The sequence below is a fragment of the Bufo gargarizans genome, chromosome 11, assembly GCF_014858855.1.
Source record: "Bufo gargarizans isolate SCDJY-AF-19 chromosome 11, ASM1485885v1, whole genome shotgun sequence".
Lineage (NCBI taxonomy): Eukaryota > Metazoa > Chordata > Amphibia > Anura > Bufonidae > Bufo > Bufo gargarizans.
Window position 1 is genome coordinate 3,686,897 of NC_058090.1, and position 144,179 is coordinate 3,831,075.

The following is a 144,179-nucleotide window of genomic DNA, read 5'->3' on the forward strand; positions in this document are numbered from 1 at the left end:
CAGTCACATTGCTGGTGGAGAACAGTGTTGTGGTAAAAATATTAATAGTTGTAATCAGCTCGCATCAAAGTTAGTGTAAGGAAAAGGCAACTCCATCCTCCATCAGCTACAGCCAGAGAACCACACAAATGCTACCATCTTGATTCAATTCTGAGCAACTCCCCCCTCCTCCATGCCCAGTGCGTCCTTTATTGACTAAAACAAAAGGTGTAAAAAGGGGCTGGCCCAAGACAAGGATACAGGAAGTGATGACATATCAAAGGACAGGGAGGGGCAGCCAATGTGGCTGTGCAGACACACCCCATACAAACACATGTATACAATATTCTACCATTACCACTGAGAGACATGATGACAATCTATAAAACACACACACATCCTAAGATAAAATGTCTGCATAATAAAATTTCCACAACAGTCCCTCCTCTTTGTCATATGCTCCCCAGTGTCCCTTGACGAATCTTGATCTTCTTCTTTGCAAAAAAAAACAGTCTTGTCTACGAAAAGTCCTGAATCCATAAAACAAAACAGATGATGGAAAACAGAAAGTCAATCTTGACACGTAGCTTCTTTTCTTCGGGAGGTGACTTAGGAGGTGGCGTTTCGCGTTGGTCGCCGGCTGGTTTGGAATCCTCTGCATCTGGTCCATGGTTTGGTCTTCAGGGCATCTTGTCTGTTCGGGCTTCGGTATATCAGTCGATTAGACATCAGGAACATCTCACTCCGGCGTATAGAAGGAATGGAGACAAAAAACATAAGTATATGTCCTATTTCCTTTCGCCCGGATCCAATGGAAAACCAGTGAGCCCCAAGACCTCCCAAGGCTTTAAAAAGGATTCTGACTCTCACTAATCATAGCTCCGCCCCTGCCCTGCTCCTGTCAGTATGGGCCTGACCCTTGTCAATGGTGTCTGCTAGCCTGGCATAACCATATACCTTCCTCACAACTGGAGGATCCCAAATCTACGGGTCGCCTAGCTGCCCGGACACCCATACAGGATTAACAAGCGAGGAGCAGGAGCCAGAGCTAATATTAATATCGTCTATCAACAAATGCCTCCTTGTAACAAATAAACAAAAGTGATACTCTGCATTCTTTGACTTAGTTGAGCAGCTTCTTGCAGTGACCGGTGTGGATCCAGTTGTCTTGTCCCTCGAACTTCAGAGAGGTTGGCGTCATCAGCAGCACCTGGAATGGCCCAAGATATCTCGGCTCTAGTCCCGTCCTCGGATGTTTCTTTAGCACGACCCAATCACCTGGTTGGCTAGAATGAACACTGGTTATTGAGTCTGGGTCCGGGAGCAACTCCTGAACCCGGTGGTGGACATCGGGTGATAACCCGTGGGGCTGCCTGGAGGCATACCTGATGGAATAAAAGGGTTACAGCGGAACATTCAGGCCATGGATCGGCCGTGATTTTTTACCTACTTTGCAAAAATCTGACCCATGTACCAGCGAAGAAAAGACAGTTGTGATTGATTGACATTTGAGAGGTTATAAAGTTTGAAGATCGTTGATTTCTGCACCACTTTCCCCCCTTCTCATCGGCCTTAAAACCAGGACGAAGAGAAGCTGGATTAGCATGGTGCATCGTCTCAAGGTTAGATGGAGAGATGACGGAGGGATGAGAGATAGAGAAAGAGAAAAAGAAAAGCGCTTCTCTTAGACTCTGCAGTCTTAGCGGGATGGGAGTACATGACAGTGTTAGTTCGCACTGTCTGGGACTTTTGAATGTCCTGTTGCTGGAGATCGATGGATTCGTGCAGCCACAGTTCTGCTTTCTGGAGGGAACCATGGCTTTGGAGTCTAGTGGGGAAATTCTGGACAAACTTTTTCCCAATCCAGACCTCAAAGGTCCCTTCTTTGGGGATGATCCACTCTGAACCTACAGTCCCTTGGTGCCAATCTTTGAGGGGGCTTAACAACTCCTCCTCTATAGATGGATTTCATGTACTGCTTGGCTGTCCTATAGTAGTCAGAAGTGGTACCCTTCTGATCCCTAATTTTCCCTAATCCCATGCTCGAGTATAAATTTTCCTGCGACCTACGCAAGGAATTTTCTAAAAGTAGGTGCGTCCACCTCCAGTGTCCTGCGACAAACGCCTGGACGGCTGCTACTCCTCTTCGTTCGCCTCTGAGTTGCCCTAGGGTTTCTGGCACCGACACACGGACCCGTTCACCCTAGTTAGACCTCAGGAAAAGGAGTAATCAGTGTGAGGAAAAGGGCTCTCGCCGACACACGGCGGCCCTCTGAGTCTCCTAATGAGATATACCAGCCTCGGTTTTGGCTCTGAATAGTGACCTGACCACAGGATAGGGCTTCCAATTGACCTGGAGTGGAAAAGGGGGGTGCACAGAGAACACACAGTGCCTTCGGTGGGGACGAGGGGTGCACAGGAAACAAACACACAGTACTCCTGTGGGGAATGGGGTTACTCACATAGCTATTGGTATGCCCAGGTGATATACATCACCTTGTCTCCTTAAAAAAATGCTCATCAACTCACTTTCCTTTGCCGATATGATTCTATATAGTCAAGCTGAACAGCACACGAAGCCCTTTTTGCAGTGACTGATCAAAAACCTCTCTCAGCAGCAGCCCTTGAATTCAGACAGTAGTTCCCACACAATATCATGAGACCCCCAGTACTCCTAACCAAATCTACAGAGAAAAGAGAGCGAGAGAGAGAAAAGCAGCAAATATGCAATAAAAACCTAAAAAATAAAAATGAGTAAAAGAAGAAAAATGTAAATATAAATTAATCAAAGAAATACCCACACAAAAATAGACAAATATAACTGAAAAATAAAAAAGTAAAAAACACTTGATTATCTACATTGAGCTTCAGTAAACAATTAATTTTACCTTAAAACCCAAAACTCATGCAAAAACTAAACCCTTAGGAACACATACAATTGTATAGGACTGAATTAACACATCAATGTCCTGGAGGGTTCCCCTGAAACCGTACAAGAGAAACTCTACCCACCCAGTAATTGAAATGTTAATTTGCCCAGCCCCAAACAGCTTCAGATTCATTTGACCAGAGAAGCAGGATCCAACATCACAAGGTCCCAAAACCGTTTTTTCCTAGGAGGAGGGATTCTATTCAAATTAGGTCTTAAGAGTTAAAATGGTTTCCAAAGCCCTTAATGTACCCTTCTTTGGCACACAAAAATTAGAAACTCTACTGAATTCCAAGAACCAATCTCTTTCCTCTCTGAGCTTCACATTTTCACATTTTAACCGTTCATATTGTGATTTAAAATCTGCTTCACTGATAAATGACCTTGATTGTCCCTGGGTTCTCTGCCTTTGCAAAGAACCATGTCTGGGACCATTACCCCATCTTGCTGAATAAACCACTTTACTTCTAGGTGTGGTTCTGGGGTACTCAACATACCTGTGTCTGTTGCCATTAGCAACATTACAATATCGTGCAATGTGACCGTATTCCCTGCATGCGAAACAAAGGATAGCTCGCCTCCCTCCACAATAACTTGCACATGGCGATTTGAATTGGCGCACAACATTAACCATCCTAGCATGAGTAGCTCCCACATTACGATCTGTATTGAGTCCACTTACCACGGACTCATCTGAGGAATCTTCTGGCATTGTGTTAACACTTCCAGCTCCAGGGTCAGACAAATTGTCCATCTCCATCCCTGAATCGGTTCCACTATCTGAACCACAATCCTCAGACTTCTCCGTGCTTACAGCCCATACATTGCCTCTAATCCCAGACACATTACTCTCCAACGGTTGTTTCAATAACTCTGGCAATTCCCTTACAGCACCCTGTGCAGGCCTCAGGCTTTCAGATAAACTTTCATTCTCCTTGCACAGCTCAGTATTACCCCTCACAGTACATTCATACTCAGCTCTAGCTTCAGCTGCCTGCTGGACAAGAGATCTCAATTTAACAATTTCCACTTTTAAATCTTCCACTTCTCCTTCCAAACTCAGCTTCAGCCTACAAGACTCCGGATATTTATCCGCTATCCACCCAGCAGCAAAAATCAGAGCATACTTGCCCTTCCTTTTGCGCCATTTTTTGGTACTGATCAGGTTTGCTACACAATTCTGGGCCTGCAGCCATGAATCAGTAGATCCCTGCATAGCCTGAAGAATGGCTGCCGTGTCCTTCAAGTTTGTTACTACTTTAAAAATACTTTCCATTGCACCAGAAAACAAACACCACAATGGTTGCTACAAAAAACAAAACACTAGTACTAGTTGTCCCAATACTTTTGGCACAGAACTACAAGTACCTCCCTTCTACACTGTAATACCCACATTAATTATGCCAAACAAGTCTACAATTCAGTGTAACAGCCACAGATACACAAACATTAAGCAGAATCATCAACTATAGGACGATTTCACCACTAAACTGCCACTAATGTTCACACAATGGTTCCTGTATCAGACGGGTCACTGAGCTATACCATAAATGAACATTTAACCGATATCAGCACAAAACTTATTAAAACAAAACTGTACATAGAAAGGTTACAAAAAAACAAGATAACTATTCAACAAAACTAACATTTCAGGCAAAAACAATCAAATCGCTTCCCATAGCAAACTGACTAAAATGGCCGACAAGCATGGTAAAGATGGCCGACAAGCATGGTAAAGATGGCCGACAAGCATGGTAAAGATGGCCGACAAGCATGGTCACACAAAGGAAATCAAGATAGTGTCTACAATATCCAGCAATAAAAACAGTTTTTATATTTCCCTATGTTTAAACCAGAGCAAAACCTCCACTCTATGGGTGATTTACAGGCTAACAATACAAAAACCACTCTGAACGCTGTCTCTAATGTACAGACACTAAAACCAATTGCTGCCTCTATAAAATCGCCTCTTACAAAATCACAGTAACATAAAAGTTAAGAAGTTACAAGAAAACACAATACCCTGTCCTGCTCATCATACAATCTCTGTACAATCAACACAATGGAAAAACACTTACCTTATCCCCACACCCCTCGATGCGGCAGACAACAACCACATAGGTTGTTTGAACAGATTTTCTTTCCTCTGATAGCAGCAGATTGGAGGACACAGATTTCAGTTCTCAAAGAGCAAAACTTTCTCAAAAATGAGAGTAAAGAAAAGGATATTACCTTATGCCGGCTTTTTTTGCTTTTTGAAAATTAAACTGTGTCTCCTTTTAAGTTCTGCCGATAACAGGGAAAAATAATTATTTCCTTCCTGAGCTCGCCATCTGTTGTGGTAAAAATATTAATAGTTGTAATCAGCTCGCATCAAAGTTAGTGTAAGGAAAAGGCAACTCCATCCTCCATCAGCTACAGCCAGAGAACCACACAAATGCTACCATCTTGATTTAATTCTGAGCAACTCCCCCCTCCTCCATGCCCAGTGCGTCCTTTATTGACTAAAACAAAAGGTGTAAAAGGGGCTGGCCCAAGACAAGGATACAGGAAGTGATGACATATCAAAGGACAGGGAGGGGCAGCCAATGTGGCTGTGCAGACAATGGACACACCCCATACAAACACATGTATACAATATTCTACCATTACCACTGAGAGACATGATGACAATCTATAAAACACACACACATCCTAAGATAAAATGTCTGCATAATAAAATTTCCACAACAACAGTGATGGTCAGTTCGCAGTGTTCGCCAGCGAACACATGCGGGCTGCCATCTTGACTCACCCGTCCGGCAATGCACAGGTAAGCCCTTACCTGTGCCCATTCCGCGAGCCGGTCTGAAATCAAATGCGGTCACTGGGAGCAGGCAGTTCCGAGAACAGCCGCCAGGGGCCTTCGTCGGGCTGTACTCGGAACTGCCTGCTCCCAGTGACCACATTTGATTTCAGACCGGCTCCCAACACAGGCACAGGTAAGGGCTTACCTGTGCATCGCCGGACGGGTGAGTCAAGATGGCAGCCCGCATGTGTTCGCAGGTGAACACTGCGAGCTGACCATCACTGGTGGAGAACAAGAAAAGACAGATGTAGCAGAGCTGTATATGAAGTGATTCAGCCACAGAGCTGGTGGGGGAGGGGAAGACACACATGTAGTAGTGACATCCACAGTGCTTGAGGGGTAGGGGCGGTGGCTAACATTTCTAACAGCCAGTCAGTCACACTGCTGATGTGAGAGTGTACTTTCTTCCATCAAGAGAAATAACTATGTCTGGCAAAACAGCTGGATAGCATCTGCCAAAGTAATTATTCTATTTGGCAAACCATACCCTACACCAAGAGGCAGGAACATCCATGAACACTCGGTTTCAAATAAAAAATTGAATGATTTTTCTAGTCTATGACGTAAAGTCATGATTTTATGGAAGACACGGAGGCGAGTATTGCTATCTCTTTCTTTACTGAAAATCCACAGCAGCAAAGAAGAGTAACCAAGGTAACATACAGAAACACCCCTAAGGGTAACCCTTCCCACCAACCAGTCAATAAATAGGCCCTCCTTAGTGACATCCTCCTCTTTCTTTGCTGCTCCATGGCAGATAAGTAGTCAAGTGTGGTGTTATAAGTAATCTAGTGTGGTTGTTATATTTGCTTCCTGATTGGATATTTTTCCCCAATAAGTTTGGGGCCCTCCTTAGTGATATCTTCCTCTTTCTTTGACCAACTGCAGAACCAACGGGCCCCGAACGAGACACTGGAACTTCTCAAACTGGTGAGACTCCAACGGGAGACAACCATAACGCTGTTGTGAACTGGAGTGACAGCCATGGAACGTGCCGGTATAGGACATTAAGGAACCACTCCGGAACCAGGGATCTCAACCTAAGGAAAAAGAGAATAAAATGCGTGGTAATTGCACAGCAAATTCGATCAATAATAATAATTTTAAAATGTAGCAACATTTGGTAAGGTACACTTTACATACTGTAATAACATAATCTAATAAATGAAATCTAGCAGATACACTCTCCACGGAAATACAGCGTTCAAACCCAAAAAAGCCGGGAGGGAAAAGGGAGGACAATACTCGCCTCCGTGTCTTTCATAAAATCATGACTTTACGTCATAGACTAGGAAAATCATTCAATTTTATATCAAGACACGGAGGCTCATATTGCAAGTTTAAAGCGATAAAATAACCGAAGAAAAAGCATGAGGACCAGGTCTGAAATAAAAATCCCTAAACGTAGAAGTTCTGGACCAGTCTGCCAATTTCAAAATATCCTCCAGACGGGCTCCAGAGACTGCCATAGACGTGGCAGAAGCACCCTGAACCGAATGGGCTGTGAAGACAGAAGTATCTATGCCCGCGAGAGACAGAATCCACTTGACCCAGCGAGACAGGGTAACACTGGTGACCGGTGCGAAAGATCTATGAAAGGAAATAAAAAGTTGCGGAGAGTCCGAGGTTCGCAGGGATGAAATCCGAGAAAGGTACTCCCTGAAACACGAAACCGGACAAACCGCAGGAGACTCGGGAAAGGCAGGGTAAGAGACCGATCTGATACTGGTTTTGGTACAGCGAGAAATGTTGAAAGATACCTCCTCCGGGGTAAAATAAACTGCGTCGAAGTCCAAAGCGCGGACATCCGAAACCCGTTTACAAGACACTAGGCAAAATAAAGTGACAAGTTTCGCCGAAAGCTGACGAAGAGATAGATCCGAATTCAGAGGGCAATGAGAAAGGAAATCAATGACCAAAGACACGTCCCACAAGGAAGTGAATCGGGGTCTAGGAGGCCGAGAGACACGAGATCCCTTGAGCAAACAGCGCACCAAAGGATGCTGACCCGACGGGCAACCGGAGAAACCCTGATGAAAGGAAGAAATAGCCGACCTGTACAAATTAATAGTACGATACGCCTTGCCGTCTTCAAAAAGAGAGGACAGGAACTGTAAAATCTCCTCTACAGGTGCCGTAACGGGATCCAGGTTCCGGACCATGCACCAACGAGACCAAGATCCCCAGGCCGCCCGGTAGGCCTGTCTGGTACCGGGGGCCCACGCACTTTCCAGAATGAATCTAGTTGTCTCCGATACTCTAGAGACGTCCCAGCGACCCCCAAAACTCTGCACCCCAGAAGACGAAGCTAGTTGTCCATCAGGAGGGGGGTGGTGCTGGCCCATTGGGCCCAAAAGGAGATCCGGCAGAGGCGGGAGACGAGGGTCCTCGATTAGCAGCTCCAAAAGTTTGGGGAAACCACACCTGGGCCTGCCAGAAGGGAACCACCAGAACTATCTCTGCCGCTTGGCGACGCACCTGAGACAGTACCCGGGGAATCAAGGCGAAGGGTGGGAAGGCATAGGGGAGGGTGCATGACCAATCCTGGAGAAGTGCGTCCACCGCCTCCGAATGAGGATCCGGCCTCCAGCTGTAATACCTGGTCAACTGGGCGTTCCATCGCAAAGCAAACAGGTCCAAGGTAAAAGGCCCCCAGAGGGATTCGATGGAAGAGAACACCGTCGACTCCAATCTCCAGTCGCTGAAATCCGAGATGTATTGAGAATTCCAATCTGCGTGGACATTGAGAAGGCCTGGAATATACTCCGCCACCACCGTGAAGCCCCTGTCCAGACAGTAAGACCAGAACTCCTTCGCCAGATGCGTTAACATCGCCGAACGAGTGCCGCCCATGGAGTTCACATAGCAAACGGCTGACACGTTGTCCATCCTGAGTCGTATGCAGGCACTGACCTTGTCACAGGCGAAACTCTGAATCACGAAGGAGCCTGCTAAAAGCTCCAAAACGTTGATGTGCAAAGTCGCCTCTGGCGTTGACCAAGGACCCCCGGTGGAAACGCCGTTGCAGCGAGCACCCCACCCCTGCAGGCTGGCGTCCGACTCGATAACCAGATCCGGCTGGGGACCCACGATGGCTCTGCCATTCCACGCATCGAGATTGTGAATCCACCATGTCAGCTCATCTCTGGTGTCCTGATCCAGGACCACTGAGTCTGCGTAGGAGGCACCCACCTGAACATGTGCAATCTTGAGCCGTTGAAGTGCCCGGTAATGTAGCGGGGCAGGAAAAATCGCCTGAATAGATGACGACAGGAGACCCAAGATACGGGCCAAGTGTCGTAGGGAAACCCGGGGAACCGCCAGACCTGCTCCTCCAAAGGAAACGAAGCAGATCCCTGGACTGCCTGGCAACCGACACTTTAAGGTAAGCATCCTTCAGGTCGAGCTTGACCATCCAATCCCCCGGAAGAAGGAGGTGCCTGAGAAGGTAGATACCCTCCATTTTGAAATGACGGTATCGAACATAAACGTTCAGGTTTTTTAAGTTTATCACTGGACGCAACTATCCTCCCTTCTTCTCTACCAGGAAAATGTCGCTGATGACACCTCCCTGGGATAACGGGGCTCTTTCTATGGCCCTTTTTTCCTGCAGGGATAAGAGTTCTGCGTCTATGAGCCGGCGAGACTCCAGCGAGAACTCCCTCGCCCTGGATGGAGGGAGACAAAGTGGGGCGTCTATCAGTTCTATTTGAAAACAGTAGCCAGGACCCATGGGTTGGACGTGATGAGCGACCAGGCATGTAAAAAATGTTGGAGTCTGCCTCCTATGTAAAGGGAAGAAGACAGAAGTGTATTTTGAGGACTCACCGAAAGGACGTCTTGAACCCGGAGTTCCTCTGAAACCTCTGGACCTTCCGAAAGCGCCTCTGGACGGGAAGAAAGAAGCCTGCTGTCTCTGGTCCTGAAACGCAGGGCGTTGGTTGAAGGGACCTCAATCTATGTTACGGGTCTGAAAATGCGCTGTCATGGAACCATGAACCAGACGTACAACAAGAGATAAGTGGAAATAAGAAGGCTTTATTGAAAATCAAGCTGTAAGGCAAAAGTCCAAACGGATAGCTAAACCGAAGCAGGGTCTTGCGAAGCCAGAGGTCAGGAACCAGAAGGGTAGTCAGACGAAGCCTGGATCAGGAACCAGCAGGGTAGTCAGACGAAGCCTGGATCAGGAACCAGCAGGGTAGTCAGACGAAGCCTGGATCAGGAACCAGAAGCAGCAGTAGTCTTAGAAGCATGTGAACACAGGAGGACCAAGCAAGGAACTGAAGCCACAGACCTCCTATATATATGAGCTAGGCATCCAGCTCCTCCCAGTGGGAAGGAGAAGCCGCAGGGTGGGAGGCTACAAGAAACCCAGAAACCAAGATGGCCGCCAGCACATGTCAAACGAAGGAGAACAGCAAGAAGGTAAGACCATGACATGCGCACGGCCGGACAGTCGGCCCCTAACACTGCCGGCCCTGGTAGAGACCCTACCGTGAAAAACTTTGCACATAGAAGACTGCGCCTTGTCCAAGGCCGTGAAGCCCCCACAAATTTTCCTAGTTCTTTTATAAAGGAATCGCCAAAAAGGAGCCCTTGAGCATCCTTGCCGTCTTCCGTCAAAGTCATGTTGGACAATTTTGGCTCTATCTTCATGAGGATAGCCTTCCTCCTCTCAATCGCGAGGGAAGTATTCACATTCCCCGCAATGCAAATAGCATGCTGCACCCATCCTCGGAGCTCCTCCGGGTCTATCGGCGTGTTGTCTGCTCTAGCAGACTCTGCTAACTCAAAAATCTTAGCAAGGGGGCCTAACATATCCAGGAGTTTATCCTGGCATGCCCGAAGTGCTGAATCTAGGCCCCTGCGGGGGGGTTAAACCCTGACTTGGCCAGAAACTGGACCATTTTAGGGTCCACATTAGGGGTCTCGCAGACCTTATTAGGTATTAAAGGGTGTGGGCATTCGGCCCTTAACTTATTACGTGTCTCTTTACACAAGGGTGTTCTAATCCTGGCCTCTAAATAATGGGCCACATGTGGGGCGGGGATCCACTCCGCAGACCTAGGATGATGCAAACTATCTGGATCAAAAAGGGGTTCCCCTGAAGGATCCGTAAGAGGGGCAGGGCCCAAAGGGGTAGCCCCTGCGGCCACACTAGTAGAAGGTCGAGACGAGGGGATGTCACCGTCCACCTCCAGATCCACCATAGCGCCCTCAATTTCATTATCTGAACCACCGATGTGGTAACTCAAAGCCTCCTCATCAGACTCCATATCGGAGTTAGAACTAGACTCGGGCTGAGTGCGAGCTGATTTCCACGGACGCGTCTTTTCTGCCTGGTGTGGACAGGCTCTCTTGCGTGTGCTGAGCACGCTCTCAGTTGATAGAACTACGCTATCATTCGCTAGATTTCTGGAGGCAACAGTATCAAGTGGCGTAATGTGGGGAGGCCCCAGAGGGACAATGGCCTGCGATATGGATTGTGAGATAATTGAGGACATAGACCCCATAGCTGAAGCAATTGCCTGGGGGATTGACTGTTGCAGGGCCAAAGCCTGGGCGTCCGCCGAGGGCATAGCAACAGCCCCAGGAGGAGTAGAGGAAGATCCCTGAGTTATGGGAACTAGTGAACTGACCGGTACTGAGGGGTTAAAATCGGTAGGATGAGACATGGTTGAAACAGAAGGGAGTTAGTCACTCCTGAAGAGAACAGCCAAGATGAGGGGGAACAGGAGAACACAACCGTACTGCAGAGTAGGACACACAAAATGGTGACCGAGATCGCAAGAACGGCCTCGAAACGTAGGGGGACACGCCCCCCACCCCCTCCAGGAGCCAATAGGAAGGGGAGTAAGAGTGGCACCGCCCCCAATGAATGTGCCGCCCCGGGAAGCGACTCCCGAGTGCGGCAGGGACAAACCAAGATGGAGCCCGAAATCTCGTCCCTCGCAAGATCTCAGACGCAACAAGAAAGACCGGGCTGACGCGACAGAGGCGCCAAGAGGGGAAAGATGGCGCCGAAACCCCCACAAGACAGGTGAAGACAAATGACAAATCCGGAGCATGGTGAAGGGGGAGGGAAGGGCAAGGCGCTGGCGGCGCGATACGGCAGGGAGATGAGGGAACAACTGGAAAGAGTAAAAGGAAAATATCGCGGCAACAGACTATATAAAGATGATAAGCCAACTAAAACTCAATATATAGGATACCAATAGAACTAAACTAAAAAGAGAGGGGAGAAATGAGTTAAATCCAAACTTATTGGGGAAAAATATCCAATCAGGAAGCAAATATAACAACCACACTAGATTACTTATAACACCAAACTTGACTACTTATCTGCCATGGAGCAGCAAAGAAAGAGGAGGATGTCACTAAGGACGGCCTATTTATGGACTGGTTGGTGGGAGGGGTTACCCTTAGGGGTGTTTCTGTATGTTACCTTGGTTACTCTTCTTTGCTGCTGTGGATTTTCAGTAAAGAAAGAGATAGCAATATGAGCCTCTGTGTCTTGATATAAAATCAAAGTTAGTCATTTCAATAATTTTAAATATAAATTTTTTTTAGGCTGCTTGTAGGGTTATAATGGGAAGATTCAGACTCCAGCACTCACCTTTTTTGACGTGTCAAGTTCTCCGTCTTTATTTAGCAATTGTGCACAGACAATACAGAACTCAATTCTCTCTGGTGTAGGCTGTTGACGCGTTTCGAAAGGTTCTTATTCGTAACAGTGGTGTGCGTCTGGTGTTCTCAGGTATATATAAGAGCTCAGATGTGTGTAATTAGCGCTATAAACACTCCCACTTTTAGCCAGGCCAAATGTGGGAAGAAGGAATAGCATGGAACAATTTAGATTCCACCCCTTTGCGCAACACGTGTCTCTCATAGTTATCACCTGGAGCACCAGATTCAATCCATTTTAGTATCTAACATACAGAGATTTACATAGAGTTGTTTTAAAAACAAACTTGTTTCAATGCATATAAGTTATCTCTTCTAAAATAATAAAAATTATTATGTAACATGCAGATAAAATCATAAAAAAGAAACAAAAAAATGTATATATAAAAAGGCAGTGTGGGAAAAACTCTGCTTATTGGTCTGCTGCGTTAAATAGGTATCCATTCACATTATAGTTGCGTTACTTGTCATTTTGTTTTTTCAAAAAATGCTACTGGACAGTTTAATAGAAATATACATAATTATACATAATTGTTCCCAAAGGGGGAAAGGATAGAAAGAAGCAACTTTTAATAATTAAAGAAATAATTAATAAAAGTGCATAATTTCCCTTCTCATGTTTAATCCCTTAGGATATCTCGTTTCCAGTTTAAATATCCAGAATGCTTCTCTTAGATTGACTTGGTGTTTTATATCTCCTCCTCTGATAGGGGTTTTAACTTGTTCTATGGCATATGTCTTAAAATGTTTGGGGCTGCGATTATGTTTTTCAATAAAGTGTCTAGCCACATTTGATATGTTGACATAAGAGGGATTATCTATATAGTTTAGATGTTCCAGAATTCTGTTTTTGAATTTTCTTATAGTGCACCCTATGTACATTTTATCACATTGCTCACACCAGATCACATAAACCACTGCTTTTGTGTTGCAGTTGATATAGGACTTGATGTTATAGGTCTGTGTGTGATCTGTGTTGGAAAAGGTTTTTGTGTTTTGTACATAGTTACAAGTGCGGCATCGCTGACTGCCGCAATGTGTGAACCCCTTATATGTCAGCCAAGTATCTGTATGTGGACAAATTTCCCGTACAAACATGGACGGGGACAGAAAATTTCCTATTGTTTGAGGTCTTTTTGATACTATTCTACAGCCCTCTTTCAATACTGTATTAAGTATATTGTCTTCATATAATACCGGAAGGTATTTTTTTATGATATTTTGGATTGCATTATATTGACGGCTGTACGTGAGTACCAAAGTAGGTTGTGGTATTTTATTTTTGTTATCTTCTTTTGGCTCTTCCTTTGTACTTATGGATTTTATGTTATTTTCTTTTCTGACAGCATGTTTAGACTGTTTATGTGTCATTTTATTTTTGGGATTGCTTTTGTTTTCATTGTTTTTAAATAGTTTGTTTTTTGCTATTTGAAAGCCTCTAAAAATCATCCATTCAGGATATTTTCTTTCCAGGATACGTTGCCATATTAGGCTACTTTCACACTAGCGTTCGGCTAGCGTTCGATCGGATCCGTTCTGAACGGATCCGATCATAATAATGCAGACGGAGGCTCCGTTCAGTACGGATCCGTCTGCATTATTTTAGCAAAAAAAAGCTAAGTGTGAAAATAGCCTAGTACGGATCCGTCCAGACTTTCAATGTAAGCCACATTGTGGCATCTTCAAACGGATCCGTCCCCATTGACTTACATTGAAAGTCTGGACGGATCCGCACGGATCCGCACGCCTCCGAACGGCCAGGCGGACACCCGAACGCTGCAAGCAGCGTTCAGCTGTCCGCCTGTCCGTGCGGAGGCGAGCGGAGCGGAGGCTGAACGCCGCCAGACTGATGCAGTCTGAGCGGATCCGCCTCCATTCAGACTGCATCAGGGCTGGACGGCTGCGTTCGGGTCCGCTCGTGAGCCCCTTCAAACGGAGCTCACGAACGGAAACCCGAACGCTAGTGTGAAAGTAGCCTTATATGACATTCCTTTTTGAAAGCTTCTGTTGTATTGCAGTTTCTCCTGGCCCGTATAAATTCTCCTACTGGGATGGATTTGATGGTATGATAACAATGGTGGCTATCTGCCCGTAAAATTGTGTTCCCCGCAATCTCTTTTCTGTATGTTTCTGTTTGAATAATTTTGTTTGGTATACCTGTAAGTTTCAAATCCAGAAAATGTATCATACTAGAATCCTCACTATATGTGAATTTAAGATTGTAGGTATTATTTTGTAAGTACTGTATGAACTTGTGTACGGCAGGTACATCACCACTCCATATTATGAGCAAATCGTCGATGTACCTGCCGTACCAGTTCAAGCAGTATGCAAAGGGATTGTTCATGCTATATATATATTTTTGCTCCCAATAGGTCATAGTCAGAGTCAGATTAGCGAGGGCTGGGGAATATTTGGCCCCCATTGAAACTCCTTGTGATTGAAGATAAAACAAATTGTCAAATAAAAAGTAAACCATGCATATTTAAAGGATTTATTTCCTGTTCATTTTCCCCCTGGAGATTCTCCAGACACGTCAAAGATAATTGTTCCTGAAATTCCATGCCAACATATTGGTTGTGCATGGTGGTAGTATCCGACATGCTTGTAGGATGTTCAGGGGGATGGACATCAAAGAAATGCCTGGCTACTGTAAGTTGTCTAATAAACCTGTTTATGTCCAACAATGTCATAAATAAATCAAAATTCACACTTGGTACAAAGTTCAAACCCAGTCTTAATACATGTATTTGTTCTTGCGTTAGAGTCTCTTGGGACAGATTAATTACATCATTGTTACTTTTTACTCCAGTTACAAGTACATTAATTACCTCCTCTTCTGTCGGGTTGCCATTGAGTGTCCTTTTTCTGTGTTTGCGCCCCGCTCTCCGGATTCGTTTTTTTGCTGGAGTTGAGTAATAATTTTTGTTCGGTTTGTTCTTCTTGTAATATGAGGTTTTTGGTCTCATTGTTTCATTTGATCTTTCTTGAGGGAGCTCCTGTGCTTGTAGGGTTGTCACGATACCAAAATTTTGATTCAGTTTCGATACCATAAAAAAGTATTGCGATACTTGATACTATTCAATACCACACGAAAAAAAATAATCAAACAGTCATATCTTATTTTTTGGGGGGACCAGGTAACAAAAAAATGGCGAATCGCGCATTTTTTTTTTCTGTTTTAATAGTTTGGACTTTTCGGACATGGCGACATGTAATATGTTTATTTATTTATATATTTTATATGTAAAATTGTGATTTATACTTAATATTTTTTTACTTTTTATTTAATAACTATTTCCCCCCTTAGGCCTCGACACACGACAGTTAATTTTTTTTTGTTTCCGTTCCGTTTTTTGCGTTCCATATACGGAACCATTCATTTCAATGGATCCGCCCAAAAAACTGAAGATACTCCGTATGCCTTCCGTTTCCGTATTTCCGTTCAAACATAGAACATGTCCTATTATTGTCTGCATAATGGACAAGGATAGTACTGTTCTATTAGGGGCCAGATGTTCCGTTCTGCAAAAAACTGAATGCACACGGATGTCATCCATATTTTTTGCGGATCCATTTTTTGTGGACCACAAAATACAGAAAAATACATACGGTCCTGTGCAAGAGACCTTAGGGGCTAGAACCTGGGATATTTTAATCCCTTGTCCTATTCACCCTAATAGAGCTCTATTAGGGTGAATAGGACAACACAGCTTACCATGGCAGCCAGGGCTTCAGTAGCATCCTGGCTGCCATTGTAACCGATCGGAGCCCCACCATTACACTGCTGGGGCTCCAAACAGAACTGCCACTGCACCACTGAGGAGAAGGGGAGGGGACCCTGTGGCCACTGCCACCAATAAATATAATAATACTTGAGGCGAGTGGGCGCACTGCGCCACCAATGTTTTTAACACTGGTGGGGGAGCACACTGCGCCACCAATTATGATAATTAACGTTTAATACAGGTACAGAATCACATAGCCAGCACCCGACCTCTATGACAGCTATGTGATTCTGCTGGCTATGTGATTCTGCCTTCGGTACCTGGCTCATGTATCTGTATTAAAAGTTAATTATCGTCATTGGGGGCGCAGTGGCCACAGCCCCTCCTCTTCCCCTCTCTCTTCTCATTGGTGGCAGTAGCAGCAGTGGCACAGTGGGGAGGGAGAGACTGCTTGCTTCTCCCCTGTGCTGCTAAGGGAACATGGCGTGCACTGAGAGCATGTTCTGTGATACTAGGCTGTGCAGTAGTGCAGCCTAGTATCGGTAAAAGGCAAATCCCTGTATCGAATCGATACCGGTACAAAAGTATTGATTGGTTATCGATAATTCGATACCTGGTGCAACCCAAGCTGCTTGTAAAGATTTACATTTTGGAAATTCAAACCTCAATTCCTCGACATTAGATATATCTATGTCTTCTCTCAAGGTAAACGTATTTTCATTGCAAGAAGAAGCATACCAATGGTTAGAAAGCAGAGCGTCATTTTTGTGTACAAAGATTGGTGTAACAAACATGGAACATCAGTTATAATACAAAATGTTAGTGGGGTAAATTTTTGACTCGTGACAGTTCTTCTAAATATCTGGAGAAACTCCCCAATCCAAGAGACCGACAGATCCTGAGCCGGTACAGACTGAGCGCCCACAGCCTGCTCATTGAATCCGGACGTCACTGACAGAGGTAAATGTCCAGGGAAAGAAGACTGTGCCAGCAGTGCGACCAGGAGACCGTGGAGGATGAGGCTCATTTACTGCTGCGGTGCCCCAAATACTCAGCAGTGAGAGAGACTCACTTCAGGAGACTGTCTGATCTCTGCCCAGACTTCACCTCCATGGAAGAGAAAGAGAGACTCTCCATACTGCTAGGGGAAGAAGAGAACACAACGGCCATAGCAGCACAATATATTACTGCCTGCCATAGACTCAGAGGAGCCTGATATACCATGGACTCCTATACCCCCACCCTGGACGTGTCCGCACCCCCCAACCCTACCCAATTATTTCCCACTTGCTTTGGCAATGCTAAAATGTATTTAGTCCTGCCAATAAAGCTTATTTCATTTCATTTGTATTAGGGATCTTTCACAGGAGTGTGTCCCTTGCAGTAATAATGCTCCTTTTGAAAGAGGTATCCACCATAATTGACTTAGGATTGATAATGCTGTGTGCTTCTGCATGACCTTTGTGAAACTGAATCATAATCTAGTAAAGGGATCTTATCCTGTCAAAATAAGGTCAAGTAGAGACGCCTAGCATTACAAATCATGACAATGCCAGGGACTCACTACTATAAAAAAGCCCTTACCGTGAAACCCGATAATTACGAAAGCTGAGAGCAAATGTGCCACTACCATTCTCGTGTCAGTTGTGTCATCCAGTCTGATATAGATCTGTGACCACAGTGATAACAACAAATATTGTGCTTATGTAAAAATATCACTAAAATGTCACAAAGAAGGGATAGACAACCTGGGGTACTCCAGCCATTATAATAGTGATGCGTCCCACCATTCCATGCTGTAGGCAGTCTAAGCATGGTGGTATTTGGATAGTGCTGTAATGCCACAAGATGGCCAGCCTTGGAATACAGTATTAGTAAGCTCTGTCTATTGTAATAAAATGTTTACAATGTAAAATAAATATTTTTCTAATCAGATTTCAGAGACAGAAGAAACTATGGATGAATCTGATGCAAGTTCTGTGGATCAGGATCAAGAAGATGATGAGGTATGCATTACCCTTGATCTCTTGAGTATTTACTCAACTAGCCCTTGTTGCTCGTGTACTGTCCTTTATGAATTTCATTTCTTCTTGGTATAGAGAATTTTATGTATAATTTTTTATTTTCTTCAAAGGAAATAAAAGAATTACTACAAAGAATGAAAGATAAAGCCAGGGCATCACATCCCGGAGCAGATTGTTTTCAAACAGACCCTGTCTGGGCCCCTGGTGAAGAGCGTCCTGGAACAGAACCTGACCCTGAAAAAAGGGTGAATAATGTGACTGTAGCCACATGACCTCTGTTGCTGTGAGTTGGAAGTCTTGGAGCATCTTGTGACAGGAAATCTCACATGTGTAACGGACACGTAGAATTTCATTGTAGGTGTCTAGATCAAGAAACTCTGGTGACGCGTATGATTTCACAAACCATGCATTACAGAAGAGCTATTGATTATAACAAACCAAAGCATGTTCACTAATCATATCTATTACACTTTGTTTTTGTCATCCAAATCTTTGGTTACTGCAATATACACATAGTGGGTTAAACAAAGGAAAATGTGTTGGTTTATTATAAGCTCCCACTTTGTTTTCCATTATGATTCATTTATATGTTATTCTTGAACTACAAATTCAATATAATGCAACTTTATAGACATGCATTACAAAAAAGAAAATTGGTAACCCCAATGTAATATTCAACCAAATATATTTATTCATTGTGTCATGCGAATCAGTTTTAGGCCTCCTGCACACGACAGTATTTTTTAACACCCCGCAAAACGTGGTTCCGTTGTACCGTGATCCGTGCCCATTTTTTCTTCCGTGGGTCTTCTGTGATTTTTGGAGGATCCACGGACATGAAAAATGAAAAAAAAAATCTAAGTCAAGTTTGCCATTGAAATGATAGGAAAAAACGGACACGGATCACGGACGCGGATGACAATCTTGTGTGCATCCGTGATTTTTCACGGACCCATTGACTTGAATGGGTCCGTGAACCGTTGGCCGTGAAAAAAATAGGACAGTTCATATTTTTTTTCACGGCCAGGAAATGCGGATCACGGATGCGGCTGCCAAACGGTGCATTTTCCGATTTTTCCACGGACCCATTGAAAGTCAATGGGACCGCAGAAAAACACGTTAAACGGGACAACGGCCACGGATGCACACAACGGTCGTGTGCAGGAGGCCTAAGATTATGGCCTTTTACACTGGCATACTGTCGAAAGCAGGGTTCACATACATACATAATGGCCTTTCGCCTTATTTTTTGCGTTATTGGACTCAAAAATGGGTCATTTGTCACATAAAATCAACAAATAATCTCATATATTATGGGATGTATTTGGTTTTCATAGTCTCTATTTTGGACTACCCTATAAAAATCTTCCCCTGCATATTCCATGACAGTTTATGTGTTCCATAGGCTCACTTATGGACCAAATCTCTCCTTTCTTCTGCTCCTATTATGGAGCAGACAAATGGGAAAGGCTAGCGCAGTCTCCTTTGAAGAGTATACTGTATTGATCAATTACAAAAACATGTCATTGTCAACAATAACAGATATCAATTGGTTTGACATAAAACTTCAAAAGCAGTCGTTTCTGTTAAAAAAAACGCCTGTCACTAGAATTGTATGTTATCTTTCACCACAGTCAAAGGGAAGATGGTGATAAAAATAATGTCCTCAATTACTAAAACAATTTTTTATTTTTTTTTGTTGTCTTCTACTTATAGCTTATCGGCAATTTACCACCTTGGTTTATGGATACCTAGGAAAACATGTACGGATACCGATTGCTTCCTGTGTAAGAAGAACAATACAGGCTTGTTCACACGTGCCGTGTTTTGCGGTCCGCAAATTGCGGATCCGCAAAACACGGATACCACCCGTGTGCCTTCCTCAATTTGCGGAACAGAATGAATGGCCCTTTATAGAAATGCCTATTCTTGTCCGCAATACGGACAAGAATAGGACATGATCTATCAATTTTGCGGGGCCACGGAACGGAGCAACGGATGCGGACAGCACACGGAGTGCTATCCGCATCTTTTGCGGCCCCATTGAAGTGAATAGGTCCACACCCGAACCACAGAAAATGCGGCTCGGATGCGGAACCAAACCATGGTCGTGTGAATGAGCCCTAAGGGAGAGATTTCCGGACCCTGAAGGGCAATACATTGGTTTTAGATACTATCAGGATGTTCCACTTGCTTCTGCTGATTTTGATTTTAATTTTTAGAACATAATTTCAATTTCCAATTTTATTTACCTTGTTTTGATTTCGGAGTTGTTACTCTGTTCTGTTTTAAACGTTTCGTTATGTTGCTAAAATAGTATATATTATATCTAATTAGAATTTCTTTTGTTTATATATCATGTTTGGATCATTTTGTAAATGACATATTTTTTTTTTAACGTTAGAAGGCTTAGGCCTCTTTCACACGGGCGAGTTTTCCGCGCGGGTGCAATGCATGAGGTGAACGCATTGCACCCACACTGAATCCAGACAGATTCATTTCTATGGGGCTGGGCACGAGCGGTGATTTTCACGCATCACTTGTGCGTTACGTGAAAATCGCAGCATGCTCTATATTCTGCGTTTTTCACGCAACGCAGGCCCCTTAGAAGTGAATGGAGCTGCATGAAAATCGCAAACATCCGCAAGCAAGTGCGGATGCGGTGCGATTTTCACGTATGGTTGCTAGGAGACGATCGGGATGGGATAAAATTTACACAACACCTAACCCAAACCTAAACTTCTGTGAAGAAGTTCGGGTCTGGGTACCAAACATGACGATTTTTCTCACGCGCGTGCAAAACGCATTAAAATGTTTTGCATTTCCCCTTAGACGTTTAGAAGCAAATCTTTCCAAAACCCACTTTTTAAGAACCAGTTCAGGTCTGAAGTCACTTTGTGAGGCTTAAATTATAGAAACCACCCATAAATGGCCCCATTTTAGAAGCTACACCCCTCAAGTTATTCAAATATGATTTTTACAAACTTTCTTAACCCTTCAGGTGTTCCACAAGAATTGAAGGAGAAAATGTCAGATTTTCACTTTTTGGCAGATTTTCCATTTTAATCCATTTTTTCCAGTAACAAAGCAAGGGTTAACAGCCAAACAAAACTCAATATTTATTGCCCTGGTTCTGTAGTTTACAGAAACACCCCATATGTGGTCGTAAACTTCTGTACGGGCACACGGCAGGGCGCAGAAGTAAAGGGCGGGTCTGGGCGGGGTTAGGGCATTTCTGGGAGGGGTTATGATGTGAAAAATGGGCGGGGCACCTGTCACTTTGAGTTTGACGAGACATGTCCCACTATACTACTGTGGCCATTGGGTCCCCGCGCTGATAATGGCGGGGACCCGATGGCAGGAAAGGCAGCCCAATCCCTTCCTTAGGCATCGTGACTGCCTTCCGTGACAGCCTGTGAGATCCAGCCCCATGGATCTCACAGGAAGCAGGCTGTAACTGTATTACAGTGTGTAATACACTTACAGAAACTGCATTGCAATACAGAAGTATTGTGATGCATTGTAAAGGAGATCAGACCCCCAAAAGTTCAAATCCCAGAGTGGGACAAAAAATAATGCACCTGAAAATCACGGTCCATACATCCTAACATCAAACTTTTCATTTCCTACAAGACCCCACACATGAGTTTCAGGTTGCAGCTGTGACAACCTGAGAGGTGTTAATTTTCTCGCTAACACCTATTAACACCTATTGCATATGCTAATGGTAAGAAAAATGGCTTAATATAAATTTTATATCAAATGATAAGCTTTACATATCACTTTATAAGTCCTTATCAAATGATAAACTTTTATTAACACTTTATATCCCATTTATAACATTTTGATACGGTTTTATACCACTTTTATATCATTTTGTGATTTGATATCACTTTGATATTATTTTGATTTGACTTTTATATATTAGCATGCCCGGGTATGTCCAAAAGACGTATACTACACGGCCTGGCGTCTTTTAATTATAATAGCAACGATAAAAAATCAAGGATGACAAAATTTTAATCATTTAAAAAAGTTTTATTAATTTTTCTTTATTTACAACACGTCAACTTACATTTTTAACAAACACTTAGGGACCGACAAGTTTGTGTGTAATTATAACAGCGTATACATAATTGTTTCATGCGCGTTGCTACAAAGGAGCACACAACACAATCATTTTTTCAAAAATCACTCCTAAACGTTTTTTTCAAAATGTATTTCTTCAGCTGTACAATGTAAGCTATAGATGCAGTAATGGCCGCAGACCGAACTAGCAACGTCCTGGATTTGTCTGTTTTGATACCTTATAGTCTTAGAATTTTTGTATAAAAATTTTATAAATTCAGCAGGAAACAGCTCACTCGACGGCGATAATCTATAACTATCAAAAAATATAGATACGTCGTCAGGCTGTAAAATAATTAAAATCCAGTGTCGTCCCCGCTTATACGAATTGTCCGTATTCACAATGTAGGCCGCCGGGCTGTCGATTATTTTATTTTTAGGTAATAAATCGCACGGAAGTACACCTTTAAATATGCGACGGGCGTGAAAATCAGTTTTAATAACACGGGTAATTTCATAATTATTCATTTTTATTGAAAATCATATAAAACTTCCCTTCTATTATTTATTTCAATAATGTTTTCATGAACTTAATACACAATCATGTTAATAGTGTTTACAACCGGCTCAGCAAATCTAATTTCAGCTCTGAGATTTCCGCTTTTTACTAGCGAGAAATGACCGCCGGGTTCTTGATTCGGCGATAAATCAAAAGCGAACAATGTATAGCCATTCAAAAAATTCAGACCGGTCCACGGATAAAGCGTTGTCAGCCTTATGCTTTCCCGAATTATGCACGAGCGACATATATTCTCGAACCGCTGATACGTCTTGGAAATTAGGTTGAAACGGTTTTGCGGGTATCTGTTGCCCCGTCCAAATATAAGGCCGCATAATTCACATTATAGTGGTTGAAGCACAAAGGATTGTTGAGGTTGAGGTCTTGAGAAGGGCTTGTGAATGTTACAGGGACACGATTATGGCAATGACTGAAGAAAAAAAAAAGTGACGCAATACTTTAAACGTGAAAAGAAATACAGAACAGTCACTAAATGTATCAACCCATTTCAACTTATCACGTTGGCGTAGGCTTGTGAATGTTACACGGACACGATTATGGCCATGACTGAAAAAAAAAGTGACGCAATACTTTAAACGTGAAAGGAAATACAGAACAGTCACTAAATGTATCGACCTATTTCAACTTATCATGTTGTCATCAGTATGTATGGCTATGTATCGTTTTAAATTTCTTCCCGAAAATACCATAGCGATTGTCCCTGCAGATATTTACCACAAGACCCAGAAAGGATTCTCAACATCCTGCTTACAGTAAGCTCTTAGCTCTTCCTGAAAATTAAAGGTGTCATTTTTGTGTTCTTCGTACCACACCATGAATTCTTTTTTCTCGCCGGGCATCATGTAATCGCAGCCGTAATACCACGTTCACTCCGAGATAGGTGGTCGAGCCTCAGCCAGAGGAAGTCGGGGAGCATGCGGCGGTCGTGGTCGTATGAGTATTTTCAAACAAAGTCTTTTTAATTCCAAATGTTTAAAACATTATGTTAACTTTATGTTATTTTATTAGGGTTCCCGAGGGTCCACCAGAACGAATGAGGAGAACGTCAGCGTTTTTTAGATTGACAACGACCTCCTCATCCAGATGGTGGAGGACCATCCACAATTGTGGTACCACACCGACCGCCGCCACGCAGACCATCACTCTGGCTACAGATTTGAGAGGCAATTGTACCAAATTGGGACGACCTCAATGAAAGTCAACGGGATGAGTGCCGTAAGTATATTGTATTTCATTTGTATATAGCATACACGTCTGCTTTATTTCTCAAAAGTGGTTTTCCATTTGGTTTAAGTGGGTCACTGCCACCGATAGTTCGCAAAAATATATTTTTTGTTGTTGTTGTGGCAGGTTCAATCAAATAGTAAACCATTTTTGATGTCAAAAATCATGTATTTTAAAGACAAATTTTTTATTTTATTTTTTCTTGGTGCCAGGGATGACAATTTTGGTGCGGTGACGGTCAATGAGGGACCGCTTCAAGAAGAACTTCAACGAGGAGGTTAAGCGTCCGAGTGGGTCTGGAGGAACCCGCAAGCGGCCGTACCGTTATGCAGCCGCATTGGGGTTCCTAAGAAGAACCCTAGAGCTGAGAAAGTAAGATATAATGTTTATACAAATTATGAATTATGATCTCCAATGTATGTGTGTGGCCCAGGTAGACTGTCATTTGGCACTCTGTCCGGGACATCCACATATTTGGAGGAGTAGAGATGAGCAAAGCGTGCTTCAGATGATACATCTGAAGTTGCTTTAAAAAAAAATAATCATACTGTACATAGACACTTCTCTGTATGGGCTCTATCTCTGTACAGTATGATTTTTTTTTTTTTTATGCAACTTTCCATGTAGAATGCCAAGTCCCTTTGCTCGCCTCTATCTAGAGGTTCTCTAATTGCAAATTTTTTTTTCTTTGCTTTACAGAACATCAAGCAGTACTCGGGCACCCGAGGCTCCCTGTGAAGTCCCACAGGAGGCGGTCGCACAGGAGGCGGTCCCTGAAAAGCCGCCCACTGCGGGTCCCTCTCGTCCTGCTCAAGCAGCTGGTCAGGACCTCAATGTTCCTCTACCTGTGCCCTCTGGCAACGCAATGATGGCTACATTAGCCCCGCTATTTGAGGCCCCCATGCGTCGCCAGAGGACCGGTAGGAGCCGTCAGGCGGACTACGAGGATTTCACAAGGCTCGTTTACGAGTCCTTGATGGGATTCCCCAATAGAGTTGCCACTTTGGAGGACAATGTGCGACGTCTGCAGGAGGGGGCGGTGCTGACGTCGCAGATGGGTCCAGTGCATCACTATTGGTTATCGTTGCTCCCCGTGATGGAACGGTTTACGCCCGACCAGCTGTTTGAAGCCAGAAGACAAGGGGACAGCATCTTGTGGCAAGTGCAACACCGCCCCACATCCCTTCCCCTGTCCATGCCCTATCCCCATCCCAAACTACCTTTCCCCCATCCCAAACTACCTATCCCCATCCCAACCTCCACATCCCCCTTCCCAAACTAGCTATCCCCCATCTCAACCTCCTCATCCCCCATTCCAACCTCCTCATCCCCCATCCCTTCCTCCCCCAGCATCCAGGCACTCCAGAGTGACCTCCCTCAGACTCCTCCCACTCCATAGTGTCCTCCACCAGTGTTCATGCACTCCATACTGTCCTCCCCCAGCATCTAGGCACTCCATAGTGACCTCCCCCAGTTTTAATGCACTCCATAATGTCCTCCCCCAGTGTCCATGCAATCCATAATGTCCTCCCCCAGTGTCCATGCACTTCATAGTGACCTCCACCAGTGTCCATGCACTCCATAATGTCCTCCTCCAGTGCCCTTGCTATCCATAATTTCCTCCCACAGCATCCAGGCACTCTATAGTGACCTCCACTCCATAATGTCCTCCCCATAGTCCCTCCATTCCATAATGTCCTCCATCAGCATCCATCTGCCCCCCAATATATCCTCCATCTGCATCCCTCCACTCAATAATGTCTGCCCCAGTGTCACTGCATTCCATAATGTCCTCCATCAGCGTCCATCTACTCCACCATATACCCTCCATCTGCGTCCCTCCACTCCATAATGTCCTCCCCAGTGTCTCTCCATTCAATAATGTCCTCCATCTGCCCCACAATATACCCTCCATCTGCGTCCCTTCACTCCATAATGTCCTCCCCAGTGTCTCTCCATTCCATAATGTCCTCCATCTGCCCCACAATATACCCTCCACTCCATAATGTCCTCTCCATTGTCCCTCCATTCCATAATGTTCGCGATCTGCCCCACAATATGCCCTCCACCTTCATCCCTCCACTCCGTAATATCCTCCCCAGTGTCCCTCCATTCCATAATGTTCGCCATCTCCCCCACAATATACCCTCCATCTGCGTCCCTCCACTCCATAATGTCCTCTCTATTGTCCCTCCATTCCATAATGTCCACCATCTGCCCCACAATATACCCTCCATCTGCGACCCTCCACTCCATAATCTCATCCATTGGAGTTCCTCCTGACTTCCTGAGTAACTCTCTTTTATTTTCAATTAAGATAATATCATTGGTGGATTTGGTTGTGAATTTATTTATGTAAAAATGATACTCACCTATTTTGAAGTTGTCACGATCCTCCTATACCTCTTCTGCTTGTCCTCTCTCTCTGCATGTCCTGTCTGTCTCTCTGCACGTCCGTCGCCGATGTCCGCGCTGCAAACAGAGCATGCACGGCTCTGTATTAGACACGGCACAAAGGAATAAAGCTTTGCGCATGCGCGGCGGCCCGGCGGCTTGCGCGTTCATAAATGCAATGAGCGGCCGGCCATGGGAAAAAAGGGTTTCTTCTGCGCAAGCGGGGCCCATGGATTCGGCCGAGAAGCGGGGGAACCAAAGTACAACACTGGGGTAGGAGGGAGGGAATTTTATCAAGAAGGGTGGCAATTTGATATTGCAACATATTTGCAAATCACTGGCACTTAATAAACTATTATCATTGTGATGGAAATACCCCTTTAAGGATAAGGCCTCGTCCACATTTCCGTGTCAGTGACACATCCGTGGAAAAAAGCATTAGTGTTTTATCTGTGAAGGTGTCCGTGAAGGATCTGTGGTTAGTCCGTGTGTCTGTTTTTACCATCCGTGTGTCATCCGTAATTCACTGATGTTGCTCAGCTGAAAACTAATTTCCAAAGTATCTCCTATTGTGCTTTGGTGAAAAACGGACGCACCATGGATGCCATCTGTGTTGTGTCTGTGATTTTCAGTGACCCATAGACTTCAATGGGCGTGCTTGGTTCACATCATGGTGCACGTCTGCGTGATTTTTTTAAACTGACCCACGATCAGTAAAAAAAATACTGAAATGTGAACAGACACAATTGAATCTATGGGTACTTGGATGTCCATGGAAAATGCGGACAGTACACGTCAGTGAAAAACAGAAAGGAGGACTAGGCCTAAATCTGGAATAAAACTTATTAATATAGCTAAACGCGCCTACTTTTCCACCCACATAGCAAAACTGAAGTAAGTGTTGTAAGAATGCAAAAAGTCGCAATTTTTTTTTGCAAATCACAAGTCATATTTTGCGGCTTTTTAAAGCCAGAATTCTGGAGTGGAGGCATGATAAATCAGAACCACTGACGTTTAATGTGTATATTCACACATCAGTGTTTTTCCACAGACCATGGTAACACCGCGGAAGCATGCCCTATATTGTCCATGATTACGGATCTCTTATGCACATTGTAGCCTATGAGTCCGTAAAACCATGTGTAGTGTCCCACTAGGTAGGAGTGGACACTACACAAGGGTCAATTGGGTAACGTGTTACTTCTGCTCACAAGGGACAGTGATATTGTATTTATCCATGCATTGTAATGTAATTTACTGTGTGTATTACATATGTTGGTTCCCCCTGTTAATGATTATCAGGCCTAGTTGGATGTAATTTAACATTCCAGACACTAGAGGGAGATAGGGAGCCCCTAGTATAAATGTCCAGGCCCAGACAGGGAGAGGTTAGGTCATAGTCAGGAGTCTGTGGAGACAGAAGTCAGAAGGCACCAGCCCAAGATATGCTGAGGGCCTCCTCCTGACATGCAGCTAGATAGTCCTGGTTCCTAGCTGCACCAGGAGGCTAGAAGGAGTACAGCCTGCTTGGAGACCGAGTGTATTCCAGAGGACTAGAGGAGTCACCTCGTCAGCCTGAAGCTCCTGAGGCTAAGGATAAGTCAGTTGAGATACCCCAGTAGTAGGAGAGGACCTCCTGGGAGCAACCTGCAGTTTCCCCACCAAGAGAGGATCATACAACCAAGTACAGATAAGTAACCTGATGGGCAGAAGTACTATAAAGTGAAGAGCAAGGGTCTATACTGGAGGAAGGAATTTATACCAAGGATTAAAGCCAGCACTTAGGCATCCGGGCCTTGGGATCCAGCCAGCTAGAATAGCTGAGGGGATAGAGCAGCATTGCGCTGCAAAGCATTAACTGTTTGCCCTCCAAGTATCTTGCATGATTAATTCCTGCCATCATTGAAAGTAAGCCTGCTTGGGACGTATTGTTCAAGGGACTGCATCATCATCATTAACCACTGTAATTGACTGTACAAAGTTGGACTGTTTTCAAGTAAAGCAACGTTTGGTTCACCATACAATCTGTGTACCTCAATTACTATTCCTACCAACTGGTGTGCCACCGTTACAGGCACTGGCGTCACGATCCTTAAAGGGACCTTGCCTCAGGCACTCTAAACACCTGCAACAACCAGGGCACCTCACCCAACATCAGGCCAGGTCTCTACACCCAGAGTGTGCCCCAGAGGAACTAGTGTCTGCCTCTCAGAATCCACTCAGAATGCATTAGGGCAGTGCGGATGCGTTCGGGTCCGCTTGTGAGCCCCTTCAAACGGAGCTCACAAGCGGACAGCGGAACGCTAGTGTGAAAGTAGCCTAAGACACATCACTTGTGAATGTCTGGACTTATAGAGGACCTGTCACCTTCCCTGATATGTAGGTTATAGTAAAACCTTGTATTGCTCCTAACAATTCTAGAACGTTTCCTCTTTAAACTTTCTTTTATTCCACCTCGAAATATATGAATGAGGCCGGCCTACATGGAAACTTTTGTACCGCAACTGACTGCATTATTATTTTTTGCATCACAAAATGTCTTCATGTAGGCTTAGTCTTAGGCCTAGTTCACACGAACGTTTTTTTTGCGGGTGTACGGGCCGTTTTTTTGTGTTCCGTATACGGTCCGTATACGGAACCATTCATTTCAATGGTTCCGCAAAAAAAACGGAATGTGTTCCGTATGCATTCCGTTTCCGTATTTCCGTTTTTCCGTTCCGTTGAAAGATAGAGCTTGTCCTATATTTGGCCGTAAATCACGGGTCGTGGCTCCATTAAAGTCAATGGGTCCGCAAAAAAAACGGAATGCATACGGAACACATCCGTATGTCATCCGTTTTTTGCGGATCACTAATTTAGAAATACTAGGCCCAGCCTACTTTAGCCATGTGTTCGGTGTTTACAAACTTTGCCAAGAGCACATGTGCAGGTGCTGAAACCGGCCCCAGCCTGTCTGCCTTGCAAGATAGCAGCTTCTCAAGATGGATGTGGAGAAATTGATCCTGCTGATCCAGGAACGTCCTCTGCTTTGGGACACTCGAACAGAGGAATATCACGACCGCATGTGCAAGGAGCGGGCATGGGACGAGGTGACCCGTGACATGTTGCCCAGAGAGTGGGAGAAGGGCACTTCCTCCAAACGCCGAAAATTAGGTATGACAACCCATGTTGATGTGTTTTATGTGTAAAATGCCTATAATGTCATTGTTACTTGTCAAGCAGTGGTGTATATTGGAGTATATTACACAAGCAGGTAAATCAGTATGTTTTTTTATTTAATGTGCACCATGAGGATGTTGTGTTTTCAATGTGAAAGTGCTCAGCACTATATATTGCTTGATTATTCATCAGCCATGGCCACCGGTGGCTCACCTGCTGTACTAAAACCTCAATTATAACCATGGCCTGCTGCAGTCTGATATATATTTCATGTGTGGACATGATTAGAGGTATACTGTGTGTGTACTGTATACTGTATACTTATATTGTGTATCCCTGTAATGTCCAAATATCAAGTGTGAATAATGTTTAAAGGCCTGTTATGATTCCCGGGTTACAACAATCCTACTATTTTGCAGGTTATTCAGCCTATTAGGTTTGAAAATCTCCAGTATATGGTATACTAAATTAAGTATTTGCCGGTTTTAATGTAGTAGTAACCATATTTTGTCATGTGATTTTATACGTGTGATTACATTTTTTACGTTACAATTGTTGGTATGTTATATTTCTACAGTCCAACGCTTAAAGACTCGCTGGCAGTCGTGCCGGGATCAGTTCCGCCGGGAACGAGTTCAGGCCATGGGCAAAAGTGGTGATGGAGGCGTCCGAAAGAAGCCATACCTTTATACCCGGCAGTTGGCTTTCTTAAAGCCAGTGCTGGACCTTAGGCCGTAAGTATGAAATGCCTAGATTATTTAGAATGTTTGCTTAGGAATGTCCCCAAATCTATTATTAGTGGCTTATTTTTAGTTAAAAAATTTTCATTTTACCAGTAATGTTTTATAGGCTAGTATACAACTATGGCTTGAGTGCTTAAGCCAGGTACATGTTGTTATAATATCTAGTGTGAATATACTGCCCTTGTCACCACAATGATCACTAAAGTATTCCAGCTACCATTGTTTATCCTGATATGACCGGAACAAATGGCTAACATTATAAACAGGTGAGGATAGCGATAAGGGACAACCATCTGTGCAGCTCTATATTAACATAATAAGGATCTCCAAACGCCTTTTCAGATTGATTAGTTATCCTGATAATCAATATGTGACACGTTTACTGGACCCATGTCATCCAGTGTGGTTTGTGAAATGTGGCTTATATGTTCATACAATGTATATATACCAATCTTATTTACATTACTCTCTCATTCCACAGCACCGTTGACAGCCTGGAAGAGCAGAGAGGCCTGGAGTCTACAACCAGTGATGAGGAGCGTGTGGCTGCTCCCCAGGATTCCCCTTCTCTGGCCACTGAAGAGCCACTACTGTCGCAACCGTTGGATCCGGCAGAGAGGGAGGAGTCTTCTGCTGTGGAGGTTGGGGCTGAGGTTCATTCGAGCCCCGAACCTTTATTAAGGAGACTATCACGGCGGAGAAGGGGCGCACCACAGCCTGCCGAACCTGCCTTAAATACTCGAGCCATTGTTGAAAGTCAGGTGCTCGAGTATTTAAGGCAGAGAAGGATTGAGGGCAAGGAAGAAAGAATGCTCAGTGGCCTAGCGCCACTTATCGAACCTTTGTCTGCTGAAAAGCAAGATATATTTGTTTCGGTTATGGCTACTGTAGCCAACATTCTAAAAAGCCCTATGGACCCAGTGGAGCTAGTGCGGGCAGTCCATAATGTACATTGTCGGGCTTTAACTATAAGCGTTGGCACATCAGCCCAACCAGGGCCCAGTATGTATTTCCAGCAGCCCATCCAGCAAACTTATTCCTAGCCCCTATTTTCTCAGGAACATGATTTTGCCCCTCGACCCCCTTGTCCTGTACCAAGGATTAGATACCCACCACCCCCTAATGTGGCTGGCCCAAGCACACAGGGCCCTTTTATGCGGGAATTATCCGAAATGTAATTTGTTTTTTGTTTATTTGTTGGGTATTTGATAGCTGAATATGAAGCACTTTTATTTTTACCATGGAAAATGTTAATTAAAAATATATACAAAGATTGCAAAAATCTCTATCCTTTTATTAGCATCAACATTTAAACAGTATACAACATTACATGTTTGAATTACATCACTACACTCCAAACGTCATACACATCTTTTTATTGATGAATCATTACAACTTGGGCTGGAAATACACATAAAGTCAACGCTGCTCAACCTTCCGGAATCATGTTGTATGTGCTTGAATAATCTCCGAATCCGGGACCTTGGACAGCATCTTTAAAAGTCTTCGGCATGCCTCGGGGAAAAATGACAAGTTTGGAATAAGTATTGCAACATATGGGTGCGTATGCAATCATAACACAAGTCGGATTTCGTTTTGAAGAGGTATTAGAGGGTTGTTGTATACAATCAAATATCTGATTTTTGTACTCCGGAAAATTGACTAATTTCGCAATTTCAACTACACGAATGTTATTTGACAATTCATACAATATAACCCCAGCCCACAAGCCCACGTCAAGGGTCCTCTTTGTCTTGTGAGTCCCTACACTATCAATATATAACCCCACCACCAACCAAAAAAGTAAATAAAAAACTAGGAAAATAAAGTTACTAGGATTACCAGAGTCCAGATTATTTTACACTCTGCCATGAATTACGCCCATCTGCCACGGCACTGCTCCCTCAGGACTTGAAAAATATTCTTCATAGAGGGCCCGAACTGCAAGGGCTGCAGTTCCAGGTCATCCGTGAAGGGTCTGGTCCAATCCTCCGGAAGAAGAATATGTACCAGATTCCAAATCCTCAACTTCTGAGGGACCATCATTAATCCTGACAAAGTTATGCAGGATGACACACGCTTGAATAACCTTGGTGGCATTCTCCGGTGCCATCTGTAAGGATGACAGGAATACTCTCCACTTCTGTGTGAGTATTCCAAACGCACACTCAACATACCGACGAGCTCTACTCAGCCGATAGTTGAAGATACGTCTGCTGTCATCCAGGTTGCGTCTGGGAAAGGGTCGCATGACATGTGGTGCCAAAGCAAACCCTTCATCAGCCACAATTACAAATGGAGCCGGTGGTCCCGCAGAACCTGGCAGCAATCTGGGCTCTGGTAGGGCAAGCTGGTTGGCTCGAAGTCTCTCACACATTCTGGAAGCACTGAAAATGCGCGCATCTGCAGTGCTACCATATGCCCCAATATCCACAATTATAAACTTGTAATTACTGTCAGCCAAGGCCATTAGCACGACAGAGAAATACTGTTTATAATTGTAGTACAGGGACCCTGAGTGAGGCGGCTTCTTAACACGAATGTGTTTGCCATCCAGTGCCCCAATGCAGTTGGGAAACTGCGCATCACCGTAAAAACCCTCAGCAATTCGGATCCAATCCTCAGCCTTGGGCTCTGGCATCACCGCTTCCCTGAGTCGCTGCCAAATCACATCACATGTTTGACGAACTATCATAGAAATCGTCGAGACTCCCAGCAGGAACTCAAAATGCAGAGATACAAATGAATTCCCTGTTGCCAAGAATCTGAAAAACAAAAAGAAAAAAAAGATTATATACTATAACATTCACCATTTACAACTAATATAACCAAAGTGGTTGGTCACCCGCTCAGTAAATATGTATAGGCGCTAGTCGTCTAGCCTGAATCACCCAGTCAGATCAAATGGAAAATGGAAAAATAGTAGTGTAGACGTGCACTCTATATGTGTGTGTCTCCTGGTATAGAGTGTCCGTCTACACTACTATTTCTATATTTACCATAGAAAATTTTGGCGCAACACTATGACACATAACAAAATGATAACATTAATAACATGTAATACTATGCACATTCTATAAAATAAACGATGCATACCTCAACGTGACGATGAGCCGTTCCTCTGGAGAAATGCAGCGCCTCATATTTGTGTCCTGGTAGGTGAGGCCAGGGCGCAGAGTCGCTAGCAACAAGTCAAAGCTGCTCACAGACATACGACAATACCGATGAAATTGATCAGGATGCTGTCGCAGATCCACGTACAGCGTGTGGAAATGACCCTTCCTGTGCCGCTGAGAGACAATAGGGTGAACCCACTGCCTCCTCCTCCTCGGTTCCACGTTCTGCAGAGTTGGCTGCGGATCGAAGTCCCGAGAAAGCAGCCAGCACAAGAGAACCAGTTCCTCCTCAGCCATGATAAAGCAGAAAATTGTAGCCAGAAACCAATGTCTGCCAAACACAGGATTCCAAATACGCTCTCAATGCTGAAACAAGCTGATGAAAATGGAGTCACAATATCACATGACCAACTTAAATAGGGGGTGTGAAAAAGGGATGTGGCCTAAACTGATGATGTCCAACCTTTTCTATTTCGCTTCTGATCCGCAAAAAACGGATTAAAAACGGAAACCATACGGCTATTCTTTGCGGACATACGGAACGGAACGGAAACGGAAACACAACGGAAGTCAAAAACGGACCAACGGATCCGTGAAAAACGGACCGCAAAAAACTAGAAAAGCCATACGATCGTGTGAACTAGGCCTTATTCATACATTTCCAAGAGGAAATACAAAGGGAGAAAACGAAGCAGGGAAATGTTATCTCATGGGGAATACAAGAATCATATTTACTAACACATGTCAGGAGAGAAGACAGATGTGACTTCCATCTGGTCAGTGCTTTAGAACTGGTATCTCCCCAATAATATGGTCACTATTTGGCGGTATAATTGGTTACATTGTTGTTTGTATAGAGGTAGCGTATACTTGTCCCTGACCAAAAAAAAAATGTTGGTCTGTCTCAGACAATTTGATTATATGTAATTTGTAAATTCTCCTTCTTGTTTTGATGGTGTGGATTACATATTTAAGGGGAACCCATCATCATAAAACGCTGAGCAATCTGGAAAATAATTTGCTATAATTTTTAATTTACCTATTTAAATTCCTGCTCATTCTGGGCTTTGAAGTCAAGGAGGGGGTCCGTAGTAAATAAAGAAATGCAGATATATGAGCAATACCAGTGTGCAGATCACAGTCAGTCAGGGTATATTTAGGCCCCCTGCACACGATCAGGATTGCGTGCGGATTTTGCACTCGGATTTGCGTGCAGAAAATCCGCACCGTAGGTCATGTACATTGTATTCTATGAGAATTTGAAATTCTCAATGCACACAATGCGGATTTTTCCCCGCAGATTTTGACCTGCGGTGCGGATTTTAAAATCCGCGACATGTCAATTATTTTTTTTTTTCCTGACCGGATTTTCTTCATTCACTTTGTGAAATCCGCATGCAGAAAATCCGCACCAAATCCGCACGCAAATCCGCATGCAAATCCGCACCAATTAATGCGGATTGACCGCACAGATTTGCCTGCGAACACCTGCGGATTTCAGTGCGGATTCTCTGCACATGAATCCTGAACGTGTGCATGGACATGGCTCATTTTTGAATGCACAAGTTCAAAAGCGCTTAAAAAAAATACATGGCCTTTACATAACGTTGGTGCTTCCTCCAGCAGGATTTGCTGCTCCCTTGCTGGCGTACAGTTAAAGGGGTTATCCGAGTTAATGAAAAAAAAAAAAACACTTAAAATCCATCAGGATATACATATAATTTGGTTAAATATCAACTCTAGAGAAATCAGTACAAAGATATCCCTTAAAATGAATATTTTTTTTTTAATTACATAAAAAACATATACATACATAGAACAGTTTATTGCAGAGATCATACAGAGTGCCATACGTTGCAGTCCATATCAATATCACTTATATTTACTAATTGTTTGCTATATATATAATTAAAAAGGAGGAGCGCACGCCACACCGACCAGCCCATACTCTCACCACGCCGAACAACAGGGTAAGAAATAGGATATAGAAATAGAAAATGTGATTGGCCTTACTTAATATACTACAACATCAGATGACATCATTTACCCTGCTTTCACACCTGAGCGTTCCGAAAGGAGCGCTCTGTATGCGCGCTTGTACGGGCGTTTACAAGCGCGCATACAGAGATTGCCGTTCACACATTGTCGCGCGTTCCCGAATTTCTATGTGCGGGAACGCGCGACAAACGCTCAAAAAAAGGGTCAGGTACTTGTTTGAGCGTCGGGCGTTTTACAGCGCGATCGTACGCGCTGTAAAACGCCCAGGTGAGAACCATGCTGATAGGGAAGCATTGGTTTCTCCTTGTTGTGCGTTTTACAGCGCGTAGGAACGCGCTGTAAAACGCTCAAGTGTGAACCCAGGGTTAAAGTGCCACACTAGAATCACCATTTCTCCCACCACTATATTCATTGTGCTGTGAATTGAGATGACTGCAGGTACTGCCAGAGCCAGCTAATTGATATTACATGCTGACCTGAGCGCTCTAATACAGCCATCCAATAGCAGCACAATTATATATATAGCAAACAATTAGTAAATATAAGTGATATTGATATGGACTGCAACGTATGGCACTCTGTATGATCTCTGCAATAAACTGTTCTATGTATGTATATGTTTTTTATGTAATTTAAAAAAATAATAAAATTCATTTTAAGGGATATCTTTGTACTGATTTCTCTAGAGTTGATATTTATATATAGGTGGTACATTCCTGTCAAATACAGGCTGTATTAATCCAGTTGAACTATATAATTTGGTTAAGCTAGATTTCATCAAGTTAAAACCCATATTTACACATTTTCATGGTTGTGTTATTGCTGTGTTTACATGCTGAAGTACATGCTGAGGGGGCGTATAACAACAAAGCCTGAGCTCTGCCTCATGAATATTTCTGGGCGTGAACAACCTGACCTTTCCTTCACCCTGCTCTGCACTTTGCAAAAAAATAAATAAATACACACTTGTCATGCGGATGGACGGATCCCTCTGTCAGTCTTTTTCACAGTATTCCCGGTTTGTGCATGCGCAGACCGGAAGGATGGATCCGTCTATCTGCTTGCCATGCGGATGGACGGATCCCTCTGTCAGTCTTTTTCACAGTATTCCCGGTTTGTGCATGTGCAGACCGGAAGGACGTATCCGTCCTTCAGTTGGTTTGCAATGCCGGATCTGCAAGGCAGCTCCGTCGTCGGAGCTGCGTGCCTGCTGGATCCGACGATCAGTGTGACAACTAACAGCATTTGTGGATGGATCCAGGTGCGGATCCGTCTAGAAATGCATTGCAATAACGGATCCGTCTATCCGCTTGTCATGCGGATGGACGGATCCCTCTTTCAGTCTTTTTCACAGTTTTCATGTTCTGTGCATGCGCAGACCGGAAGGACGGATCCGTCTATCTGCTTGTCATGCGGATGGACGGATCCCTCTGTCAGTCTTTTTCACAGTATTCCTGGTTTGTGCATGCGCAGACCGGAAGGACGGATCCGTCCTTCAGTTGGTTTGCAATGCCGGATCCGCAAGGCAGCTCCGTCGTTGGAGCTGCGTGCCTGCTGGATCCGCCGATCAGTGTGACAACGGACAGCATTTGTAGACGGATCCAGGTGCGGATCCATCTAGAAATGATGCAATAACGGATCCGTCCAGCGGCACGGGCAAATAGAGGCAGGGCGGATCCGACAGGGTGAACAGCCTGTCGGATACGTCCTGCCGCTAGTGTGAAAATATCATTAGCATTATCTGTATCTAAGCAATATCTATATTATTCAAATATATATTCAATATGGATATTGCTTAGATAAATACATATATTGGTGGCAGATAAGGATTTTATATAGATGAATACAGATGATGATGATGGCCAATTATTTATTTATATTTCCCAGGGGGTGTTCAATGTGTACTATGTGGGGGGGACGGGGGGGACGGACCAGGGCTGTAATAACGATCCCCAGATGCAGAGGGGAACGTTTACAAACTGCCACCTCTAGCCCCAGTGAATGCAGGAGGGACAAAGATACCCTGCTGCCGGAGAAGAGATCACCTCGGCTCTGGTATGTACTGCACATGAGCGATCGCATACCAGAGCCGAGGCAGTGAGAAGAGCTGGAGGGGGGAGGGCACCAGAGCTCTGACGTTTCGTTTACACAGCCTGGACACTCCCTCAAGCAGGGAAAAGGCTGTAAACGAGACGTCACCAGCAGAGCAGGCTTGCTGAGAACTGAACTGGCCAAATAGTGATAGATAGGTGATGAAAGCGATTTTAAGAATCTTTCACTGGTCTACAATAAATGCAATTAGAATAGATTTATTTAAAGGGGTTGTCCAAGTTATATTTATTGATGACCTATCCTCAGGATAGGTCATCAATATCAGATCGGAGGGGGTCCGACACCCGGCAGCCCCTCCTATCAGCTGTTTGAAGAGAAGGCGTGCGCGGTGTCAGCGCTGCCTCCTCTTCACTGTTTACCTTCTAGCCGTTGCATCTGCAGTGGTGAGCAGGTGTAATTACACCCAAGCCGTCCCATTCATTTCAATAGAAAGGCTTGGGTGTAATTACACCTGCTCACCACTGCAGATGCAAAGGCTAGAAGGTAAACAGTGAAGAGGAGGCAGCGCTGACACCGCGCACGCCTTCTCTTCAAACAGCTGATCGGAGGGGGTGCCGGGTGTCAGACCCCCTCCGATCTGATATTGATGACCTATCCTGAGGATAGGTCATCAATAAATATAACTTGGACAACCCCTTTAAGTCGGATAACCCCTTTAAGTAATTTTCTATGCCAAAAACTGCCACAGGAAATAATGAATGATATGGGCCTGCATGTCCGCCCTCTTTCCCAGCCATGCCACCCCTTTTGACCGGCCTTTGGTGTGTTTTGGCCACTGCAGTTTCTGAATACTTCTTAGAAGAGTTGGTACTGAAACACATGCTGAAACCACAGGGGCAACAATGCATCCAAAACAGTATCTCAATGTTTAATACTGCATTCGGCTTTATATAAAGTTTGACCACTTGGTCAAAAAAGTCTCATGTACATGAACAGTCAGTGTCTTGTCAGCCTGTGGCGTGGTGAGGGCTGTTCAAGTCAGAAAATATTCTTTTAGGCCACTGTCACACAGTGAGTATTTGGTCAGTACATGTCATTAGTATTTCTAATATTTCCATTAGACTATATCTCTGGAGGTTCCACTCCTGGTTTTGGCTTACAAATACTGATGAAAAATACCAGACAAATACCAAACCATTTGGACAGTGTTTTGCATTAGTGGTTATAATGTACTGTAAAACCAGCAATGGTTACAGGGGCGGACACTGATATCAGAGGGCCCCTGTGCAAGAAGTGTGGCTGGGACCTATCCCTTTAAGGGTGCATTCACACAACCATAATTGCATTTTGCGGAACGCGCACGGCCAGCCCTATGATAGAAATGCCTATTCTTGTCCGCAAGCACTCTATCTTTTTTGCTATGGAAAAATTGCGGAACGAATGCAGACTCAAATATGTAGTCGTGTGAATGCACCCTAATAAAAATGTAATATACTGTAAATATAATATAAATATATACAGTGCTGCCCATAATTATTCATACCCCTGGCAAATTTTGACTTAAAGTTACTTTTATTCAACCAGCAAGTAATTTTTTCACGGGAAATGACATAGGTGTCTCCCAAAAGATAATAAGACGATGTACAAGACTCATTATTGTGGGAAAAAAACACTTCTCAGCTTTTATTTACATTTGAGCAAACTTGCTGGTTGAATAAAAGTAACTAAGTCAAAATTTGCCAGGGGTATGAATAATTATGGGCAGCACTGTATATATATTATATAAGTCAAAGCCCTCAAACATGTATCACCATGGAATTGCCTCTATGCCCCTGAAGACACTGCATGTCGGGTGGCTTGGACTTCAAGTTTTAAACTAGCTGTGGTTCTGTTGCACTCACCCATGTGCAATGAGCAGAATTTGGGGTACGCTGACGCCACTTATGCAGTGGGCCAGGATTCGGGTGGATAATAGTCTGTATTTGTCGTGACGCCAATTGCAGCGTGCGCAGGGTACTACCCCAGGGACCTTCCAAGGTGTTATAACGCACGTCCCAGATTAGGAATGCCAGAGTGGTGTAATGGCCTATATTGTCTCTATAGGTGGTGATAATTGTGTCACGGTGTCTCCTACCTGGGTATGACTGAACTCCTGGCTCCTGGCTCACTTGCAATAAATTTGAGTGTAGTGATAGTAGGAGTAATTGAGGAATTTTGCAGCAGAAATGATGTCCAGACCTTTAGGTGAAGTTCAAATGTTTCTTTACTGAAGATAACTTGTATCCAAACAGTATACAGCTTTGGTCTCTGGTCCCAGCAGGTTTTGGCAATCATTGGCAGGAATAAACACTTCTGCATTTTAAAGAGGACCTTTCACTAGAATAAAACATCTAAACTAACTATACAGACATGGAGAGCGGCACCCAGGGATCTCCCTGCACTTACTGTTATACCTGGGCGCCGCTCAGTTCTCCCAGTATAGCCTCCGGTATCTTCATATGTTCGGCTCCACCCAGTGGAACCTGTCGGCGTCTCCTTCTCCCAGGCTGCAGTGCTGGCCAATCACAGCATTCAGCTCATAGCCTGAGAATGCTATTGTTTTCCCTTATAACCATACACCAAACCCAAACCCGAACTTCAGTGAAGAAGTTCGGGTCTGGGTACCACATTCAGTTTTTTATCACGCGTGTGCAAAACGCATTGCATCCGCGCAATAAAAACTGAACATCGCAACGCAATCGCAGTCAAAACTGAAATTGCGTGCGCACTTGCGCGGGTTTCCAGCAATGCACCCGGGACGCATCAGGAGCAAATCGGGGACGCCAGTGTGAAAGAGGCCTAAAGGGAATCTGTCATTTTTAACATAGTGTCTGAGCTGATTATGCAGCTCCTCTCAAAGTCTGCATGTCCTGTTTTGCACCCATGCAAACGTTAACACCAAGAGCACCCAAACTACCATCAGACAGGAGCCCCCAACATCAAGGTATGCCTGAAGGAAGAAAGTCTGCCAACTGGGCAAAATGTCTTTAAGTGTGTTGTACAGGCATGTCTAGCAGTCAACGAACGCTGATAAGAGGTACACTACCCAAAAGTAGCCTCTGAGAGCCGTTTTATAGAGCAGTGGAAGAAGCACTTTTATGCCGTCTTGTGGCAAGGTCCACTGTCTAATCAGATGATATCTGAAACAGGGCCTTAGGTGTTCAGGCGCCCTGTGCGAGCTAACCTTGTGGCGCGCCCCCCCCCCCCAAAAAAACAAAACAAAACACTGCTTGTTGCTGGCATCATGGCATAGGCTGGCTGACTATCCAACCAAGTAGTTACCAGCCCACACACCCCAAAGGCCGGTGCAATGTTTCACTTCCCTACTTCGTGAGATTTCCCTACCCTCGTCACTTCCGGTCGCACCGGACATGATGTGAGGAGGTGTGCAGCGCCGCGCAGGCGCACAACGACAGGTTAGGGAAATTTCACAGCAGAGTGCGCATGCGCCAGGAGCCTCGCCGGCGGTTAGGGTAGGGAAAAACTATGGGCCAATGCGCAGGCGCAGTGATCGGATGGATGTTCTCAGCTGAACACCGGCCGACACTGCGCATGCATCGGGAGCCTCACCAGCGGTTAGGGAAGGGAAAAATTACGTACGGGCCAGTGCTTTTTCCCTACCCTAACCGCTGGTGAGGCTCCCAGCGCATGCGCAGTGTCGGACGGTGTCCAGCTAAGAAAATTAGTTTCCAATGTAGTATTAATAACTAAACAATTAAATAATAAACATATTGCATTGTCTACTTACCACCAGGACAATAAGATTATCTGGACTCTGGCTGCAATCTCCCTTGTCACTCTCATTATTCCACCCCCTCTCCCTTGTCACTCTCATTATTCCACCCCCTCTCCCTTGTCTCTCTCATTATTCCACCCCCTCTCCCTTGTCACTCTCATTATTCCACCCCCTCTCCCTTGTCACTCTCATTATTCCACCCCCTCTCCCTTGTCTCTCTCATTATTCCACCCCCTCTCCCTTGTCACTCTCATTATTCCACCCCCTCTCCCTTGTCACTCTCATTATTCCACCCCCCCTCCCTTGTCACTCTCATTATTCCACCCCCCCTCCCTTGTCACTCTCATTATTCCACCCCCCTCCCTTGTCACTCTCATTATTCCACCCCCCCTCCCTTGTCACTCTCATTATTCCACCCCCCTCCCTTGTCACTCTCATTATTCCACCCCCTCTCCCTTGTCACTCTCATTATTCCACCCCCTCTCCCTTGTCACTCTCATTATTCCACTCCCCCTCCCTTGTCACTCTCATTATTTCCCCCCTTGTCACTCTCATTATTCCCCCCCCTCCCCCCCTCCCCCCTTGTCACTCTCATTATTCCCCCCCCGTCACTCTCATTATTCCCCCCCCTCCCCCTTGTCACTCTCATTCTACTCCCACCTCCACCTCTAGTGTAGCACGGCCGAGCTCTGTTCGATCCGCGGTACAGGAGCATTTGTTTCCTGTACCCGGCCGGACTGACAGGAAGTGCACACTAAGTGAGCACTTCCTGTCAGTTCGGCCGGGTACAGGAAACAAAAGCTCCTGTACCGCGGATCGAACAGAGCTCGGCCATGCTACATTAACAGCACACAGCAGGCGCAGACAGGATTCTTTAGAGCGGCAAGCGCTCAGCTTCAGCCGCTCAGGCGGCGCAGCATGAGGGGCGCCGCCGGCCCCCCGAACTTATATAAGCAACTTTTTTTTTAAACCGCAACGGGCGCCCCCTGCTGGATACAGGGGAGGGGGAGATGGAGGGGGCGGGGGGCCCGCCCCGAGGGAGAACACAAGTGCCGCCTCGCCTGCCGCATATTACATTGCGAGCTGTCGGCCGCCCGGCGCCCCTGTTGCTATGGCGCCCTGTGCGGCCGCACACCCCAAAGGCCGGCCCTGATCTGAAATTACTTACTGTACATATTTAGCTGAGACTGAGGGCTCATGTACACAGCTGTACATTTTTTGTCTGTTTCCTTTCCTTTTTTATGAAACATTCAGTTCAATGGGTCCACAAAAATACGGAAATTACTCTGTGTGCATTCCGTTTCCGTATGTCCACATGTTCGTTCCGCAAAAGAATAGAACCTATGTCCTATTCATGTCCGTTTTGCAGACATTGACAAGCATTGTTACAATGGATCCGTAAAAAAAAGGATGCAATAGAGAAGTCACCGGATGTCATCTGTTTTTGTTTTTGTTTTGCGGACCCGCGTTTTGCGGACTGCAAAACGCATACAGTCGTGTGCATGAGCCCTTAACTGCATACTGAGTTTTCCAGCAATCCAACATTCCTATTTAGGTGCATTTTTGTCACTGATTGTATATATAGCAACAGACAGACACATGCAGTGGCTCCACTGAGGGGTGTCATGGTCAGGGGATCCCAAATTATTACAACTATAGAGCTTATAAGAGATACACATACCACAGGTTGAGAACCTAGGATCTATTTCATATGCCATATATATCTGATCAGTGAGGGTTTGACTGCTGGACAGTGCAGTATTAAAGGGGTCATCAATATCAATTTGTGGGGGTATCGGACTCTACTAATCAGCTGTTACCTGCAACTGCAGTTCCAGGAAGTAGATGATGTACAGAGCCGGAACACCACAGCTCTGTCCATCTTCCCTTATGGCCCTCACACAGTATGATGTTCCGTTGTGCCCCCAACATAGCATGATACCCCTATAGTGTCTCTGCATACCTTATGATGCCCCCTTATTGCCTCTGACACAGTATGATGCCCCCTTAATGCCTCTGACATAGTATGATGCCCTCTTTGTGCTTCTGCACACCTTATGATGCCCCTGTATTGCCTCTGACACAGTATGATGCCCCCTTAATGCCTCTGACACAGTATGATGCCCCCTTAATGCCTCTGACACAGTATGATGCCCCTGTATTGCCTCTGGCACAGTATGATGCCCCCTTAATGCCTCTGACATAGTATGATGCCCTCTTTGTGCTTCTGCACGCCTTATGATGCCCCTGTATTGCCTCTTACACAGTATAATGACTCCTAAAGGCCCCCATACAGTATGATGCCCCCTTAATGTTTCTGACATAGTATGATGCTCTTTTGTGCCCCCAACATAGTATGATACCCCTATAGTCCCTTTGCACACCTTATGATACTTCTGTATTGCCCCTGAAACAGTATGATGTCCCCTAAAGGCCCCCCACGCAATATATGCCCCCACACAGTTTGATGTCTCATTAAGTGCCCCACACACTATGATGCCTCTATATAGAATAATGCCCCCTTAAATACCCCCTATAAATGATGAGCCCCATTAAGTGCCCCCACACAGTATGATGTCTCATTAAGTGCCCCACACACTATGATGCCCCCATATAGTATAATGCCCCCTTAAATACCCCCTATAAATGATGAGCCCCATTAAGTGCCCCACACAGTATGATGTCTCATTAAGTGCCCCACACACTATGATGCCCCCATATAGTATAATGCCCCCTTAAATACCCCCTATAAATGATGAGCCCCATTAAGTGCCCCCACACAGTATGATGTCTCATTAAGTGCCCCACACACTATGATGCCCCATATAGAATAATGCCCCCTTAAATACCCCCTATAAATGATGAGCCCCATTAAGTGCCCCACACAGTATGATGTCTCATTAAGTGCCCCCCACACAGTATGATGTCTCATTAAGTGCCCCACACAGTATGATGCCCCCATGTAGTATAATGCCCCCTTAAATACCCCCTATAAATGATGAGCCCCATTAAGTGCCCCCACACAGTATGATGCCCCTTTATTACCTCTAAATTGAATCCTCACCTATCCCTCCCACACTTCCACAGGACTGCTCTGGTCTCCGCGAGGACATCACCATTGTATTAGTTATCCTGCAGAGGGGACATGCAGCAGCAGTCCTGGGACTGAGGGACAGAATTGAAGTCTCTCTGGCTGGATCAGGGACAGTTGGGAGGCACGCGTCATGAGATTTTCTCAAGTAAATGTGAACAAAAATGATATGCAAACTGTGTAAAGCTTCATTTTCCTGTGGCGGTTCTGTAGGGGAATTAGCTTTCTGCTCTGTGTGGCAGTTACAGCAGGTTGGGATGTATTGTACGCTCACTGGCTTTTTATGTTGCATTACATTTTATATGTATACATTGCTCAGGTGATAGTTTGTTATTGTTTGCTGGTGTTGCCTGACAATTATATATCATTTAGGTGATTTATACCGGTATGTGTAATGCCGCCGCTTCTCTTATATATAATAACTGGTTTTCCAGGAAATTACAACTTTGTGATCACAAGTCCTAGAGATTTGAACCACTGTGATGTGCCAGGAAGTGGGAGGACACAAGGGGTGGGACTGTGCCCTTCTAATCCTGGCCTCACATGGAGGCATTAGTGTTTCCCTGTTAGGTAGATTCTGTGTGCAGCATTTTTCAAGTCCCTTTGCTGTGCTCTGACCCTCCCCAACACTAAATACTGGAGATGCTGAACCAGGAGATCTGGATCTTGTGAGTATAAAAGCCAGTAACGTGGAGATATTCAGTGCTAGCTGAAGGACACCGCTCTTCCTGCCTTTGAATGATCACCATGGCGGACTCCCCTTGAAGACACATTTGTGAAAGTTACTACTAAGGAAAGTCTGGAGGTTCTGCTGCCCATGCTGACACTACAGGTGAGAATTCTCATGTGAACGATGCTGCATACCTAGTGTAGTGTATGTACCCTATGTGCTTTGTTATAGGTTGTGTTTCATCATGTGCTGCTAACATCTACAGGAAGAGAACATCTATGGAGCCTAGCTCTGGTCTAGTGTGGTTCAGCTGGTGTGTGGTTTGAATCACAAAAGAAGATGGCATTCCGGGGCTGTGTGCTCACCAAGTGTAGAACAGACAGCACCCAAGCTAAACACTGACACATTAAAGTCAGTGGTCCAATTCACATGGCCAGTTTTCTTCACAGATGATCGGGCCATGCACACAAATCTCAGCATGCACTGTTTTGGTCTGATTTTTACATGCTAGACTGCAGACAACTGACACACCTCACACAAACTCCTGTCTCTCTGCCTGAAAAAACAACACTAACAGCCAAATGTGTGTGGGTGGAAGGTCGGTCACAGCTTTATTCTTATTCATTATTTTAGACTCAATCCTTTGAGAATAACCATCAACTATAAACTGCCTGGCCCAAAGCCGGTCCCCGGAGTGCGAGAAGCGCTATGCCACACCAAACATTGGTGCGCAAGTCCGCCTTCCCCTCCGTTGTAACTCTTGTAATCCCCCGACCTCCAGCTGTGACTTAAATCAGAACTGAAAAGAAACATGCAAAAACATCGGAACAATAACCAAAGGGAGGGGGGGGGGGGGGGGGGGGGGGAAGCTTCCTTCCAGAGGTGCCGGAGACTAAGAGGCAGGACACAGGGATGACCCTCCTTTTTATTAACTCTAAGGGGTGGTGTCTTCACCTATTACCCTGCCCCCCCCCCCCCCCCAAGGGAGGGGGGAGCGAGCACTAAACCAGCATGTTGCTTCAGCAGGAAGACAGTGGGATTTAACTCCCAAACTGCCAGGCAGTGGCTGCAGTCCGGCACGCCTGCGTTATACACTGTGGCGCTAGTATACTCACCCGTTCAAGTCAATGGGTCATTGAAAAAATTGAACAACACACATATGCCATTCGTGTGGGATCTGATGTTCATGGATGATCATTAGGAAACCTCAACAGAAGTGAAAAATGGATGATATACTTGTGCCAAACTACAACTCCCAGTATGCTCCAATTACTTCTATGGGAGTTCTAAGAACAGCCAAGCAAGTGTGCATGCTGGGAGTTGTAGTTTCTGACCCCTACTATAGTCAATAGGGCAGCTGGTTACACAGCACAATCGGCGGCACCTTTAAACAGGGCAGTTATCGGGAATGAGTGTTTCTAGGTACACTACATCCCGACAATTTCCCCACTTGTTGGGCTGTGTAAAAGGGGCCTTCAGGAGTTGGGGGGGAAAAAGAAGAGCATTGCGTGGAAAACAAAATCATCATAAGGCATAATGCAAATACTACAAAACCAAAGGCATTTTGTGTGCTGACTTGTGGTGGTCCCAAAATGGAACAGGGTAGTATTTTTTTTTTTTTTAAGATATTGTATGGATCCAAGGGGGGGGAAAAAAAAACCAGTCTCTCTGTATGAAAAAGGAGGTTTTTAGAGGTAAAGTATAGGCTCATAGAGTTTTTAAAGGTGCCATATTGCACCTCTGTCTTAAGATAACCATGACTGTAAAATAAGTCTGGGGTGAACGATCTTTAGCTGACAGCTATTTCTCTCTACTCCACCATAAGCATGCGTATTAGGCTTGACTGCGCATACATATATATTTCAATAGGAAGAAGAGATTAAGACAGTGTTAAAGGGGTTTTCCCATCTAGGCGATTCTACAGTGAGATGGGACCAAGTGCTAGCCCTAGGTGAAGAGGCTTAGGCCGAATGCACACGGCCGTGAGCGGTCCGTGGAACCACGGGCTGGATTCCTGCTGAGAGCAGCAGCGCACACCGTCATTGGTTGCTATGACGCCGTAACACAGTTATACACTGGTATGACCTACACCAGTGTATTACTGTACTGCGGCGGCAGCAGGAAGCGCACGGCGTCATAGCAACCAATGACGCCGTGCTCTCCTGCTCTCAGCAGGAACCCAGCCCGTGGTTCCACGGACCGCTCACAGGCAGGCGATCTGCTGTTTCCATAAATCCCATTGTAATGAATGGGAGCTATGCATACAGAGTAACAGAACTAGGTACACCGCTTCCATAACTTTGGGAGTTATGGAAACAGCAAAGTGCATTGGAAATGGTGAGGTACGACAACCCCTTTAACCCCTTCTCGAACAACGGCAGAAGTCTAGGGTTTAAACATAGTCCGCTAAGAAGCTGAGTGAGCACCATAGACACTGGGTGTGTGCAGACAATTAACCTCTTAGATGCCATGGTCAATTTTGACCACGGTATCTGAGCAGTAATATCCAGGGAGCACTGCACCTGAATGGCTCCCTGTGCACAGTGACAGAGGCTCCAAAGCTTATTATAGCTATGTTTCTATGGAGCCCTGCCAGTTGAAGGGCTCTCTATAAACATATTAAATTTCCCATAGGCTGCAATGATAATTTATTGCAGTCTATGGGAGAAGCAATCAGACAATCACATGTTCAAGTCCCCTAGGGTAGTGCTGGCGAACCTATGGCACGGGTGCCAGAGGCAGCACTCAGATCCCTCTCTGTGGGCACCTGTGCCATGGAAAAAGTCTATGGTGTACCAATATTGTCACGGCCTTTGGTTTGCGCTGTGACACTGTTGCCACACTTGCGGTTGCCCGAGGCAACGTGTTGCTGTGTGAGCATGTGGTGGCAGTGTCTCGGCCTTCTGCGTGACGGCCGTGACATGGTTGCCACGCATGCTGTTGCTGTTGGTAACGTGTGGTTTGGTATGCTTGTGTGTGCACTTCCCCTTTAAGTGGTTTCCTTCCTCTGTCTGGTGTTGGAAGGGTTAACTCCCTTCCTAGTGTTTTGTGAACAATGGGTTTGTGTGTGTGTGTGTGTGTGTGTGTGTGTGTGTGTGTGTGTGGCTGCTTGGGCTATTTAGCCTCTGCTGGATGCCTGAAGCTCAGGGTTCCTCCAGCCTTGGTGTATGCTGGTGGTTCACTGTTCCTAGCTTTTACCATCTGTCCAGTGAGGGCCACCCTTGTGGTCATTGATGTTATGGTGTCTTTTTTCCCTTCTTATCTTTTGGTTTGCGTGGGTTAAGTTCAGGGTGTTGTATGTCTTGTGTTGTGTTACATGGCTGGTGATGTTTGGTGTCCATCATGTTTGCTAGACATTCCCCTGTCTCACGTTTATTGTAGCTATGGGTGTCATGGGTTCCTGTGTGGTTGTGGTTTTTGATGTGTCCTTTAGGCCCCTTTCACACGGGCGTTGCGGAAACATGTGCGGGTGGGTTGCGGGAACACCCGCGATTTTTCCACGCGAGTGCAAAACATTGTCATGCGTTTTGCACTCGCGTGAGAAAAATCGCGCATGTTTGGTACCCAAACCTGAACTTCTTCACAGAAGTTCGGGCTTGGGATCGTTATTCTGTAGATTGTATTATTTTCCCTTATAACATGGTTATAAGGGAAAATAATAGCATTCTGAATACAGAATGCATAGTAAAATAGCGCTGGAGGGGTTAAAAAAAAAAGCAAAAATTTGAACTCGCCTTAGTCCACTTGTTCACGTAGCCGGCATCTCCTTCTGTCTTCATCTTTGCTTTGTGTAGCAACAAGGACCTTTTGGTGACGTCACAGTCATCACATGATCCATCACCATGGTAAAAGATCATGTAATGGATCATGTGACTGTGACATCACCAAAGGTCCTTGTTGCTACATAAAGCTAAGATGAAGACAGAAGGAGATGCTAGCTAAGGTGAGTTAAATTATTATTATTTTTTTAACCCCTTCAGCGCCATTTTACTATGCATTCTGTATTCAGAATGCTATTATTTTCCCTTATAACCATGTTATAAGGGAAAATAATAATGATCGGGTCTCCATCCTGATCGTCTCCTAGCAACTGTGAAAATCGCACTTGCCTGTGGATGCTTGCGATTTTCACGCAACCCCATTAATTTCTATGGGGCCTGCGTTACGTGAAAAACGCTGAATATAGAGCATGCTGCGATTTTCACGCAACGCACAAGTGATGTGTGAAAATCACTGCTCATGTGAACAGCCCCATAGAAATGAATGGGTCGGTATTCAGTGCGGGTGCAATGCGTTCAACTCATGCATCGCATCCGCGCGGAATACTCGCCCATGTGAAAGGGGCCTTAGGCTACATGCACACGATCAGGATTCATGTGCGGAGAATCCGCACTGAAATCCGCAGGTGTTCACAGGCAAATTCGTGCGGTCAATCCGCATTAATTGGTGCGGATTTGCGTGCGGATTTGCATGCGGATTTTCTCAACATCTCTCTAGAACAAAAATAGACCCTTTAACATAATTTCCTGTGACATCATTTGAGAATCGGATTTGAGAATTACTGTACGTTGAAATTGCGATGCGATTAATTTAACACGAAATAATCGCATGGCGATTTCAACTTAGTACTGCTATATTCCATATTCGCCAAATATGGAATATAGCAGTTCTAATGGAGCGTCCCCATCACCATGGGAACGTCTCCATATACTAGAGTGTACTGTCGGATTTGAGAATTACGTTGAAATCGCAATTTGATTAATTCAAGTTATAATAATCGAATTGCGATTTCAACTTAAGCACTGTTATGTTCCATATTCGTTAATTCTAGCCTACTATGGAATATAGCAGTGCTAAGTAGAAATCGCCATGCGATTATTTCGTGTTAAATTAATCGCATCGCGATTTCAACGTAATTCTCAAATCCGACAGTACATTCTAGTATATGGAGACGTTCCCATGGTGATGGGGACGCTCCATTAGTACTGCTATATTCCATATTCGGCGAATATGGAATATAGCAGTACTAAGTTGAAATCGCCATGCGATTATTTAGTGTTAAATTAATCACATCGCGATTTCAACGTACAGTAATTCTCAAATCCGACAGTACATTCTAGTATATGGAGACGTATATTGCGTCTCCATATACTATATGTAGTATATTGCTTCCTTCTCTTGCTGCAATGAACAGACACAAAATGGTGGCTGATTCTCCTCCCCTTATTTCCCCTTCCTATTACATACATGCGGATTTTGATGCGGATCCGCATCAAAATCCGCACTGTGTGCGTGTACCATCCGGATTTTAGCCTCTCCATTGAAGTGAATGGAGAAAATCCGCAAGATATCCGGACAGGAAAAAAAAAATTAATTGACATGTCGCGGATTTTAAAATCCGCACCGCAGGTCAAAATCCGCACGCGAAAAATCCGCATCGTGTGCATTGAGAATTTCAAATTCTCATAGAATACAATGGACATGACCTACGGTGCGGATTTTCCGCGCGGAAAATCCGCACGCAATCCTGATCGTGTGCAGGGGGCCTTAATGTTGGTGTGGACAGCAGCACTTGTGCACGGGTTCCAGTCAGTGACTGTGGCAGGTAAGTGTGTTATGGGTTTCGCTTACCTGCCAACTCCATATGCTGTATGTGTTCCCCTCTCCTTGCAGCCTGGCCTCAGATAGAGACTCCTGTTCCCCCATGAGTGGGTGTCACGGCTGAGGATGGGGGAAATCCTCAGCCGTGTGAAGTCAAAGGGTGTCCGGTCACTACTTGGCCAGGACCACAGCATTAGGGAGCAGGTCACCTCCTAGTGCGTCCCTAACGCTGACCCTGTCTCCTGTCAGTATGAGCCGACCTTGATGGTAGGAGGGCTCATACGCTGGAACCTACTAGTCCCTACAAGCCCTCAAGTCGGCCCTGACCTAAGGAACAGAGTAGGACAACCCACTCCTCCAAGACAGGGAGGAGCAGGAGTCCCAATGGCCAAGCTGTAGGGAAAAGGGGAACATGAATGCAAACCAATGTATATGGCAGGCGCTGCACTAGTTCCAGCCACCTGCCACAGCCCTGCTGACTGGATCCGTGTGCAGGAAAACTGAAGTCCACAAATAACAAACTCATCCACACACCGGAACCCAGATACATGGCAGCACAGAAATATACCAGAAAACATAGACCGAACATCACACAGACAAAGACAAACTGAACTTAAACATATGACCACAGTGGTGGCTCTCACAGGCAGATCAAATACACAAGAGGCTGCTCCAGCTAGCAGGGCTGAAGCAACCTACTGAAGCCTGCAAGAGACTGAGGCTATATAGGCCAAAAGGCCACACCCACCGGTCAACCACACCCAGTGACATCACACACACTGGGAAGGAAGTTAACCCTTCCAGCACACAGAAGGGAAAACACACATATAAGGGGAAGTGCACACAAAACATAATACACCGTGCACACAACACACACCCCTAACAAAAAGGGAGTCAGGTGAGACCGCATGCCAGGGCAGCAAGCTGCCTAGCGATGCTCAGGCTGCTCTGCTGCAAAATACCACGCTAGTTGCCTGCGGCAACCACAAGTGAGGCCACACACCAGCGGCCCTCACCCATGGTTGAATAACCATAGAAAACCGCAGGCAACCGCATGCGGTCAAGGAGTCACGGTCATGGGCATGGCCGTGACAGTGGGATGAACAGGTCGTCTCTTCCCTGCTCCTTGGTGAGGGATTACCAGGGAGACTCAGGGTCTCTAGGAATCCAGAGTATAAGCCGTTCTACCATCCGGGTCCGCTCATACGGTGAGGAGTCGGGGAGAAAAAAAAAAAACAGAACAGAAAAATAAAAAAAAAGTTATGGCTCCAGAATCGGCCAGTCCTAAAGGTGGTTAAACTCCTTTGGCTACTCTCACACTGGCGTTTCTGGATCCGCTTGTGAGATCCGTTTCAGGGCTCTCACAAGCAGTCCAAAATGGATCATTTTAGCCCCAATGCTAAAGGATCCGTTCAGAATGCATCAGTTTGCCTCCGTTCAGCCTCCATTCCGCTCTGGAGGCGGACACCAAGCAGCGTTTTGATGTCCGCCTGACGATGCAGAGCCAAACGGATCCGTCCTGACTTACAATGTAAGTGAATGGGGACGGATCCGTTTTCACAATATGGTGCAATTGAAAACAGATCCGCCTCCCATTGATTTTCAGTGTAAGTCAAAACGGATCCGTTTGCATTATCATGAACTTTTTTTTTTGTTCATGGTAATGCAAACTGATCCGTTCTGAATGGACACAAGCGTTTGCATTATAGGTGCAGATACCACAGTTAACATGCAGGTGTGAAAGTAGCCTTTGGCAGCAGCTTATTTCCCAGAAGAAAAAATAATTGGGCGTGTTGAAATCCAAGATGCACGAGTCTTCTTTCCCTCATCGTCTGCTGTCAGAGAGTGCCTGGAGGCCCCCCATATACATTAACTTGTCAGTTGGGTTTTGGGAGCGCTGATGAGGCATTTGCATGTCCTGAGTGTCCTTGCTGCTGAAGGTGGAATTAGGACCATTAAAATTTTTCCTGTGGGGCCCCCACAGTTGACGTTTACTGCTGACCTTCATTCGCTAGTCAACAATGATGTTCCTCACCTGGCATGGAAATGATTTCTCCCCGTCAGCAGTGCCAATGGAAATAACCATCCTTGTTGCATGACTGTTTGAGCTGACAATTATTTGTCATTTTCTAAAAACAAGCCATAACTTGGTTGTCCAAGTCACCTAAAAAGGGACCCTAAAATTTATGCCTTAAAATCAAAACTTCCTATACTTACTTCTTTTCCCCCCGACGTTCTCTGTGCCGCAGCTCCAGACCTTCTTTTGCTCTTTCTATACAAACCTTCAGCGGTAATATGTAGGTACCCTATTTTTTGCCCTATAAGACGCACCTTTTTTCTCCCAAAAGTGGGGGGAAAATAGCAGTGCGTCTTATGGGGCGAATGCAGCATTTTGCAGAATTTTCAATGCGCCCACGCCGCCTGCTTCATTCATAAAGTGGGCGGTGCGTGACGTAGTGACTCACGCTGCCAGCGCCCGTCCTCCCGGCCTGCCTCCTCCCTCCTCTCTGCTACTGAGCGCTTGTAAGTAATACAGGCGCTGATTACCCTGAATTTTTATATATTAACACTGCCTACAATTATAGATGGGATTATATACAGTGAGCGGGGCCTGTAGAATACAGTCACTACACGGGCCCCGCTGTCATTATAAAACCAGATGCGACCCCCACCCCCTGTATTGGGGGTCATTCATACTGCAGGGACACTGTTATGAAGGGGATCTGTGGATGCCACATAGCATAAGATGCTATATACTGTATGTGTCTCCCGCAGATCCCCCATAACAATGTCTGCAAAACGGACAAGAATAGGACATGACTCATAATTTTTGCGGGCCACGGAACGGAGCAATGGATGCGGACAGAACACATGGTGCTGTCCGCATCTTTTGTGGCCTTATTGAAGTGAATGGATCCGCACCCGAGCAGCAAAAAATGCAGCTCGGATGCGGACCAAAACCACGGTTGTGTGAATGAGCACTTAGGTGTATACTTCTTCAGGCCAGTTTGAAACAAGTGCATTACAGTGGAATGATATGCCCATATTACTGACAAGTTTTTTGTCGTAACCTCGGGTCTACTGTCCACTCTTACATCATCAAAGATTTCTATGATGCTGTCAGTTTGGATCAGTAAATTCACAGCTGGGCCAGGACATTTGTTTGTGGCACTGGTGCTTTGTGAAACTGTTCTGGCTCTCCAACATGCTATTCCAGCATAGAATTCTGTGAATCTACTGGAAAAAACATTTGCGTGCAGTGTCCTTTGTCCCAACAATTCCCAGCATATTTGCCAGGTAGCTGCCAGTTTTTTGCCAGACTCCATTATAGTCAAAGGGGTCTTGCTGGCAGGCGGCAGTATCCGGAAATGCCGGTTCCAGAGAACTCTAGCAGGCTATTCTCAGCCAGAACATTCTACCAGAGAGCTCTGCTGCATATGTGAAACTAGTCTTACGGGTATAAGACGCTAATCTTTTTCTCTCTTCTTCTATCAGGCATGGCATCTGCTGATTTGAGAGACGAGCTGGACTGCTCCATCTGTCTGCACACATATACAGATCCTGTAATGTTGAGATGTGGACACAACTTCTGCCGGGTCTGTATTGATCGTGCACTGGATACGCAGGACCAGTCCGGAGTTTATACCTGTCCTGAATGCAGAGAAGAGTTTCAGGAGCGGCCTGCACTGATGAAGAACTTTGCTTTGTGTAAAATAATGGAGAATTTACTATTTACTCAACCAAGAGGGGCGGAAACCGGGATCTGCTGCACTTACTGTGTGGACTGTCCTGTACCTGCTGTTAAAGGCTGTCTACACTGTGAAGCTTTTCTGTGTGATAAACACCTAAGAGTTCACAGCAAGTCATCAGAACACATCTTATCTGAACCCAGCACTTCTCTGGAGAGCAGGAAATGTTCTGTCCATAAGGAACTCTTAAAGTATTACTGCACTGAGGACTATGCTTGTATCTGTGTGTCCTGCAGTTTGGTTGGAGAACACTGGGGACACAGAGTGGAAATGCTGGATGAGGCCTATGAAAAGAAGAAGAAAAAAATGAGAAATGTTCTACAGAAAGTGACCATTAAAAGGGAGGTGATAGAAAAAAGAGCCCAGAGTCTGGAAAAACACAGGAGAAAAACAAAAGACAAAGCAGCTAATTTAAAAGGAAGAGTCACTGCCCTGTTTACAGACATCAGAAGACAACTGGACGACCTTGAAAACAGGGTCCTGAGCGAGATCTCAAGGCAAGAAGAGCAGGTGTCACTCTCACTCTCTGCTCTGAGTCAGAAAATGAAAATCAAGAAGGATGAGCTTTCCAGGAAGATGAGACTCACTGAGGAGTTATGTAACATGACTGATCCACTGACTGTGTTACAGGAACCACACACAGGTGACTTGTATAATACAGAGGAAGAGGAATGTGATGAGAACACAGGTGTCTATGATAAACCACTCCATGATGTAGATGATCTGAATGTGGCTGTGGTCTCAGACACATTACACACATTATGGGACATAATAACAGGAATAAGGAGAGGGATCTATGTGGAAGATCCTGCAGACATATTACTAGATGTTAATACAGCTGGTAATTATATCCTTATATCAGACGACCTGAAAACTGCATCCAGAACCCTAATAAACCAGAATCGCCCAGAAACAGCAGAAAGATTCCAGTATAATCAAGTTTTAAGCAGCAAGACTTTTTCTTCAGGGCGACATCACTGGGATGTGGACATCAGTGAAGCAGGGAGTTGGAGGGTGGGGATGTGTTATCCCAGTATGGACAAAAGGGGACTTCAGTCATATATTGGAGGTAATAAGAAGTCCTGGGGTTTATTTGGTGGAAAGTGTAATACTCAGTATGGGGTAATACATGACACTGAATATATCCAGTTACCTCACAAGATCTCCAGTATTAGAGTCCGAATATATGTGGATTATGAGGGCGGGCAGTTGTCTTTTTATGAGCTGGGTGATCCCATCAAACACTTGCACACCTTCACTGCCATCTTCACTCAACCACTTTATGCTGTATTATGGCTCCATGATGGTTGTCTCAGAATAACAGAGACTTGTCACAATCTGTAAGACTTGATAATCTTGTGAAAAATCCACCCACAGCCTGGCAGAAAAACATAATGTGGAACGTAAGTGCTATGGCATACAATCAGTAGGAGTCTTCTTCTTCAGGAACATGTGGCACCACTGATGGACATCAACATCATCATTTTTTTTCATCTTCCTTAATAATTGAATCATGATTATATGTATTATATTACTCTTTCCAAATTTCTTTTGTAAATGCACCTTACACCAGGGAAGAGGTATGTACACATGCCAGGTATGGATTTCAACAGGTATTTGGTATGATTGTCATGTGGTATTTCACATAATGCCTGTGTGAAAGGGGCTGTATTACAGTGTTTTGCAGTCACTGCAATTATGTTTGCAAATTTAGTGGAGGATTTTGCTCTTTTCAATGAAGGGTAAGATCTGTGGCAGACCTGCATCAAATAGAAATTGTGAATTTTGGTGTGGATATGCTGCAGAAACGCACATAAATCCACATGACAATTCGTGCGGATTTTGTGTGCAGGTACCCTAAAGGTGCCACAGATCAGCTGATGAACGAGCAAAATGTTTGTTCATTGACTGAAACAATCACTCATGAGGACACTTCAATGATTGTTTTCGGGCAGCAGATCGAGCTGTGTAAACAGCACTCTGCTTCCCAGAAACTGATTCTGTATAGTAAGCAGTAGCCACAGCTCATCCTCATACAATGAACGTTAAACCGCAGAACTTCATATCCACTAATAAACAGGCAATTGTCGGGAAGGATCGCTTCCATCACGACAGTTGTGTGCTTGATCGCTGCATATAAATGCAGCATTAGTCTCCTACCCTGTGAGTTTTATTTACAGGGCCATAGTTATATCAAGTTAAGGAAAAACTCTACAAAACCTAAGTATTCCAACCTAACTACTTAAAAGGGTTGTCCAGAATATGAAAAGCATGGCTGATTTCCTCCAAAAACTTGCACCGAATTTATCACAGGGGCTCAGGCTGGATGATGAATGTGGTGCAGGGATAGCACTTTTCTCTGGCTCTATACCAACTCTTGGTTGGCTTGCTTTGAGAGTTCAAGCCAGAATTGTGGGGAAATTTTGGTGCAAAATGGTATTTATCTCAGGTAGTACCCCCTTTCCCACATAGCGCCAAGAATAGGACATGGTGCCATGGGACGGAAATACGGAAATGGACAGCACACTGTGTGCTGTCGGTATCTTTTGCTGCTTCTGCATCTTTTGGGTCCAAAAATTATGTTTTTGTGCACGAGCCCTAACACTCCTAATATCAGACATTGCATGAGACACTTCCAGACTAACTCACAGGTAAGACAATGGTAGAAGAAATCTAAGAGAGAATGTCCAGCAATAGCATCAATCTTGTAAACTATATTGAAGTGAAAAAAGTTAAAAAGGAAGGTCACATTAATGCTGATGCTTTTCGGACACAATTGGGGTAATTTAACAAACTGGTGTAAAGTAGAACTGGCTTAGTTGCCCATAGCAACCAATCAGATTCCACCTTTCATTTTCCAAAGTAGCTGTCAAATATGGAAGGTGGAATCTGATTGGTTGCTGTGGGCAACAAAGCCAGTTCTACTTTACACCAGTTTGATAAATGGCCCCAAATGTATCATCATATACAGTCAGGTCCATAAATATTGGGACACCGACACAATTCTAACATTTTTGGCTCTATACACCACCACAATGGATTTGAAATGAAATGATCAAGATGTGCTTTAACAGCAGACTGTCAGCTTTAATTTGAGGGTATTTACATCCAAATCAGGTGAACGGTGTAGGAATTACAACAGTTTGCATCTGTGCCTCTGATTTGTTAAGGGACCAAAAGTAATGGGACAATTGGCTTCTCAGCTGTTCCATGGCCAGGAGTGTGTTGTTCCATCATTATCCCAATTACAATGAGCACAAAAAAGGTCCAGAGTTAATTTCAAGTGTGCTATTTGCATTTGGAATCTGATGCTGTCAACTCTCAAGATGATATCCAAACAGCTGTCACTATCAGTGAAGCAAGCCATCACTAGGCTGAAAAAACACAACAAACCCATCAGAGAGATAGTAAAAACATTAGGCGTGGCCAAAACAACTGTTTGGAACATTCTTAAAAAGAAGGAACGCACCGGTGAGCTCAGCAACACCAAAAGACCCGGAAGACCACGGAAAACAATTGTGGTGGATGACCGAAGAATTGTTTCCCTGGTGATGAAAACACCCTTCACAACAGTTGGCTAGATCAAGAACACTCTCCAGGAGGTAGGTGTATGTGTGTCAAAGTCAACAATCAAGGGAAGACTTCACCAGAGTGAATACAGTGGGTTCACCACAAGATGTAAACCATTGGTGAGCCTCAAAAACAGGAAGGCCAGATTAGAGTTTGCCAAACGACATCTAAAAAAGCCTTCACAGTCCTGGAACAACACAAATCACAGGTGGGTGGATGATAGAGGATCCACAATACTGGTGTATTTTTCACTTCATTTGCATGTTTAATTGGGACATGTGACTTACTGGGAGGGTTCGGATGTGTATATACGTCTGTTACTATTCACTTTGTATGTTGCTTGAGACAGACCATTACGGTCGAAAGGTTGCATTTTTTGCTGGTGAAATAAATTCCACAGAATTGAAGACAAGAGAGTGCTGCGGTTTCTTCTATATGACGTATCCAAGGGGGAACTTCTGACTGGCTCCCAACACAGCTGGCACCACCACAAGATAAGGCTTTAATTTTTCGTTGTGCTGCTATACGCATTTTTCTCAAATTAAAGCTGACAGTCTGCAGTTAAAGCACATATGGTTTGTTGCATTTCAAATCTATTGTGGTGTTGTATGGAGCTAAAAATGTTAGAATTGTGTCGATGTCCCAATATTTCTGGACCTGACTGTACTTTGTATTGAAATACAGATTGATGTCTACAAAGCTCCTCTCCCTTAGAACCTCCTGATGAATATTAATTAATGCCATCTGATTACAACAGTAAGGCCTCTTGCACACGAACGTGTGCGCCCTGTGGCCGTGCTGCGGGCCGCAATGCACGAACACCAACCGCGGGACAGCCTCAGCGGATCGCAGACCCATTCACTTTAATGGGTCCGCGATCCACCCGTTCCGCAAAAACATAGGACATGTTCTATCTTTTTGCAGAACGGAAGTACGGGACGAAACCCCACGGAAGCACTCCTTAGAGAATGGGTCCGCATCCGTGATGCAGAAAGCCCACGGAACGGCGCCCGTGTATTGTGGATCCGCAAATGGGGTCCGCAATACGGCCACAGAGTGCACACGTTTGTGAGAAAGAGGCCTAAATCATACAATTCCACAAAACATTTTCAACCATAAAGTTATCACAGTAAAGTAAATTCATTTTATAACTGAGGCCATGAGGTTTAACAGAGTTCAGAGAAAAAATCCAATAAGTTTCCCTTGCAAGAAACCTCCAATCGCCTCCACACTGTGGTTTGTTACAGGGGTTATCCAATCCTATAAAAAGCCTTATAGGCCAGGCCCCCTACACTGAATATACTTACCTGGCTCCCGTTTCCTGCGATGCTCCTGGTCTGCTTCTTCTCCCCATGCGCGGATTAAAAAAATCAGGTGTCGGGGGCAAGCAGCCAATGGCAGGCAGGGACGGGAACGAGCGTCCATAGCATCGTGGGTGACGACTGGAGGTTGTGCGGTATGAATGCAGCAAGCCCCTGAGGAGCCTGTGCAGGGGATGGCATTGGTAGTAGCCATGATGAGATGATGCATCATGATGTACTCCCTCAGGCTGTTGTTTCGTGGGGATCAGTGCAGTGAAAAGGTGGTTTAAGAACTCGGGCCAGAAGTCAAAGAATAAAAGTCTCTCTTTACTCAGTGCAAAAGTTAACTTGTAGTACACCCAGCAGTAGTTTAGACAAAGTGCAATGTCTGGAAATTGCCAGCTATCAGATGAGGTATGGTGGCTGGCAAAGTGGCAGAGAATGGCACATCTATTACTATTTTATATTGATTGGCTAACAGCTGTAAGCTGGCACTTGTGGATAGAGGTGTCCACTATACAATGCAGGCTTTGAGTTGGTCTGGTCTGGATGTAATATATGAGGGGTATACAGGCATGCTCTTAAAGAGCTGAGCTTGTCTGTGCAGGTTGAGACATGTCTGGACATGCAACACAAACAGTAGCAGTTCAGTCTGATGAAAGCACTAGAAGTGACAGGATGCTAAGTGCAGTAGAGTGCGGGTCTACAAAGAAAGTGAAGGACTTGGAGCTTCATTCCGCGATTAAATTCCTTACAAGGGAAGAAAAGAGGCCTAAAGAAATCCAAGGATGATTGCTGTATATGGTGATTACGCACCTTTCTACTAGTACCAAGTAAAGTTTTCGGCCAAGCAGTTTAAATGGGGTAGAGAATCAATTGAAGATTACTCCAGTTCAGGGCAACCTGTCGAGGCATTGTCAGAGGAAATGTGCTGTAAGGTGGAGGCCATGGTTTTGGAATATCGTCAGGTCCTAGTGTTATAGCTCATGAATTAGGCATCACAGTTGGCACAGTTTCCAGTATCATTCATGATTTTTTTGATGATGTCAAGGTCAGTTCCGAGTGGGTGCCACAAATGTTGACTCCTGAGCAGAAAAGTTGTTGTCAGCAATTTAGTCAAGAGAATTTAGACATGCTTAGAGAAAATCCAGGAGACTTCTATTCTCCAATTATTATAGGTGATGGAACATGGGTCCACCACCATGATCCTAAGACCAAACAAGAGTCCATGCAATAGAAGCAGAAGGGGTCATTAACTCCAAAGTAATTTATTGTGCAGCAGTCAGCTAGAAAAATCAAGGATACAGAAGAGTTTTTTTTACTAGAATTCATGCCACAGGAAACAACAACAACTACTGGAGACACCTATGCTTCAATAGTAAATGTGAAATGGACGGCCTCCCCCTAGGGCCCCTTATATATAAAACGCGCGTCCCAGGTGTAGGAATGGCAGAGTGGTAGAGGGCGGCCTAAAATGTCCCTTTTTATGTTGTATGAGTGTCACAGTGCTCCTACCTGGATACGGCTGGACCCCAGGCGTTGGCTCCGAAGCAGCAAATAGGAGGGAATAATTGATGAATTTGAAGAAATAATTGAGTCCAGACCTTGTGATGAAGTTGAATAGCAGCTTTACTTTGGTAAACTTTCATCAGACAGTCTTTGGCATTAAAACTCTGGCAGGCAAACTCAACTCTGCTACATCTGGTGCTCTCTGGCTCTGCTGTACTGACAGGGTAGCTGTATAACTTATCTTCTGTATGCTGCAACTTCTCTTTGTAGTCTATCTCTTAATTATGCCAGGGAACTCTCCTCCTGGCTCCTGAGGCTTTAAGCTGTGGCCTCCATATCCAGCAGAGCTGAAGGTGCTCTGGCTGACTTCGGCACATCCAGCAGAGACATGCCCAGCACACCCTCCTTTGCTTAGCAGGGGGTAAGCTAGACTAACTAGAACTGGTCCCCACCATTCCTGCAGGAAGTGGGACTTGCCCACTCCTCTCCAGAGGGGGTTAGAATGAAATTGAAAGTTCCATTCTACCTAAGCATAGCTCTGCCGAGTTTGCAGCCACCTTCTGGTGAACCAGGCACATTACACGTGAACACAAACATTAGAAAGAAGAACATACATAGAAATGGCTACCACTAGGTTCCTGCCCGTATGAGTAGGGTGTCTAATAACAGTTTTCCCTCTCGGTAATAACCAGAGAACCAAAAAGACTGCACCAAGCACTCAAATACTCCACAACATAGCCAAAGTCGTATATGGAGCGTGGGGTTGTAATGTACTGTAATCCCTACACGTTACTATGAGACTCCTGCAAATAGAAGGGTGGCTTCATCCTGTAATCCCTTCCTAGCACCAAGTTCTATAAAAAGCTTTTCGCACGGTCACCTTAATGACTAACAGGTAGAAAACATACATATCCATAAGGCCGCGCACTAAGCCTTAGGACCCCTGGAAGTAGGAGGAAGAGCAGGTTCTCTCCCATAAATCGCACGAGGGTTAATTCCTCTACACACACACACACACACACACACACACACACTTTTAGAAACGGGGTTACCCTTGACCCTTAGACCTGCTTGTGACGTACATTAGCATCCTCAGACGCAGTCCATATATGAAAGTAAGGTGCTAGCTATCTGCAAACTATATTATGTCCAGAGTCCATTTGTAGTGCATAGGATCACAGTGTTGTACCTGTAAAAGAGTACATACAATGGGCTAAATACTTGAACGTTGCTGAACCTCTAAAACAGAAGCACAAAAATGCTGCAAATATATTAAGCAATACCATAGTGCAATCAAATTCACATTAGAGTCTTTTCCTTTAGTGCTGGTGGATTAAGTGCACCAAACTGGAACAAATAATGCCAAAGTCATTTGTAATCCACATGACGTGGTAAGGTCAATATTTTTAATCCACATGGGTATAATGAAAAATAGCAACAATGGTAATAAGAACCCTTTTAGGTAATGGGGCTCCCACTTAACCTGAGAAGGGGGGAAAAAGGATTTGGGCGCAGACGTGCAAAACTTGGAGTCAGTTTCTAGCAGGTGGGCGGAGTCCTTACATAATATTACCCTCTGGGTGAGGACCAAACAAGGGCAACAAGAACACACAAACGGGCCAACCAGTTCTCACCCTTCAGACACACTTCACTTTGTGGCTCTAGTAGTTCAATGAATGGTTTTCTTCACAGCACAAGGTCTCTTACAGGAGTGCTGGAAGTCTTCCTCCTGGGTCCCATAGTTGAGGGGGCAAAAGTCCTTCTTTAAGTGGCGCAACATCCTCATGGCTGTGATTGCTAGCTCTGGTACTCTCTGCAGCTTTAACTCCGGCAGAAACATAATCTGCGGTCCCCTAGTGGCCTTCTGTGGCAGAACTTGAAATTGAAGGATCACCCTCCTCTGGAGGATCCTCTGTAAGCCTTCGCTTTTTCCTGGTAGGTGACAGGTTCTCCGGACAGCAATAAAGGATAGACCTTTGGTCTTTCATAGCAAGGAGCTCTGCATTTGGTGGTGGTTCTGGAGTGCACGGAGCAGTATCACTGGTGGATAGGTCACTTTTGGTGGTTGGAGGATCTGTTAGTGTCATACCCAGGTGTGCTGTCTTCAGCAGGCGGCTGAGAGGAAGTCTTGGAGGCTTCATGCAATTCCCTTTCTCTGCCCTCTTTTTCCTCCACAATTTCTTTATATGTTTTTATGCTTTTTCTTCCTTCTGATAAGTTGCCTGCTCCACTAAGCATCCTCTCCATTTTTTTCCTTTCTTCCTCTTTCTTTATCAAGTCCTGTAATGCACTCCTACTGCGGGCCTTCCATAGGGCAAGGCCATTTTGCCATGTGTCATCCTGCTCTTGGAGTAGATCACTGACATTCACTCCTGAATACCATGGGAGCCAAGGGTCCCCAAAATGGTATGGCATGATGCAGATGGCTGCAGCTGTTGCTGATGGATCAGTGCGGTCCCGGTGTCTTCACTTTCAGACATGGCTTTTGATACCCTGTACCAGACTATAGGGGTCAATGTAAGCTAGATTGTAATTTAAGTGTGCGTTGCTATGGGCAACGGTGGCAGAATTGGTGCGTGGATCCTTAAGAGTCACTGCAAGTGCGCAATTTTGGGGAGTATGATGCTCTGGCAAGCAGATTATAGCCCGTAACAGTCTCTAGCAAGGTTATTTTCCGCAGCTGTACTCACTCAGATCTCTGGACATTGCTTCTTATGATCCAGGTAAGCTGGAACTGTATTTTCCCTTTTCCAAGATGGCCACTGCTTCCACTTCCTGTAAGGGGTACAGTTGGTTTATTTTGTCTTCATGGGATCTTGTACTGAGCACTTTAGTTCCTTCTGCTGTAAGAATGGTTCCTCTGTGGAGGTGGGCTGTTTGTTTCCCTCCCCTCTGCTGGGTGGATGTCTTCCTCTCAACACAGGATTCCCAAATCCAAGATGGCCGATTAACCCCTGTTATGCATATTATCATACAAATAAAGTGAACTATTACGATTCAGGTATCGTCCTTTTTTGACTACAAAACGACAACCTTTCCTCAACATTGAATGCGATTTGACTTTTCTGATATGATATAAGTAAACGTTTCTTGATAATTCTAATATGATAATATTGATTACTATATTGAATAGAAAAAGTGACCAGATCTTTGATAACATGACAGGGTACTGGTTATACCCCCTCGACCCCCCCTTTCTTTGACAGGCTGCCCTCCACACACCATCCTGCCTCTACTTCCCCCTCCAACCTTCTTCCCTCCAAATAAAAACACTGACACCTGGATGGAATAAATTGGCCACAGCAGCCTTTTATTAAACAAACATACATATAAAATTAACCCCACATTAACCTAACCCAGGGGGAGGTCCTTGAAGCCCGAAACCTTGGAAACCATGCCGGGGTGGCCGACCTTACCTCCAGCCGTTGCACCTTAGCTCGGAAGCACCACGGTTGACACACCCCAACAATTCCCGCCACAGCCGCCAAGCAACCATGGGAGTCCAGCCCCCACCGTGGGGCCCTCCCATCCTCGTCCTCTGATAAACCCACCGACTCCAAGGACCTCCCACCGCCACCCTAAGCCGCCGTGACAAGAGCCTCCCCTTTACATCTCTTCTCCTTTTTTTTTTCTTTCTTTCTTTCTTTTTTTTCTTTTTTTAAATAAAAACCCCCATCAAGTGCAAACCAACCCTCAACCCAAACTCCCACACCGACGCCTATTTCCCATGGGCCCTTCAGCCCCCCCCCCCCCCAAACAGAAGGGTGGGTGGGCGGGGGTCAGTACGCACCAAAATGGCCCCTCTCCCCTAACTCGCTCCCCCTTTTAACCCCTCTGGCTCCCCCCACCTAACTCAAACGCACCAATCCCTTACTACTCACAGGGAGGGGTCTCCTTAAACCACCCCCTGTCATGTTCGCCTCCCCCTATGCTGCGTCCTAAGTCCGGCTCCTTCTTGACAGGGTACTGGTTATACCCCCTCGACTCCCCCTTTCTTTCACAGGCTGCCCTCCACACACCATCCTGCCTCTACTTCCCCCTCCAACCTTCTTCCCTCCAAATAAAAACACTGACACCTGGATGGAATAAATTGGCCACAGCAGTCTTTTATTAAACAAACATACATATAAAATTAACCCCACATTAACCTAACCCAGGGGGAGGTCCTTGAAGCCCCGAAACCTTGGAAACCATGCCGGGGTGGCCGACCTTACCTCCAGCCATTGCACCTTAGCTCGGAAGCACCACGGTTGACACACCCCAACAATTCCCGCCACAGCCGCCAAGCAACCATGGGAGTCCAGCCCCCACCGTGGGGCCCTCCCATCCTCGTCCTCTGATAAACCCACCGACTCCAAGGACCTCCCACCGCCACAGAAGCCTAGGCTTGACCCCTTAAGCCTTGGTTTCCCTCCACACCTGCACCGCAACCTTCATGCCTTCCTGTAAAGCCAAACACCACATGTCTATTCCTAGCACATTCAGGTGAACAACATCACTGCGCCAATAACCGCCAACACCCTTCTCCAGCTCCCGATGCCTGACCGCCAACGCCCCATTCCGGGCCATAAACCTGCCTATTGACCTATTAGCCTTCACCCGCGCCTTGTTCACACCCTCAACTGAGCGCGCCCCCCTCCAAGCCATCCGCGGCACCATGTCCAACCAGACCGTCACCATGCCCGGGTAGAGGGACCACAATCTGAGCAGATCAAATTTAACATCCCTCACCAACTCCCGTGAAGGACGTGCACACAGATCATTGCCCCCCACGTGCAATACAAGTACGTCCGGAGCCTTATCCTGCTTCACAAACCGGTGGAATTCCGGCAACATTCCTTTCCACATCATGCCCCGCCTTCCAATACACCTTACCACCGCCGCTTCCCGTGCAAAACCGAGCTGCTGACCGTCAGGCCGAACTGCCGCGAACTAACGAAAACAAAGACATAACAGAACCACAATCAATTAGCCACCACCCCCCACACCCAACACGAAGATTACTGCACAACAAAGTCACCACCCCCCAAGCCCCTCCAGGCGCACATAAGACCTGAACCGCACTGATTCCCACCTCCCGATCTTCTTGATGACCTCCTCCCCCAAACCCCATCTGGCAGCCTCTGTTGCCGCCCCCAATCCGGAAAGAATGGCTAGTATAACCCACACCCCCCAAACCCAACTGAACTAAGCACCGTCTGAACACTGCCGTAAACTGGAACCTTGACAAAAAGGAACCATCAGCATGCACCAAAAGGGGGGTCACCACCCTGCCCCATCCACCACCGTAATCTCGCAAGCAACACAACAGCCCCCCCAACCTATCCGTCGCCGGGCAGACAAGCTCTCCCAATCTCAATGCTCCAAAAAAGGCCAGCGAGAACGCCAAGCGGAACAAACGAACCTCCCACAGCGATGTGCACACATCCGCCAACGTCCTTCCTAACTGCAACAACATAAAGAACGACACCGGGCGACGAGAATCCTTCCCCGCACCTACCCTACGCCACCCCTTCAATGCCCTCCTCACCAAGAAAGCCTTCGTAACGTCGACCATGCCCCGCACACGAAACCCAAAAGCCACTCCCGCGATCCAACTATTCATCTTGGTTACAGACCAACCATCCTCCCTACAGTGCCCAATAAACAACAAGAGGGGAAGCTCCAAATCCTCCCTGTCCCCCACACCCAACCTCACCTTCCACTCTTCCCACACCCGCCAAGCTCCTGCATACTTATCCCACGTCACAGGCGCCAAGGAGGAACGGATCAAGCCCATCACTGCTGCTCCAGGATTTCCCAAATCCCCGCCGGACACTCCAAGCCCACCTCCGCTGCACCAGGAGCCAGCTGGCGGAAACGATCCCACTGCGAACGAGAGAGGGCGTCAGCAATACAGTTATCCACCCCGGGCACATGAACCGCCACAACCCATGCATTAAGCAGCAGGCATTCAAGCACCAACTTCTGCAGAAGCCGCACAACCAATGGTGAAGAAGCCGACAAACTGTTAATTGCTTGCACGACCCCCAAATTGTCGCAGTGGAACCGAACCGTCCTGTTACGAAAAAAGTCCCCCCACAACATCACCGCCACCACAACCGGAAACAGCTCCAATAACGCCAGGTTGCGCACCCATCCCCTAACGACCCAACTGTCCGGCCACGTACCCGCACACCACTGGCCACCCAAATAGACCCCGTACCCACAACCCCCCGCCGCATCAGAAAACAATTCAAAATCAAACGAACTAACATCCTCCATGAACAAGGAACGTCCATTGTACTGTTCCAAAAACCTACCCCACACCCCCAGGTCAGCCTTCAACTCCCGCCCCAACCTAATAAAATGATGAGGAGCCCGAACCCCTCCCGTGGCACCCGCCAGCCTCCTACAGAAAATCCTCCCCATAGGCATTACCCGACATGCAAAATTAAGCTTCCCCAGAAGAGACTGCAATTCCCTCAATTTGATTTTTGCCAACCTCCCCGCCCTTGCCACTTCCTGCCTAAGGTCCTCCACCTTGTCCAATGGCAGCCTACACTCCATTCTCACAGAATCGATTACTATCCCTAAGAAGCTCAATTCCGTAGCCGGACCCACCGTCTTCTCCCCCACCAACGGAACCCCAAACGCCTCAAACAATGTAAACAACGTGTTCAACAAAACGGAACACACCCGGGACTGGGCCGGACCCACACAAAGGAAATCGTCCAGATAGTGAATGACAGATTCACACCCGACGCGTCCCGCACAGCCCATTCCAAAAAAGAACTAAACGCCTCAAAGTATGCGCACGACAAGGAGCACCCCATCGGTAAACAACGGTCCACGAAAAAAACCCTGTTCCAAAAACACCCCAACAGATGCAGGCTATCCGGATGTACTGGCAAAAGTCTAAATGCCACCTCAATGTCGGTTTTCGCCATTAGAGCTCCCCGCCCACACCTCTTCACCAATGCCACTGCCGCATCAAACAACGTATAGACCACGGAACACATCGCCAGGTCGATACCATCATTGACCGACGTTCCCTTAGGGAAGGACAAATGGTGAATCAGACGGAATTTATTCACTTCCTTCTTTGGAACCACCCCCAAGGGCGACAAACGCAAAGCCGCTAAAGGTGGTTCCAAAAACGGGCCCGCCATCCTGCCTAACCTAACCTCCTTCTCCAATTTCTCCGTGACCACCCCCGGGTGCTCCATTGCCGACCGCAAGTTCTTTCTAACCAACACAGCATCGGACGGAACAAACGGAATCCGAAAACCCGACGCAAACCCCTCCTTCAACAGCTCCGCCGCCCCCCTATCTGGATACCTTTCGAGGTACGGAGCCATCCTTGCCAGCCGCACCGGCGTCTCCCCCTTTTCCAGAGTTATCCCCCCCCCCTTTGCTTCCCCCCTCTAAAACATCTTGCCGCTCCGTGAGCCCCACCGCAAGTTGAGCACTCGTGCTTAAACTTGCACTTTGCCCCGAACTTGCATCCCCCCTCATAAAACAGGAAGCACAGCCCCTTTGCGGATGCTGTCGCAAAACCTGACTGGCCTCCTCCCCCCACCTCCCCCCGAAAGGACTGCCCCACCCTAACCGGCGCCGTTACTTTCAACCACAACGCAATGTCCTTGTGGTCCCACCGGATCCCTTGCCGCACCGCCTTCCGCTGCCGGAACTGCTCATCGTAGCGCAGCCAAGCCAGCCCCCCGTACACCCGATGGGCCTCCCCTATCGCGTCCAAGTAACAAAAAAGAACAGAACAACATTCCGGCTCCTTTTCCCCTATAACACTGGCCAGGATCGCAAACGACTGCAACCAGTTCGCAAACGTCCGCGGTATTAACCGATGTCTCCGCTTTCCCTCCTCCTCTCTTTTTCCCTCATCCTTCCTTACCCTATCAAGATTAAACTTCTCAAGGGGGAGCAGGGAAAAAATATCCACATACTCCCCCTTCCAAATCCGATCCCTCACCTCCTGTTTCAGGTGCGCCCCCAGCGGCCCCTCAAAACACACATATACCTCCCCTTTCGCCCGGTCGTCTAACCGCGCCTCCCCCGCCTCCCCCACTCCGCCGGCCTGAGTCTGCACTGACACACTGGCCGCCCGCGCATCCGATACTGCACCCCCCCCCCGCTCTGAACCCCACTGGAACCCCCCAACGCCCCCCCAAACCGGAAGCGGTGACAGGCCCCCCGCCCCCCAGCCAGCCGCCAGACCCGCCAAACCCCCCAGCAACTGCCCTAAGCCTCTACTCAAATCAAGATGTGCCCACCCGCCCACCCCCAGTCAAACTAGCCCCCAACTGTACTAACGGTCCCCAAGGTGTCTCACCTGGCTGCGTGGGTGCTGTGACCCCACCAGCCGCAAGTCCTGCATCCGGACGAGATGATCTCTGCGCCGATCCTCCAGGGGCATCTTCCTCCAGGCGTCGCACCCCCCCAGCAGCCGAGGATCCACTTCTGCTGGCAAGTTCTTCAAGGAGGGCCGGCCCCTCCCCCTCTGCGCTGCTGGACGTCATCGCCGGGAGCCTGCTGCCTCCTGTCGCGTGGCCTGCAGCAGCTCCGCCATGTTCTCCACTGCTCCCCCGCTGAGAGGCCCCAGTCCCCGCTCCATGGACTGGGCCTGCCGTACCGGGTCCCGCCTCCACACGCCGACCATCACGCCGGGCAGGCCTGGCACAGCCTGCAGCAGAGCTCTGCCGCTGAGCAGGATTCCTCCCACGCCTGGGAGTCCGGGGAGGCACAGATACCGTCAACCCCCAGGCGTGGAGGGTCCCTTGAGGGGCTCCTTCTTCAGCGCTGAGCCCTAGGGGGCGCCATCTCGGGACTGAGGCGTGCCGGCGGGACGGACCGCCGCGGCCGGGACGTCTGCGGCAGAGACAAAGCGGGAGCCTCTGCCACCCCCTGCAGCAGCTCCTGGACCCGACCTTGCAGCCAGTCCTCACCCCTCTCGGCCGCCGCTGCTCGAAGCTGGGACAAAATCGCTTCCATGGTGCGTCCGGATGGTGGTCAGTACGCACCAAAATGGCCCCTCTCCCCTACCTCGCTCCCCCCTTTTAACCCCTCTGGCCCCCCCCCCACCTAACTCAAACGCAACAATCCCTTACTACTCACAGGGAGGGGTCTCCTTAACCCTCCTCTTATGTTAGCTTTCTGTTACTATCCATGATGTTAACGGGTCGGTTTTGACCCGTGTCTTAAATGAGCCATAAAATACCCTCTGAACAATTATTTATCATCCAATTTGTTTCTTACCTCTTGGTTACCTTGTTAGGCTTCTTTATCCTTGAAAAGATTAGTTTTAATATTTTTGGTGTGACCCCTTAGACCTTTCTAAATCTTCTCACTCTTGCATGCTGCATATTGGAGATGATTACTCTGCAAGTCAGCAACTCTGAAATGTATTGGTCCTATGTTTCTTTACTTTATTTAGAGAAGCAGACAAAGAGATGGCCCCCTCCCTAACTACAGCTCACAGGGTTGAGAGGGGATTGGCTGTCAGTGTTACTAAGCAGAGAGAGTGTTTATGATTTCAGTTTTGGCACTTATTAGTGTCCTATAATCCTATATTATAACTGGGTCAGAATTGACCCTAACACCATAAATGTCTTAATTTTCACCACAGTATTTTATAATTTAGTGAAAAGGATTCTTTTTCTATGACATTGTTTAAATAGAGGTTCCTGACAAAGTAAAAAAATCTTGATGCAATAAACAAATTTATGTGATACTTATAGACATTCAAAACCTGAAAACGGGTCGGTTCTGACCCTAACACAAGAGGAGGGTTAAACCACCCCCTGTCATGTTCGCCTCCCCCTATGCTGCGCCCTAAGTCCGGCTCCTTCTTTTCCATCTGGATCTTCACATTGAAAAGAAACTCCTGCCTTGTTCTACAATCTGCTGTACATTGAGATCTCTTTCTTAAACTTGAGTTATAACTTCTGGCCCTAAAATGAAAAAGAAAAAAAGATGTTATATTTCTGTTGTAAAGATTCTGGGAGGGAACAAATTCTCTTAGCTCATGTGAATTCCCCTATAGACACATTTTTAACAGTATGTCTAGGAGGACTACATGTTGCATGGTGCAACGAATTACCTGATAATGGTTTGTGGAATCACATAGGATTGATTTGACTTGTGTAGTACCCCAGACCTGGGGCTACTACAATTTTGTATATAGTTATTGTTTTATATTTTTATGTATTGTATGTTGTATGTTATGGCCGTTTGTAGCGCTAAGTGTGTGGCCTGTGTCCTCATTGGTACCACATTTTTTTGGAAAGGATGCAGACACATTAATTTCAATGGGGACGCAAAAGATGAAGTAGCACACCGTGTGCTACCCGCATCTGTACTTCTATCCAGCGGCCACGCAATGAGCATGTCCTATTTTTGTCCGCAAAATCATAAAGCTGGCTGTGTGTGTTCTGCAAAATGTGGAACGCACGCGGCAAGTATCCGTGTTTTGTGGATCCACAGGTCTTCTTTAAAGGGAATCCGTCTCTAATGGCAACATAAACTAGTTACAGGTCTCCTTAGCAAAATGCTGGGTCACTTTGTTTAATTGACTTCTGAATATCCAGACTCATTGGCATGTGCTGAAGCTAAAGATGAGTGAACCAATCGAGATTTGTTTCAGGTAAACAGACAGACAGCAGTGGCATGATGCTGGTGGCAATAGCAGCTGTACAGAATAAGATGGTTGGCAACTGGCTTAAAGGGAGTCTGTCACCTCATTTTCACCAATATAACTAACACTGCCCCATAGAGGATTGCAAATGCTTTCCAGAAATGCTGCCTAGAAAAACATGTATTCCATGTCCAGGAAAAGCACTTTTATTCTGCTGAAAAACAGCTCCCAAGTGCCCAGCTGAAAGTGAACGTAAAAACAGCTTTCACTCCCGTCTCAATTTCTAACGGCTATATCTTCTGATATAGTGGATATAATTATGTGGTTCTGGTATAGTTTGAAAGGTTGGAATGCTTTCAAACAAGGTCAGGCCCATATGTCTAGCTGGTACCATTCCTAAAGCGGCCCTCCCCTCTTCAGTTTGGTTTGCTTTGGGCACTTGGAGCAGCAGAGCTGGGCACCTGGGAGCTGTTTTCCAGCAGAATAAAAGTGCTTTTCCTGGACATGGACTAAAGACACAAAGTTCACACTTTCCTTGAAATGTGTCTGCAATCTTCTGTGGTACAGTACTCCAAGATATATTGGAGAAAAAGAGGTGACGGACTCCCTTTAAGTGGCATAATGCAGGCTGCAGCAGCCATACAGAATGTGATGGTTGGCAAATGGAATACTGTAAGTGGCACATTGCAGGCCGCAGCAGCAGTCATACAGAACGTGATGGTTGGCAAATGGCATACGTGGCACATTGCAGGCCGCAGCAGCAGCTGTACAGAAGATGATGGTTGGAAAGTGGCATTATGCAGGCTGGCAGCATCAGCCGTACAGAACGTTCAGGTAGAGAGACAGACAGCAACAGTGGCAAGAAGCGGCATAGCCAGCAAGGCAAGGTCTGCTCATTGGAATCAACCAGAAGAGTGCAGAAATCCTCCTGAATCCAGGCTTGGTTCATTTTGACAAAATTGATGTTTTGGACACTGGCAGAGGACAATTTGGTCCATTTGGATATCACCATGCCCCCTGCTACGCTCAAAACCCTCTCCGAGATGACTTTCAAGACTGGGCAAGAAAGAAGATAGAGAGCAAGCTGTGCCAGTTTAGGCCACTGTTCCAGTCTGCCTGCCTAGAAAACCATGGGATCGGGGAACAGGGTATGCAGTGGAGACAGGCCAGAGTTTCGGAAAGACAAAATTTAAAGGACAAATTCCTTTAGTCCATGATGATCTGATGCTGGATTATCACATGTTCTGAATTACTGGACTGATAGAAAACTATATACCATATTTTTTGCTTTTTGCCATTTGCCCCCTTCCTGACCAGGCCTAATTTAGCAAATCTGACATTTGTCACTTTATGTGGTAATAGCTTTGGAACTCTTGTACTTATCCAAGCCATTCAGAGATTGTTTTCTCGTGACACATACACTCACCTAAAGAATTATTAGGAACACCATACTAATACGGTGTTGGACCTCCTTTTGCCTTCAGAACTGCCTTAATTCTACGTGGCATTGATTCAACAAGGTGCTAATGGCATTCTTTAGAAATGTTGGCCCATATTGATAGGATAGCATCTTGCAGTTGATGGAGATTTGAGGGATGCACATCCAGGGCACGAAGCTCCCGTTCCACCACATCCCAAAGATGCTCTATTGGGTTGAGATCTGATGACTGTGGGGTCCATTTTAGTACAGTGAACTCATTGTCATGTTCAAGAAACCAATTTGAAATGATTTGAGCTTTGTGACATGGTGCATTATCCTGCTGGAAGTAGCCATCAGAGGATGGGTACATGGTGGTCATGAAGGGATGGACACGGTCAGAAACAATGCTCAGGTAGCCCGTGGCATTTAAACGATGGCCACTTGGCACTAAGGGGCCTAAAGTATGCCCAGAAAACACCCCCCACACCATTACACCACCACCACCAGCCTGCACAGGGGTAACAAGGCATGATGGATACATGTTCTCATTCTGCTTACGCAAAATTCGGACTCTACCATTTGAATTTCTCAACAGAAATCGAGACTCATCAGACCAGGCAACATTTTTCCAGTCTTCAACAGTCCAATTTTGGTGAGCTTGTGCAAATTGTAGCCTCTTTTTCCTATTTGTAGTGGAGATGAGTGGTACCCGGTGGGGTCTTCTGCTGTTGTAACCCACCTTTCTGTCCCATTTTGATATTCAGTTTGGAGTTCAGGAGATTGTCTTGACCAGGACCACAACCCTACATGCATTGAAGCAACTGCCATGTGATTGGTTGACTAGATAATTGCATTAATGAGAAATAGAACAGGTGTTCCTAATAATTCTGTAGGTGAGTGTAGGTCTTTATGATAGTCATAAATTTGAGTCAATATATTTCACCTTTTGTTTATGAAAAAATCCCAAATTTACAAAAAAAAAATAAAATTCACAATTTCAAAATTTCTATTTCTCTGCTTTTAAAACAGAAAGTGATACCTCATAAAATATTTATTACTTAACATTCCCCATATGTCTACTTTATGTTGGCATCATTTTATAAATGTCATTTTATTTTTTTAGGGCATTAGAATGCTTAGAATTTTAGTAGCAATTCTTAAAATCGTGAAGAAAATTGCCAAAACCCACTTTTTAAGGACCAGTTCAGGTCTGAAGTCACTTTGTGGGGATTACATAGTGGATACCCCCCATAAATGACCCTATTGTAGAAACTACACCCCTCAAGTTACTTAAAACTGATTTTACAAACCCTTTAGGTGTTCCACAAGAATTAAAGGAAAAAGGAGATCAAATTTTTATATTTAACTTTTTTGGCAGATTTTCCATTTTAATAAAAAAAAAATCTTTAACACATCGAGGGTTAGCAGCCAAACAAAACACAATATTTATTACCCTGATTCTGCGGTTAACAGAAACACCCCACATGTAGTCGTAAACTGATGTAAGGGCACACAGCAGGGCGCAGAAGAAAAGGAGCGCCATATGGTTTTTGGAAGGCTGATTTTGCTGAATTTGGTTTTTAGATACCATGTCCCATTTGAAACCCCATTGATGCACCCTAACAGTAGAAATTCCCAAACAGTAGAAACTCCCAAAAAGTGACCCCATTTTGGAATAAGGGGGATAAGGTTCCAGTTTTATTGGTACTATTTTGGGGTACGTATGATTTTTAATTGCTCTATATTAAGTTTTTTTGTGAGGCAAACCAAAAAATGGCTGCTTTGGCACTGTTTTTATTTTAAATTTTTTTACAACATTCATCTGACATGGTAGATCATGTGCTATTTTTTTTAGAGCAGGTTGCTACGGACGCAGGTTCAGTTTCAGTTTAACATAATAAAGCATTTTTGATAAAAAAAAAATTGTGTTTGTGTCTCCATTTTCTGAACGCCATATTTTTAGATTTTTTTTTTTTTTAGCCGATCATCTTGTGCAGATGCTTGTTTTTTGCAGGAAGAGTTGACGCTTTTATTGGTACCATTTTTGGGTACATATGATTTTTTTAATCATTCATTATTTTTAATTATTCATCATATTTATTTATTTTTACAATGTTCACCTGAGGGGTTAGGTCATGTGACATTTTTATAGAGCAGATCGTTACGGACGTGGCGATACTTAATATGTAACTTTTTCTTATTTAAATTTTACACAATAATAGCATTTTTGAAACAAAAAAATTATGTTTTAGTGTCTCCATAGTCTTAGAGCTATAAGCTTTTTTTATTTTTTGACCGATTGTCTTAGGGTCTCATTTTTTGCAGGATGAGGTGCAAGTTCGATTGGTACTAATTTGGGGGACATACGCCTTTTTGATCGCTTGGTGTTGCACTTTATGTGATGTTAGGTGATAAAAAATAGCTTTTTTGGCGAGTTTTAATTTTTTACGGTGTTCACCAGAGGGGTTAGGTCATGTGATATTTTTGTAGAGCTGGTTGTTACGGACGCGGTGATACCTAATATGTATACTTTGTTTTTATTTATTTCACTTTAACACAATAATAGCATTTTTGAAACAAAAAATGAAGTTTTAATGTATCCTTGTTCTGAGAGCTATACTTTTTATATTTTTTTGAGCGATTTTCTTATGTAGGGGCTCATTTTTGAGGTGACTTTTATTGGTACCATTTTGTGGGACATACACCTTTTTGATCACTTGGTGTTGCACTTTTTGTGATGTAAGGTGACAAAAATGGGTTTTTATTGGACTGGGTGGATCATGTGATACGTTAATAGAGCCGACCGTCACGGACCCGGCAATACCAAATATGTCTATTTAATTATTATTTTTTTCAATTTTTCAATTATTGTTTTATTCCTTAACTGGGGATTTTTTTTATTTATTTTTTTTATACATGCAAAACCATTTTTTTATTTTACACTTTGCATCCCCCATAAGGTCATACAAGTCCTTTGGGGGACATTTAACTTCATTTTTTTTTCCCCCCCACTATTGATTTCTCCTGTAACTGGGGCTGACATAGTAGCCCCAGTTACAGGGGAAATACACCCCCCCCCCCCCCCAGAGAGGCTGTACAGCACTATACAATGCTGTACAGCCTCAGTGCAGGGCTGATCGAGGTCTATAAAAGCATACAGCGGCCATCTCTGAATGCACATTCAGAAATGTCCATTCAGAGATAGAGATCCACCTCCCAGACATTTATAGTCAACGGGCGGACCGGAGGTGGTTAAGAAAAAATCTTGCTAAAATGTGGCTGCATCCTTTGAATCTGCACACTCCTCTCTGTTCTTGCCGCCACCGATTTGTATGATCAGTGGCACCAGGAGACCAGGTTGAAGGTCCTGCAATGTACTAAACGGAAGTGATAACACATTTTAATTCATACTGGAGTTATCATGTAAATATAATTAATACAAGGTACTTACTAATGTATTGTGATTGTCCATATTGCCTCCTTTGCCGGCTGGATTCATTTTTCAATCACATTATGCACTACTTGTTTCCATGGTTATGACCACCCTGCCATCCATCAGTGGTGATCATGTTTGCACAATGTAGGAAAAAGAACCAGCCTATATGTGCTCCCACAGTCCCGGCCACCAGAGAGGCTGGCACCTTTTCCTATAATGTGAAAGCACGGCCATCTCTGAAGGATTGCAGGATGGTCGTAAGGGAAATCTGTGTGTAGCAGGGCTGTATGTGTGTAGCAGGGCTGTGTATAATAGAACTGTTTTTTGTGTAGCAAAGCTTAAAGAGGTTGTTCGGTCCTAAAATCAAAATTATTTTGTGTTCCTAACACCCCTCACAATGCATACATATGCCCCCAATACCTATTTTCCATGTATGAGCTTTCCTTCTACCTGTCTGGGCATCAGACTATCCTGACAGATCTGTTTACTTTCTCCCCTTCTTGTTTTGTTGAATAAATAACTTTATTGATACACAAGTCTGGCTGCACTGCACAGAGATAAGTCACAGGCTGGACACGCCCCCCCCCCCCCCCCCCACACACACTGCTCTGTCTGCAGCAGCTACACCCACTACTTATAACTCCTGTGTCCATGTTACTACAGCCATACATGAATCTACTTCTCACTCAGTGTCATAGGCGTGCGCAGCCTATTGCATTAGGGTGTGCACCCTAAAGCACAAACACACACGCCGCGCGCGCGTGTGTGTGTGTGTGTGTGTGTGTGTGTGTGTGTGTGTGTATATATATATATATATATATAAAAAATATGTAAAAAACGGGCAGCACTCCAACGGATAAAAAAAAATAGAAAAATACTTTATTTACCCACAAAGGTCATGCGACGTTTCGGCTCTACACAGGAGCCTCTCTTTAAGCAGGAAGGCTCCTGTGTAGAGCCGAAACGTCGCATGACCTTTGTGGGTGAATAAAGTATTTTTCAATTTTTTTTTATCAGTTGGAGTGCTGCCCGTTTTTACATATTTTTGTATTTATCTGGATTAGCTTATATCCATATTGGGCTGGTGCACCCTTTACCTATTTTTTTTATCTAAGACTGTGCTGCCAATCCTTTCTCCTTTTTTATATATATATATATATATATATATATATATAATTTTTTTATTTTCATTATATCCACAGATCCTCCATAACAGTGTGTCAATTTTTATTGTAATAATCTACAATAATACTTAAAAGACAAGCTTTCAAGAGTTTTCCTTTCTTCCTCGGTACGCTTGAGTATTCAGAAACAATCTATTCCTAAGGATGGGTTCACATCTGCGTTATGCCATTCAGTTATAGGTTCCGTTTCAAACGGAATATAACGGAATGGCCAGATGGAATGCAAAACTGAAACCTTTAAGAGGCATTTCGTTTTGCTCTGTCCTAATAGAAGTTTATGAGAAAGCATAACGGATCCATCTGGGTCCCTTTATGCAAGATGGAAAACAAAGTACTGTTGACAGGACTTTGTTTTCCGTCTTGCATAACGGGAACCAGATGGATCCGTTTTGAGTCCCATAGACTAATATTAGGACGGAGAGCAAATTGAATGCCTCCTGCAGAGTCTGCAATGTACAAGAGAGAGATAGCTGTGGCTGTGAAGGGAAAAGTTCCAGAGCACAATGACAGCCCCAGAGTCTTTCTGCTGCCTGACTGACCGTATGCTTCCACAGCACCAGCCCAGACTGCAGGACATCAGAGAGGCCTGGGGTCCACATTACAGCACCACTACATTTACATTTATTTATCAAAAAGCATCATACATAGCTAAAAAACAACAACATTTTTTTACTGTCCCCTTAAGCAAAAGCCAGAATATAATAAAAAACTAAAACAGACATTAAACTACATTTATAATAAAACTATTTACTTACAAAAGAAGGTATTCAGTCGTCTGCTGTGCCGTCCTCTGCTTGCTTCCACGGATTCTTTGCACTCCTTTCTGTCTCTCCTCAGTGTGCAGGAGCACTGTTATGGGGGACCTATGGATGATGCACTGTTATGGGGGACCTATGGATGATGCACTGTTATGGGGGACCTATGGATGATGCACTGTTATGGGGGATCTGTGGATGACGCACTGTTATGGGGGATCTGTGGATGACACACTGTTATGGGGGATCTGTGGATGATGCACTGTTATGGGTGTCACGGTAGGTAAGATAAGGGAAGAAAACAGGAAACGGCAAAGCAAACAACACAATTGACTAGGCTCCAAAAGCTTGGGAACAAAGGGGTCACCTCCTATCAATCCCTAAAAGACTTTCCCTACGCTGATATCCACAGATATCTCCCCCTCCCCCCTTAACAGTGTCCCTAACAGTGACTGACCCAACAGGGGGTGGAGGCCGGCAACTATTGTAAGACCCCACCGTTACTTATGTAAGTGAGCTTGTAATTAAACTTGTGCCAAGTTGTACTACTATCTAATAATCTATCACTAACGCAATGGGACAGTGTAGAATGAAATGGCCGGCACTGCTCTCTTAAGTTGTTCGGCGGTGCACGTGTCAGCGGGCAGGCATCCCAGTATTACATCTGTAAAGGAAGGACCGGCACTCGCGCTTGTTTCTTTTGATGCAGAATTTAATTTAAGTCACCTATTCATTCATAGTGACGCGTTTCAGCACTCACATGTGCTTTCATCAGACTATACATAAGTATCCTCAATACATGTCTTAAATAACAGAAAAATGGAAAAAAAAAAAAAAAACAGAGGAACTGACGTCATACCACTGGCTCCTCCCCCTGACAAGATACAATAATAGGTAAGGAAGCTCCACGTGTCTCCATTTGTGGCAATGAGAAGAGTCCCATAATCAATTCCGCTGGAAAGTGAAACAAAGAGATTTTAAACATCAAATCAAACTGCTTATATTGTATTCTCGGTTCAAGCCTCTTGGATCCATCATTTGTAAACGATGGATCCAATACACTTCTTTTTGCAAAAGTAATTTATTTTGATCACCGCCACGGCGAGGTAGTGGTACACCCTCAATCACCTGGTAACGTAATTGTGCTATTGTGTGTTTATTTTCTTGAAAAGGATATGGTATGGGGAGCAATAAATTACCCTTCCTGATGGTGGACTTGTGTTTGCTCAACCTGTCTTTGATCCTCATATCCCCCACGTATAGTAGTCCACGAGGACATTTCAAAATATAAACAACAAATCTGCTGTCACACGTGAACACACCTCTTATGGGAATTCTCTCCCCAGAGTGCGGGTGTGAGAGATGAGACGCCCTGATCACGCTTGAGCAATTTACACAATTCAGACAAGGGACTGTACCCTGTCTGGGAGAAGATAACACTCTCTGTCTTAAATCTCGCTTATTGCTACCAATGGTCGGCCCTGACTATTTTATCTTTGACATTATCGGCCCTTTTAAAACATAGCATAGGGGGTCTTTGAAATTCCTCAATTCCCCAACTGTCTTGGTTTTTTCAGGAGTGTCTACCTGAAGGTAGATACTCCTGAAAAAAACAAGACAGTGAAGCAACCACGCATTCCACTGGTGGTCATATATCACCCATTGACCCAACAACTAAGAGGCATTGTCAATAAACATTGGCATACAATCTCAAAATCATATCCTCAGATTGAGGAATTTCAAAGACCCCCTATACTATGTTTTAAAAGGGCCGATAATATCAAAGATAAAATAGTCAGGGCCAACATTGGTAGCAATAAGCGAGATTTAAGACAGAGCGTGTTATCTTCTCCCAGACAGGGTACATTCCTTTGTCTGAATTGTGTAAATTGCTCAAGCGTGATCAGGGGGTCTCATCTCTCACACCCGCACTCTCGGGAGAGAATTCCCATAAGAGGTGTGTTCACGTGTGACAGCAGATTTGTTGTTTATATTTTGAAATGTCCTCGTGGACTACTATACGTGGGGGAAACCTCTATGAGAATCAAAGACAGGTTGAGCAAACACAAGTCCACCATCAGGAAGGGTAATTTATTGCTCCCCATACCATATCATTTTCATGAAAATAAACACACAATAGCACAATTACGTTACCAGGTAATTGAGGGTGTACCACTACCTCGCCATGGCAGTGATCAAAATAAATTACTTTTGCAAAAAGAAGCGTATTGGATCCATCGTTTACAAATGATGGATCCAAAAGGCTTGAACCGAGAATACAATATAAGCAGTTTGATTTGATGTTTAAAATCTCTTTGTTTCACTTTCCAGCGGAATTGATTATGGGACTCTTCTCATTGCCACAAATGGAGACTGCTTACCTATTGTATCTTGTCAGGGGGAGGAGCCAGTGGTATGACGTCAGTTCCTCTGTATTTTTTTTTTTTATTTTTCTGTTATTTAAGACATGTATTGAGGATACTTATGTATAGTCTGATGAAAGCACATGTGAGTGCTGAAACGTGTCACTATGAATAAATAGGTGACTTAAATTAAATTCTGCATCAAAAGAAACAAGCGCTAGTGCCGGTCCTTCCTTTACAGCTCTAACTCAATGGGACAGTCAGCACTCCAGATAGTATTCACATCAGTTTTTCTTTTTCACAGTGCACAAAAGACAATCACCATCCATTCACTCGGCAGGCAGGCAGGCTCCCGCTCTTCAAACATTCAAACTAGGCGGCCGGCGGCAGCGTAACATGACGTCACTCACTCCGTCACACCTCACGCGCATGCTCTTCCCACTTTATTAATGAAGCAGGCGGAGTAGGCGTGTGACTTCGGAGTGAGTGTTGTTACACGGCCGGGCCGCCGGGAGACTGAGTCACGGAGCACAGGAGCAGTGGATACACTACAGCAGTGGTGCCCAACTATTTTTCGTCTGAGGGCCGCACTAGACTTGGTATAAATTTTGCGGGCCGGAACCAGGTAGCTTTGCCACAAAGAAATGCAAACTCTGTGAGAGGGCACGTGTGAGCATTTCTACTTTGAGGAGGGCACATATCTGGCATAACTACTTTGAGGGGGCACATATCTGGGCATAACTACTGTGAGGGGGCACATATCAGGGTATAACTACTGTGAGGAGGGCACATATCAGGACATAACTACTGTGAAGAAGGCACATATCTGGGCATAACTACTGTGAAGAAGGCACATATCTGGGCATAACTACTGTGAGGGGGCATGTGTGAGCATTACGTCTGTGAAGAGGGCACATATCTTGGCATTATTACTGTGACGGGGCACATATATGGGCATAACTACTGTGAGGGGGCATGTGTGAGCATTACTACTGTGAAGAGGGCACATATCTTGGCATTATTACTGTGAAGGGGCATGTGATGTATACATGTGTGTAATGTATGTAGTGCAGTATGTGATGATGATACACCTCACTACATACATTACACACATGTATACATCACATACTGCGCTGTCGCCTTCTTCTGCAGGTCTACCTTGATGTCTGGTCGTTAGGCTTCAGTCAGATCCTCCACCGCCATGCTTGTGCTGTGTGCCCGACACCACCAGGAGCTGGCCCCTCCTCCTTTCATCTCCCGCCAGCTTCTCCTACAGCAGGGCTCTCTATCGCTCCAATGCCCACCCAATCTTACCAATCAGGGGCATAGCTAGAAATGACTGGGCCCCATAGCAAAAAAATTTATGGGCCCCACTCCCGGATCTCCCACCCCCACATACCTATCGGACCTCTCACCCCTTCCAGATCTCCCACCAAACACCCCTCCAGGACGAGGATCAGGAAACATATCAGATATTCCTTACAGCCAACTAGAAATGTCACAGCGGCTACTTTACATTTTGCCAGTACACAAAGGGGCAATATTTCCTCCTTGATAGTTCAGGGAGTCAAACGAGTCACGGCCCGATCAGAGGAGGGGACCATAGGAAGAAACTGCTCAGCCGGGAGTCCTTTTGGATGTTCTGCTGGGCAGCTATACTCCTACTGGCCTCAATAAAAAATAAAAAATATGCAATTAATGTGGTTACTTGTTTTTTTTTTTTTCTTTTTTTTTTTCTTCTTGATTTTTTTCAGATTTATTATTTTTTTTGCCCTGTCTTATGCATACATTGTATAGCTATTCCCCCTTGCAAGTGCCATCAATTGATGGTTGGGGGTTGATTATATAAGACTTAGTATTGCAGAGCTTATGTCATGAATAAGGATCGTATTTTGGTATCCGAAAAGCGTAGACTATAACGCTATCCTGTCTATATGATGTCACACTTGGATTTTATTATTCATGATTTTTGAAGAATAAAGATGCATCGCTTTTTATTGAAAGCTGGACTTTTTTCACTCTTTTTTTTTTTTTTTTTACTTTAATCTTACCTGATCCATGTTTATTATATTCAGTGCTATCCAGAATACAGTTCTGTGTGGCAGTACAAAAAAAATTCCCCTATTAGAGCCCCCAGCTAATGTCCACATAGTTCCCCCATAATTTGTGCAAGTATAAAATACCCCTATATAATGCCCCCAGTAAATGCCCACATAGTGCTGCTCTCCCCTTCCCCATAGTGTCCCTTATAATGTGCCAGTAAAAGATTCCCCCATAGTGTCCCTCAAAATGAGCCAGTATTAATGCTCCTTCATAGTGCCCCCATAATGTGCCTATATAATATGCCCCCTAGTGTTCTTTCCCCCTCCAACACCATAGTGCCACATAATGTGCCAAGTATAAGATGCCCCCATAGTGTCCCCATGATATGCCAGTATAAATGCTCCCATAGTGTCCCCAATGATGTGCCAGTGTAGGTGCCCCCATAGTGTCCCCCATGATGTGCCTGTAATGTCCCCAGTAGATGCCCCCATAGTGTCACCATGATGTGCCAGTAATGCCCCATGGTGTCCCCATGATGTGCCTGTAGATGCCCCCATAGTGTCCCCATCATGTGCCAATAATGCCCCCATAGTTTCCCCCATCATGAGCCATTAATTCCCCCATAGTGTCCCCCATCATATGCCAGTAATGCCCCTATAGTGTCCCCCATCATGTGCCAGTAATATCCCCATGATGTGCCAGTAATGCCCCATAGTGTCCCCATTATGTGTCAGTGATGCCCCCATAGTATCCCCAATCATGTGCCAGTAATGGCCTCAAATTGTCCCCCATGATGTGCCAGTAACGTCCCCATGATGTGCCAGTAATGACCCATAGTGTCCCCCATGATGTGCCAGTAGATGCCCCCATAGTGTTCCCCATGATGTTCCAGTAATGCCCCCATCATGTGCCAGTAAGCCTTCATGATGTCCCCCATCATGTGCCAGTAACACCACCATAGTATCCCCCATCATGTGGCAGTAATGCCCCCATAGTGTCCCCATCATGTGCCAGTAATGCCCCCATTGTGTCCCCCATCATGTGTCAGTAATCCTCCCATAGTGTTCCCCATCATGTGCCAGTAATGCCCCCATAGTGTCCCCCATCATGTGCCAGTAATTCTCCCAGTTGACGCCCCCATAGCACTCCACATAAAAAAAAAAGGCAACACTAATACCATGCTGGCAGCGTTGCAGGCCTTTTCAAGTCTGTGTCCCGTGCAGTACAAAGCCCGACTCAGGTGAACGCAATGACGTCATTGCGGCGCCTGCCCCGGCCTCTGATAGGCTGCAGATAAATGTAGGGAGATGGAAGGGCTCATCTCCTCCTACCCTGCTGCTGAGCTCTGCTTCAGGATTCAGCCGGTAAGTAACAAGGTTCTCCGATCCGGCTATAATTTTAACAACCGGATCTGTAGAACCGGAGGGAACAGATTGAATCCCATGCCTGGATATAAGCGTGTTGCTGCCTGGTCCAAATTTTGGAGGAGAAGGTGTTAATCTCAGGGAAGAAATTATAGTCACTCAAGAGTCGATTGGTCAGTACACGCAACTACGCATTTAAAGAAATGGATGACAAAGTTAAAGAGGACCTGTCACCTCCCCCTGACATGCCTATTTTAATAGCTTCAGGCATTCCCCATGTAATAACAATTCTGGAGCATCTATTCTTATGGCTCTATGTTGTGCCATTTCTTTATTATTTCTACTAGAAGTTATGAATGAATTGCCAGCAGTCTTCAGTAAGGGTACAGGGGGGAGGTCACCAATTGGAGGGGGTGTACCAGCACAGACTGACTCTATCCAATCAGTGCGGCCATTGTCAGACTGTGCAGGTACACACCCCAAACTTGTTTTTCTCCATCGTGTCATTTTAATTTGTATCACACAATTATTGATGTAAATCGCAATCTTACTTTAACCCTTTCATTACTGGAGTGTTTATCCCCCTTCCTTACCAGGCCAGTTTTTTCAGTTGTAGCAATGTGTCTACAGGGAGTGCAGAATTATTAGGCAAGTTGTATTTTTGAGGATTAATTTTAATTTTTGAACAACAACCATGTTCTCAATGAACCCAAAAAACTCATTAATATCAAAGCTGAATATTTTTGGAAGTAGTTTTTAGTTTGTTTTTAGTTTTAGCTATTTTAGGGGGATATCTGTGTGTGCAGGTGACTATTACTGTGCATAATTATTAGGCAACTTAACAAAAAACAAATATATACCCATTTCAATTATTTATTTTTACCAGTGAAACCAATATAACATCTCAACATTCACAAATATACATTTCTGACATTCAAAAACAAAACAAAAACAAATCAGTGACCAAGATAGCCACCTTTCTTTGCAAGGACACTCAAAAGCCTGGTTCTCAATGGGGTTCAGATCAGGTGAACAAGGAGGCCATGTCATTAGATTTTCTTCTTTTATACCCTTTCTTGCCAGCCACGCTGTGGAGTACTTGGACGCGTGTGATGGAGCATTGTCCTGCATGAAAATCATATTTTTTTTGAAGGATGCAGACTTCTTCCTGTACCACTGCTTGAAGAAGGTGTCTTCCAGAAACTGGTAGTAGGACTGGGAGTTGAGCTTGAATCCATCCTCAACCCGAAAAGGCCCCACAAGCTCATCTTTGATAATACCAGCCCAAACCAGTACTCTACCTCCACCTTGCTGGCGTCTGAGTCGGACTGGAGCTCTCTGCCCTTTACCAATCCAGCCACGGGCCCATCCATCTGGCCCATCAAGACTCACTCTCATTTCATCAGTCCATAAAACCTTAGAAAAATCAGTCTTGAGATATTTCTTGGCCCAGTCTTGACGTTTCAGCTTGTGTGTCTTGTTCAGTGGTGGTCGTCTTTCAGCCTTTCTTACCTTGGCCATGTCTCTGAGTATTGCACTACTTGTGCTTTTGGGCACTCCAGTGATGTTGCAGCTCTGAAATATGGCCAAACTGGTGGCAAGTGGCATCTTGGCAGCTGCACGCTTGACTTTTCTCAGTTCATGGGCAGTTATTTTGCGCCTTGGTTTTTCCACACGCTTCTTGCGACCCTGTTGACTATTTTGAATGAAACGCTTGATTGTTCGATGATCACGCTTCAGAAGCTTTGCAATTTTAAGAGTGCTGCATCCCTCTGCAAGATATCTCACTATTTTTGACTTTTCTGAGCCTGTCAAGTCCTTCTTTTGACCCATTTTGCCAAAGGAAAGGAAGTTGCCTAATAATTATGCACACCTGATATAGGGTGTTGATGTCATTAGACCACACCCCTTCTCATTACAGAGATGCACATCACCTAATATGCTTAATTGGTAGTAGGCTTTCGAGCCTATACAGCTTGGAGTAAGACAACATGCATAAAGAGGATGATGTGGTCAAAATACTCATTTGCCTAATAATTCTGCACTCCCTGTAACTGCAAATAGCTGATTATTTTCTGAGCCAGCCTACATTTATTTGATATTATTTTTCTCGGGACACCTTAGACCTTTCTTTTGTGCCATTAGATGATGGATATAATTAAAATTAAGGAAAAACAGTGAAAATTCTGAAAAAAAAAATATTTTTCCTTTCTTATCAATTTTTTTTTCTAACTATTACAAAAGGTTTCAAGACAAAACCATTACCATACTATTGTACTGTGAAAATAGGCGCTATTTATGTAATTTATCTACTGGCTGGGCCCGCCGCAAGACTTTAAAAGACTGGTGCGCATTTTGGATTTTGGCGGCCTATTATTCTATTGCTGGTTCTATAGCACTGTACTGCCAGAAAACTTTTAGACAGCACCAAAACGGTACAAGCCCCTTGAAAGTGACTTTTTTAATGTTATTCGCCTAAGGTATTCATCTTGGAGAAATTTTGACATTTTAATATTTTTTTTTTCTTACATTTTTCCGTGCGTTTGTATATTTTACACTAAAAAAAAACAAAAAACTGCTATACAAAATATAGCTAAAACAAATACCTGGATTTTTTAAATAAACAAATGTATGTATGTTTGTATATTTTACACACAAATTCCACTATGCTATTGCTAAAACTAATAAATATAAGAAATATTTTTTTTTTTATGAACGAAAAAGTGGCGGGATGTTTGTATGGGTGTGTAGGTATTCTAATTACTATTGCTAATACTAGTAACCATTGCTATAACTTTTAAATGTTTTTTTTTTTATATTATTTTTAAAAAATCTTTATTTATTATTTACTTTTTTTAAGTGAATTAACCGTTTTCTTCCACAGTCAAGGCAGGAAGAGGTTAATTCCCAGGCTGTAGGCTGGCATTTAATTTTAAAGCCAGCAGGTGGCGCTCTTACATAAGAAAAAGCACTCCCTGACGGCTTTCAACTTCCTAAATGTAATACACGATTGTAGCAGAGTGCTACAAGCATGTATTACAAGCACACTGCTCCAGCTGGCTACAGCACATCTCCCTGTGACCGCAGCTGTCTAATGACAGTGCGGTCTCACATCAATCTGCACCGGCAGATCGCGATGTAACCCGACGCTTTTATACATCGGGTTACAAATAGGAGCCTTCCGCTGCGACGTAAAAAGTCGTGCAGCGGTAGGAAAGCGGTTAAAGAGACACTTTTACAAGATGGAGAATGATACCAATTCGCCAATGCAACACGGACATCTCTCCCGGAACACCATAATTGAGTCCTCCTCATGTTTTACCTTTCAGGAATTGGCACGTATCCCGAACCTCCAAGAATCTCACTGTGTGTCTGCTGCTGACTGTGCACAAAATCGTTCCAAGACCTTTAAAACATATAATAGGGATTTTTCCCCGGTTCCCTCACGATCTTCGGCTTTAGACTGGTTTCAAGACCTGATGGAAAGGGATTTATGTGCTTTATGTTGGGTGATACTAATGTATATCAGCTGCTCTGCGACAACCCCACCCCCTCTTTTTAGAAGACGCTTCAGATTCTGTTGGATTGTGAGATGGGGAAAAAACTCTCATTGTCTGAAAACAGTTTGTTTAAATTAAGTTAAATATCTGGACTGACATTCTGCTGTTTGGCCACATGATGCCGCTGTTTCCTAAACACAGCTAAGAGACTGCATATTTTTCCATATTCATGAGAGGTGGGGTTACAAAGCCTAGAGAGAAAGAGATAGGCCCCTTGCAGACGTGTGGATTAGGTCCGGATGCGTTGTGAATGCGTTCAGTGAAAAATTCGCGATTTCGCAAACAAGTTCATTCAGTTTTGTTTGTGATCGCGTTCAGTTTTTATCGCGCGGGTGCAATGCGATTCAATGCGTTTTGCACACGCGTGATAAAAAAACCCTGAAGGTTTACAAACAACATCTCTTAGCAAACATCCGTGAAAAATACATCGCATCCGCACTTGCTTGCTTTTCATGCAGCCCTATTCACTTCTATGGGGCCAGCGTTGCGTGAAAATCGCAGCATATAGAACATGCTGCGATTTTCACGCAACGCACATGTAATGCGTGAAAACCATTGCTCATGTACACAGCCCCATTGAAATGAATGGGTCCGGATTCCGTGCGGGCGCAATGCGTTCCCATCACGCATTGCACCCGCATGGAATACTTGCTCATGTGAAAGGGGCCATAGAGCAGCCAGCTTGGGGAGAGCTATGAAGAAAAAACAGGAGCTGTGTGTGAGGAGGATCCATCAACATCCAGGTGTGGGAGTACCCCTCGGTGACCAGATTTGTTCTGCACTAGGCCACGCCTCTAACTCTGTCCAAAACATAACTGTACACCTAATCCCACCCAGTCCCCTTAATGCCCCCACATAGTAATTATTCCTCCTTCATGCCACTACACAGTATTTATGCCCACATTGTTTCTTCACAGAATTATGCCCAGCTGTGCCCCCAGTAATATGCCCACATTGTGCCCCCTAGTAAAATACCCACATTGTGCCCCTCATGGAAAGTAAAAAAAAAACAAACACCATATACTTACCTTCTTCCTAGCAGCCGCTGCAGCAGAACTTCGGCTGCTCTAGTTTGTGAAGGAGGCGGAGCCAAGGCTGACTGCCAGTAGGCCCCGCCCCCGCACAGACCAGCGGTGTGGAGAGCTGGGAAGGGGGAGGGATGATGAAGCAGGGAGCTGATCCCGGCGACGGCTCTCTGCTTCATTATGGCAACTGTCTCAAGCTTCCTATGGAGGCAGAGACAGCTGCCAGAAAGCGGGACATAGCTCCCCTGTACCGGGACAGCCACTACAATACGGGACAGTCCAGCTGGATTCAATACGGTTGGTAGGTATGCATACACAGCAGTACCGCATGCTTGTGGGAGAAGCTTTTGGTCAGTTCAGTCACCATCGGATGCAGAGCAGACCCGAGTCGGTAAGACTGATCGTTCATGCACCTCACCACAATATTGGTGCCTACCAGGGCCGTTTCTACAGCCGGGCTAGTGTCTCCAGTAAGAAGAGGCGGGCGCTGTCGGCATCTATTTACAGGCTGGCAGCGCAGGCCAAGTTAAAAGTGCTACTGCACTCCTTTGCTAATCTCTGGCTGCAGGCTCGGCTGCCCTGTAAACTGTAAGGGGCAGGGCCTGGCAGCATGTTCGGAACACCCCCAGACCAGTGCGCTGTGCGAGGTGACGTCACAGGCAGCGCTGCTGCGTGCGTCCATTACTTCAGGCGAGAGCAGAAGAGCGCGGCGGGTGACATTTTCTTAGTCTCTCCAGTCTCTCTGCTCACTCACTCACTGCACTGGCACAGAATCCAGGGAGTCAGTCTCTCCAGCAGCAGATTCAGTCAGGAAGTAGCACTAGACCACCCCAGGTTAGGTACAGTTAAAGAAGTATTAAGTTAAAAATACAGACAGTATGGCAGGTCTATACAGCTGCATAGTACATGTGCATATATATAATTATGCTTAGTGCTGTTACTGTATATATAATTATATTCAGTCTCAGATAATACTATAGATAATATACTGAATATAATTATAATTTATATGTACAGTAACAGTGCTGAGCATAATTGTACATATTTACTATGCAGCTGTATAAGCCTGATAGAGATAGATAGATATATATTTATTAATGTGACAATATACGTGTCAGCTATGCAGTATATATATATATATATATATATATATATATATATATATATCAGCTATGCAGCATACATACATGTCACATTATATATAATGTGTATGAAATACTTATACTGTGTGTAATATATATATATATATATATATATACACACACACAGTTGCAAGAAAAAGTATGTGAACCCTTTGGAATGATATGGATTTCTGCACAAATTAGTCATAAAATGTGATCTGATCTTCATCTAAGTCACAACAATAGACAATCACAGTCTGATTGAACTAATAACACACAAAGAATGAAATGTTACCATGTTTTTATTAAACACCCCATGTAAACATTCACAGTGCAGGTGGAAAAAGTATGTGAACCCTTGGATTTAATAACTGGTTGAACCTCCTTTGGCAGCAATAACATCAACCAAAGGTTTCCAGTAGTTGCAGATCAGACATGCACAACAGTCAGGAGTAATTCTTGACCATTCCTCTTTACAGAACTGTTTCAGTTCAGCAATATCTTAGGATATCTGGTGTGAATCGCTTTCTTGAGGTCATGCCACAGCATCTCAATCAGGTTGAGGTCAGGACTCTGACTGGGCCACTCCAGAAGGCGTATTTTCTTCTGTTTAAGCCATTCTGTTATTAATTTACTTCTATGCTTTGGGTCGTTGTCCTGTTGCAACACCCATCTTCTGTTGAGCTTCAGCTGGTGGACAGATGGCCTTAAGTTCTCATGCAAAATGTCTTGATGAACTTGGGAATTCATTTTTCCTTTGATGATAGCAATCTATCCAGGCCCTGACGCAGCAAAGCAGCCCCAAACCATGATGCCCCCACCACCATACTTCACAGTTGGGATGAGGTTTTGATGTTGGTGTGCTGTGCCTCTTTTTCTCCACATAGTGTTGTGTGTTTCTTCCAAACAACTCAACTTTGGTTTCATCTGTCCACAGAATATTTTGCCAGTACTGCTGTGGAACACCCAGGTGCTCTTGTGCAAACTGTAAATGTGCAGCGATGTGTTTTTTGGACAGCATGTGGTATTCCCCCATGAAATCCATTCTTGTTTAGTGTTTTATGTATCGTAGATTCGCTAACAGGGATGTTAGCATATGCCAGAGAATTTTGTAAGTCTAGCTGACACTCTAGGATTTTTCTTCACCTCATTGAGCAGTCTGCGCTGTGCTCTTGCAGTCATCTTTACAGGACGGTCACTCCTAGGGAGAGTAGCAGCAGTGTTGAACTTTCTCCATTTATAGACAATTTGTCTTACCGTGTGTGGACTGATGAACAGCAAGGATTTTGGAGATACTTTTATAACCCTTTCCATCTTTATGCAAGTCAACAATTCTTAATCATAGGACTTCTGAGAGCTCTTTTGTGTGAGGCATAATTCACATCAGGCAATGCTTCTTGTAAAAAGCAAACCCAGAACTGGTGTGTGTTTTTTATAGGGCAGGACAGCTGTAACCAACACCTCTAATCTCATTGATTGGACTCCAGTTGGCTGACACCTCACTCCAATTAGCTCTTGGAGATGTCATTAGTCTAGGGGTTCACATACTTTTTCCACCTGCACTGTGAATGTTTACATGGTGTGTTCAATAAAAACATAGTAACATTTAATTCTTTGTGTGTTATTAGTTTAAGCAGACTAAAACGGGCTTAACGCATTTCGGGGACCCAAATTCCACTTTCTCACGAGAAAGTACAAGGTAACAGGTACAATAAGTCAGTATATACAGTACAGACCAAAAGTTTGGACACACCTTCTCATTCAAAGAGTTTTCTTTATTTTCATGACTATGAAAATTGTAGATTCACACTGAAGGCATCAAAACTATGAATTAACACATGTGAAATTATATACATAACAAAAAAGTGTGAAACAACTGAAAATATGTCATATTATAGGTTCTGCAATGTAGCCACCTTTTGCTTTGATTACTGCTTTCCACACTCTTGGCATTCTCTTGATGAACTTCAAGAGGTAGTTACCTGAAATGGTTTTCACTTCACAGGTGTGCCCTGTCAGGTTTAATAAGTGGGATTTCTTGCCTTATAAATGAGGTTGGGACCATCAGTTGCGTTGTGGAGAAGTCAGGTGGATACGCAGCTGATAGTTCTACTGAATAGACTGTTAGAATTGGTATTATGGCAAGAATAAAGCAGCTAAGTAAAGAAAAACTATTGGCCATCAATACTTTAAGAAATGAAGGTCAGTCAGTCCGAAAAATTGGGAAAACTTTGAAAGTGTCCCCAAGTTCAGTCACAAAAACCATCAAGTGCTACAAAGAAACTGGCTCACATGCGGACCGCCCCAGGAAAGGAAGACCAAGAGTCACCTCTTCTGCGGAGGATTAGTTCATCCGAGTCACCAGCCTCAGAAATCGCAGGTTAACAGCAGCTCAGATTAGAGACCAGGTCAATGCCACACAGAGTTCTAGCAGCAGACACATCTTTAGAACAACTGTTAAGAGGAGACTGTGTGAATCAGGCCTTTATGGTAGAATATCTGCTAGGAAACCACTGCTAAGGACAGGCAACGAGCAGACGAGACTTGTTTGGGCTAAAGAACACAAGGAATGGACATTAGACCAGTGGAAATCTGTGCTTTGGTCTGATGAGTCCAAATTTGAGATCTTTGGTTCCAACCACCGTGTGTTTTTGTGCGATGTAGAAAAGGTAAACGGATGGACTCTACATGCCTGGTTCCCACCGTGAAGCATGGAGGAGGAGGTGTGATGGTGTGGGGGTGCTTTGCTGGTGACACTGTTGGGTATTTATTCAAAATTGAAGGCATACTGAACCAGCATGGCTACCACAGCATCTTGCAGTGGCATGCTATTCCATCCGGTTTGCGTTTAGTTGGACCATCATTTATTTTTCAACAGGACAATGACCCCAAACACACCTCCAGGCTGTGTAAGGGCTATTTGACCATGAAGGAGAGTGATGGGGTGCTGCGCCAGATGACCTGGCCTCCACAGTTACCGGACCTGAACCCAATCGAGATGGTTTGGGGTGAGCTGGAACGCAGAGTAAAGGCAAAAGGGCCAACAAGTGCTCTCTGGGAACTCCTTTAAGACTGTTGGAAGACCATTTCAGGTGACTACCTCTTGAAGCTCATCAAGAGAATGCCAAGAGTGTGCAAAGCAGTAATCAAAGCAAAAGGTGGCTACTTTGAAGAACCTAGAATATGACATATTTTCAGTTGTTTCACACTTTTTTGTTATGTATATAATTCCACATGTGTTAATTCATAGTTTTGATGCTTTCAGTGTGAATCTACAATTTTCATAGTTATGAAAATAAAGAAAACTCTTTGAATCAGAAGGTGTGTCCAAACTTTTGGTTTGTACTATATATATATATATATATATATATATATATACACCCCCCTCATAAGTGCGGGAAAATGTGAAAAAACAAACAAACATACATCCTTCCGGATACAGCAGTGTGAGCGCCTCCTTGGCCGTTACCGGAAGTGTCTCGACGTCACATCCGCCCGCTCATGGAACGCATACTGCGCTCCATACCGGCCGGACATGTAGGAGGGGCCAGAATTGTCTCCAGATGTCATATCCTGCCCGCTGGTGGAATGCAAAAGTGTGCTCCACAGCGGCCGGACGTGCCCCGGAGCGATACTACAGGCGGAGCACAGAATGAGCTGAAATCTCGCAATTATTCAGGGGTTGATGTGCCTTAATGTAGGAAACCAATATATGGATACAAATAAATTGATGGGGAAACGATCTTATTAAGCTAAACAGAGATAACCTTGTATGAAATAAGTAATCATAGATAGGGGCACAATATCATTAGGCTAAGATTTCATAATATAAGTATAAATAGTTATAAATAGAATAAAAATAAAAAAAATAATATATATATATATATATATATATTTGTAGTCTGAGCCCCACTGATACGTACCTGGAACATGCAGGTGATGACCTTACCTACCCTTGTCCTGAGGTGTGCCACGGTCACTATGGTCAGTATGCAATAAGGGGGCATACGCAAAGTAATGCTGTTGGAAGGGGTACGGGACGGTGGGATGACTCAATCGTCCCGACAGGTGAGTGGCGGAACCAGAGGGGGTTAAAGGGGTATTATCAACATGCTATTTGATACTTACCTGCTCCCAGCGCGCTGTCCACTTCCTGGTTTTGGCACTCGGCAGGGGACGGGCTCCATCTTGATTGATGTCTTCTCCCGGCCGGGCCGCGCGCTGTACTGAACGAGCACGCCGAGGCCGCGCATGCGCCCTGGTAACTTCTTACTGGCAAGTATACTATACTGGCCAGGAAGAAATCACCATAGCGCATGCACGACCTCGGCGTGCGCGTTCAGTACAGTGCACGGCCGGCCGGGAGAAGAGAAGAAGTCGTCTGCGCACGCGCGGCCACTGCGATTTCTGAGAAGAGCGGTGGCCGTAACCAGGGGAGACGGAAGACAACAGTCAGGTAAGTATAGGTTTATTTTCTTCTAAGGGGTGGGAATTCATTAACAGATTTAACAGTGATCATTAAGATGAGAATACCTCTTTAAAATGTGCGGGACTCCTCCCACAAATCCAGCCAATAATTGGCCTCAAACTTGTAGTCTGAGCCCCACTGATACGTACCTGTAACATGCAGGTGATGGCCCTACCTACCCTTGACCTGAGGTGTGTCACGGTCACTATGGTCAGTATGCAATAAGGGGCCAAAAATCACTCAGTAGGAAATGGGATACATTTATTAAAGTAACAACTACAGCAGAAGTTTGGAGAATGCCTGCGCCATTTCCAGGCACAGGCCCATACCTAGCATAACACCCTGAACTCCACCCTCCCAACTGCTTAATGACGTGCACTGGAACACCTTGCCTGGATGCCACAGAAGCTGCCCCCTATCCTGAAGGAATGCCCGGAATATTGCTCGGGGTTGAGACCCCTGTTGGCTAGGAGGATGCTGACATATCAAATAAAATGTGCGGAACTGAGTGGACCTCCTGAGAAAGACAACAGGGAACTGTCCGGAGAGGAATGACCGAGAGCAGCTAGCAGCTGGTCCAGAACTCGGACTGAAAACCAGGCATTCCGTGAAGGGAAATACTTGACCTCCACGCTTTTGCCAGGTTGCAGTGTCTTTGAGTGTTCCAAACAAAGTGAGAAGAAGGTGGGGTGATGAACCAGCTGTCTCCTGGCAAAAGCGTGGCCCTGCGGCCTGGTAACCATGAACTTTTCGGGCCTTAGAAACCCGTAGAAGGCTAAGTATATTGCTGCCTTCAAAACCAGGCTGGGCAGTACACCTAAAGGTGCCTGCGACAGCCCTCGATCAAGATCCCGGAAAATGCCCGTCGTAATGGGAAGGCGGGTGAGTCTTGGCCCTGGCTGCAGCTTCTGTATTCCCCTGCCTTAACCGGATGTGCTGAAAAAAAGAGATGGCCTGTTAGGGTCCCAGAGGGACATGGGATGTTGCACACCCGCTAAATACAGCTTGATGGTACTATGTGAAAGACCCAGGTTGGTGTAGCAATACGATACGAATGACAGTATGTATTTGATGTTGCCCGAGTCTAGTCTCGGGTTCCTCTCCTGAAATTCTAGAAAACGGAGCCAGGCTGAGGAGAAAGACCTCCTTGTGTTCTCGGAAAACGCCTTCTCAATGATGTGGCAGGCAGTGGCCCAATGAGAGGTCAGTCCAGAATTAGCAGAGAGAAAGGTGGCACCGGAGTGGCTGTAATGTCTGCCTCTGGATGCTGTTGGAAAAAAAGGGGGAAATTAAATCATGATGGGATAAACGAACAGGCTATATTAAAACTATGTTGCAGAGACAACCATACCAGCCTCCTCAGGAAGGACATAATGACTAGGGACTTTGATTTGCCTTTAGTGATGATATCGGAGATAGCCTGATTATCAGTGAGAAACGTTACTGTTTGACCGCAAGTGTCCCCAAACTGTGGCCGCAGCCACGATCGGGTAGATTTCGAAAAGGGAAGAGGTCCTTGAAAATTCTGGAATCTCCAAAACCTCTTCTGACTAGGGGGCAGCTAGCCAGTGGAGGCCAAAAATGGCCGCGTAGCCCCTTGAGGCTGCGGCGCTGGTAACCACACGAGGCGAATCAACGAGGCCTGCGGGATAAACATGGACACACCGTTCTATCGACTGAGAAACTCCTCCCACATCGCCAGGTCCGCTCGTGCGCATGGGTCCAAGCGAACCAAGGACTCCGCATCAGGAGCCGAAGGCATCAGCACAAGCAACCTGAAGCTGAAGGACCTGCCCTGCGGTATAATCCGCATGGCAAAATTAAGCATGCCTAGCAAAGACTGCAGCTCCCTCCTGGTGGCAGAGCCGGCCCGGAGCATGGCGCGGCTGGCGAGCTTGATCCTGTCCAATTTATCCTGGGGTAAACTGGCCTGCATGCGCAGCGTGTCCAGCTGGACACCCCAAAAAATGACTGCAGTATCCGGGCCCTCCATCTTATGGGCCGCTACAGGGACATTCAATTTGGCGAAAATGGCCAGCAGCGACAGCAGATCCACAGGGGGCCGAGCCGGATTCTCAACCAGAAGAAAATGTAATCCAGGTATTGGATTACCGACTGGCAGCCCACCACGTTTGTGAGAATCCAATTCAAAGCCCGGGCGAACCTGTCTAACAGCCACAGGCTAATCTTGAAACCGAAATTAAGCTTCGTGGAAAAGTAATACCCTTCTCTCCACTTGACACCGTGCCACTGCCAAAGAGAAGGCCTGATCGGGAGACGCTTAAAAGTGTCGGAAATGTCCGCTTTGGACAACCAGGCACCCCTACCTGCCCGAATTATTGTCTGAATCGCTTGATCTACAGAGGAATATTTAAGCGAAAACTCCAACGGGATCAGCGAATTCAGATTAGGCACACTGGATGAGTGAGGCGCAGACAGATTATAAATTAAGCGGGGTTTATAAGAAAATTTACCTCTGACCAATCCAATAAGGCTCACCCTCCAAGTTCGGAAAGGGGGGCAGCAAAGGGACCAATAAGAAAACCCTTTTCCAGCTCCTGAGCCAGCAATCCGTCAACTTCGTCCGGATCCAGGGAGGACGACAGCAGATTCCTGCACTCAAAAGAGGAGGTGGGCAAGGTGATGAACCCTGTGTGGAACCCCAGGGTGAACCCCTGTACCACAAAGTCACGGAAAGACAGGGACGGGTGACCCACCAGACAGTGACTCAGGAACCCCACGTCAACCCTGCTTAGTCACTCTGAATCCCCCTGCCGCAAGGTACAAGCCGATTTGGGGTGGGCACGAAAGCACAAGGCACAGATGTGCAGGAGGCAGCATTGCCCAAATTTACAGGCAGTATGATTGAAGTTGTTGCATATCTGGGCCTTGCCCAAAAAAGTAATGGGCCTACCCAATTTATCCAGCTGCACTACCTGTTTAGGATTCGGGAGAGAGGCTGCAGCCGATCTGGAAGAACCCAGGACAGATGGGATCTCAGCGGAGAGAAACCATATGGTGGCATGGGAGGAGGACTGGCAGATGGCAAACACCCGCGCCCTTAAACCTGCAAAATGATGGCAGAACAGCTCCATGTCCATGCCGCCCCAGTTGGTCACAACTTAGAACTGAACCAGGGTGGCCGATGCCTTAGCCGAAAAAGACCTGTGGTAGTCATAGAACGCCCAACCACCATACCTGTGACCCAACTCTACCACTCTGTACAGATACAGGTCCAACTCCTCCCTCCTGTTGGGCGCCACCGAACAGACAACGTCTCTGTACACGCTGAACACCAGCATGAACTTGGGCAGGATCAGCTTACGGTTGAGACGGAGATCCTTTGCTTTAAGGATCACCGAAACGTCCCCGCAGGCAAAGGCCTTGTTCTCGGTCATGTCCTGCTCCTGCAACGCCAACAGCAAAGAAGCAAGATTCACATCCTTCCCCTCCATGATGTCCTTCCTGATGCTAGGGGCACAAAGTGAGTCTGAGTTACAGTGGGAGGGGAAGCAGGGATACCTGATAGCACTGGGAGGGCTGCGGGGAACACCTGGACAGCCGCGGCCGGGGCGCCGGAGGCTGCCACCTCCACCGACTCCATATGCTGTTGCAAATCCTGGAGAGAGGAATTAAGGGAGTTCAGCAATGTATGGATTTGCGTAAGGGAAGTGGCCACAGTTTGCAGAGAGACCTGCTCGACTCCGGAGGCCGCAGCATCGGCCGCAGCTGGGGTAGGAAACAATAATTGAAACAGTTCAACTTTGTGGGCAGTCACCGGAAACGGAACCCCGCGATGCCGTAATTCAGCCGTCAGACGGGGGATGGTCCATGCTCGTAGGGACGGAGTACTGCCGTGTTCGGAGCCCCTGGCAGGGGAAGGCAGAACGGAGACAAACCCATCTAAATCCGAAGCCCGAGACATCCTGTGAATACGAATGAGAGAAGCAAAGAAATGTAACGAGCGCCAAAGCCAATGTGCCAGCGGAACCTGCACATGTGCAGTCACCCAGGAAACCCCCATACCTGCACATGGGACACGTCCGCCATCCACGAACAAGGGCACCGACATGCAGCAACCATGGGAAGCACAACACCCCCCGAAAGGCAGCAAGCGCAACCAAAAACACAAATCACCAGAAATAGATGTCACTTCCACTTAAAAAAAAATATATATATTAAAAAATTCAAACACACATTATTATTTTTTTTTTCAGTTGCAGGTGAACTAGAGCAAGGGCAGGCAGTGGCCGTGCAGCCTGAAATAAAACAAAGCATTGTATTGTATGGAATCTGCAAACGGCAGAGCTTAAAGGCATACTCACAAGCCCTGGAAATTTGAATCTCCCGCTGCAAGGAGATTAACGAAAAACAGCTGATCAATACCGAAGGCAGCCGAGGCCAGACAGCAGCAGCCGAATGACGTCATGAGTCGGAAGCCGGAAGCCCGAACGAAGCTCCAGATGACTCGATTGTCCCGATGGGTTAGTGGCGGTACCAGAGGAGTTTAAATGTGCGGGGCTCCTCCCACAAATCCGGCCAATAATTGGCCTCAAACATATATACATATACAGTAGATATAAAAAGTCTACACACCCCTCTTAAAATATGTCAGGTTTCTGTGATGTAAAAAAAAAAAAAAAAAAAAGAGACAAAGATAAATCATTTCAGAACTTTTTCCACCTTTAATGTGACCTATAAACTGTACCACTCAATTGAAAAACAAACTAAAATCTTTTAGGTAGAGGGAAGAAAAAAAATATAAAAATAAAATTATATGGTTGCATAAGTGTGCACACCGTTTAAACTAATACTTAGTTGAAGCACCTTTTGATTTTATTACAGCACTCAGTGTTTTTGGGTATGAGTCTATCAGCATGGCACATTTTGACTTGGCAAGATTTGCCCACTCTTCTTTGCAAAAACACTCCAAATCTGCCAGATTGCGAGGGCATCTCCTGTGCAAAGCTCTCTTCAGATCACCCCACAGATTTTCAATCAGGTTTAAGCTCTGGGCTCTAGCTGGGCCATTCCAAAACTTTAATCTTCTTCTGGGGACCCATTCCTTGATTGATTTGGATGAATGCTTTGGGTCGTTGTCATGCTGAAAGTTCCTCTTCATGTTCAGCTTTCTAGCAGAAGCCTGAAGGCTTTGTACCAATATTGACTGGTATTTTGAACTGTTCATAATTCCCTCTAGCCTAACTGAGGCCCCAGTTCCAGCTGAAGAAAAACAGCCCCAAAGCATGATGCTGCCACCACCATGCTTCACTGTGGGTATGGTGTTCTTTTGTTAATGTGCAGTGTTGTTTATGCCAAGCATATCTTTTGGAATCATGGCCAAAAAGTTCAACCTTGATTTCATCAGACCATAACACCTTTTCCCCACATGGTTTTGGGAGACTTCCGATGTGTTTTTGCAAAATGTAGCCTGTCTTGGATGTTTTTCTTTGTAAGAAAATGCTTTCGTCTTGCCACTCTACACCATAGCCCAGACATATGAAGAATATGGGAGATTGTTGTCACATGTACCACACAACCAGTACTTGCCAGATATTCCTGCAGCTCCTTTAATGTTGTTATAGGCTGCTTGGTAGCCTCCCAGACCAGTTTTCTTCTCGTCTTTTCATCAATGTTGGAGGGACGTCCAGTTCTTGGTAATGTCACTGTTGTGCCATATTTTCTCCACTTGATGATGACTGTCTTCACGGTGTTCCATGGTATATCTAATGCCTTGGAAATTCTTTTGTACCCTTCTCCTGACTGATACCATTTAACAATGAGATCCCTCTGATGCTTTGGAAGCTCTTTGTGGACCATGGCTTTTGCTGTGGGATGTGCCTAAGAAAATGTCAGGATAGACCAACTAGAGCAGCTGAACTTTTTGGGGGGTTAATCAGAGGCACTTTAAATGATGGCAGGTGTATGCTGACTCCTATTTAACATGAGTTTAAATGTGATTGCTTAATTCTGAACACAGCTACATCCCCAGTTATAAGAGGGTGTGCACACTTATGCAACCACATTATTTGAGTTGTTTTTGTTTTCTTCCCTCCACCTAAAAGATTTCAGTTTGTTTTTTAATTGAGTGGTACAGTTTATAGGTCACATTAAAAGGTGGAAAAAGTTCTGAAATGATTTATCTTTGTAAAAAAAAATTTACAGCAGAGAAACCTGACATTTTAACAGGGGTGTGTAGACTTTTTATATCCACTGTATATAATACACACACATAAATATATAAATATATATATATATATACACACCAAACAGATATCTATTAAGATATAGGATAGGCGCCAGTTAAAATATAGAACATAAAAGATACATGTACAAGGAAATTCATATCCACCTCAGAACGCTGTACAAATTATAATATATATCAGAAATAAAACAAATCAATAATACATAGATAGATAGAGATATATATATATATATATATATATATATATATATATATATCTCTCTCTATCTAAAAAGAAAGTAAAAAAAAAAAAAATCGGACTGCACTCCAAGCGTATCTTCTCAAAATATGTTTTTAATCACCCATGTGGTGGCAAAAGCGACATTTCGGCTCAAGCATGAGCCTCTTTCAAGCATTGGTGAACAGTGGATAACAGGTATATAAAGGTGTATCAATACATACAATTAATCAAACATAATTGGTACTTTAAAAATGATCCATGTATACCATATACAAATATGTGCAAAAACCGCATGATGATCATGAGTAGTAAAGTGACTTGTGCATTGCATAAAATAAATTCCATAATATGGCAAATTCCATATGGAAACACCATAGGATACAAAATTGGTTACATCTGCAACACATCAATATATCATTGGTGCATCAACTGTAATAATGCACATATGCAAATAGGGAAGACTAATGAATTACTACCTGGGGGAATGATGTCGTCCACATGTACCGTTGCGCCGATCGGCGCGTCCTCAGGAATCCAGCGCGCATGTCCCGGTTGCGTAGCGTCATCAGCGGGGGACATGCCGATGCACAACGGTGCCGCCCACTGATGACATCAGCGGCGCACCCATTAGTGCATCACCATCTCCTCCCATCAATGACTGCACACAGCGGCGCATGCGCAGTAGCAACATCATGCTATAAGCCGCCATGTTAGAAGAGAGAATCTAGTAAGGGAGGTAATCATTGTCCCTGTAGCTGGCTGCCTTCTTCGTTCCACAAAATCAGTTACTGTGGTTTATTACCACTATAACGCAGGTCGGATGAGTCAACATCTTATACAAAACGTTAAACCCAAAACCGATCATCACCCCAGTGCTAACGGCACGTCAGTGCCATCAGCATTGTAGGATCTTGCCCTGCTTCCATGTGTAACTGTGAGGGTACTCCTCATTGTAACAGAACGATGTTATAAAGCAGATCATGAGCAGCTGCATAAGAGAGAATATAGAGTTCTCCCCCTTGTATTATATCTAAACAGGACACACGCATGGAATCCAAAGACAAGAAAGTAACATAACAGAATACATTTTTTCGTGGGCTCATCATCCACCATTCGGGTTCATCAGTTTTCTGAAGTGCCTTCTGTGCAAGTGTATCTGAAAAAACAATACACAAAGTGTCAGGGACATGTATAAATCAAGTTACTTATTACACTTATATTAAAATCAATATAATACTCATCATTTTTTAACCAATGAATCTGTCATCTGCAGGAAGGACTATAGAGCGCATATCGATGAAACACAGGGGCAAACTAGTATCCTCACATAACTCCACCATATCTGTAATCAATGTTTAAACCTCTAGGGTGCAGACTGAATCCAATGCATTTCTCTTCTTTTAAGTAGAGATACCCGATCTCCACCTCTCTGTGGCATTGGAACTTGATCTATGATCCAACACCTAAGGTCTTTTTCCTTATGCTTTAATAACCCAAAATGTCTCGGTACTGGCAAATCTTTGCGTCCCTTTCTGATAGTATGGCGGTGATTATTTAGCCTAGTCTTCAGGTCCGTGGATGTTTCGCCTACATACAGCAATTGGCATGGACAGGATATAACAGACTACAATTGAGGAGTCACATGTCAGATGAAATTTGATGGGATATATTTGTCCCGTACCAGGATGTGTAAATGTCCTGGACCTACGGATCAGACTGCAGTTAACACAATGCAGACACGGGAAACAACCAGTGCCCGATGGTGCCAACGTTGTCTGTCTGGCAATGGATTTTGGTCCCACATCCGCTCTCACTAGTTGATCTCTGATATTTTTACATCTACGATAGGCGCAAAGGGGAGATGTTCTAAATTCTGGTACTGTTTTCAGGCAACTACCCAATATTGACCAATGTCTTTTCAGGATCTTATTGATTGCGCAGCTGTATTCTGAATAGGTGGACACAAAACGCAATTCTTTTCTGTGTCCTCCTATTATCATTGCCCTGCAATAGGGAGTCCCTGTCTACAGCTAGCGCTTTTTGTCTTTGTTCAGCGAGCAGTTTATCCGGGTAACCCCGTTGTCTAAATTTAGTGACCATACTGTCAACTGTGTTCTCAAGAATGTCACTGTCTGCTACAATTCGTCTTGCTCTTAAAAATTGCGAGTATGGTAAATGTTTCACCATACTGCGTGGATGACAGCTCTCATACCTCAACATCATGTTCCTGTCAGTAGGTTTCGCATATAGTAGTGTGGATAACATTCCATTAGAGACCACAACGTTGGTATCAAGGAACTGAACTGAGGTGTCTGAGTAAGTCACAGTGAACTGTAGCTCGCTATCCACACCATTAAGATACCGGTGGAATCTAACAACTGTTGTTCAGTTCCCGTCCAGATGAGGAAGATGTCGTCTATGTATGTCCACCACCCCAAAACATATTGAGCATGGTGGGACCCATAGACGACATCTTCCTCAAACCGGCACATAAAAATATTGGCGTATCTCTACTTAAAAGAAGAGAAATGCATTGGATTCAGTCTGCACCCTAGAGGTTTAAACATTGATTACAGATATGGTGGAGTTATGTGAGGATACTAGTTTGCCCCTGTGTTTCATCGATATGCGCTCTATAGTCCTTCCTGCAGATGAGATTCATTGGTTAAAAAATTATGAGTATTATATTGATTTTAATATAAGTGTAATAAGTAACTTGATTTATACATGTCACTGACACTTTGTGTATTGTCTTTTCAGACGCACTTGCACAGAAGGCACTTCAGAAAACTGATGAACCCGAATGGTGGATGATGAGCCCACGAAAAAATGTATTCTGTTATGTTACTTTCTTGTCTTTGGATTCCATGCGTGTGTCCTGTTTAGATATAATACAAGGGGGAGAACTCTATATTCTCTCTTATGCAGCTGCTCATGATCTGCTTTATAACATCGTTCTGTTACAATGAGGAGTACCCTCACAGTTACACATGGAAGCAGGGCAAGATCCTACAATGCTGATGGCACTGACGTGCCGTTAGCACTGGGGTGATGATTGGTTTTGGGTTTAACGTTTTGTATAAGATGTTGACTCATCCGACCTGCGTTATAGTGGTAATCAACCACAGTAACTGATTTTGTGGAACGAAGAAGGCAGCCGGCTACAGGGACAATGATTACCTCCCTTACTAGATTCCCTCTTCTAACATGGTGGCTTATAGCATGATGTTGCTACTGCGCATGCACCGCTGTGTGCAGTCATCGATGGGAGGAGATGGTGATGCACTAATGGGTGCGCCGTTGATGTCATCAGTGGGCGGTACCGTTGTGCATCGGCATGTCCCCCGGTGATGATGCTACACAACCGGGACATGCGAGCTGGATTCCTGAGGACGCGCCGATCGGCGCAATGGTACATGTGGGCGACATCATTCCCCCAGGTAGTAATTCATTAGTCTTCCCTATTTGCACATGTGCATTATTACAGTTGATGCACCAATGATATATTGATGTGTTGCAGATGTAACCAATTTTGTATCCTATGGTGTTTCCATATGAAATTTGCCATATTATGGAATTTATTTTATGCAATGCACAAGTCACTTTACTAATCATGATCATCATGCGGTTTTTGCACATATTTGTATATGGTATACATGGATCATTTTTAAAGTACCAATTATGTTGTTTGATTAATTGTATGTATTGATACACCTTTATATACCTGTTATCCACTGTTCACCAATGCTTGAAAAAGGCTCATGCTTGAGGCGAAACGTCGCTTTTGCCACCACATGGGTGATTAAAAACATATTTTGAGAAGATACGCTTGGAGTGCAGTCCGATTTTTTTATTTTCCATAAGTGGGTAAGCACCTGTTACCATACTTGGATATTGCACCCGTTTTTTTCCCTTATACCTTATTAGGGTTGTGCTGCCAGTGGTTTCCTTTTCTTTCTCTAATAAATATATATATATATAGAAAAAAGATTGGCAGCACAGTCTTGAATGAAAAATGGATGAAGGGTGCACCAGCCCAATATGGATATAAGCTAATCCAAATAAATACAAAAATATGTAAAAACGGGCAGCACTCCAACGGATAAAAAATTTAAAAATACTTTATTTACCCACAAAGGTCATGCGACGTTTCGGCTCTACACAGGAGCCTTCCTGCTTGAGGAAGGCTCCTGTGTAGAGCCGAAACGTCGCATGACCTTTGTGGGTAAATAAAGTATTTTTCTATTTTTTATCTGTTAGAGTGCTGTCCGTTTTTACACACACACACATATATATATATATATATATATATATATATATATATATATTACAGTACAGACCAAAAGTTTGGACACACCTTCTCATTCAAAGAGTTTTCTTCATTTTCATGACTATGAAAATTGTAGATTCACACTGAAGGCATCAAAACTATGAATTAACACATGTGGAATTATATACATAACAAATAAGTGTGAAACAGAAAATATGTCATATTCTAGGTTCTTCAAAGTAGCCACCTTTTGCTTTGATTACTGCTTTGCACACTCTTGGCATTCTCTTGATGAGCTTCAAGAGGTAGTCACCTGAAAAGGTTTTCACTTCACAGATGTGCCCTGTCAGGTTTAATGAGTGGGATTTCTTTCCTTATAAATGGGGTTTAATGAGTGGGATTTCTTTCCTTATAAATGGGGTTGGGACCATCAGTTGCGTTGTGGAGAAGTCAGGTGGATACACAGCTGATAGTCCTACTGAATAGACTGTTAGAATTTGTATTATGGCAAGAAAAAAAGCAGCTAAGTAAAGAAAAAAGAGTGGCCATCATTACTTTAAGAAATGAAGGTCAGTCAGTCCGAAAAATTGGGAAAACTTTGAAAGTGTCCCCAAGTGCAGTCACAAAAACCATCAAGCGCTACAAAGAAACTGGCTCACATGTGGACCGCCCCAGGAAAGGAAGACCAAGAGTCACCTCTGCTGCGGAGGATAAGTTCATCTGAGTCACCAGCCTCAGAAATCGCAGGTTAACAGCAGCTAAGAAGAGAATAAAGGGCTAGCCGACTGCCTTAATGAATACTTCTGTTCAGTTTTTACAAAAGAAAAAGGAGAAGGACCTCCACTAGAAAGGATGACTATTAAATCGTTTGATGCATGTGTCTTTACAGAGGAAGATGTTCTAAGTTTGCTGTCTAAAGTGAAGACAAATAAGTCACAGGGGCCTGATGAGATACACCCAAAATTATTAAAAGAGCTTAGTGGTGAGCTGGCAAAACCGTTAACAGATTTATTTAACCAATCATTAGTAACAGGAGTCGTCCCGGAAGATTGGAAATTGGCAAATGTCGTGCCCATTCACAAGAAAGGTAGTAGGGAGGAATCGAGCAACTATAGACCAGTGAGTCTGACATCAATAGTAGGCAAATTAATGGAAACCCTATTAAAGGATAGGATTGTGGAACATCTAAAATCCCATGGATTGCAAGATGAAAAACAGCATGGGTTTACTTCAGGGAGATCATGTCAAACAAATCTTATAGATTTTTTTGACTGGGTGACTAAAATAATAGACGGTGGAGGTGCAGTAGACATCGCATATCTAGATTTTAGTAAGGCTTTTGACACTGTCCCACATAGAAGACTTATCAATAAACTGCAGTCATTGAGCATGGACTCCCATATTGTTGAGTGGATTAGGCAGTGGCTGAGTGACAGACAACAGAGGGTTGTAGTCAATGGAGAACATTCAAAACAAGGTCATGTTACCAGTGGGATTCCACAGGGATCTGTACTGGGACCAATTTTGTTTAATATCTTCATAAGTGATATTGCAAAAGGCCTCGATGGTAAGGTTTGTCTTTTTGCTGATGACACAAAGATATGTAACAGGGTTGATGTTCCTGGAGGGAAACGCCAAATGGAAAAGGACTTAGGAAAACTAGAAGAATGGTCAGAACTCTGGCAACTGAAATTTAATGTGGATAAGTGCAAAATAATGCACCTGGGGCGTAAAAACCCAAGGGCAGAATATAGAATATTCGACACAGTCCTGACCTCAGTATCTGAGGAAAGGGATTTAGGAGTAATTATTTCAGAAGACTTAAAGGTGGGAAGACAATGTAATAAAGCAGCACGAAATGCAAGCAGAATGCTTGGATGTATAGGGAGAGGTATAAGCAGTAGAAAGAGTGAAGTGCTTATGCCGCTGTACAGATCACTAGTGAGACCTCACTTGGAGTATTGTGCGCAGTACTGGAGGCCATATCTCCAGAAGGATATAGATACTCTAGAGAGAGTTCAGAGAAGAGCTACTAAACTAGTACATGGATTGCAGGATAAAACTTACCAGGAAAGGTTAAAAGACCTTAATATGTATAGCTTGGAAGAAAGAAGAGACCGAGGGGATATGATAGAAACTTTTAAATACATAAAGGGAATCAACTCGGTAAAGGAGGAGAGCATATTTAAAAGAAGAAAAACTACCACAAGAGGACACAGTTTTAAATTAGAGGGGCAAAGGTTTAAAAGTAATATAAGGAAGTATTACTTTACTGAGAGGCTAGTGGATGCATGGAATAGCCTTCCTGCAGAAGTGGTAGCTGCAAATACAGTGAAGGAGTTTAAGCATGCATGGGATAGGCATAAGGCCATCCTTCATATAAGATAGGGCCGGGGCTATTCATAGGATTCAGATATATTGGGCAGACTAGATGGGCCAAATGGTTCTTATCTGCCGACACATTCTATGTTTCTATGTTTCTATGTTTCTAAGATTAGAGACCAGGTCAATGCCACACAGAGTTCTAGCAGCAGACACATCTCTAGAACAACTGTTAAGAGGAGACTGTGTGAATCAGGCCTTCATGGTAGAATATCTGCTAGGAAACCACTGCTAAGGACAAGCAACAAGCAGAAGAGACTTGTTTGGGCTAAAGAACATAAGGAATGGACATTAGACCAGTGGAAATCTGTGCTTTGGTCTGATGAGTCCAAATTTGAAATCTTTGGTTCCAACCACCGTATCTTTGTGCGAAGACCCACCGTGAAGCATGGAGGAGGAGGTGTGATGGTGTGGGGGTGCTTTGCTGGTGACACTGTTGGGGATTTATTAAAAATTGAAGGCATACTGAACCAGCATGGCTACCACAGCATCTTGCAGCGGCATGCTATTTCATCCAGTTTGCGTTTAGTTGGACCATCCTTTATTTTTCAACAGGACCATGACCCCAAACACACCTCCAGGCTGTGTAAGGGCTATTTGACCATGAAGGAGAGTTATGGGGTGCTGCGCCAGATGACCTGGCCTCCACAGTCACCGGACCTGAACCCAATCAAGATGGTTTGGGGTGAGCTGGACCGCAGAGTGAAGGCAAAAGGGCCAACAAGTGCTAAGCATCTCTGGGAACTCCTTCAAGACTGTTGGAAGACCATTTCAGGTGACTACCTCTTGAAGCTCATCAAGAGAATGCCAAGAGTGTGCAAAGCAGTAATCAAAGCAAAGGGTGGCTACTTTGAAGAACCTAGAAGATGACATATTTTCAGTTGTTTCACACTTTTTTGTTATGTATATAATTCCACATGTGTTAATTTATAGTGTTAATGCCTTCAGTGTGAATCTACAATTTTCATAGTCATGAAAATAAAGAACACTCTTTGAATGAGAAGGTGTGTCCAAACTTTTGGTCTGTACTAATATATATATATATATATATATATATATATATATATATATTTATATTAAGGCCAGCTGGCCTGTGATTGTGTGAGGGGCTAGTTATTTACTCCTAGCCTATTTAAGGGACACCCCTTACCTGGCTCCATACCATTCGAGGTCAGCGTTGAATGAGGATCCACTTCCGGGTTCTCCCAGACGCCTTCTTGGTTTTTCAGTATCCACGAGTTTTTCCACAGCAAGCTGTGTCCAGGAATCCTGTTACAGGCCTTCCGTCCGTCCAGCTTCTCTTTACCCTGGTGATCGTCGTAGATCGCGTCCCAGTTCAGTTAAGACCTACCGTCACGCCAGGATTGGCTCCCACGGCGTCCGGTACAGCACGGGTCCTCACTTTACGGTATTTTTTCCCTGTTATACGTACTGTTATGATTATTTGACTCCCACGCTTTCAGGGGTTTTCATAATTATACATTTCAGTCACGTGTTTTTCAGCCTACGATTACAGGCCTTATTTCTGGGTTCAAACTGCGACCCATGACATATACATGAGGATACGTTTTCCTTTCCCAAACAGGGAACTCTCGGGTTGAATCACATGCACTGATCCAACCAATCATACGTCCTGGCATCACATACTATCATACACGCTTCACATCTTCATTTAGAATTATCGTGTTACCCTTCCCCCTTATTATTTACCCCATCATACAACTCCTGTTTCTAGCCAGAATCTTGGCTTTTATATAAAAAATAAAAATAAATTTGTTGTCATGATGTTCACTACACTTTCGTGCCAGTTACCAGTTATCTCCATAATCAAGTCCTTAAAGACCCTCTGGTACGGGCTACACAGACCACACTGTTCCCACACAGACCACACTCACTGTATTACCTTTTTTCCAGGTTTTTATTTCCCCTTACGAATTCGCAGAAATATACGCATACTACCAGGTACGTACGCCTGTTCACATAGTATTCTTTCATACATTTTACCCCCTCCAGTTCAGAGTACTGGCAACAGGGTCACAGGCTCCCCAGTTAGGTATTTACCCTCTCTTGGCATTGCCATCAGCTAGTGGTCCCGCGAGGCCAACACCCTGCCTCAACATTTCGGAGGCAAACATCCATCGGGCCACACGTGAGCTAGTTGCCTCGCATGTCGCATAGAGAGGGCCTCACCTGTCACTCCCTTCCCCTGTTTTCTGTGTTACAGTCACCGAGAGGCCTACAATCCTGCCACTACGATGGGTGGCCTCGGATCCCCTCGCGTCAAAGCATAGATAGAGCCTCTCAAGCCACTTGGCAACTAGCAGGGCCTCACCTGTCACCAAACAAGTTTAATTGTTTCGCCATTTGGCTTAGCTAGCCTGCCAGTACAAACTCTGTGGTCTTCATACACTAATTAAATTGTTTTAGTTTTGTATGTCTCAAGAAGGGGTAGAGGATTTCTCCCTACCTGGCACCCCGGCTAGAGCAATTTTTTCCTACACGAGGAGGAGAGGTAACCAGTCCAGCATCAATCAGATCCTGGACGATCCCTCGTATAACTACTGAATTGAGGAGACGGCAAATCCCCTACCCCGCTACAGCAAGGAAAGCAGAGCTTTTCAAACTACTACGTACTTCAACTAACAATATGGATGCTGGGGAAAGGCCCAACCACTCCAACCCGGGTGACATACATTCCATGTTGTCATCACTCATGGCGTCCATGAGCAAGGTCAACTCCAGGCTGGAGAGGCTCGAGTCGGTCACCATGGCACTTACCCTAGCCGGGCCACCCGCTGCGGCTTCACCAGCACCGGCCGACTTGCTATTAGTTGCTCCAGCCATCACCTATGAGGACCAGAAAGTTAACCCTGCTCATATGATCCCTGAGCACCTTAAAAGAGATATCCAGGAAGGTAAAGATGTCAACCTGGCTTCTCTGCTGATTGCCTCCCAGGATATCGTTGAAAATAAGACTTATGCCGATGATGATGTGTCCGTTGTTGTCAGATCTAGGGACACCCGCCTAAACAGGAAACTGACTATCCCCGAGTTTGTCCTAGCATTTGGTATTTACCGGGATGTCATCTGTGCTGTCTATCCCAATAGACGAGAGGAGTTTGATCTATATATGCACAAGCTGGTAGATCTGGGCAACAAATATGGTGGATCAGCCTTTATGACTACCATAGGTCTTTTTCTGCAAAAGTGTCTGGGGCCTTTTCCCAGTATGGTACAAGATCCAACTGGGGTAGGATCGATACTGTCATTTTTTTGCAGACACTTTGCAGGTCTAAGAACAACGGCTTGTGCATACTGCTTCCACCACGGCAGACGAACATGCTTTCACGCAAGGAGCGAGTTCCTCTGGTGTTTCAGAGAAATTGACCAGAGACAAATTGGGACGCCCGATCAAGTTTCTGGGCAAGTCCCAGATATGTAATAATTTCAATGTCGGGTCTTGTAATTATAGTGGTTGTAGATTATTGCATATCTGTTTAAAATGTTTCAGGGCACATAAATGTCTTTTATTGTTGGCACACCACAATTCAACAGGCGGCAGTGATCAGCTTACTTCAGCTGACACTTAAAGAAAAACAGTTCAATCTTGAATCTGAAAAAATCACATAGAAAGTTTTAGGGCACAGTACCGTACTCCCCACGGAGTGGATGGGAACCTTGCTTTGTCCTTTGTCTCTCGGCAGAGACCCACTGGTTTTCACTCGGCTCCAAAACACACAGCTACACAAAGCTTCACCATCAGCCAGGTAATCACACCACTGACCCTGCAGGCTGACTTTTTGGAAGCCTGTCAAAACCCGGCCTGGACCATGGGGAACAGCCAACCCTCCCTGCACTTTGGCTGCTCCCAGTAAGAGCCGGCCCGGATTAGCTTTTCACAGCTATGCTAACTATCAAAGTGTCCATCAGCAACTGCTGCGGACATTTACACTACTGGCTCCTACTTCACCGAGGCCAGGAACCTCGGTGACACATATCTTCCATCTATGATGGTCCCTTGTGCCTTTCTACAATATATATATATATATATATATATATATATATATACATACACACACACACACATTTTTTTCAGTCTATTGATACAACTAAACTGCACATAATATATCTTGTAGTCCCCAATGCACGGCATGTGAGGCACACTTTTGTGTGCATGAGCCCTTACGCATGACTTTTTCCACATGACAATTTGTGTGGACAAAGTGTGTGTAGTTTGAAACATGTGCAGGTAGCCTAAGGATCCCCACACATGATTCTGGCTATGGTCAGTAAAAAATGCCAGAATAAATGCATACATGCCACTCATGGTTTGTGCAACTTTTTTCTGTTTTTTTTTGCACACAGTGGGGTAAAACTGGTGTAAAGTAGAACTGGCTTAGTTGCCCATAGCAACCAATCAGATTCCACCTTTTCATTTTCCAAAGCAGCTCTATAAAATGAAAGGTGGAATCTTATTGGTTGCTATGGGCAGCTAAGCCTGTTTTCTTTTACACCAGTTTTGATAAATTTCCCCCTCGGTGTCTTATCACTGCCATGGTTTTTTCCCATATAGAGAAAGTGATATCAAAATGGAAAAAGCTGAAACACATTGAGGGACAATTATTAAAGGGAACCTGTCACCGGGATTTTGTGTATAGAGTTAAGGACATGGCCGCTAGCGCATCCGCAATACCCAGTCCCCATAGCTCTGTGTGCTTTTATTGTGTAAAAAAATGGTAAAAAAAACTATTTGATACATATGCAAATTAACCTGAGATGAGTCCTGTATGTGAGATGAGTCAGGGACAGGACTCATCTCAGGTTAATTTGCATATGTATCAAATAGATTTTATTACACAATAAAAGCACACAGAGCTATGGGAACTGGGTATTGCGGATGTGCTAGTGACCATCTAGCAGCCCATGTCCTCAGCTCTATACACAAAATCCCGGTGACAGGTTCCCTTTAAGCTAATTGTGCCACTATTGTGGTATAAAAAAGTCACATATTATGGCTCACACCATATGTGCACCATCATTTGCAACTCTTTAGGCTTCCCGACATTTTTCCAAAGTTTCAAGAAAAAGAGGCATGGCTTAGCAGAAGGGACGGGGTTTTGTGCTGCCGGTAGTATTTACTATAACTTTCGCCAGAAAGTGGCGGAAGTTATAGCTGAAGTCTACGCCAGCGTGTAGACTTCAGTTTCTGGCGCACGGCAAGGCAGAAATGCACCTGATTTGTTAGGAGGTATCTGCCTCTTAATAAATTAGGCACCTCTCACGCCAGCGCAGGGAGATCCAGACTGGCGGATAGATGTACCAGTCTTGATATTTATCCCCCACTGAGTTTATGAAAAGAAACCAGAAAGACCAAAAAGGCCACGTGATAAACAAAATCGCAAGAGAAGAAAAACACTTGAGTATCCTGTGTTTTACATTTTTCATAGACTTTAATCTAAGGCGAGGTTCACATCACAGGAAAATAACTGCTTTCCACATCCGTATATCAGTACAGCATGTCCTATTCTGATCCCCATAATGCAGATCTAAAACTTGCAGACCGCAAAACAGGTATGGTGGTGTGCATGAGGCTTAGGCCTCTTTCACACTACCGTTTTTTTTTTCCATTTTGCGGTCCGTTTTTTGCGTTCCGTATACGGAACCATTAATTTCAATGGTTCCGCAAAAAAAAAACGGAATGTGTTCCGTATGCATTCCGTTTCCGTATTTCCGTTTTTCCGTTCCGTTGAAAGATAGAACGTGTCCTATTATTGCCCGGAAATCACGGTCCGTGGCTCCATTCAAGTCAATGGGTCCGCAAAAAAAACGGAACACATACGGAAATGCATCCGTATGTCTTCCGTATCCGTTTTTTGCGGAACCATCTATTGAAAATGTTATGCCCAGCCCAATTTTTTCTATGTAATTACTGTATACTGTATATGCCATACAGAAAAACGAAACGGAACAACGGAACGGAAAAGGAACCACAACGAGAGCAAAAAAACGGAACGGATCAGTAAAAAACGTACCGCAAAACACTGAAATGGACATACTGTAGTGTGAAAGAGGCCTCAATCCTATCTTTTTTTATCCTGACTGCTGATGGGTTTATCCTAGGCCATCATGTGTAATACATGTGTGATACGACCATCATCAGCCCAGGAAACACGGTCCGTGTGTCGCCAACATCTCCCAGGCCGACTGCACTCTCCTGACCAAACTGACAATGTGACAGTAATGTATGATACAGACAGTCTCTAATCTGATGGTGGGGTAAGTACACATGAGGAGGTGAGTACACCACAACTGCCCCGCAGTCAGATATAGACTGGTTGTATCATATATTACTATCATACAGTCAGTGCGGGTCAGGGGAACAGCGATCAGCCTGGAAAATGTGGCTGACACATGGAACGTGACATGGATTCCGGGCCGATCACATTTGCATGATCCCTAGAACTCATACAGTGCCCCCATAACAGTGACAACCACAATGCCCTTATGACAGTGTCATCCACAGTTCTCCCATAACAGTGACATATAGAGTACCCCATAATAGTGACATCCACATTGCCCCCATGTGCCATCCAAAGTGTCCCTAATGACATACACAGTGCCCCTAATGAAATCCACAGTGCCCCCATGTGCCATCCAGAGTTCTCCCAGTGACCTCCACAGCCTCTAAGGCTGTTAACTCTGCTGTCACTCATGCACAACACTTACATTGCACTGTACATGAATCAGTGCAGGTCTCACATAGAAGTCTGTACACTCAGAAGACGGCCGGCGGTCCCAGCGCATGCGCAGTAGTGTGCAAGTGACGGACCAAGAAAGGCCGGCAGAAGGCGGTGACATCAGTGATGACATGCCATCTCCTGCCTAGAAGAGGGCACTGAACCAGAAGCCTGAAAATCGCTTTTGGAGCGGTCACGTGAGCGTGAAGAGGATCGTAGGAACGTCTGCGCTATGGAGGGTAAGTATTGGTATAATAACCTTCCCTTCATAGGTTATTAACGTGGACAATTTTAGGGGCCAGAGAACCCCTTTAAAAATAATCTAGAAGAACAAGAAGAATGGCAGGACACAACAGACCAATGACAGGAGACACATTTATTTGGATAGGTACATTTAATAAGGTGACAAATGCACCACTTCTGGTACTTAAGAGCTCATGCACACGGCCATTGCAAATTGCAGATCCACAAAAAAAATGGAAGCTGGCTGTGTGCATTAGGGCTCATGCACACGAAAAGCAGGTCCGCAATACACGGGCACTGGCCGTGTGCAACCTGCATCACGGATCCGGACCCATTCACTTGAATAGGTCCACGATCCGGAAGGTCGGTGCAGAACGGAGGCACAGAACCCCACTGAATCACTACGGAGTGCATGCACTACTTTTTTTAGGTGAATAGGTCCGTGATCCCCATGCGGCAGCCCCACGGTTGGTGCCCATGCATGATCCCTTATGCATTTCGCTAAATGGAATGGCCGGCTCTCTATAGAAGTATCCTATCCTTGTTTGTTTTGTGGACAAAAATAGGACATATTGTATATTTTTGCGGGGCCGAGGATCGGACATACAGATGCGGACAGTACACGGTGTGCTGTCGCATCTTTTGCGGCCCTATTGAAGTGAATGGGTCCGCTTCCAACTCGCAAAAAATGCGGCTCGGATGCGGACTCAATACACAGTCATGTGCATGAGACCTATGGTTAACAGGAGCTGACCAAAACTATTCCCCACCACCACCCCACACTACACCTCAAAGTTACTGACCTTGACCCCTCTATGTCACTAAAACACCAGTAAATCACATTCACTTCAAAGAGGATCTAGAAAATATATTTTCTAAGTTTCTGTTGTCTAAACCTGGGGTGTGTCTTATAGTCCGATGCGTCTTATAAAGCTAAAATATGGTAAAATGTACTGGTGGGATGTGAGGATGCTGTCTTTCAGAGTCCAAAGCATCTTCTCATGTGCCACGGAAAGACCTTCCTTTGTGTCCCCATCCACAGAGGAAATGACATCCCTCCACCCCCCCCCTACGCCCTCAAAAAAATAATAAAAAATCCATCTTTTAACACTATGCACTTGCCCTCAGATTACATGTTCTTTCCCTGAGTATACCATCTCCAGTATATCGCTGCACCCAGAGAGTAATTATCAGCTATCTGTGGATCATCCACCCATGTGATCTAGTCATAGGATCAGCTGTAATATAGGACCCATCACCTGTAGCGCCACCCTCTCATTCATCCCATTGGCTAGATGATCCACCAATCAGATAACTGTTTCTGTCACCAGTCTCAGGACAGATTTCATAGGTTATGATGGTTTCTCCCAGTTTCTGCTTCCCCCTGATATCTTTATAGAATTTCTCCATACATACAATGCAGCATGAAGGGGCTCGGTGAAGGCGGCAGTGAAGGTGTGTAAGTGTCTGATGGGGTCACACAGCTCATAAAAGTACAGCTGCCCGGCCTCATAGTCCAGACATATCCTGACTCTATCACTGGAGATCTCGTCGGGTAACTGGATATCTTTACCGTCATGTCTCACTAAATACTGATTATTATACCTCCTCAAACTCCAGGACTTGGTATTATCTCCAATGTATGACTGACGCCCCCTCCTGTGTATACTGGGATAACACATCCCCACACTCCAACCCCCTGATCCATTGATTTCCACATCCCAGTAATGTCGCCCTGAGGTAAATCTCCTGCTGCTCATCACCTGATTATTCGGAAATCTCTCTGCTCTTTCTGGACGATTCTGATTATTTTGTGTCCAGGTTGCAGTTTTCAGGTCGTCTGATATAAGGATGTTATTAGCAGCTGTGTTTACATCCAGTAATATGTCTCCAGGACCCACCATATAGATCCCTCTCCTTATATCTGTTAATATGTCACATAATGTATGAAATTTGTCTGAGATCACAGCCACATCCAGATCATCTACATCATGGAAACATCTATTGATGTCCTCCTCACCTCCCTCCTCCTCAGAATCACACAAGTCACCTGCATCTGGTTCCTGTAAGACAGTCAGTGGATCAGTCATGTTACACAGCTCCTCAATGTGTCTCATCTTCCTGGACAGCTCGTCCTTCTTTATTTCCAGCTTCTGGATCAGAGAAGAGAATGAGAGTGATTCTTCCATTTCCTGCCTGGAGATCTCACTCAGGACCCTCTTCTTCAGGTCGTCCAGTTGTCTCCTGATGTCTGTAAACAGGGCAGTGACTCTCTCTGTTTCTTTAGATGCTTTTTCTTGAGCTTTTCTCCAGCGTTCCTCCAGATTCTGGACTCTTTCCTCAGTCTCCTCTCGCTTTGTAGTCAGTTTCTGGAAAATATTTCTGAGTTTCCCTTTCTTCTTCTTAGAGGCCTCATCCAGCACCACCACCTGGTGTCCCTGATGTTCTCCAACCAAACTGCAGGACACACAGATACAAGCAGAGTCCTCAGTGCAGTAATACTCCAGGATCTTCTTATGGACAGAACATTTCCTGTTCTCTAGGGAAGTGCTGGTGTCAGATAAGACGTGTTCTGATGACTTGCTGTGAACTCTCAGGTGTTTCTCACACAGAGAAGCCTCACAGTGTAGACAGGATTTAACAGCAGGTACAGGACAGTCCACACAGTAAGTGCAGCAGATCCCGGTTTCCATCTCTTTTGGTTGAGTAAACAGGAAATTCTCCATAATGTTACGCAGAGCTAAGTTCCTCATCAGTGCAGGCCGCGCCTGAAACTCTTCTCTGCATCCAGGACAGGTATAAACCCCAGACTCGTCCTGTGTTTCCAGTACACGATCAATACAGACCCGGCAGAAGTTGTGTCCACATCTCAGCATTACAGGATCTGTATAGGTGTCCAGACAGATAGAGCAGTCCAGCTCAGCTCTCATATCAGCAGACGCCATGGCTGACAGAGGACGACAGAAACGAAACTGAAGTTCTCTGAGGTTCAAAATCCAGACGGCGAGTTTATACTGGTGTCCTCAGGGTGTGGCTGAATAGCACAAGATCAGTCACTATTAACCTGTTAATGGACACTTGTCATAACGATATATTCTATGTGCTGTAGATTTATGGTCTACATTGTGGTCACGACTTGTTACTTGTAGTAAAGATTCACACTTCAGTTATTTGATCAGTTATTTCCCTCAGTTAGGCCTCATGCAGACGGCCGTTGCCCATATTGCAGCCCACAAACAGGGGGTTTGCAATATGTGGGCACTGGCCGTGTCCTCACCGCATCACGGATGCAGATCAATTCACTTGAATAGGTCCGCAATCCGGAAGGTGTGGTGTGTAACGGAGGCACCGCAAAAAATAGAGCATGTTCTATTATTTTGCAGGTGCGGACAGATCATGGCCCACGGATAGTGCCCATGCATTGGGGACTGCAAATTGTTGTCCCCAATGCATTGAACAGGCGTGTGCATGATGCCTTATTGTGATCCAAAACCAGTAGTGAAGCCTATACAGAGATAAAGGTAGAGATGAGTGAATTTCATATTTTGAAATTCGTTCACGCTTCGTTTACTGGTAAAAGGTGAATTGCGTTATGGATTCTGTTACCATGGACCATAACGCAATTATTTCACAGAATGCATAATGTGTTCAATATTTTGTTATTGAAAGTAAAGGATGACAGCAAACGAAGCATTAATACAATAAAGTTAAATCTGATCAATTACTTGGCATGGACCGGTAGCATGTAGATACATGTGTTACAGTATGTATGACTCAGTGGTAGGAGCATAAGCTCGGCAATCATGAATCAAATATCACATGACAGAATTGTAATATAATTAACTTAGACTCAGAGTCCATGAAACCTACAATAAATGGTTAAATAACAATTAAAAAACAACACAACTTATGTCGCCTCCTTCTTTACCATAAGCCTGGGTATATGATCACCAATTAGATCATGGATGGTATGAATGGCAGTATGAACCCATTGAGGTACAAACACTTAAAAGGCTCCTATATGCAGAAAGGTAGAGATGTAATTCCACGTGCCCTCATTAAGCTCGCACAGGAATTCGGTTGAGTAGAACCGTCATGCATTTGTTTCCAATAAACTAGCCACGGTTTCCAAGTTCTCAGATAGTCCACTCTGTTCCCACTCTCCCAAGCCTCTCGTGCCACATCTCAATCGTGGGGGGGTCGAGTTCCTTCCACTTCAAAGGGATAAGGAGCTTAGCCACAGTGATCATATGAGTTGGGAGGCTATGTCTATTAGGGGTCAGAGTGTTACATGGCTATCCATAACAGAACAAGTGAAGCTGACAATTTAATGCGTGTTGAGCAAATTTGTTTTTTTAGAGGATTCCACTTCCCGCCAGAAAGCCCTCAATTTCAAACAGGACCACCAGATGTGGGAAATGCTCCCTGTGCCGTCGAGACATCTCCAGCAACTATCTGTTGAGAGCACGCCTATACTGTTTAGAAAGACAGGGGTCCTGTACCACCTGGTTAGGATCTTAAGAGTGTTCTCTTGACCTTTAACACACCTCGAAAAACTGTGTGAGTTGGCCAGTACCTGTAGTTTCTCCTTATCATCTAACTGTATATTGAGCTCCTTTTCCCACGCAGAGATATACAGTGGGGCAGTCTGATCCCTCACTGTCAACAATTGCTTATATATTAAGGAGAGACATTTTTGTGGCAACTTGGGAAGCATGACATACAGATGTATCATTGTTACCGCTCCCTTTTTTTGCAATTCGTTAATACCGAAACGCAATTTTATCTCAGTGTAGCAATACACAGCAAAGCCACTAGATGGCGGTGTTTAGTTAAAGTATTCAAATTATCGTAGCTATTGGCCAGTGTGGCTTCCCGACTCCCGTCAACCCTCCCCGCTCTGCCTATCACCCTTAATGTTTGTTCTCCCCTAAACTTAGTGTCCCCCCCCCCTGTATGTGAAACACAGAGGTGGCGGAGATTACAGTAACCTGCGTGGCATTGACAATATACGGTAATGTACAGTATACTGTCCCCTGCATCAAGCACGCGGCCAAAAAGAAGAAATCGGGTGTTGGAGGTGGCGGGGTGGGGGGGAAGTTCACCAGACAGCTACTGTACACTGTACCGCATTGCGATTTCAACTTTCTCAAATCCGACAGTACATTCTAGCATGGAGCCATTCCCATGGTGATGGGGATGCTCCATGAGCACGGAAGTCGGCAGAAGCTCTAAGATGAAATCACAATGCGATTTATAGTACTTGAATTAACCGCATTGCGATTTCAACTTTCTCAAATCCGACAGTACATTCTAGCATGGAGCTGTTCCCATGGTGATGGGGACGCTCCATGAGCACGGAAGTCGGCAGAAGCTATGCGATTTATAGAACTTGAATAATTTGCATTGCTATATTCCATATTCGTTAACTTCGTTATACAACTTTAAGTTTCATTCGTACACGAATACAACTTAGAGCAAGGTACTAATATGAAATTTGCCTGCCTATGCCTATACAGTCTACTGTTTGGTTCGTTAATGCGATAATACGTAATTTAAATAATCGTGTTTGTGTGTCTGTACGTGCGTACGTCTGTACGTGCGTGCCTGTCTTTGGATTGCGAGGAGAGTGGAGATAGATAGAACCTACAAACGAGACGGAAATGGCAAAAAGCAATTTCGATCCGGAAGAGCTGGAATATTTGATCACTGTAAGTAATTCTACCCCAAGTCACTCTTAAAGGGGAGGGCACTGTTCAACTCACTCCAAAAGGGGAGGGCACTGTTCCAAGTCACTCTTAAAGGGGAGGGCACTGTTCCAAGTCACTCTTAAAGGGGAGGGCACTGTTCCAAGTCACTCTTAAAGGGGAGGGCACTGTTCCAAGTCACTCTTAAAGGGGAGGGCACTGTTCAACTCACTCTTAAAGGGGAGGGCACTGTTCAACTCACTCTTAAAGGGGAGGGCACTGTTCAACTCACTCTTAAAGGGGAGGGCACTGTTCCACTCACTCTTAAAGGGGAGGGCACTGTTCCAAGTCACTCTTAAAGGGGAGGGCACTGTTCCAAGTCACTCTTAAAGGGGAGGGCACTGTTCCAAGTCACTCTTAAAGGGGAGGGCACTGTTCAACTCACTCTTAAAGGGGAGGGCACTGTTCCAAGTCACTCTTAAAGGGGAGGGCACTGTTCAACTCATTCTTAAAGGGGAGGGCACTGTTCCAAGTCACTCTTAAAGGGGAGGGCACTGTTCAAATCACTCCTAAAGGGGAGGGCACTGTTCCAAGTCACTCTTAAAGGGGAAGGCACTGTTCCAAGTCACTCTTAAAAGGGGAGGGCACTGTTCAACTCATTCTTAAAGGGGAGGGCACTGTTCCAAGTCACTCTTAAAGGGGACTATATAAATATCTACTCTTTTACCATTTTCATTTTACATTTTTTTTTATGGTTAAGATGACTATAATTACTAATAATTGTATTTTACAACTTTGGGATTACATCCTTTAATTGTTATCTTGCAGACAATGTTGCAGAAGGGTTACGATGACCTAGGTTCTCGTACCGAGAAGCAGATCATTGTCAGGCGAATAGCCTACATACTGTGGCAGAGGAATGGCAAGAGCCATTCTAAGGAGGCCTATTTAAAAAAAAAGGTCAGACCTAAAACGGCACAAGATGAAGCTCATAGAACAGATCAGAGATAAAAATTGCTTACATTAATTTTCTATCACCCACCTATTATTTATGTGTTCAGTTATGCAAATAAGTATTTCTATCTCTTTACAACTGGTTACTTAGTTCAGTGGTGTTGAACCGATGGAACGGGTGCTAGAGGCGGCACTCCACCATAGATTAATTTGTGTAACGGTACTTTTTTTTGGCTTTCCTTGTTTATCTTGGTATTTTTGGAAAATTTGTTCATTACAGGGGTGCCTCTTCAAAAAGTGCCCGCTAAGCGCTCAAAAGAGAAGGTGGTGGTGGAAGAAGAGATGAGTGAGGAAGAGGAGGATGAGGAACAGGCAGGACCATCAGGCCCATAGCCCACCTGAGGCAGATAAGGTCCAGGAGGAGGAAGAAGACGAGGTGGTGACCACCCCCGCCAGGAGGGTAAATATATTCTGTTGATGTTTTAATTTAAAAAATGTCCCCACACACATACAGGTGTCAGTTTAGTCTTCACCACAGGCAGATTTTATTCAAGAAAGCAACAAGTTCAAGTTCAACCTCAAATTGTTATTCAGACTTCAAATATTACATAACCTAAAGTCCTACACTTTGCGTTCACTCCAAGCAGTGTAACAAAAATATGAGTATATCACCAGTCTTTAGGGTCTGTCAGATACCATCCTCATTTCTCTGCAGGTTCAGTTTTCACATCTACTGTCCACACTTGAAAAGAACAGCATTTTTAATCCTAACTTTATTGAAAAGGCTTGATGGAGTATGGGAGTGACCTGTGCCACTATATCTGTCTGGGCACTCAGTCCAAAAACCCGGACCCTAATTAAATCCACGTAAAACGTTTTTTTTTACAGCTAGCTGATGTTACTGGTATACTGATTTCCAAAAAGTATTTAAATGAGGGATACTATTTAATTAAGATGTAACGAGCATCCAATATATAAAATACTTCTTAGACTAAAAAAAGAAGTGCACAAAACCATATTAATATTTATCTAAAAAATTGTGTAAAAACTATAAAACAGTCAAAGAATGTACAACACACAACAGTAATATAAAACATGAACACTATAAAGTAATTAATCTACATAAAAAGCATTAACTTAACTACTAAGTCCATAACCCTAAAGTCTAAAGAACTATTATTAATCCTAACTAAACCAATATATAATGGATTAACTTAGTAACATAGTACATAAGGCCGAAATAAGACATTTGTCCATCCAGTTCGGCCTGTTATCCTGCAGGTTGATCCAGAGGAAGGCAAAAAAAAACTGTGAGGTAGACGCCAAAGTGGTAGGACTACTGTATGTTCTCATCACCGCCATCTATGCCCCTTTTGATGCAACCCATTACTTAAAGGGGTTGTCCGGGTTCAGAGCTGAACCCGGACATACCCTTATTTTCACCCCGGCAGCCCTCCTGAGCCTGGCATCGGAGCATCTCATGCTCCGATGCGCTCCCGTGCCCTGCGCTAGATGGCGCAGGGCACAGGCTCTTGTGTTTACAATAACACACTGCCGGGCGGTAACTTCCGCCCAGCAGTGTGTTCGGTGACGTCACCGGCTCTGAGGGGCGGGCTTTAGCTCTGCCCTAGCCGTTTTACTGGCTAGGGCAGAGCCAAATCCCGCCCATCAGTGCCGGTGACGTCACCGGGGTTCCTGTCAGCCCCATAGAGAGCCCCGGTACGTCACCGGAACTCAGAAAAATGCCTTTGCCCTGCGCGATTTAGCGCAGGGCAAAGGAGAGCATCGGAGCATGAACTGCTCCGATGCTCATGTCAGGGGGGCTGCCGGGGTGAAAATGGAGGGATGTCCAGGTTCAGCTCTGAACCTGGACAACCCCTTTAAGGCCTCGTTCACACTTCAGTGTTTGGTCAGTGATTTCCATCAGTGATTTGTGAGCCAAAACCAGAAGTGGAGCCTCCACAGATATGAGGTAGAAGGGAAAGATCTGCTCCTGTTCTGTGTTTAGAGTTGTACCTGGTTTTGGCTCACAAATCACTGATGGAAATCACTGACTAAACACTGAAGTGTGAACGAGACCTAACAGAAGTCTACAGCGCTACTAGTAGCATTATTCTGAATCCACAAATTAGCTAGGCGGTAGAGAATGTAAATTGCTGTCTAGTACAGTGATGGCTAACCTTGGCACTCCAGCTGTGGTGAAACTACAACTCCCAGCATGCTCCATTTATTTCTATAGAGTTCTGAGAGCAGCCAAGCAAGGGGGGCATCTTGGGAGTTGTAGTTTTACCACAGCTGGAGTGCCAAGGTTAGCCATCACTGGTCTAGTAGATTAAGAAAAAAGCTTTTGTTTCCCTGCACGTCTCTAACAAAAAAGGGTAAACTACTGTAGGTCTACCCATCCCCAGCTCCTCATTACAGTGTTCAGAATCCACAAATTAAAGGAATATGTGGATACTACTCAGCCTCCCCTCGCTGGCCTTGTTGCCGATATATATATATATATATATATATATATATATATATATATTGGCAGAGATATAAAATAAATATATTTATCATTTTTTATATATTTACAATGGTTTAAGAAATATTCCTTTATTTAACCAAACATGTGTGTATGTACAGTATATAATATGTTGATGTATATAAATATCTGTAGAAGACAGCTACTACTATATAGATCATCTGTCTTCTGCACCTTCTCCATTAACCATTATTCAGCGATCCTCTTGTAGGAGTGCTAGATTTCCTCCCAGTTCATATATGACTACAGTACATCAAATGTCATTTCTGTTTGAGTGTGTATGTGGCGGAAGGGAAGCAGAAACAATAGGCTTGTTAATGAGCGAATTAAAAAGCCTAATGTTTTCTGTCCCCTTCCCCAAATACACACTCATGGTAGAGTACCAATCAAACAATCAACTCATCCCACAAAAAAAAATAAAAAAATACTCTATTGAAATATTCCTAAGTAAAGAACTATATAACTGATTGTGATTTTAATGGCCAGCTACTTTATACACTAATCAATACAAGTTATTTAATCTGATTGTCAATAATTATTATTTTTTGGACAGTACTAAAAGAAATGAAAAACAAAATTATTTGGCTGCAGCGGGAGCACTCCAGGCGGATGAGGGCTGTCAGGCTGAAGTTTACTGAAGAGATGAAGGCCATGGAAGAGTGGCATCAGAAGGCCTTAGCAGGGTTGCTCAACCAGCATGATGTCCTGAAAGCCTTGCCTTAGTTTTATTTTATTTTTATTTTCTGTTTGTTAAAACAATTTTTTTATATTTTATTTATAAAGTGTGGTTTTGTTTTAAATAATTTTTGGTTTTCTGTTTTATTTTAACAACTATGGTTACATTAAGGCAAATTTTTTCCAGCCGAAACTCATCAGTATCATGACATACAGCAGCCGCAGGTACATGGGTAGTATTAGGGCTGTTTCACACCAGCGAGTCCATTGCGGGAATCACGCTCCGTGTGTGAGTGTGCTCCTCCGCTCTGGACTTGCAGGAGCGCACGGCATTATCATTATTTATAATGCTATGTGTCTCTGCATGGCCTTATTTCCACAGAATCATAGTGACATAAAGCTGTCGGTATGATTCTGTAGAAATAACGTCAAGCAGAGGCACATAGCATTATACATCATGATAAGGCCGTGCGCTCCTGCAAGTCTAGAGCGGAGGATCACACTCACACACACAGAGCGTGATTCCCGCAATGGACTCGCTCGTGTGAAACAGCCCTAAGGCCTACACAGAACTCATAGTGGTGAGGATAATGGCAGCAGTCTTTGTTAATGGTGGAGTATAAGGCCTATGCAGAACTCATAGTGGTCAGGATAATTGCAGCAGTTATTGGTAATAGTGGAGTATAAGGCCTACACAGAATTCTCAAAGATCAGGACAACAGCAGCAGCAGGCAGATAGTAAGTTTCCATTGTAGTTCAAGGCCTACGCATAGCTTTGCCTCACTGGACTAAAGGGGCCTTACAATAAAGTTATCAGTAAGAATTACACCATAACATAACTGTAACGAGCCCCTGCTCGCTCTATTCTGCTCTCACGGCACTCCCTGATGTGACCACAATATATGCTGGTTCCGCCGTTGATGATCCGGCCTCAAACGACCGCTCGTGTCGTTTTAGGCTACTTTCACACTTGCGTTCAGAGCGGATCCATCTGGTGTCTGCACAGACGGATCCGCTCCTATAATGCAGACGATGGGATCCGTTCAGAACGGATCCGTCTGCATTATAGTTTTAGAAAAAATTCTAAGTGTGAAAGTTGCTCAGACGGATCCGTCCAGACTTAACATTGAAAGTCAATGGGGGACGGATCCGTTTGAAAATTGAGCCATATTGTGTCAACTTTAAACGGATCCGTCCCCATTGACTTACATTGTAAGTCTGGACGGATCCGTTTGCCTCCGCACGGCCAGGGGGACACCCGAACGCTGCAAGTAGCGTTCGGGTGTCCGCCTGCTGAGCGGAGGACAGACGGTGCCAGACTGATGCATTCTGAGCAGATCCGCATCCACTCAGAATGCATTAGGGCAGTACGGATCCGTTCGGGGCCGCTTGTGGGAGCCTTCAAACGGAACTCACAAGCGGAGCCCCGAACGCAAGTGTGAAAGTAGCCCTAATTCTCACAGAACTAACACCAGTCAGGCTGTATGTGAGTTCAAACTGACAAATTCTTTATTGAATGCATCACATATATTTATATTGACAGTTGGAACACCTCTTTCAATTGGAAAATTGTAAAACCCCCTCTGATTGGCTATGCAAATGAGGTAAGCAGGGATTAGTTCAAGAGCTTGGCTGGGAGGCAGATGGGTGTGGCATTGTCACAGAGATTCAAACCATGACATTAACATTATAAAAAAAATGAAATCACGCGTTGTAACTACTAAAAAACGATTTATTAACAAAATAAAAAAAAGGCCTCTATGGCAACATTGTGAGTTGGGAAAGTAGCTCCTCCATTTTCTGCATCCTTTTACAGTGCAGATTGTCCATCTCCTAGCTGATGACCCATCTCCTAGCTGATGATATTACTTTACTGAGAGAGTAGTGGATGCATGGAATAGCCTTCCTGCAGAAGTGGTAGCTGCAAATACAGTGAAAGAGATTAAGCATGCATGGGAAAGGCATAAGGCCATCCTTCATATAAGATAGGGCCAGGGGCTATCCATAGTATTCAGTATATTGGGCAGACTAGATGGGCCAAATGGTTCTTATCTGCCGACACATTCTATGTTTCTATGACCCAACGTTGCTCGGGTATTTATTTATTGTAATTTTATTTTAAAATAACAGTGAGTTTCACTATGGGCGCCGCTTTAACGGTGACCGCCGTGACTTTGACCACCCTTGGGTAAAGAAAAATACCATAAAAATATTAAACCTGCGTTTATACTCCAGTCACATTTAGATGTCCATTTTCAGCTCTGTAGGCTGACACTATGGTGGAAAAAAATAATAATCAGTAAATCTGCTATTATGCTCCAGTCACTGCCAAAGCTGCTTTTTCAGTTCTGTAGGCTGACACTGGAACATTATAGCTGTCAGCTAGAGAGAGCAGCGGCTGTCAGATGGAGCCGGTGTATGAAGTCTGTGTGAGGGAGGAGGTTCTATATAGAGGAGGAGGGGTGGAGTGTCCCTTTTTTAATTCAAGTTCTATAAATCGCATTGCGATTTCAACTTAGAGCTTCTGCCGACTTCCGTGCCCATGGAGCGTCCCCATCACCATGAGAACGGCTCCATGCTAGAATGTAAGTTCTATAAATCGCATTGCGGTACAGTGTACAGTAGTTGTCTGGTCAACTTCCCCCCACCCCGCCAGCCCCGACACCCGATTTCTGCTTTTTGGCCGCGTGCGTAATAAAGGGGGGTGGCTGCAGTTTACAGCCTACTCTCCAATGTACTGTAGTTCCAAACGGGTCCCGGGTAGTTCCAAGCGCCATCTGGTGTTCACTCAGCAAAATTGCACCACCAAGCACTTCGGGTTCACAAATGAAATTCGCTATCGTTAAGCGCTGATGCGAGTCTGCAGGGAGCGCTAACGATGATACAACTGTAGTTTTCCAACCAAGTGGGGTCAGGTAGCGGCAGAAGCTGTGAGCATTTGAACTTGCGGCACGTCGCCTCGAATTCCCCTTTTTGTAGGAAAGTGCCTATACAGTTTGATGTCCCTGTTAGGGCAGCAAAGTAATCCTCCGATGTAGAAATACGGGCCAAGTCCCCAACTTTGAGGCTCGAGACCTCTCGCCACAGAGCAGATCCCTCTGATAATTTGCCATTCATAATCAGTGGCAAGATATGAAGAGGGGCCAGGGGAGTGAGTCGGCCGTACCGCATATTCAGAGCCTGAGATCTACCGCACTTGTTAATAGTGCATTTTGTGATACCACTCACAAAAATTACCTTGTCTGTCTTAGTCTTGGGAAGCCACAACGATCGCTCTCCTTGGTACCCCAATAACGCTCGTTCCAGATCTACATGCATGGGAAAGGGAGATGGCCTTACCAATGATAGCCACCTCTTAAGCTGTATAGCTTGGACATACAGGCCCACCTCAGGAAGTGAAATCCCTCCTCTTTTTCTCTGTCTAGTCAATAGAGCAAAGGAGAGTCTAGCCCTCTTGCCACCTCATAAATATTTACCAAAGGTCGTCTTCAGCTTACGCAGATAGCCGTCTGGCGGAACCAAGGGCAGCGAACACAGCAGATAGAGGAGTTGGGGCAGAACATAGGTGGCAAGTGTATTCTTGTTGCCTAACCATGAGATTAGTGAAGATGAGCTCCTTGCCACTTAAAAGGGGACATGGCTTTCACCCTACTCTCCAATCCCAGGTCAAGTGCAATTCTGATTTGTCATAATTTATCTTAAAATTTGACACTACACTGAACTGGTCAAATATTCCTAGTACCGTGGGAAGGGTCTATCGGGTTGGTTAACATTAGCAGCAGATCATCTGCAAATGCAGCCATTGTGTGAGTGAAATTCCCTACTCACAAGCCCTTAATGCAGGGCGACTGCCTAAATTTTAGCAGCAGAGTTTCTAAAGTGAGACTGAAAAGTGTAGGGGAAAGGGGGCACCCCTGCCTTGTGCCGTTTTTGATGGAGAAGGAGTCAGACGGGGCCCCATTAACCATGATTCTTGCTGATGGAGCAGAGTACATAGCAAAAATCGAAGAGACATACTCTTTTGGAAATCCAAACGCCAGCAGGGTGCTGTGCATGTATTGCCAGCTAACCCTGTCGAACGTCTTCTCAGCATCTGTCCCCAACAGCACAAGAGGGGTTTGTTTCTGTTTCGCATAAAACACAGCATGTAGAACTCTGCTTATATTATGTCTCCCCTCCCTCCCAGGTACAAACCCTGCCTGCTCCTCTCCAATTAGAGGTAAGGGAAGAAAAAAAAAAAGGAGAGGGTTAATCCTGTCCTCCTGCGAAAGGAGAAGTAGGATTTGTGCGCAGGGCGCCAGAGGTGGGGACCAGAGTAGACGAAAAGGTTTATAATGAATATGAAATAATTTATAATGAATACAAGAATGCTTTAGGGTCCAGAGGATGAAGACCAGTGAGATTATAAGACAAAAGCAGGGCAGCCTAGGTGATAGACTATAAGCATAAATGCAATATAGTGGTGAGGCAGTAGAGAGAGAGGAAAAAACACCAAGTGGCGCCTGACTGCTAGTGGTATCAATGTATATTAGTCTAAAATGTATCTATATATACATAGAGACTCTGAGGAATAAAGGTAAAAACTGGAGGTAAGTAGATACCCCTTACCTTAAAAGAAGGGGGGACATTGGTGCTCGGTTTGCATATGGTGATGCAATAGCACAACTAGTGGATAAAATCACATAAAAACACACATAAAAAACGTGTAAACGTATAAAGAGGTGTTAACACCACACTCACTTCACCAGGGAGGGGTGTAGTGGGATAAAGCTCAAGACACCCAAAACAACCACCTCCCTCGCCTGGCTCGCTTGTAGAATAGCTGGAAGATACGGCAGTCCACAACTTAGAGCTTCTGGTATATTCCTTTAATAAATGGATGAGTCAGGTAGGCTCAACGCGTTTCGGGGATTAACAGACCCCTTCCTCATCAGGAGCAGAGAAGGTATAAAGGGTATACAAAGTATTGCATCAAACACACATCTAGATATAGCAAGTCACAATCAATCAAACACAGGGCGTTTTTGGCGCCAAAGAGACGTCAGTGTCACTTCCGGTCCCGGAAGTGACAACAAGAGTGTAATGAAATAACACAGAGTCGAATAAAACGAAAAATACAAAGGCAGGACGAACATAATATGTGGTGAACATGATATTGTGCATATCGGCCCTGGTGAACATGATATTATACAAATCAGCCCTGTTTAACAGGACAAAAGAAAAAAGACCCATAGACCTAAAGCGACGGACGGTCAGAGGCTGGAGTTCCGGTATGTGGAACGCACCAACCGGAAGTGCGTTCCAACTGACTTCGTCACAAAGTATTAGACAAAAAGAAAAGAGAAAAAAGGAAGAAAAAGGCCGGAGAGGGGTAGTATTCAAAGGAGAATGAATGGGTGGTGATGATCTAAAATAAAATCTTGTGGGCCGAACGGGGGACCGTTACCTATAGTCATGCACGGAGTGGAGACAGTGGTTCCGGTGTGTGGAACGCATCAAACGGAAGTGCGTTTCACCTCACGTCAGTGCCAGAGCTCCGGCAGTAGAACCGCAAGAGCCAAAAGGGGGGGGGGGGGGGGATTAATGTGGAGGTTGTTGGAACACAAATAGAAAGCATAAAGATACAGATTTCAAGAAGCCAGTGTGGCAGAGATAACTATAGCAAAAAATATATGTAAAAAACCATATATATATATATACACATATATATATATATATATATATATGTATACATACACACACCTGTACACACACATGTATAAAAGTTGTAAAAATGAAATAAAACTGTATATTTGTGTATAGAAAGGTATAAGTATATAAAACAATACACATATATAAAAAATATATAGAAAATATACTCTTTATAAGGAATAAATCCATAGAGACCCTATAGATGGAAAAATATATATATATACACACACATCTTGATTAAAAAATAATAATGTTAGGAGACCTTCGAATTGATGTTTAGGAGAACATGTAAGCACCATATGTATATAAAAAAAAAATTTAAAAAAATAAATAAAAAAAAAATCAAAAAAATAAATAAAAATTATATAAAAATAATAAAATATATATATATATATATATGTGACCGTATGTATAAAAAATGAATATGTATAAAAGTCCAAATACAACCATACCCACAGGATGCATTCATAAAATGAGTCAAAGGGATTCGCAAAAGTGAAGGTGGGAAGGCATCAAAGACCACCAGAGGGAATAATTAATATTTTGTGTACTCTAAACTCTCGTTTAGACCAAAAGGTGTCAGCGTATTCATGCGGTAGATCCAGAACATTTCTTTTCTAGCCAAATTCTGAAATGAAGATGGTACCCATTCAAGTGGAGTAACCTTCAAGCAATATGGGTTACCATCGTGTGTTTCCGAAAAGTGTCTGGAGACACTATGGGTCAATACTTTCCTTTTTATATTCGACCGGTGGTCATTCATACGTTCTCTAACCGTCTGGGTTGTTCTACCTATATATTTAAGTTGGCATGTGCATTCTAATAAATATATAATGTCTTTTGAGCAACAGCTCAAATGGTGTTTAAAAGTGAAAATTTCCTGTGTTGCTGGGATATTTATTTCCTTCCTTCCATGTACAATCATATTGCAACATTTACACCTAGTTTTGTTACATTTAAAGACACCCGGGGGGTCGGCAATAACTGTCGTGGATCCTAATGGGTTTCTGAAGATAGACGTTTGGGCATATTTAGGTTTTAGTTTGGGACAAGAAGGAGCTAATATGTTTTTCAGAGTAGGGGGCTCGTCTAAATGTAAGGGAGGGAGTGGGGGGAAGGATTTTCCCTAAAATAGGGTCTTTTTGTAGAATAGGCCAGTGTTTGGCTAGTATTTCCCTAATCCTTTTGTGTTCAGTGTTGTATCTAGTAACAAGGTAGGATTGGGTGTCCGTTCTTTCAGTAGAACGTTCATTCTTGTCGACATTCCTCGGCCTGAGTGATTCTTCCTGATCTAATTGCAAAACCCGTTGCTCAGATCTTACTATAAGCGATTTGGGGTAGCCTTTTTCTCTAAAACGATTTTTCAGGGTAGTTAATTGCGTCTTGAGGGTCTGGTCCTCTGAGCAGTTCCTTCTCAAGCGTTTCATTTGGCTGAAGGGAATATTTCTCTTCCATTTCAGGTAATGACAACTGGTAAAATCTAAAAAGCTATTGGCGTCCACTTTCTTAAAGAAAGTTTTTGTCTTAATAATGTTGTTGATGGAATTGATATTGATATCTAAAAATATAGCTTCTGACGGATGATGTTCCACACTAAAAGATAAACCCCAGTCGTTATTATTAAGTATATTACAAAAGGCTAGAAGTTCGATATCGGTACCCTCCCAGACAAAAATAATGTCGTCAATATAACGACAATAAAATTTGATCTTAGGGTTGTGTAGGAGGTTATGTAATTCTTCAAACAGACCCATAAGTAGATTAGCGTATGACGGCGCGAATTTCGTCCCCATCGCGGTCCCTTTCTGTTGAATATAAAATTTATCATTAAAAGTGAAATAGTTATGGTGAAGGATGAAATCGATCCCCTTGCAAATAAATTCTTTTTGCGCATTCGGTAGTGACAAATCTCTTTCCAAAAAATGTTCGACTGCCATTAGACCTAAGTCGTGTCTAATATTACTATATAAGGACGTTACGTCAAGGGTAACCCAAATATAGTTGTCTTGCCAAGACAACTATATTTGGGTTACCCTTGACGTAACGTCCTTATATAGTAATATTAGACACGACTTAGGTCTAATGGCAGTCGAACATTTTTTGGAAAGAGATTTGTCACTACCGAATGCGCAAAAAGAATTTTTTTGCAAGGGGATCGATTTCAGCCAAATGAAACGCTTGAGAAGGAACTGCTCAGAGGACCAGACCCTCAAGACGCAATTAACTACCCTGAAAAATCGTTTTAGAGAAAAAGGCTACCCCAAATCGCTTATAGTAAGATCTGAGCAACGGGTTTTGCAATTAGATCAGGAAGAATCACTCAGGCCGAGGAATGTCGACAAGAATGAACGTTCTACTGAAAGAACGGACACCCAATCCTACCTTGTTACTAGATACAACACTGAACACAAAAGGATTAGGGAAATACTAGCCAAACACTGGCCTATTCTACAAAAAGACCCTATTTTAGGGAAAATCCTTCCCCCCACTCCCTCCCTTACATTTAGACGAGCCCCTACTCTGAAAAACATATTAGCTCCTTCTTGTCCCAAACTAAAACCTAAATATGCCCAAACGTCTATCTTCAGAAACCCATTAGGATCCACGACAGTTATTGCCGACCCCCCGGGTGTCTTTAAATGTAACAAAACTAGGTGTAAATGTTGCAATATGATTGTACATGGAAGGAAGGAAATAAATATCCCAGCAACACAGGAAATTTTCACTTTTAAACACCATTTGAGCTGTTGCTCAAAAGACATTATATATTTATTAGAATGCACATGCCAACTTAAATATATAGGTAGAACAACCCAGACGGTTAGAGAACGTATGATTGACCACCGGTCGAATATAAAAAGGAAAGTATTGACCCATAGTGTCTCCAGACACTTTTCGGAAACACACGATGGTAACCCATATTGCTTGAAGGTTACTCCACTTGAATGGGTACCATCTTCATTTCAGAATTTGGCTAGAAAAGAAATGTTCTGGTTCTACCGCATGAATACGCTGACACCTTTTGGTCTAAACGAGAGTTTAGAGTACACAAAATATTAATTATTCCCTCTGGTGGTCTTTGATGCCTTCCCACCTTCACTTTTGCGAATCCCTTTGACTCATTTTATGAATGCATCCTGTGGGTATGGTTGTATTTGGACTTTTATACATATTCATTTTTTATACATACGGTCACATATATATATATATATATATATTTTATTATTTTTATATAATTTTTTTTTTTTTTTTTTTTTTTTTTTATATACATATGGTGCTTACATGTTCTCCTAAACATCAATTCGAAGGTCTCCTAACATTATTATTTTTTAATCAAGATGTGTGTGTATATATATATATTTTTCCATCTATAGGGTCTCTATGGATTTATTCCTTATAAAGAGTATATTTTCTATATATTTTTTATATATGTGTATTGTTTTATATACTTATACCTTTCTATACACAAATATACAGTTTTATTTCATTTTTACAACTTATATACATGTGTGTGTGTACAGGTGTGTGTATGTATACATATATATATATATATATATGTGTATATATATATATATATGGTTTTTTACATATATTTTTTGCTATAGTTATCTCTGCCACACTGGCTTCTTGAAATCTGTATCTTTATGCTTTCTATTTGTGTTCCAACAACCTCCACATTAATCCCGCCCCCCCCCCCCCTTTTGGCTCTTGCGGTTCTACTGCCGGAGCTCTGGCACTGACGTGAGGTGAAACGCACTTCCGTTTGATGCGTTCCACACACCGGAACCACTGTCTCCACTCCGTGCATGACTATAGGTAACGGTCCCCCGTTCGGCCCACAAGATTTTATTTTAGATCATCACCACCCATTCATTCTCCTTTGAATACTACCCCTCTCCGGCCTTTTTCTTCCTTTTTTCTCTTTTCTTTTTGTCTAATACTTTGTGACGAAGTCAGTTGGAACGCACTTCCGGTTGGTGCGTTCCACATACCGGAACTCCAGCCTCTGACCGTCCGTCGCTTTAGGTCTATGGGTCTTTTTTCTTTTGTCCTGTTAAACAGGGCTGATTTGTATAATATCATGTTCACCAGGGCCGATATGCACAATATCATGTTCACCACATATTATGTTCGTCCTGCCTTTGTATTTTTCATTTTATTCGACTCTGTGTTATTTCATTACACTCTTGTTGTCACTTCCGGGACCGGAAGTGACACTGACGTCTCTTTGGCGCCAAAAACGCCCTGTGTTTGATTGATTGTGACTTGCTATATCTAGATGTGTGTTTGATGCAATACTTTGTATACCCTTTATACCTTCTCTGCTCCTGAGGAAGGGGTCTGTTAATCCCCGAAACGCGTTGAGCCTACCTGACTCATCCATTTATTAAAGGAATATACCAGAAGCTCTAAGTTGTGGACTGCCGTATCTTCCAGCTATTCTACAAGCGAGCCAGGCGAGGGAGGTGGTTGTTTTGGGTGTCTTGAGCTTTATCCCACTACACCCCTCCCTGGTGAAGTGAGTGTGGTGTTAACACCTCTTTATACGTTTACACGTTTTTTATGTGTGTTTTTATGTGATTTTATCCACTAGTTGTGCTATTGCATCACCATATGCAAACCGAGCACCAATGTCCCCCCTTCTTTTAAGGTAAGGGGTATCTACTTACCTCCAGTTTTTACCTTTATTCCTCAGAGTCTCTATGTATATATAGATACATTTTAGACTAATATACATTGATACCACTAGCAGTCAGGCGCCACTTGGTGTTTTTTCCTCTCTCTCTACTTCCTCTCCAATTAGTTTGTGAAGCAGACTTGTTATGCGATGGTTAAGCAACTTGGCACATCACTTTAAATCTGTGTTGAGCAGAGATGGGCCTATAGCTCCCTCAAATCTCCACATCCTTCCCTGATTCTCTGCAATGGGACCTCTCTCCTCTGTCTGGGTGCCGGGGCCTAAATATCTGACAGTGGCCTGTTCCAGTGGTGGGTGACATGAAGCCTTATTCTCTGCAATGGGACCTCTCTCCTCTGTCTGGGTGTCGGGGCCTAAATATCTGACAATGGCCTGTTCCAGTGGTGGGTGACGTGAAGCCTAATTCTCTGCAATGACATGAAGCCTGATTCTCTGCTATGACATGAAGCCTGATTCTCTGCTATGACATGAAGCCTGATTCTCTGCTATGATATGAAGCCTGATTCTATGCTATGACATGAAGCCTGATTCTCTGCAATGGGACCTCTCTCCTCTGTCTGGGTGCCGGGGCCTAAATATCTGACAATGGCCTGTTCCAGTGGTGGGTGACGTGAAGCCTGATTCTCTGCTTTGACATGAAGCCTGATTCTCTGCTATGACATGAAGCCTGATTCTCTAGTATGACGTGAAGCCTGATTCTCTGCTATGACATGAAGCCTGATTCTCTGCTATGGGACCTCTCTCCTCTGTCTGGGTGCCGGGGCCTAAATATCTGACAATGGACTGTTCCAGTGTTGGGTGACATGAAGCCTGATTCTCTGCTATGACATGAAGCCTGATTTTCTGCAATGGGACCTCTCTCCTCTGTTGCCGCGGCCTAAATATCTGACAGTGGCCTGTTCCAGTGGTGGGTGACATGAAGCCTGATTCTCTGCAATGGGACCTCTCTCCTCTGTCTGGGTGCCGGGGCCCAAATATCTGACAATGGCCTGTTCCAGTGGTAGGTGACGTGAAACCTGATTCTCTGCTATGACATGAAGCCTGATTCTTTGCTATGACATGAAGCCTGATTCTCTGCTATGGGACCTCTCTCCTCTGTCTGGGTGCCGGGGCCTAAATATATGTAACATCCCAGAGTATGTCACTAAAACTCTGTCACCCTGCTACATAATGTTAAAGTGTAAATGTGTTATCTTGTGTAATCTGACATTACATTTGCATTATCTGGATTTCCTAGGACTATTTTATGTAAATTGCTGTAATTCTTCATGTACACCAGTAGGTGGCGGCAATGTGCAGACAGTCAATAGAACCGTTTAGTATATCTAGACCGGAATAGTCCATTCCAGTCTAGGCTCCCCTGCATGAGCAGAAGTGGGATGTTCCCATGTCCTGTATCATGAGGAGGAGTAGGAAGTCTAGTGAGTGTACCAGCCACCCCTGTTGGGGTAGGTTGTGTGGATAGGAACTCCCAGAATCAGGGATCCCAACCCTGGATCCAACCTCGGCTGAGGTTCAGGATCCATCTTCCCAGCCTGAGTCATCTACCTCAGCTGGACGACCAGAGAAGCAGCATCCACAGAACAATAGATCTCCAGGAATAAGACACCATACCCTGCGAGCTGTCCTGTGAGTACAATTCCCAAGTCCAGGAGAAGCCAAATTCCTCCTCAGCTAGTCAGGCCCACTACCAAGCAGAATACAGACAGAGCAGAAGACCAATACCTGCCAGATCTATAGGCGTATGTACCAGAAGCATTCCTGCCACATATTGCCAAAACCTGCTGGGACCCAAGACTAAAGCTGTAACTTGTACGGATTTAAAACTGCATTAAGTAAAGACGAGATGGACGATATTTCCTGTCTGGATCTTAATTATTCCATCAGAACTCCTATTGACAACACTCAATTTGTTGCATGTGAGCCAGGATACAGGAGTCCAGCCGTACCAAGGTAGGATACACCGTTGACACTATACAGAGACATTATTTCCCCTCTGGCATTCCTCACCTGGTATATGAGCTATACCATCTTAAAGGGCCCTGCTACAGTACCTGCGCAAGCTGAAACTGGCGTCACAAACTATTATATATATAAACTGACCTACTGCATAGCAACCCCATCGACCCAGTGTCCTGCTCATTGCATCAAGTGGTGTCACGAACAGGATCGGATTGTATTGTGTGTCCATCCCTAACAACAGAACCGCAAAAACGGACTTAAATCGCATGTGTCACAGTATAACAGTAAGGGCTGAAGATAGTGCAAAGGATCGCTAAAAACAGTGACTTTCTTACTTGTATTGTTGTGCCAAGAAAGCGCTAAACGTGCGCTACAGCATTCAAGGAGTTAATTCGACATTGTGGAAATTCGCCATATTCGCTTTAAAATGGCGCTTCATGTTCATGCCCAGAAACAAAGGAACAAAAGAACGCCCTCTCAAGAGCGCGAAAATGAGGAATACGCCCCCCAAAAGCGTAACACCCCTAACACCCCTTACAGAAAGGCGCGAAGATGTCGAATACGCCCCTTCAGGAGCCCTCCATGAACTTGCCCGAGGTGATAAAGACTCCACCCTCTGCGCCCCTCCCTTAGTTCTGGCAATCAGTGTGTTCCGGAGAACAGCAAACATGGCCTACCTGCGTCCCAGGTGGAACGAAATGTCCATCGGCGGAGAGCCTGTCTACCCAGAACAGCCGCTGGAGATCCAGGTCTCTGGACGACCAGATAAGCAGCATCCACAGAACAATAGATCTCCAGGAAGAAGACACCATACCCTGCGAGCTGTCCTGTGAGTACAATTCCCAAGTCCAGGAGAAGCCAAATTCCTCCTCAGCTAGTCAGGCCCACTACCAAGCAGAATACAGACAGAGCAGAAGACTAATACCTGTCAGATCTATAGGCGTATGTACCAGAAGCAGAATAGATATAAATTCCTGACACATATTGCCAAAACCTGCTGGGACCCAAGACTAAAGCTGTAACTTGTAAGTAAGTAAAGACGAGTTGGACAATATTTCCTGTCTGGATCCTTATTATTCCATCAGAACTCCTATTGACAACACTCAATTTGTTGCATGTGAGCCAGGATACAGGAGTCCAGCCGTACCAAGGTAGGATACACTGTTGACACTATACAGAGACATTATTCCCCCTCTGTCATTCCTCATCTGGTATATGAGCTATACCATCTTAAAGGGCCCTGCTACAGTACCTGCGCAAGCTGCAACTGGCGTCACAAACTATTACATATATAAACTGACCCACTGCATAGCAACCCCATCGACCCAGTGTCCTGCTCATTGCATATCTGACAATGGCCTGTTCCAGTGGTGGGTGACGTGAAGCCTGATTCTCTGCTATGACATGAAGCCTGATTCTCTGCAATGGGACCTCTCTCCTCTGTCTGGGTGCCGGAGCCTAAATATCTGACAGTGGCCTGTTCCAGTGGTGGGTGACATGAAGCCTGATTCTCTGCTATGGGACCTTTCCCCAATTGATATTGGTTAATCGGCCGAACTTCTCGAACCTGAACATCCAGGTGTTCGCTCAACTCTACTCATCAGACCAAAGCACAGATTTCCACTGGTCTAATGTCCATTCCTTGTGTTCTTTAGCCCAAACAAGTCTCTTCTGCTTGTTGCCTGTCCTTAGCAGTGGTTTCCTAGCAGATATTCTACCATGAAGGCCTGATTCACACAGTCTCCTCTTAACCGCCTCCGGACCGCCTAATGCAGAATTGCGGTCCGGAGGCGTCATATCGCGAGACGCAAGACTTTCTGTGGGCGCGCGCGTTCACAGGATCGGCAGGTAAGCGAGTGGATCTACAGCCTGCCAGCGGCGATCGTTCGCTGGCAGGCTGTAGATGCGATTTTTTTTAACCCCTAACAGGTATATTAGACGCTGTTTTGATAAGAGTGTCTAATATAGCTGGTCCTCTGCTGGTCCCTTTTGCTTGGATCGACCACCAGAGGACACAGGCAGCTCTGTAATAAGTAGCACCAAGCACCACACTACACTACATCCCCCCTGTCACTAATTAACCCCTGATCATCCCATATAGACTCCCTGATCACCCCCCTGTCATTGATCACTCCCCTGTCATTGATCACCCCCCTGTAAGGCTCCATTCAGATGTCCGTATGTGTTTTACGGATCCACGGATCCATGGATTGGATCCGCAAAACACATACGGACGTCTGAATGGAGCCTTACAGGGGGGCGATCAGGGAGTCTATATGGGATGATCACCCCCCTATAAGGCTCCATTCAGACGTCCATATGTGTTTTACGGATCCACGGATCCATGGATCGGATCCGCAAAACACATACGGACGTCTGAATGGAGCCTTACAGGGGGGTGATCAATAAAAGGGGGGTGATCACCCCATATAGACTCCCTGATCACCCCCCTGTAAGGCTCCATTTAGACATTTTTTTGGCACAAGTTAGCGGAAATTGTTTTTTTTTTAGATTTTTTGTTTTTTCTTACAAAGTCTCATATTCCACTAACTTGTGTCAAAAAATAAAATCTCACATGAACTCACCATACCCCTCACGGAATCCAAATGCGTAATTTTTTTTTGACATTTATATTCCAGACTTCTTCTCACGCTTTAGGGCCCCTAAAATGCCAGGGCAGTATAAATACCCCACATGTGACCCCATTTCGGAAAGAAGACACCCCAAGGTATTCGCTGAGGGGCATATTGAGTCCATGAAAGATTGAACTTTTTGTCCCAAGTTAGCGGAAAGGGAGACTGTGAGAAAAAAATGTTTTTAAATCAATTTCTGATAACTTGTGGCCAAAAAAAGAATCCTCTATGAACTCGCCATGCCCCTCATTGAATACCTTGGGGTGTCTTCTTTCCAAAATGGGGTCACATGTGGGGAATTTATACTGCCCTGGCATTTTAGGGGCCCTAAAGCGTGAGAAGAAGTTTGGTATCCAAATGTCTAAAAATGCCCTCCTAAAAGGAATTTGGGCCCCTTTGCGCATCTAGGCTGCAAAAAAGTGTCACACGTGGTATCGCCGTACTCAGGAGAAGTAGGGCAATGTCTTTTGGGGTGTATTTTTACATATACCCATGCTGGGTGAGAAAAATATCTCTCTATAATGACAACTTTGTATAAAAAAATGGGAAAAGTTAGTTGACTTTTAGAGAGATATTTCTCTCACCCAGCATGGGTATATGTAAAAATACACCCCAAAACACATTGCCCTACTTCTTCCGAGTACGGCAATACCACATGTGTGACACTTTTTTGCAGCCTAGGTGGGCAAAGGGGCCCACATTCCAAAGAGCACCTTTAGGATTTTAGAGGGCATTTTTAACACATTTGGATTTCAAACTACTTCTCATGCATTAGGGCCCCTAAAATGACAGGGCAGTATAACTACCCCACAAGTGACCCCATTTTGGAAAGAAGACACCCCAAGGTATTCCGTGAGGGGCATGGTGAGTTCCTAGAATTTTTTATTTTTTGTCACAAGTTAGCGGAAAATGATGACTTTTTATTTTTTCTTACAAAGTCTCATATTCCACTAACTTGTGACAAAAAAAAAATTCTAGGAACTCGCTATGCCCCTCACGGAATACCTTGTGGTGTCTTCTTTCCAGAATGGGGTCACTTTTGGGGTAGTTATACTGCCCTGACATTTTAGGGGCCCTAATGCGTGAGAAGTAGTTTGAAATCAAAATGTTTAAAAAATGCCCTGTGAAATCCTAAAGGTGCTCTTTGGAATATGGGCCCCTTTGCCCACCTAGGCTGCAAAAAAGTGTCACACATGTGGTATCACCATACTCAGGAGAAGTTGGGCAATGTGTTTTTGGGTGTCATTTTACATATACCCATGCTGGGTGAGAGAAATATCTCGGCAAAAAACAACTTTTCCCATTTTATTATACAAAGTTGGCATTTGACCGAGATATTTTTCTCACCCAGCATGGGTATATGTAAAATGACACCCCAAAACACATAGCCCAACTTCTCCTGAGTACGGCGATACTAAATGTGTGACACTTTTTTGCAGCCTAGGTGGGCAAAGGGGCCCACATTCCAAAGAGCACCTTTAGGATTTTAAAGGGCATTTTTTACACATTTTGATTTCAAACTACTTCTCACACATTAGGGCCCCTAAAATGCCAGGGCAGTATAACTACCCCACAAGTGACCCCATTTTGGAAAGAAGACACCCCAAGGTATTTTGTGATGGGCATAGTGAGTTCATGGAAGTTTTTATTTTTTGTCACAAGTTAGTGGAATATGAGACTTTGTAAGGAAAAATAAATAATAAATCATCATGTTCCGCTAACTTGTGACAAAAAATAAAAACTTCTATGAACTCACTATGCCCATCAGGGAATACCTTAGGGTGTCTACTTTCTGAAATGGGGTCATTTGTGGGGTTTTGTAGAACCTCAGGAACATGACAGGTGTTCAAATTTTTGTACCATAGTTTGTAAACGCTATAACTTTTACCCAAACCATTTTTTTTTTACCCAAACATTTTTTTTTATCAAAGACATGTAGAACAATAAATTTAGTGAAAAGTTTATATATAGATGTCGTTTAAAAAAAAAATTTACAACTGAAAGTGAAAAATGTCATTTTTTTTGCAAAAATTTCGGTAAATTTTGATTAATAGCAAAAAATTTTAAAATGTCAGCAGCAATGAAATACCACCAAATGAAAGCTCTATTAGTGAGAAGAAAAGGAGGTAAAATTCATTTGGGTGGTAAGTTGCATGACCGAGCAATAAACGGTGAAAGTAGTGTAGTGCAGAATTGTAAAAAGTGGTCTGGTCATTAAGGGTGTTTAAGCTAGGGGAGCTGAGGCGGTTAACAGTTGTTCTAGAGATGTCTCTGCTGCTAGAACTGTATGGCATTGACCTGGTCTCTAATCTGAGCTGCTGTTAACCTGCGATTTTTGAGGCTGGTGACTTGGATAAACTTATCCTCCGCAGCAGAGGTTGACTCTTGGTCTTCCTTTCCTGGTGCGGTCCGCATGTGAGCCAGTTTCTTTGTAGCGCTTGATGGTTTTTGTGACTGCACTTGGGGACACTTTCAAAGTTTTCCCAATTTTTCGGACTGACTGACCTTAATTTCTTAAAGTAATGATAGCCACTCGTTTTTTTTTACTTACCTGCTATTTTCTTGCCATAATACAAATTCTAACAGTCTATTCAGTAGGACTATCAGCTGTGTATCCACCTGACATCTCCACAACGCAACTGATGATCCCAACCCCATTTATAAGGCAAGAAATCCCACTTATTAAACCTGACAAGGCACACATGTGAAGTGAAAACCATTTCAGGTGACTACCTCTTGAAGCTCATCAAGAGAATGCCAAGAGTGTGCAAAGCAGTAATCAAAGCAAAAGGTGGCTACTTTGAAGAACCTAGAATATGACATATTTTCAGTTGTTTCACCCTTTTTTTTATGTATATAATTCCACATGTGTTACTTCATAGTTTTGATGCCTTCAGTGTAAATCTACAATTTTCATAGTCATGAAAATAAAGAAAACTCTTTGAATGAGAAGGTGTGTCCAAACTTTTGGTCTGTACTGTATATTAGAGGCTTTTTTCACCCCAGTAACCAAAAAGGCGTATTTCTGGCTTAAATGTGACAATCACTTATGCCTGTGTAATCAGAGATGTGCAGTATATCAGAGGGTTTTTTCACCCCAGTAAGAAAAAAGCTGTATTTCTGGCCTTAATGTGACAGTCACATATGCACGTGTAATCCCAGATGTGCAGTGTATGAGATGCTTTTTTCACCCCAGTATGCCAAAGCAGTATTTATGGCCTAAATGTGACAGTCACTTATGCACGTGTAATCCCAGATGTGCAGTATATTAGAGGGTTTTTTCACCCTAACCAAAAAGCTGTATTTCTGTCCTAAATGTGACAGTCACTTATGCATGTGTAATCCCAGATGTGCAGTATATCAGAGGCTTTTTTCACCCCAGTAACCAAAAAGGCGTATTTTTGGCATAAATTTGACAATCACTTATGCCTGTGTAATCAGAGATGTGCAGTATATCAGAGGGTTTTTTCACCCCAGTAATCCAAAGCTGTATTTCTGGCCTTAATGTGACAATCACTTATGCATGTGTAATCAGATATGTGCAATATATCAGAGGGTTTTTTCACCCCAGTAAGAAAAAAGCTGTATTTCTGGCCTTAATGTGACAATCACTTATGCACGTGTAATCACAGATGTGCAGTATATCAAAGGGTTTTTTCACCCCAGTAAGAAAAAAGCTGTATTTCTGGCCTAATGTGACAATCACTTATGCATGTGTAATCACAGATGTGCAGTATATCAGAGGGGTTTTTCACCCTAACCAAAAAGCTGTGTTTCTGTCCTAAATGTGACAGTCACTTATGCACATGCAATCCCAGATGTGCAGTATATGAGATGCTTTCTTCACCCCAGTATGCCAAAGCAGTATTTATGGCCTAAATGTGACAGTCACTTATGCACGTATAATCCCAGATATGCAGTATATTAGAGGGTTTTTTCACCCTAACCAAAAAGCTGTATTTCGGTCCTAAATGTGTCAGTCACGTATGCACGTGTAATCCCAGATGTGCAGTATATCAGAGGCTTTTTTCACCCCAGTAACCAAAAAGCCGTATTTATGCCCTAAATGTGAAAGTCACTTATGCTTGTCTAATCCCAGACTGTGCAGCATATTAGAGGGTTTTTTCACCCTAACCAAAAAGCTGTATTTCTGTCCTAAATGTGACAGTCACTAATGCATGTGTAATCCCAGATGTGCAGTATATGAGAGGCTTTTTTCACCCCAGTATGCCAAAGCCGTATTTATGGCCTAAATGTGACAGTCACTTATGCATGTGTAATCCCAGATCATAATCCCAGATATATTAGAGGCTTTTTTTCACCCCAGTAACCAAAAAGCCGTAGTTATGGCCTAAATGTGACAGTCACTTATGCTTGTCTAATCCCAGATGTGCAGTATATTAGAGGGTTTTTTCACCCTAACCAAAAAGCTGCATTTATGTCCTAAATTTGACAATCACTTATGCACGTGTAATCCCAGATGTACAGTATATGAGAGTCTTTTTTCACCCCAGTATGCCAAAGCCGTATTTATGGCCTAAACGTGACAGTCACTTATGCATGTGTAATCCCAGATGTGCAGTATATTAGAGGGTTTTTTCACCCTAACCAAAAAGCTGTATTTCTGTCCTAAATGTGACAGTCACTTATGCTTGTCTAATCCCAGATGTGCAGTATATTAGAGGGTTTTTTCACCCTAACCAAAAAGCTGTATTTCTGTCCTAAATGTGACAGTCACTTATGCATGTGTAATCCCAGATGTGCAGTATATTATAGGGTTTTTCACCCTAACCAAAAAGCTGTATTTCTGTCCTAAATGTGACAGTTACTTATGCACGTGTAATCCCAGATGTGCAGTATAGGAGAGGCTTTTTTCACCCCAGTAACCAAAAAGCCGTATTTATGGCCTAAATGTGACAATCACTTATGCATGTGTAATCCCAGATGTGCAGTATGTAACCACAAAGCTGTATTTCTGTCCTAAATGTGACAGTGACTTATGCACGTGTAATCACAGATGTGCAGTATATTACAGGCTTTTTTCAACCCAGTAACCAAAAATCGTTAATTTCTAACGATAATTTGTTTTCCCTTAGTCCTAACAGCAGCACAGATGGGGGGTTAACTGCCCCT

The 144,179-nt window shown here is 44.4% G+C and overlaps 3 protein-coding genes across 3 annotated transcripts; 2 read left to right on the forward strand and 1 right to left on the reverse strand.

Moving 5' to 3' along the window:
- The first annotated feature begins 29,396 nt into the window (after positions 1 to 29,396).
- LOC122922103 lies at positions 29,397 to 31,580 on the forward strand. The gene is made up of 3 exons (XM_044272574.1): positions 29,397 to 29,611; positions 30,195 to 30,351; positions 30,842 to 31,580. The coding sequence occupies exons 1-3, from the start codon at positions 29,440 to 29,442 to the stop codon at positions 31,401 to 31,403; spliced, it is 891 nt and encodes a 296-aa protein (XP_044128509.1). The 5' UTR covers positions 29,397 to 29,439; the 3' UTR covers positions 31,404 to 31,580.
- A 13,222-nt stretch (positions 31,581 to 44,802) lies between these two features.
- LOC122922099 (E3 ubiquitin-protein ligase TRIM11-like) lies at positions 44,803 to 57,206 on the forward strand. The gene is made up of 2 exons (XM_044272571.1): positions 44,803 to 45,224; positions 54,159 to 57,206. The coding sequence occupies exon 2, from the start codon at positions 54,161 to 54,163 to the stop codon at positions 55,754 to 55,756; it is 1,596 nt and encodes a 531-aa protein (XP_044128506.1). The 5' UTR covers positions 44,803 to 45,224; positions 54,159 to 54,160; the 3' UTR covers positions 55,757 to 57,206.
- Positions 57,207 to 69,958: 12,752 nt separating this feature from the next.
- Positions 69,959 to 117,186, reverse strand: LOC122922102 (E3 ubiquitin/ISG15 ligase TRIM25-like). The gene is made up of 2 exons (XM_044272573.1): positions 116,239 to 117,186; positions 69,959 to 70,739 (listed from the first exon to the last, which is right to left on the reverse strand). Exons 1-2 carry the CDS (start codon positions 117,161 to 117,163, stop codon positions 70,714 to 70,716), a joined length of 951 nt encoding a protein of 316 aa, XP_044128508.1. The 5' UTR covers positions 117,164 to 117,186; the 3' UTR covers positions 69,959 to 70,713.
- Positions 117,187 to 144,179: the final 26,993 nt, after the last annotated feature.

What these genes read in the sequence shown, in the direction of transcription:
- LOC122922103 (XM_044272574.1), top strand. Translation starts at nt 29,440, where the DNA reads ATGGATGTGGAGAAATTGATCCTGCTGATCCAGGAACGTCCTCTGCTT. An exon ending in CTCCAAACGCCGAAAATTAG is followed by an intron (nt 29,612 to 30,194) that starts GTATGACAACCC and finishes ATATTTCTACAG; the next exon opens with TCCAACGCTTAAAGACTCGC. An exon ending in CCAGTGCTGGACCTTAGGCC is followed by an intron (nt 30,352 to 30,841) that starts GTAAGTATGAAA and finishes CTCATTCCACAG; the next exon opens with CACCGTTGACAGCCTGGAAG.
- LOC122922099 (XM_044272571.1), top strand. Translation starts at nt 54,161, where the DNA reads ATGGCATCTGCTGATTTGAGAGACGAGCTGGACTGCTCCATCTGTCTG.
- LOC122922102 (XM_044272573.1), bottom strand. Translation starts at nt 117,163, where the DNA reads ATGGCGTCTGCTGATATGAGAGCTGAGCTGGACTGCTCTATCTGTCTG. An exon ending in TGATTCTGAGGAGGAGGGAG is followed by an intron (nt 70,740 to 116,238) that starts GTGAGGAGGACA and finishes TTTTCATTTTAG; the next exon opens with GGCCAGAAGTTATAACTCAA.